This window comes from Neolamprologus brichardi, chromosome 3, assembly GCF_056152115.1.
Source record: "Neolamprologus brichardi isolate AB-2024 chromosome 3, ASM5615211v1, whole genome shotgun sequence".
Lineage (NCBI taxonomy): Eukaryota > Metazoa > Chordata > Actinopteri > Cichliformes > Cichlidae > Neolamprologus > Neolamprologus brichardi.
Window position 1 is genome coordinate 50,505,518 of NC_142106.1, and position 144,179 is coordinate 50,649,696.

At 40.5% G+C, this 144,179-nt stretch overlaps 8 protein-coding genes across 9 annotated transcripts in view; 5 read left to right on the forward strand and 3 right to left on the reverse strand.

The window, feature by feature from the left end:
* The first annotated feature begins 9,416 nt into the window (after window positions 1–9,416).
* Window positions 9,417–13,713, forward strand: serpine1 (serpin peptidase inhibitor, clade E (nexin, plasminogen activator inhibitor type 1), member 1). Its single transcript, XM_006808479.3, has 9 exons — window positions 9,417–9,485; window positions 10,553–10,791; window positions 11,055–11,279; window positions 11,387–11,581; window positions 11,685–11,883; window positions 12,003–12,103; window positions 12,917–13,003; window positions 13,348–13,431; window positions 13,517–13,713. Exons 2-9 carry the CDS (start codon window positions 10,554–10,556, stop codon window positions 13,558–13,560), a joined length of 1,173 nt encoding a protein of 390 aa, XP_006808542.1. The 5' UTR covers window positions 9,417–9,485; window position 10,553; the 3' UTR covers window positions 13,561–13,713.
* Window positions 13,714–17,177: 3,464 nt separating this feature from the next.
* On the forward strand, window positions 17,178–28,482 carry ap1s1 (adaptor related protein complex 1 subunit sigma 1). Its single transcript, XM_006808480.3, has 6 exons — window positions 17,178–17,357; window positions 18,310–18,452; window positions 19,647–19,825; window positions 23,262–23,370; window positions 24,636–24,773; window positions 25,195–28,482. The coding sequence occupies exons 3-6, from the start codon at window positions 19,647–19,649 to the stop codon at window positions 25,240–25,242; spliced, it is 474 nt and encodes a 157-aa protein (XP_006808543.1). The 5' UTR covers window positions 17,178–17,357; window positions 18,310–18,452; the 3' UTR covers window positions 25,243–28,482.
* A 5,025-nt stretch (window positions 28,483–33,507) lies between these two features.
* Window positions 33,508–44,066, forward strand: vgf (VGF nerve growth factor inducible). The gene is made up of 2 exons (XM_006808481.2): window positions 33,508–33,759; window positions 39,799–44,066. The coding sequence occupies exon 2, from the start codon at window positions 39,849–39,851 to the stop codon at window positions 41,988–41,990; it is 2,142 nt and encodes a 713-aa protein (XP_006808544.2). The 5' UTR covers window positions 33,508–33,759; window positions 39,799–39,848; the 3' UTR covers window positions 41,991–44,066.
* A 9,590-nt stretch (window positions 44,067–53,656) lies between these two features.
* Window positions 53,657–65,776, forward strand: snapc2 (small nuclear RNA activating complex, polypeptide 2). 2 transcript variants are annotated; one of them, XM_035915679.2, is made up of 7 exons: window positions 53,657–53,922; window positions 54,965–55,138; window positions 56,964–57,084; window positions 60,162–60,250; window positions 60,344–60,788; window positions 63,815–63,903; window positions 64,161–65,776. In XM_035915679.2, exons 1-7 carry the CDS (start codon window positions 53,713–53,715, stop codon window positions 64,476–64,478), a joined length of 1,446 nt encoding a protein of 481 aa, XP_035771572.2. In that variant the 5' UTR covers window positions 53,657–53,712; the 3' UTR covers window positions 64,479–65,776. The 2 variants fall into 2 exon arrangements, with proteins under 2 accessions (XP_035771572.2, XP_006808545.2); XM_006808482.3 differs by having other exon boundaries at window positions 60,162–60,788.
* A 3,687-nt stretch (window positions 65,777–69,463) lies between these two features.
* LOC118455798 (actin-associated protein FAM107A) lies at window positions 69,464–84,719 on the reverse strand. The gene is made up of 4 exons (XM_087839427.1): window positions 84,665–84,719; window positions 77,141–77,243; window positions 70,255–70,396; window positions 69,464–69,776 (listed from the first exon to the last, which is right to left on the reverse strand). Exons 2-4 carry the CDS (start codon window positions 77,197–77,199, stop codon window positions 69,657–69,659), a joined length of 321 nt encoding a protein of 106 aa, XP_087695553.1. The 5' UTR covers window positions 77,200–77,243; window positions 84,665–84,719; the 3' UTR covers window positions 69,464–69,656.
* A 7,840-nt stretch (window positions 84,720–92,559) lies between these two features.
* Window positions 92,560–106,883, forward strand: znf16l (zinc finger protein 16 like). The gene is made up of 3 exons (XM_006808483.2): window positions 92,560–93,477; window positions 94,721–94,933; window positions 104,672–106,883. Exons 1-3 carry the CDS (start codon window positions 92,730–92,732, stop codon window positions 105,376–105,378), a joined length of 1,668 nt encoding a protein of 555 aa, XP_006808546.1. The 5' UTR covers window positions 92,560–92,729; the 3' UTR covers window positions 105,379–106,883.
* Window positions 106,884–122,012: 15,129 nt separating this feature from the next.
* On the reverse strand, window positions 122,013–124,748 carry cd248a (CD248 molecule, endosialin a). The gene has a single exon (XM_006808485.3). The coding sequence runs from the start codon at window positions 124,536–124,538 to the stop codon at window positions 122,463–122,465; it is 2,076 nt and encodes a 691-aa protein (XP_006808548.2). The 5' UTR covers window positions 124,539–124,748; the 3' UTR covers window positions 122,013–122,462.
* Window positions 124,749–139,513: 14,765 nt separating this feature from the next.
* The window catches only part of rce1a (Ras converting CAAX endopeptidase 1a), a 13,280-nt gene continuing 8,614 nt past the window's right edge, over window positions 139,514–144,179 (reverse strand). Inside the window, exons 6-8 of the mRNA XM_006808486.3 lie at window positions 142,731–142,802; window positions 142,585–142,647; window positions 139,514–140,047 (exon numbers count right to left, since the gene is read on the reverse strand). Of these exons, the coding sequence (XP_006808549.1) occupies window positions 139,824–140,047; window positions 142,585–142,647; window positions 142,731–142,802 (359 nt within the window). The 3' untranslated portion in view covers window positions 139,514–139,823. The remainder of the gene's footprint in view (window positions 140,048–142,584; window positions 142,648–142,730; window positions 142,803–144,179) is intronic.

A 144,179-nucleotide genomic window follows, 5' to 3' on the forward strand; every position in this document is an offset into this window, starting at 1 on the left:
TTTTCCGTAGGAACGCTGCGTTACTGCGTTACTAAAACCGTGATTTTTTTTGCGAGAATGTCTCATGACAGTGACGTAAGCAAGTGTGACGTTCGTGACAACAGCTGTGTGCAGATCAACAATGGATAATATATCGAGTACGGGAGAGAGTATGAGCGTGCAGCGTTTAAAGCGTGGAAGTACTGACCTTACTTTGAGTTTGATTCCATAAAAAGTGAGAAAAACATTAGTGTCCGTTATGCGTGGGAAGAAAACTTTTTACAGTGAAAAAAATCCCTAAACTTCCGAGCAAACACCGGGAGTGCGCTACGACGTAATGGGAAACTCACAGAGAAACTCGCGGATTCTTCCACTGACCGCTGCGGCACACCTGCACCAGGGTAAACCTCCGCCTACCCCACTCCTGCTTTACAGGTGAAAATAGAGCAACAGGACCGCTAGTCTTTGACTTTATTTATGCTGTTTTACTTGCATCTATTTGAAATAGTGAGTGTAAACACAAAAAAATATATATTTTATGTGCTGGAATGTGCAGAAAATAAGTTTAAATATTAAACAAATTTCTTCCAGTCAGAGAATGTTGCATAATTAAAGTTTTGCTTGATGCATAAAGTTAAAAGATTAAAACTAATAAAACAAGTTTTAAAAAGAGACTTTTCCATTTGATTACATTTTGTATGATGGATTATGCAGAAAAAGTAGAATTGGGCTGAAAGATCTATCACTTTATCACCTATTCAGGTTGTAAATCGTGTTTTTAAAAAGTAACTAAGTAACTAATTAACTAAGTTAGTTAAATTACTTTTGAAAATAAGTAATCAGTAAAGTAACGGGATTACTTTTTGGGGGGAAGTAATCGGTAATTAGTTACTGATTACTTTTTTCAAGTAATTTGACCAACACTGGTCTTGTCTAGGGTGGACCTGGAAGGGGGAGAATTTGGGATGGGGGCATGGAGGGTATAATGGACATACAATTGTTCTGAAATCAAAATCGACTTTGCTGTTGCTGACTTTGTATGTCATGGTTGAAATCAATAAAAGCTTCTTCAGTTCTAAGGTCAAATGGTGGAAATGGTGGAGAGTCCCACCATTTCCACCATTTGACCTTAGAACTGAAGAAGCTTCTCAGATGAGAGGTGAAACGTCTTCAAGTAACTTAAAGAAGTCCAGACGCTTTTCTTTGCAAGCTCCTTTGACGACATATATTACCATTATGGGTAATTCTACAAACTGCTTTTTATTATTATACTGACATATAACAACCTTTGTAACAGTGCATGGTTAGCAATTTTTAGGTTTTTCTTTCTGTTTAACCCATAAGAGATGGACTCTGAGACATTTTATGGGCAAGCAGTCTGACACCTTTGGGATCGTGCCTCTTTTGACTATCAAACGGTAGAGCAAAGAGGTTCACACAGAGGTAGTGTAGGAGCCATTTTTCGTGTTTCCCTGTCTTTATCACCAATAGAGGGTTGTTTTTCATTTTATGTACTGGTTATGGCAGAAGCGGGTACAGGGTTATTTAAGGCCATGGGTAATTCTGTTCAGGTGTTGCTGATGAGAAGGGGCAAATGGTTTTCTCCTGTGCTTAATCAAGTTACCTGTTGCGTTTGTATAAATGGAAATGGCAAGAAAACCAGACAATGCAAATGAAATAAATGACTCATGAATATGAATGGAAACAAAGATCGGCATGGTGAACTTTGATTGAGTGAACATTAAAACTACTACCAAACAATTAGCAACCACAGTGTCAAAATAATGGATTTAGTCGCTACAGGTAGAGGAAACTTTTTGTCTGCTGGTACACATGTACAATACTCCACAATATTCCAGTATTCAAGAGCAGTCAGGCTATATCTCTGTTTGGATATATCTTTGACCTAAGCATCTCACACTGCTATGAGAGGAGAAGTCATTTTTTCAATTCAGTTTTATTTATGGAGCGCCAAATCACAACAACAGTCACCTCAAGGCACTTTGGTAGACCCTACAATAATACATACAGAGAAAAACCCAACAATCATGTGACCCCCTATGAGCAAGCACACTGGTGACAGTGGGAAGGAAAAACTCCCTTTTAACAGGAAGAAACCTCCAACAGAACCAGGCTCAGGGAGGGGCGGGGCCATCTGCTGCGACCGGTTGGGGTGAGAGAAGGAAGACAGGATAAAGACATGCTGTGGAACAGAGACAGAGATTAATAACAGGTATGAGTGGGTTAGACTTGGTAGGAGGTGTTAGGTTCACGCATGGTGTCTGTGATTGCAGCATGAACATTCACCCTTCCCTTAGCTGTTAACCAGAAGCTAGTTGTAAGGAGCAGCTGTGGCCTACTCCTGATCCCTGCCAGTTTGCACTCATTCCTGTTAAAGGTGGGCGAAGATCACGGGCTGTCTTTGATATTTGAAGATCGGAGTCCTTCCCCTGGCTGCTGTTTAAGCTGCGTAACTGTTAGAGGGTGATAAGCAGGATCCTTCTAGATTGTCTGGAATTTGGCTTATAGTAGGGTGGGCCCTGGATCACTGCTTTCTTTCTCTTGTTACAGGCCTACGCACTGCTGCTGTCTTGTTGTAACCTTGTTGTTGCTTTGTTGTGGTTGTGTTGACTGGCATTGACTGGTTCTTTGTGTTTGATGGTGTTTTAGTGTTAACTGTTGTACTTTAATCATGCTTTTAATAGGAGTTTAAGTTTTTATGTAGTGGCTGGTCAAAATGGTTGTTTAAATATTTTACTGAGCTGCTCTTTAACTAGGACAGCATCATGACAGCAAGCCTTGTAAGCTAATGTTTGTTAATAAAGTGTCTTAATTAACAGTCCTGTATTGTCCTGCTCATTGCCCCGACTGTCCAGTTTTTTTTTTTGTGTTTTTGTTTTTGAACCTGTAGTTGGAAAACAAACAAACTTGGACATTAGAAAGTAAAAACAAACTGTTGTCATTAACCTGTTTATTGCTTGATGACATCGCGTAGTATGAATGTGGGATAAACTGTTAAAAGTCAAATTTGTGCTCGTTTGTGGTGAGCAGCTGATCAAACAAGTTAAGAATTGTAAATGTCTTCAAGCACATTCAGGCCTGTGAGACTCATTGAGACTCAGACAGTGAACCATGACTCTGTGCTACATGCACACATTTCTACATCTCTGCCATTCAAAGACACTGTGAGCTGGAGGGAGTTTGGTTGGAAAAGCCTGATAAGTTACTTTGTTACAACATACCAAAAATCTCACTATGACTGTGATGTGGAAACACAAATGCCAACAATTATTTTTTATTATTATTATTTTCTGGGACTGTCGGGTTATTAAAACTTATTGGAAGGCAATACATGTGGCAACACGAGATATTTAGAAGTTGCCTGCTTTGACAGTTATTTGTTTCTTGTGCTTAGTTTTCCTTCACCTTCTCATATCTATCTGAGCACTCAAAGCAATTAATAGTATAGATAGATAATTGGTTCATAATTAGTATAAAAGTAAAACTTTTATTCTTTGGACTCTTGCCAGAAGGATGGACACAGAATGATACAAATTTACTATTATATTGGTGGCAGGTAAAAAAAAAAGCCCTCACAAAGAAATGGCTTTCATGTGAGAGCCCAACTTTGACCATGTGTATGGATGTCACAATGGACACTTACAGGATGGAGAAAATGACAGCAGATGTGAACTACAAGAGGGACTTGTGTGTATCATGATGGAAGAAATGGATGGGCTGTATAATAACATGCAGGACAGATTTTGACTTTATTAACCTTAGATACTATATTAGCTATATCACTGATGATTAAATCCCACTCCCTAACAAATTATTGAAGCTGATGCACATTATACTGTACAGTGATTCCTAAATGTCAATAACTAAATCACAAAAGAAATATATATATATATATATATATATATATATATATATATATATATATATATATACATAGCCTGATTTATTATTTTTTTATTCATTTACTACTGCTAGGGAGAAGAGCATGAGGTTTAAGTAGAAATGTGAAACCTTTCGTCCTCCAAAAATTTATCCAGCTCCTAAGTTTATAAATTCTGCATTCAGCTTTGTGGTCTCCAATAGCACTGAAATGCAGCCAGATGCTCATCTCCTCTGTGTACCCGGCCTGTACCACTAACTTGGTGTCTTTGGAATGTCTGCCCCCTCCCCCCTTCCTTGTTTCACGTAATGGTATGATCCTAGTCTGTCTTTGCGTGTGATTGGTGTCCATCAACACAAAGCCCCGCCCCTGCCTGCATGGTTTGTCAGCAGGCCGGTGAAGCTCGCACATTCTCGCATGCCGCCGGAAGTTTGCTCCCCTGCCGTAGACAGTATTATTGGAAGGCGGACTAACTGTCGTTTGATTCTGCAGAGAGATGGCGACCACGCGCTTCACTATCCACTGATCCCATTGTGATTTTACGTGGAGTTGCTTTCAATCCAAGTCGCATCAACTTTGTTAGAATATAATAAACAGTTGATTGTGGAATATGAAGTAGCGAATACATTTCATGGATGGAAATTCCCGATTTCTGAACATAAGCGATCTTCTATCTGTTCACCACAATCACACCCATTTACTCACCTAACCACAAACACTTGAGTTTTCCATTTCTTCTGTCTCTCATTGACCGCTTTGCACTTTCAGGGATTATATAAAACTGTTTAATCATACATAGAGCAGGAAATTATGTAACAAAAAAAATAATTTCTGTTGTTTTTGTAGGCTTGGTCCCTGTATATCAGTAAAATGTTAAAATAATTGAGGAATACTGCTGGATATGAATATGATAACTGTGCCCCAGTTTTATCTCATTTTGTTAGGATGGCTAAGAGCCCTGTCGTATACAGCTCAACATGATAGTCAATACACTAAAAATAACTGTCACAATGATTACTCTAGTGTTTTGTAAGATAACCATGTTAATAAATTTCAGTATAAATGTGATTGGCCCCCTCTCTACTTATTTCATAGAGAATACATTTAGAAAAGGGGAGGCTGGTTTGAAAGTAAGACAGTGTATCTTCATCAGTGACTTTTGTCTTCAGAGATATTTATGTACTTTAAGTTTTAACCAAAACTTCTGAAATAATGGGGCCTCCAAGTCAATAAAAGTACCTGCTGTTAATATGGAGCGCTTCAAAGTTTTGACATTTTTTGATAGTTTTCTGAAAGAAATGGATAAAAAGGGGAGTAATTAAGATAAAACACATGAATGAATTGTTTTGACAAATTATTTTCATCTGAGATCGGGCAATGGTGATAGCCAAACTGCTACGAACCTAGTTTACTTTGAATTGCACGTCAGTGTTTGTAAAATTACTTTTAAACCACAAACTATTAGAACTGATCCGCAGTATAATTACAGTCCATTATTTCTTGTTTTTAAGAAAAATCAGGATGCATTTTGGCAGCTGGCAAAATGCTTTCATCATGAACACTAGAGCAGACTGTCTGTGAAGGTTCTCAGTCATCCAGGTCATTGTAGTCTAAGGAGCTTGCAAAGAAAAGTGTCTGGACTTCAAGTTACTTGAAGACGTTTCACCTCTCATCCGAGAAGCTTCTTCAGTTCTAAGGTCAAATGGTGGAGAGTCCCAGATATAAACCTAGTGGGAGTGTCCCCTCACAGAGGGACAAAAGGACCCCCTGATGATCCTCTAATCGCCTGAGCCAAGGTGTGAAACTGGGTGTGGGTCCCAATCAGCCAGAGTTTTGGGTGAGCTCCTTGTGAAACCTGGCCCCACCTTATCATGCGAATTCCTGAGGTCAGATGGCCCAGGATGTGAGTGGGCGTTAAGGTGTCTGGGGAGGGATCTCAAAACTGGATTATAGATGGCAGAGAGTTGGTGTCGTAAACCACCGCCTCTGTTCAAAGATGGTCGCTCACAGTGGACATAGATGCTTCTTTCACTCCGCTTTCAAACCATCTGTCCTCTCTGTCCAAAATGTGAACATTGGCATCCTCGAAAGAGTGACCTTTGACCTTTAGATGCAGATGTGCGCTTGTGAAGTGGCTGTTTGGTCTCTCCGATGTAGAGGTCTGGGCATTCCTCTCTGCACTGTACAGCAAACACCACATTGTTAAGTTTGTGTTTTGGAGTTTTGTCTTTCGGGTGAACCAGTTTGTGTCTGAGTGTGTTGCTGGGTCTGAAGTAAACTGGGATGTCATGCTTGGAGAAAACTCTCCTGAGTTTCTCTGATACACCGGCTACATAGGGGATGACGATGTTGTTGCGTCTGTCCTTCTTATCCTCCCTCGCTGGTGTCTGATCTTCTCTTCTGAAGATCAGACACCTTTATTTACAGTGTTTATTTACAGTGAAGGTAAAAACAACAGACAGCATAAGGAATGATAGCTGGAATGTCCTGGTCTCCACTACAGATTCACAGATAAACTGTTTCTCAAGGAAAAACTCGCTCTTGGCAAGTCCCTCGGACACAACCAGGTACCTGCACAGAGAGGAAATATAGGTGTGCTGGATGCAAAGGTGGCACACAGAGGAAGACTCGCCGCTGAAACAGAAGGTGCAGTTAATGAACATAAAACAAGAGAGAAGAGAGCATGATGTAGCAAGACAGACAGAAAGTGGATGAGTCAACACAAGGACCACATCAGCTTTGATGTGTGGAGATCGGTCTCTACAGAAATGTTACACTCAGGACTTATTGTACATGTCCCAGCAGCTGTGATGGGCTGATACAGAGGAACAACCACACTCCCATGTGACACATCAGTCATAACACGATCATCCCTCACCGTATTACTCAAAAGGCAGCAGTCCGGCACCACACTCTTTTAGGCTATACTATAACAATATATCAGCTGTAATATACTATATTATTGCTGAAAATTAGTGCAAATGTTAATTTTAAGCCTTCAGGTTTTGTTGAAATTCATAATTATATATAAAGTAATAATGTTGTAAACTAGCACAATATAAATGCATCTGAACTGAAATTTATGCTTATCCTCTTAATTTTAACTCTATTTTCAAACCCATGAGGTTTATTCAAGTCACCTGGATTCTAACCAAAGAGCACACATAGAGTTATTAGTGACAGTGTAGCCAGACTGTGTGGAGTTATGTAAATTACTTTGAGCGCTCAGATTAATTAGAACCAGTCCATTTACCAATATGAGAAGGTGAAGGAAAACTAAGCACAAGAGACAAATAACTGTCAAAATAAAACAGGAAATAAGACTTATAACTAAATAGAGAAACATGGATGTATAAATAAATTAACCATAGAGAAAGTGATACAAAAGGACGAGCCCCACAGAGGGAACAAATAAACCTAGGACAAAAATACTTGGGAATAAATACAAATCAATAGCTAAGCAATAACAAAACTAAGAGTCAGTGTGTGATGTTATTTGCTGTCTTGGCAACAGTTCATTCCTGTTTTTTCTCACAGAGAACTGAGTGGGTGTACAAACCAAATTTCCAGTCACAGCCTTACATGGAATGTACTAAATCCTCAGGGGTGGTGGGGCCAAGTTACAGTAACCAGATGTGTTGATGCATCTTTATATTTTAGGAAACATTGTCTAAAGCAAAAACAGCATAATGTGTAAAAATAACGGTGGTGATCCCAAAGGCTTGATAACGGACTTGTCATCCCATTGTTCACTGTTGTTATTCTCTCACTGTTGTGGCTGTGTCACATTCCCAGGGTGTTAGTAGTGGGAGCTTCTCAGGCTTAATAATTAGATTTTGAGTATTTTGAAGACAGAAAACTACATCTATTTAAAAGCCAAGGCAAAAAATACCAGACACTGTCAATGGCCATAAACATTTGTCAAAGACTCAGTTATCTTAGAATAAAGAAAGATCTGGTTCCCAAACCTTGTCATTAAAATTTGTAGCCTAGGTTTGTGTTTTTCTTTGGAATTATTTTGAATGTTTTGCACAAGGTGAACTAGTTTAAACTGATTTTCTCTTTTAAGAAGGTATTCATGAAAATACATTTGCAAATCTTTTCAGTCTGAGTATAACTCAAGAGGTAAATCATCTACTTATCATTAGGTTGGTGGTTTGATCCCTGGATGCTTCAGTTTGCATGTCAAATATACTTCGACAAGATACTAATCCCGAGTTCACCCAGTGCATCCATAGGAATGTGAGTGAATGTTAGAAAAGCTCTCAAGGATGAAACAGCTTGTGTGAATACATCTGTTCACCTTAAGTACAAAGCAGGTACAAATGATTAAGAATAAAATATCAGCTGCGATTTTGTGTTTCATTCAATGCTATGAGAGGTCATAATTATAGAGGTTAACACAAGTGAGCCAGAAACAGATGAAAATAAATAGAAGTGCTTGTTCCCAGACAGCACTGGAGTCCGGGGTTTTCCTTTTAATCTACCTCATTTTTTCCTGATATTGTAAGAAGCTGTTGTATCCATTTTTATTTATTTATTTTATACTTAGTTTGTGTTTTTGGTGATTCCTATGTTTTTGTTACTCAAATCCACAGATGGTTTTGGTCCTACTTCTTAGGAAAAATTGTTGACACTGTATTCTGATGATTAAGGGATGCCGTTTGGTAGTTTCTGTGTTTCCTGCAGTGTTTTAACATCTTCTAGTCCTTTTTGTTTGTTTTCTTTGTTTCTTAGTAATGGAAATTGAAACACTCCATAACAAAATCAGGTCCAGGAAGCTGTTTGGTTTTGCTTTTTTCTATATAACAAATGGCTTCAATTACATTTTGTTAGCCTGCCACAAGCTTCAGTAGATAGACTTGGAAAAAGTGTGTAAAATGCAACTCTCTGTCCTGTCTACCAGATGCTTGGTGAGTAGTGGGATAAGGAATGTTAAAAGTTGTGACTAAATTTGGAATTCTGATGCATCCCCACCCAAAGTGAAAGCACATGAGCATGTATACCACTCACTGCAGCACTGGATTATATATGTTTTTAACCTGTGACACGTTAAAAGAAGTCAAAAATAGCCTTCCAAAGAAAAACAAATAACAGATAGCACATTTACTTCCACGCCATACTTCCTGTAGAAAAATGCAGAGCATTCGAGAGTGCAGCACTTGCGTGTCAGCCAGCAATGTTTATCATATCCAGACATTTTAAAAAATGAGTGATTACGAAACATTACTGTGCATTCACCTCTGACTAACTGTTCCAGCATGAGCAGGAAGAACAGACTAATGTGTGTGTGTCCATGTGGGGAAAGAGTTAAGTGACTTTCCATATCCTCAATGATAATATGGAAAAAGAGACAGGGAAAAAAGTGAGAGGGAGGGTGAGTGGACATGTGTGTTCATGAAAAGGAAGTCTGTCCAGACAGTGTCAGATGACATCATCGTCTCCAACGCTTTGTGTGTTTATGTGTGTGCGTAGGAGGGAGGCGGTCTTTTAGTATAAATAGGCAAACCGCTGTCAGTATTTCAAACTCAGGGGCCAGCAGAGAAGACCCAACCTGAACAAACGGGGATTTGAAATACTACAGTGGACACACGCCAGCTACAAGGTAAGGACCTGAAGCTGACAGTTCAGACTTTAGCTTATACGTACAGGCACACACAGCATTACAAGGAATTAGAAGGGAAATTGTTATTTAATACAATAAAGTATAATTTAGCCTCTTGAGTAGTTTTCAGTTGATCTTGTCCACATCCATAAACTACATCATCAATCACATGTGCACAGCTTTTTTTTAATACAGATGTCTATTACGTTGGCTTGCATTCAGTTCCTAAGAACAAACTGAATCTGTTATAAATCCTATCCTGAATTATTATTATTAAGTTTATTATTATTGAATCTCATTATCCTAAGTCAGTGTTTGACTAAAGCACAGTTAGAAGTGGACTAATATATTATTCTTCTTTCCTTTTTTTTTTTTTACATCTACCAGTTGTGGCTAGTTTGACATGTTTTCTTTCTGTCTTTATTTATTTTCATACTCTTTGCTTGAACCTTTCTGTATGCAAGTTTTTACAGTCATAATTTTAAGACATCATTTTATGGCCAACTTTTGACAGGTCTTTAACCTTTCTCTGTACCACTGTACAGAGAAAGCAGAGAAAGAGTGGCTGTAGCTCAGGTGGCAGAGCATGCCAAATATCCTTGGCCAAGATACTAACCCCATATTTGCCTACTGGTGGTGGTCAGAGGGCCTGGTGGCGCCTGTGTCCGGCAGCCTCGCCTCTGTCAGTGCGCCCCAGGGCAACTGTGGCTACAATGTAGCTTGCCATCCCCAGTGTGTGAATGGGTGGATGACTGAATGTAGTGTAAAGCGCTTTGGGGTCCTTAAGGACTAGAAAAGCGCTATACAAATGCAGGCCATTGTGTAATCCAGTGCAGTTTCTTACTAAGAATCAGAAACATGATCTACAGACACAAGGTTAAACAAAAATCCACTCCTCTTTAAATGGATACAATATCTATTTCTAAAGAATGCATCAGTTTTAGTGATGTAGTGTACAATCACTGCGAGAAAAGCTGTTTGAGAAGAAAGGTTATACTTGCAGGTGTCAGATACAGAGTGTCTGCTGCATACTGAATCACCATATATTCATATTTTTTCTTTTCCAGAATGCTTTGTGTATATATTTTCCTGGTGCTGGCTCTGAGCAGAGTGGGACTGAGTTCTCTGCAGGATAAGCAGACCGATTTTGGGCTGAAGGTCTTCTACCAGTTGGCCCAGGAGTCTACAGACAAGAATGTGGTCTTGTCTCCATATGGTGTGGCCTCTGTTCTGGCCATGGCTCAGCTTGGTGCAAATGGAAACACCAGCAAGGCCTTAACTACAGCTATGGGTTTTTCTCTGCGAGGTGAGTGACATCTAGATCCAGACAACAAAGTGGGACTGAGGCAACAGGAACAGGTTATAGGAAATAATGAGAATATATCCATAAAGTTTTTAGCATCAGGACAACAATATGGCACTATTTACTCTTTTTACACATACTGTAGCGTTTGCAAAAGGACGTTTGTAACTAAGTTAAAGAAAGATTTTAAAAAAAGGTAGTTTTGTGACTTTGGTGGACTAGAGCATGTCAAGACCATAACCATGAAAAAAAAACTCGTCCCGCAGAGCGGGGGATGCTTCGGCAGCAGTGGCTTCTGCAGCGGGGCCTGTCCGCTGAGGAAGGGGTAGAAATAGCCAACGGGGTGATGGTGGAGAGGAAGATGAATCTGGAGAAGAGATATCACCGGACTGTGGCCAAGGCCTTCAAGACCAACCCTCACCAGGTGGACTTCACGAAGCCAGACCAAGCCATCAGCGTTATCAATGCGTGGGTCTCAGACCACACTGCAGGTATATATAGCAGACTCAAATCCGTCTGAAACCTCCATCAGCTTTGATTTCTGCTGGCGTCTATCTTTGTGTCCATCTTTGAAATCGTTTGGTCATCTCTTCTGCAGGTCTTATCCCTGAATTCTTGCAGTCTGGATCTCTGACTGATCAGACCCGCCTCGTCCTCCTTAATGCGCTCCACTTCCAGGGGCTCTGGAAAATTCCCTTTGACCCAAAACTGACACAGGAGATGATGTTCCACTGTGCTAATGGCAGCACTGTGCCAGTCCACATGATGAGAATCACCAACCGCTTCAACTACGGTGGGCCACGTTGTTGCACTCGTTTATCAAACGGTTCCACAGATGACTAAGGTCTCTATGTGTATTTACTCATTAAGGCCTTTCTTTTCCCCTCAATTAACAGGAGAGTTTGTAACCGCTGATGGAGTGGATTACGATGTGATTGAGGTCCCATATGAGGGCGACTTACTGAGCATGCTCTTGGTGTCTCCCTTTGAGCCTGAAGTTCCTCTGAGCACGCTCAGTGCAGATCTGAGCAGCCAGAAGATCCGACAGTGGAGGACAGAGCTGAGGAATGTCAGGAGGCAGCTGGCCTTGCCTAGGTAAGAGTGGTCCGAGTGTATCTTTGGAGCTAACAATAAATTATATTGATTCATATTGATTATCACAAGGCTATCAGCCTAAACAAAACACAAGACACTGAAAGACTGGTGTTTTTAAGGTTTACTCTGGACTCCGAGGTGAATCTGAAGACTGCGCTAGTTAACATGGGACTAGGAGACATCTTCAACCCAGCTACTGCAGACTTCACACGCATCACCTGTAAGTCAACCTTTTTGTTAAATGTTCACCTCTCGGGGGTAACTGTAGTTCCCGAGGTGCAGCAGGTCATCTACCAATCAGAAAGTTGGAGGTTTGATCCCTAGCTACCCCAGTCTGTATGCCAAATATCCTCAGGCAAGATACTAACCCCAAGTTGCTCTCCGATGCATCCACTGGAGTATAATTAAGTGTGAATGTTAGATAGAAAGCATTTAAGCATATGAATGGTATAAATGAGACAAGTTGTATAAAGCACTGTGAGTGTTCGGGTAGGTAGAACAGAGCTATCAGTGCTATCATCTTGGAGTCAGGAATGACTTGGAGTCAGGAATGACTCCAAGATTCCTTACAAACTTGGAGTCATGAGTGTATTGTGTTGTTATATGAACAAATTAGAGTGTGTTACAGATAGAATTCAAACAACTGAACTGTTTAACACGAACAGTGTTTTAATGAGGTCCAGCAGGACAAACAAAGAGATGAGTCCAGAGGATAGTTCATGACCATCACTAAAGCTGTTTCTGCGCTATGATACACTCTTAATCCTGACTGGAGCTTTTGAAATAAACCACATGATCACTCAATTTTTTTTATATCTATCTATCTATCCATTAAAACCACCTTAAAAGCCTGTGCGTCAAGACTGTCCATATTTAAAATTGAAGCATTTTAAGCCTTAATGATAGATTATAAATAAGCAGATAAAAAAATTTAAGGTTTAAAAAACACTACATAATGAAAAAAACAAACATATTTTATGTAATTGTTTTTTTCTTTATTTATTAATTTGTTTTTTTGTGTTTTTCCCTCTAGTGGATCAAAGGCTGTGTGTGTCGAAGGTCCTGCAAAAACTGAAAATTGAGGTGAACGAAGAGGGAACCAAAGGAGCAGCATCAACAGGTACCCTCATTTCTCAAGTCTATATATATTTATTTGTGGCACAGGTGATATAATAGATTTTCTATGCTTTTATGGTAGTTTGAAACATAATATGATGTAAGCTAAAAGGGGATGTTGAAAATAGGCAACAGAAGCAGAGTTCTTAATGTCGTTTATAGATATTGATTTATAGACACAGAGAAAATATTTTAATCATTTTTTGTGATTAATCAAATTGTAACAAATACTTTTCAACAAAAAATGTATCAGGAGAACTATTTGAAGATAATGTAAGGGGTCCAAATGAGGTCCCCACATAAACCCAACACTGACCTTTCCCCCCCTTTTTTTTGTTGTTCTGTTAGCTGCTGTCATGTTTTCTCGTATGGCCGTAGAGGAGATCGTTCTAGACCGACCTTTCCTTTTCCTTATCCAGCACAAACTCACAGGTAACCTTTCACCTGAATACAATTTTACAATACCAGACTACTAATTGGTAGAGTGGCTCCCTAATGTTCTCCCTTTTATGTTTAGGTGCTGTTCTTTTCATGGGTCAGTTCAACCAGCCTCAGCAGTAACCCACTCTGAAAACCTTTCATTCCCCTGCGTGAGGCTACTAAAGTTCCACATAATGACCATCCAATGGATGACATATCTGACATATACTACTTAAATCAGATGACATATTTGAAACTGCAAACTAAATCACTGGAAGGTTTATTTACAACATTATTGAAAAATATTTTGCTAAAAAAAAAAATATATATATATTTCTTTATAGATTATTTATTTCTCTGAATGTTTCTGGCTGATAAAACATATCGTGATATAAAGGAAAGTGAACATATGAGGTATTTCACCTGTTTCTGATACAAAAGATATTGATTTAATTGTAAGGGAGGGACGCTGATGAATTAGTATTTATAAATAGTTATATTTTGATATTATTACTGTTAAAAATATATTTCATATTTTTTGTTTGTTTTGTTCTTACATTTTTATTTCTGTCACTATGCTTATATTTATTAAACTACTATATTTTTTACAATGTTGCAGTCTTTGAGGAGTTCTTTGAAAGGTTAACATTGACTTTTTCTGTTCTCCCCCTGACTCAAGCATCAAAAGGCACCTAACAAATCAATATAGTTTCTACACATAACAGAAATATTGGTTCCCATTTCTTTAGTTAAATCTGCCAAAGATAAGCTTGGCATAAAACAGCATTTTTGTACTATTAAGCTGCAAAATAGATATTAGCTGAAAACCTGAATACCTAGCATGGTGTGCAGTGATTGAGAAAACTAGACAAGTGGAAGACAAAAGCATCTCTAAAAAAAATCTGTATCTATCTACAGTAGATGAACAGTATCTGAAAGCAAGATATAGGGTGGGGTGGGGTCCCGACACTGATTCGCCAAAGCAAAGAAAACTTGTCAGGAAGCCATTCTTAAGAAGGGGAAACATTACACAAGAACTGGAGTGAGAATGAGTGGCAAGAGGTCTTCATTTTTCAGCATCATATCCCAAACACGCCGCCAAAGTATTAAAAAGCATAGATAAACACCCATTGAGAGCCTGCACTTCAACATTATTGAATCTGTGTGGGATTATCTTGACACAGAACAGGCAAAAAACAGCCAAAGCAGAGCTTCAAAATGTCTTTTAAGAAATCGAGAGATTATTCCTGAAGAGCAATTAAAGAAATCACAAATCTTGCCTATGAGAGTTCAAACTGTGTTAAAGAATGAAAGTGGTGACACCATGTATTGACTTCCATTTCAATAAATCGCTGCCCCTATTTCCCATTTTCTTAGCACGCTCTTAGCTCTCTCTCTCTCTCTCTCTCTCTCTCTCTCTCTCTCTCTCTATATATATATATATATATATATATATATATATATATATATACACACTGCTGAAAAAATAATTAAAGGAACTTAGAAAACATATTAGATCTTGATAAGAAAAAGATTGTGCTATATATCTATACTAATATGTAATGTGCGATCTGTTGGGAACAAAAAGATGCCAATGTTCACTGGAAATGAACATTTTCAACCTACAGAGGGCTGAATTCAAAGAATCTCCAAAAATGGTTAATTCTGTTCCTACTGTGACAAAGGAGCGGTTCTGTAACAATCTCCTTCATGCTTTGAGACTATGCTGGGAGACACAGCAAAACCTTGTGTCAATGATACATATTAATGTACCATCCTGGAGGAGTTGGACTACCTGTGTAACCTCTATAGCAGAGGCCACTAACATGTGGACCAAGGTCCAGATCCAGACCCACAGGCTGTCCCATATGGACCCAGACCTACAGCCAAAACAGAAGTTTATGATTTAACACCAGGGAGGGCACTTCTATTTTTAACTGGTTCAGCTATTCTGGTCTTTATGATAGTGGTTCAGTGGCTGCAGAAATGCACAGACCAATTGGATGGAAGCTAAGCCATACCACATGATACCACTTAACCAATCAACTCTGTGCATTCCAGGTGTTTAACACTGACTCTACAGGGCTAAGTTAGCAAGTTACACATGCGAAAAAGGTAAGTGAAGACGAAGAAACAGTCCGTGCATCACAGGAAGCCTGCAGCAGTCTAGGTCCAAATAAGGAAGGATTTAGAGTTACCAGATTGAGCACTTACTATATACTTTAGAAAAGAAGGCCTAAAAGCTGAAGACTCTGTGTCCCATCATATTTAGATACTAAGTATCTGGTTAGACACCATGTTGTGTCATCTGCTAGCGATGAAAATGTATACTGTGACTTCAAATGATACTACTGAAAGCTTGAATAATGTAAACAGAATTGGTCCTAGCACAGAACCATGTGGAACTCAATCCGGTCTTTAAGTCTGACATCATTAGCTGTTTTGGGGTCCAAACTCCGCTTCAGGCGACAAACTCAAACGAACACTGCGGCATCACTAAGAGGAGGAGCCTGGGATCGAACCACCAACCTTCCGGTTAGTATCTGACCTGCTCTACCAATTGAGCACAAGTCCCTAAAAAGCCACTCCGCTCTTTAGGGGTGCTGAAGTTCAGAATAAATAGAAAAAGATTTTAAAATTTTAACATTTTAAAAACACAACAGCCTTATTAAACGCAGAGTAGTTTTGACCCAGAAGCAGGGTTCATCCCGTCATCACTTAAAGACTGGATAATTAAACTTAGTGTGTAAAGAGGACTCCCCATTTACATGAAAAAACAAAAAAAAACAGAGTCTATCAGACAGATATCATGCAAAGCCCTACAGTGCCATACTTTAAAACCTATGGCATGCTCTAATCTCTGTAATAAAATACTGTGGTCAACAGTATCAACGATGGACTGAGGTATTGCAGAACAAGCACAGAGATGAGTCCACGGTCAGAGGCCATTAGGAAAGGATCTGTAACCTTCACTAAAGCTGTTTCTGCGCTGTGATGAGCTCTGAAACCTGACTGAAACTCTTTTAATAGTCCATTCCTCTGCAGATGATCTGTTAGCTGTTTGACAACTCTTTCAAGAATTTTTGAGATAAAAGGAATGCTGGAGAGTGGTCAATAATTACATAAGACAGCTGGGTCAAATTACTACTTTTTAAGTAATAGTTTAATGACTGCCACCTTAATTGCACATACCCTATTAACAGAGACAGATGATCATATTTAAGATTAAAGCATTTACTAATTGTAATAGTTTGAGCAGTTGGTAAGAATGGGTCATGGGGTCTAATGGACGTGTTGATGACCTGGTGGAAGCGATTACTAAAGTTATTTCAGATTCAGATTAGTTGAAGTGAAAGAGTCTAAATAAATATAAATGACATTTAAAGTAGCTTAAAATAATGATATGTCTATGGCTTTGAGTATTTGTTCTTCAATAGATAAAATTTCATTTATTTTTTCCTTAATTAATGAAGTTAAAGGAATGCTTGACTCAGCAGAGCTCTGACTTTTTGTAAGCATGGCTACAATGCTGAAGAGAAACCTGTTTTTTTCGGTGTTTAATGAATGATGATGATGGAAAATCCTACCATTACGGAGATTCTCTTTTTTTCTTTACCAGGACTCAGTGTCCGCAGTTACACACGGCGAGGATGTAACACTAAACTTGATACACTTTAAAATCATTCGAACCCTCCGGAAGTGAGACGAAATCATAAACGTCACGTTAGACGTGCCGGAGTGCGCATGCTCCTCGGATGTGGAAGTGCTTTGGCAGAAGCAACGGTCGGAGAAGGGTTTGCGTTTATTACAAGCGCAGTAGTTGAGCACCTCACACGGGAATGAACTTTCGGCATTAGTTCGGGTGTACGTCTGAGTGGGCAGCGAGGGAGTAGAGTCCGTTTGTAACGTGACACAAACGTTAAAAATCCCACAGAATGGTAAGTTATTACGTCTCACTTGCCTGGAAAAGTGTACGTGGAGGGTATGCTACGCTAATGCTATCAAGGTGTATGATTCCAGGAAGTCACCACCTGCGGTAACTACACCTGGCTTCTGTCAGCATAGCCTTGCAAGCTAACAGGCCAGCATAACCTGTGAAACTTCACGCTTCTTACGCTGTATATAGCTTTCGTGCAGCTTGTGATCTGTGTGATGTTAGTCAGACTTTAGCATGACAGATAGGGGACAAACTAGTGTGACTGCCCTTGTTGCAGGTAATTAGTTTATCTTTAGGTTTTAGTTATCGTCAGCAACGGAGGCGATGCCGTGCTTCCTACTTTCTGCCAGCCTAGGGTTACAACATAAAGTAATGAAATAGGTTTCATTATGTGGCTAACTTTCTGCTTAACCTCAGCTCAGTTGTTTTTGAAACTCTGCATGGCCAAACCATGTGGACGACTGATGTGACTGACACTGGTGATGTTAATATTACCTGCCATAGCATTCATCTTTTATGAAACCATACCTCCCACACTCATCCCTGCCAAATAGACTGTAGACTGGTAACAGGCACATGTAAGTAAACATAATTAGTAAGTGATACGGTGGATTAGTATTGCCAAATCTGCAAAGTTTTAAAATAGCTCTAATACACATTACAGCTTAAGTTTGTATCAGTGGTTTCATTATGTGATTGAAGTGTTATGTATATGTGTTTGCTTTAAATGCAGTATAAGACGTCTATGTGTGTAGGTAATATCAAACCAAAATATTATAGACATTTGATGTCAGTTCCTCCCTTTCCTTTGCCAGTATGGAGTGGGGAAACAGCATAGGATGATGAGATGAAACACACATACAACCGCAATGTAAATTTGTCATGGCCATTATGTTATTATAGACTTTCATATCCATTCCATCCATCCATTTGCTTCTGCTTATCCTTTTCAGGGTCGCAGGGGGTGCTGAAGCCTATCCCAGCTGACTTCACAAAGAATATTTAAAGATTGTCATCCTAGTGCAAGTCTTTAGTGACCAAATCCATTATTTATTTTGGTTTTAGTCCTAATTTGGTCTTCCAGCACCTGAAAAAGGTAACTGACTCTTCAACTGCTAAATGCTCCACTTTGTTCACCTTCTACTTTTGAACTGCCAGTTTTCAGTAGTGTACTTGGGACGTATCAGAGAGATATTGCATTAACGACTGAGGGATTTGGAGGGCGTGGGATAAGTAGACTGGAATTTAAATAAGTTATTACAGAAAGCCATGAGGTTGTTTTATTTGTTTTTTTTTTTGGTTGGTTTGACTGGATCACTGTAACACAAAATCATTTTAAAATGGCTATTTTATAATGCTGGCTAACTCCCTATGTGTTTCATTGTGACACTCCATTGGACCAAGTAGATATGGGATGATGATCTAATATAGACACCAAGAGGAGATTAGAACTTTTTCTTTTTTAATTGTGATTTGAGAAAACAATTTGGCATGCTATTCTCTTTTTTTTTTTCAGTATATGTCTACGGAAATGTTTACCACAAGTTAAAGTCTCACAAAATGTCATAGAGTTGATTTTTGAGTGCAGCACATCTCAGTCCAAGCATCTATTCTGCTGGATTTCAAACATGGTGCAGTTCTTTGTTATTTGAGCAGACAGGAGGCGCCGTGTGCTCTAAAAGGTGTGCACTGTTGACATGGTTTAATTTCTAAAGACTCACAGTGCACACTGATGTTTATTTGTCACCAAGGATGTGCTTCTCTTGACTTAAGATTTCACTGTATATTAAACTTTGAACCTGAACTTTTTCTAAGCAAGGACACCAGACCACATTGCAAAATGTTGATACCATACCATTGACTCCTACCATATGATGGCATCTGCCTCTATTAATATGGGGCCCTCCTATTTATCCTCTTTATCATAATGGTGCAACACTTGAGCAGCCGCACTGATTATTTTATTGGAGTTGAAATAATTTTGACCATATTTAACTCTTAATGACATCCCTGTATTTCTTTGCTTTTGGGAATTGAAAGAGCATTTGAACACAGAAATTGTTAATGATGTCAGACTTGATAATAATGTTTACAAAAAGAGCAAATGATAAAAACTGTGATGAAGTGACTCATAATTGGGCACAAGACTGCAGTTAACAGGAAAAGTTCCTTTACTGGACCAGTAATTCTAATTGTCACATTTATGTATTGACATGTACCTACACATTGAATACATGTTCTCATATATGCTCTACTGTCTTTTTGGGGGGTGTTCTATTTTTGCATGTAGATGCGCTTCATGCTGCTGTTCAGCCGGCAGGGCAAGCTGCGACTGCAGAAGTGGTACACAGCCACAGCTGAGCGTGACAAGAAGAAGATGGTCAGGGAGCTGATGCAGATAGTGTTGGCTCGCAAACCAAAGATGTGCAGTTTTCTAGAATGGCGCGACCTCAAGATTGTCTATAAAAGGTAAAAGTGCCATGAGCAGTCCTGCATTTTGTACTCATCACATCATCACGTGCTTCTTGTGGTACTTTCTTTACACTATTTTCATCTTTTCTAATTTTAACGTTACTGACAGTTGTTTCTAGAGTAGATATTTACAGTTTCATTTTCTTTTGTAGCTAACTCGTGCTATGAACTGCTGTCGATTTATCACTAATTATCAAGAAACTGTAAAGAAATGCACTAGTGCTTTTATACGTTTAGACAGTAGCCTTTATTGTTTAGAAATTTTTAAAAGAAATGTTAGTAACACAGTATTAAACATGTAAAAAGGATGAGATGAAACAGTAGGAAGGAAAATTACATATCTCTCCGTATTTGAGTATTTCATTAAAATTAATGTCTGTTGGAAAGAGAAGCTGCTTTCCTATAGATGGGGACGATAGGCCCACGTCCACCACAGTGGTACATGGTCTTTCACTGCCAGCCCAGCCCCCACTGGTGGAACAAGTAGATGAACTATAAGTCTGCATTGGCAAATTAGGTGAACTACTGCCTTTTGAGCTCTAACTACAGAGAACCTAACCATGGCCTCATACATCCGGTGATGAGTGGAGGAATATGGGTGGCCCTGATCACCAGGGCCATGGGCTGGATTTGCATTGCCTTAACTGCCAGGAGCTCTTAGCATCAGGGCAAGTTACTACAAATCTGGCCTGCTTCCCTTGACTTCCCTGGTCAGAGAAACACATCTTAAGGACTTAAACCAGCTATACCTAAGGAAAACAACTTGGTTTAGAAGATGCAACAAGTCTTTCTGTTGAATGTTACATTATTAGATTTTTATGAGTCATTTGAAATTTGAAGAAGCCCTACACATTTCACACTATAGTAACTAATATAGTGACACAGTGGCCTCTCCTACTTCCCACTATGGCCAGCCACATCAGCTGGCTTCGCCACACCTAGCAGAGTTAATGGCTGAGTCCACAGTGTTGACACAACAAGCTTTAGAACGTTTGCTTTTCTGCATCAGAGTTTTGGAAGGCATACTATATCAACTGGACAAAAAGGGCCGCATCAAACTTATTACCAGACTCCCTCATGACATGCATGCCAGTTCCAGAGGAAATTCATCTACTGAAGATAAAAAAAACAGCCTGCAAAAGGCTGGCTTGAGATTTTACAGACCGGACAAGTTCAGCTGCGGTGAAGGGAAGGAAATTAGACCAAAGAAGCATTGTCCCTGAGACTTTGTTGCATAAAACAACAACCATCTTATGTGGTACAGAACCACCCTTGACCATCACTAAAGAACGCATCCGCTCTACAAGTATAGTCTAACACTGGACTAAATCAGTGGTGCTAAACATAAGACCAGGGGGCCAGAATCAATCCAGCAAAGACACCAATTCAGCCCACTGGAGTCTTTGGAACATTTTTGGACTTTTAACTGTATTTTTATTTTTTTTAAATAATAATTTCTAACAGTCTTTTCTGTTGATAAAGACTTCCTCTACAGCCATTAATGCTACACCAAAGTAATGCATAAACATTTAATTGACAGGAAAGGTCCTGTTTTTCACTATCTTCTATAGAAATTTTCATTACCAAAAAAATAAATTTTTTATCAATCAAAAAAACAAAAGTGATTCGTAAATACAGGACAGTCTGGGCAGCGAACTACAATTAATGTCCAAGTAAAAGTTTTGAATAAAAATTTTAAAAAAAATTAAGAGTCTGGCTCCTTGGAAGCAAAATATAAAGAAAGGATGGGTGGCTTAACACAGTACTCCAAGTCTATAGGTTAGGTATACCTTTGTTAGGTACAACTTTTTAACTACTTGTTGAATGTCATGACATTGCAGCAACCCAGTCCATGTATTTATGTAGACATGGTCAGCACCTCAGAGTGGGGAAGAAATGTAATTTAGGTGACTGAATGTGGCATGGCTGTTGCTCTGACACACGCTATTCTGAGTGTTTCACAAATTGGTGATCTATTTTCTAACAACCCTCTTTAGAAATTAAAGGGAAAGTTCTGAAAAGCTGAAAATATGCAGGGAGCAGTGGTTCTTTGGGCAAAAATAACTTGTTCATTTCAGAGAAGAAGACTTCTTCTATCTGATAAGGGTTGTTGTTGCTCAGCAGGTATAGCACATTGTGCGCTAATCAGAAGGTTGGTGGTTCAATCCATGGCTGTTCCAAATACATAAATATACGTGCCAAATATCCCTGGGAAAGATACGAACCCCAAGTTGCTCTTCAATGCATCCATCTGAGTTTGAATGTGTGTGAATGTTAGGTAGAAAGCATATACAGAGAAAAATAAGAGCTTGTGTAAATGGGTGAACAAGACAAGTTGTATAAAACACTTTGAATGCTCAGGTAGAGTAGAAAAGAGCTATATAAGAACCATTTACCATAGTACCAACATAACCCTGCATTACAGCCAAAGTATACAAAAGACAAGATGGCAGCAGCAGACCACACTGGGTGCCATTCCTTTGTATGTGCTCCCCAAAATAGGGAAATAGAATATTGGAAGACGATTGTGTGGTCTGTTGAGCTTCAGTTTCTTATCCGACGTTTGGATGAGAGGGTCAGAATTTGACATAAATAGTATGTAAGCATGGGGCTATCCTACATTGTATGAAATGTTCAGGCAGGTGTTAAATGGGTGAGTATTTTTCCTGACCCCGTCCAACTCTTATGCTCACATTGTGCCCATCCTGTGATGACAGCTTCCCCCAGTCACCTGGTTTGTTGAACATGACAATGAGTTCACTATACTCACATCGTCCCCTCTGTCACCAGATATTAATTCAATAGAACACCTTTGGGATATTGATATAATAATGAGATATTGATGTGTTAATAACCAAAACGCAAGAACAACTTGGAGGTTACAACACGACTTGGCAAACAATGCATTTAAAACAGAAAGCAGAATTAAGGATTTAATAATTTAGCCCACTTACCGTGGACAAATTACAAAATCAGGCAAGTCAACAAGATCAGGGGGATAAGTGACTGATTAAAACACAGATGCTACTTCATAGGTCAGCACCCAAACACAGGTTATTGGACTGAAAGAACTCTGCATGCTTGCTCTGTGCTGTCTGGCAGCCCAACACAGGTATGGTAAACTGTCATACTTCGACTGTATGCTGTACTTTTTTTTTTTTTTTTTTAAATTTGTGATGAATTTTGAGGCAGAAAGTCTTAACTGGATCTCACAGCAGGCAGTGTGCGTCCTTGTTGGTTTGTTTGGCGACATTGGGTTTTCAAATTGATACCATAGGTGAATCTACTTAATATATTTGAGTTTCAATCTCAGTGGCCTTAACATAAAGGTCAGAGGTTAAGTTTTCTGCAAATCTAGTGAATGCGATAACTTGAGAACAAGGCAATGTAGGATTTTAAAATTGTTTCTACTTTTGTGTATATCGTCTTGCAGGTATGCCAGCCTTTATTTCTGTTGTGCCATTGAAGAGCAAGACAATGAGCTGATCACACTCGAAGTTATACACCGTTTCGTAGAGTTGCTGGATAAATATTTTGGCAGTGTAAGTCATATGTGCATCTTAATGTGATTTTCCTGATTTGCATGTGAATTACTTTGAAGGAAGAGACTAGTTGATGGCATATGAATCCTGCTTCCGGCCTGGCTGTTACACCAGGCTGTTGTATTTTTGGCATGTTTTAATGCTTTACATCTTGTTCTGTTTAATCAGAACAAGCCCCTAAAATAGTCCATGATCACTGTCGACCTGTCTGGGTTTTCATTACTACGATTCATCTGCAACACTTTTTAAAGCTCAGTTTTAAAACCTTACCATGTAACTACAACCCAGCTGCTCAGACACCAAAAATTTGAATGAGTCAGAAAATAATCACTCTGAGGCAAATAAAGATTGGAATGGGAACATGAAGCTGAGGATCAGGATCTTAACATAACGAGTAAAATAAACTATGCAGCAGTATATTAATGACTAACCTGTGTTGTGGATATATTATATAAGGCCTAACTGAAGTTTGGTCCTTGTTTTTTCCTCTTTTTCATGCCATGCGATTGCATTTGTCTCTGCTCACGGGGTACCCTCATGTTAAATTTTATTGAAGGGAAAAACGTGTATTTCATCCTCCAGCTTCACTGTGCTAATGTTTTTATATGCTAACCATAGCTCTGTAGCTAGCCAGCATGTAGCAAACTATTATATTCCAGCTAGCCCAACTTCAGTAACCCTACAAAGGTCAGTGCGGTTTAGTTCTTCTGTCCTCATTTAAGTGACAGCAGTGATGTAAGTTTAATTTTTTTTCTGAAATCTCTCAGTCAGCGCATGGTATATTTACATGGAAACTAGCGAGCTAACTTCCTGCTAACTTCTAACTGTTGAATTTAATAAATTCTGTTTTCATGGATGCCTGGATGTTAAACTTAATTGTTACACCTGGTAAAGCAGCAACACTGATCATTTTATTAAAGATGAAAGAATTTAGACAGTTTTTAACTCTCATTGATGCCGCAGTGATCGTTTGACATTTCGTTTGACATTTTGTCCAGGGGTAACAATAATTCTTAGTACAGCAACTTATCCTTAGTTGGTTTAAGTAAAAATGTACTCATATAATACATGCAGTCACTCCTTGTATCATTTTGTATACATTTTCTAAAATTATTATTATCAGAAAGATAAATATCTACTTGTTAAAATGTACTCACAATGTGAATTCAAACATAATTTTGTTTGAATTCTCCAACGGAGAAGTTGAAAGACCATTCTGAGACTTTCCCTGGCATGGTAAAGAGTGGTGTTTTGTGTATGTGTAGGTGTGTGAGCTGGACATCATCTTTAATTTTGAGAAGGCCTACTTCATTTTAGATGAGTTCCTGATGGGAGGAGAGATCCAGGACACATCTAAAAAGAGTGTCCTCAAAGCCATTGAACAAGCTGACCTACTGCAGGAGGTAAGCTGGGCTTCAGAGTTGACATGACTCAAGAAGACGATGCGTTAAAGTTAGTGACCTGTGAGTTATCACTGAAAAGTGGTGGGACACATTTTGTTGTGTTAATGATCACCAGACTAACTTCAGTTTGGAGTTGTGCAGTTTGTACACTCTGCATATGTAAATTTGTGTTGTTTTTTTTTCCTCCCTGGTCGGTGAAAAAACAGTTTTGTGTAAAAGTTTCCTTTCTGCCTGCACTCTGAGTCAGCTAGCCCTAACTGTTGCATTTTTTTTTTTGCATATAATACAGTAATACTAATATAAATGGCATACAGTTATCTTTCTACTCATGCCTGTCAGAGGTGACAGCTCCATGCAATGTGAATGGAACAATTTGTTGTCTGTAATTTAAGTTGCGTCTTCCATTTGTTTATCTTTTCAGGAGGACGAATCACCGAGAAGTGTACTGGAGGAGATGGGCTTGGCATAGTCCACAGCAGCGCTATGGGAGAATATAGAAGGCAGAGGGGTTGGTCAGTGTAGAGTAGAACATGCATCAACTTGACAGTACTGGTACTATGTATATGTGAATGGGGACTGGTATACACTGTTTAACTGGGGGAGAGACTCAGTTAGTGGAAGAACCTTGCAGTGCCAGGCCCTTTAGCTCTGGGTGGGTGGGTGATAGTGTGCGTGTGTGTGTGTGGGTGGGGGGGTCACTTCTATGTGGCTGCCAGAGTTGTGTGTTTATTTTTTTTTTTTAAGGAGTAAGGCAGAGTCCAGCTAAGAAAATAAGCCACAGTGGTAAACAATGTGGGTTATATACACTTCAGCAAAGTAACATTTTGCTGAATGTTTATCACAGTATTGTGATTTTGCAGTGTGACTGGGCTATGATACAAAAACTGGTTGAGCAGGCACATTATATCATGAAGCCTTGTCAGGTACTGACTATGATCTCACTTGAGTAGTAAGACTGTAATAAATATTTAATATCACTACAAGTGCTACTAGTGAATTTTAAAGCATTGACGATGGTAAGTTGGGGAAAAAACACTTAATTTATACATACATTAAACAACATTTAATGTCATTCTGTTATTTAGATAATACATTCGCTCGTATGATGGCTTGTGTTCCTGCCTTGTACAGTATATTTACACCATGTTAAGAAATGCAGGCGCTACATAAAACAGTGAAGAAATTAAAAACAAAACAATTACAAGAATTAGACATTTTCTTAATTTTCTGGCTCCACTCAAATTGTTCTTGTACTAGGTAATCAATTGGTGCTGTCAAACTATGTCTGAATATATCACGTTTATTTCAGGTGTTTAATATTTTTAGATTGTATGAATACTCCTTGTTATTGGCCCATCTTTCATTGCACAACTTTGATAAACTGATAGTGAAGAATAAACCAAAGACATTTTAGTATGGCATCAGAACTAAAAAAAAGATCTTATTTACATTTGAACCATTAATATGTACTGAGTGTGTAATCCTGATGAGATGGAAATGTCATATGCAGTTTAAGAAAAGTGCAACTTAGAATGAGAAGGAACACACGTAAAGGTCAGAGTTGAAAATTATAGAAAGGACATGCTGTGTGCAGTGGGTACTTGTTTGGGCTGGGGTGAAATTACAAGGCAGATAGAATTATCTAGCTTAACTATATTTTATTGTTCTGTAAATATTTTACAAAGTTTTGTTTTCAGTGTGACATCTGTGTGAAAAACAGGCTTTTGCAGTGGGCAGTAATGGAATGGGTCATTCCAAATCAGCTGAACAAGTTGAAAAATTTCCAGGCTGATACCCCTGACAAAATTCCAGGATAATACGCTTCTTAATAGATAAACTGCTAAAACGATTACAGTTTACACACACACACCTTGCACCAAGGCATTAGAAACGGATAGCTCCTCACACCATTCTTGAAACATTTTTGCTTTGTGGCAGCGAGGGTTATCCTGCTCAAATAGGCCACAGCCATCAGGGATTACAATTTCAGTGAAAGGATGTACATGGTCTACAACAAGGCTTTGGTTGGCTGTACATGTCAAAGTAACATCCACATGAATGACAAGGACCCAGAAAGCATGATTCCCAGACCAGGCTCCCTTCTTCCATGGCACCACGGTCAATTCAGTTCCATTTCAATTAAATGGCACCAAATCACAACAGCAGTTGCATTAAGGCATTTAAGTTCTGATGCTCAAGTGCCCATTGTTGGTGTTTTTGGTGATGGATGGGTCATGAGCACCCATATCGTTCTGCTGTTATGTAGTTCCATACCCAACAAAATGCAATGCACTGTTTTTCAGAACCAATATTTTGGGGGCAGTTTAAGCCTACAGTACCTTGTCTGTTGGATGAGCCACACGGGCCAGCCATTGCTCCTCAGATGAACTGGTGAGTCTTGGCCGACCACGACCCTGTCACTGGTTCATCACTAGTCCTTTTCAACCACTTTTGACTACTGCAGACTGAGAGCACTCCATAAGAGCTGCAGTTTTGGAAATGTGCTGATCCAGTGGTCTAGCTATCACAAGTTTTTCCTGCGTCTAACTTTCAGAACCAAATGTTGGTAATATATCCCACCCGCAACCAGATACCACAATAAAGAGATACTTATTTTACCTGCTGTATCACCAATTGTCACCAATTTTAAGAATAAATAGATTTCAGAAGTGCTATTGGCATTGTTTGTTTTTTTTTACCAGATGTTGGTAAAAGCCAATTCAGTCCACAGAGGCAAAGAATCTAACTATAGATGTCCATAAATTGTGTAACAATTAGAAATGACACGAGGGAAAAGTATTGAACACACAAAGGTGCAACAAAGCATGGGAACTCATTACACCAGCTGAAATCTATCTAATTAGAAAGCATTCCTGCCGCCAGGTGCAGATTAATATCAGCTAATTCTCAAGTCCCAACTGATGGCCTATAAAAAGGTGTCACACAAGGAACATCTCATGTTGTGTAAAACCAATGAGCTCTGTCAAGAGCTTCGCAAGCTTGTTACAAAATATACTGATGGCATTGGTTACAAAAGGATTTACTAAAACTGTTGAAGGTTCCAGTGCGCTATGTTGGGGTGGTGAGAGTGGTGAAAACCAGAGTGGTGAAAACTTTCTACTGGTTGAGCAGTTACCAGAGACTGTAAGACAAGACTGACCAATCTGTGCACTTCCTTGATTGACCATAAGAAAGCCTATGACTCAGTGCCTCACTCATGGATCCTGGGATTCCTCAGGACTGTACAAGACAGGACCATAAGGAATTTGATGGGGATTTGGCGAACACTAGAGGTCAGCTTCAAGTGCAGGATTTACCAAGGAGATGTTCTGCCCCACACTACTGTTCTGCATAGGCCTGAACCCCCGTCACCCAGATCATCAAACAGGCTGGCCAAGGACTTAAGCAATTGTTAGCCGCCACCTCTACACAGATGATATCAAGCTGTATGCCAGGAATGAAGGAGACACTGGTTCACTGATCCACACCACCAGGATCTACTGCAAATGTTGATCTTAAGGGGCCGGACTAGTGAAACTCAATGTCACTGTAAAGAAGTTGCATATTTACATAATTTCCTTCAGGATTAATAAAGTATGCTGATTCTGAACTGTTTCTAGATGGTAAAGAAAAAGCTGCTGTGACAAATCTGTCAGCATGACTCTTTGGTTTTCAGTGTAAGAAATAAATGTGTAAAATGACAGAATAAGTTCTGGTAGCTCATTGCTCATTGCTCTTTTTTTTTTTAAATATATGTTTAGTTGTTTTTTCATTCAATTGTTTTTGCTTAATTATTTTGTGTAGTATGAAGCGTTTTTATCAGTGGGGAAAACTTATGCAACTAAAGTTTAGGGTAACAAATTTTGCTTGTGCTTGTTTGTGGTGAGCAACAGATCAAACAGGGTAAGAATTATAAATAGCTTGAAGCATGTATTCCGGCCTGTGAGACTTTTCTATTCATTGTTTTCAGAAAAGCCTTATTTTTTATGCATTTATTACTAGATGGGAGAGCACACATGAGCTTTAAGGCCTGGACAAGTTTGAAACCTTTTGTCCTCCATAATGTCAAATGGCTGAAAATAAAATCTGGTGTCACTTTAGCCAGCTCCTAGTTTGATAGATTCTGCACTCAGCAGTCTTCAGTATTATTGAAATGCAGCCAAGTGCTGCTCAGTTTACTTTTTCACTCATTTATTCACTTTTCCCGACACGTTAGCGTTTAAATCCGGCACCCTTGTCTCTGTGTACCAAGCCTGTACCACTACACTTGTTGTCTTTGTAACGTCTGCCCCCTTCCTATTTTAACATAATGATATGATCCCAGATTGCCTGCATGGTGTGCCCATTGAAATAAAGTCCCATCCCTGCCTGCATGGCTTCTCAGCAGGGCCAAAGATTCTGTTTCTACTGAGGACCATCAATAACTGACATGTGAAATTATCTAGGGCCGGATATAATCATATGCAGGCTACTTCCAGCCCATTTGGACTTGAGAAGTGTAGTTGGATCGTTAAAAGAAAAGGGGGAGGGGGTAGTCCCATAGACAAATACGAACGAACCATGAAATAAGCTGGCCAAAAGAGGAGATAGAAGCCACTGACATGCATGCAGCACCCTAAGACTGTACACTAAGAAGGAGGAAGGTGGCCAAGGCTAGTGAGTGTCAGAACTGCTACCCAGGATGAGACAATGAACATCCACAAGTACTTCAGGAAGATGGCCACAACTGAGATTGTGGTTAGTTAATATCTCAGGCAGCAGAAATTTGAGAAGACGAGCATCATGGATGTACAGGACCCTGCATGGTATATACTGCCAGCAGAAGAATTGGCGGATGTCCAGAAATCCTACCAGTGGCTGGACAAAGGTGAACTGAAAGAAAGGCACTAATCATGGCAGTGCAGGAACACACTCTGAGCACTAGACTTTACGGTCTATCACACAAGGCAAGACCCCAGGTGCGGGCTGTGCAAAGATGCCCCTGAGCACATACAACAACAGGGTGCTAGATTCTAGCAAACAGGATATACATGGAACGCCATAACCAAGTGGCCGGCATAGGATACAGAAACATCTGTGCTGAGTATGGCCTGGAAGTCTCGGGGTTAAAATGGAGCACGCCCCCCTAAGGTGCTGCAGTGTCTATGTTTTTTATGGGATTATTAGGACGTGTATCATCACCCTGGATTTATTTTCCAGGGAAATTATGTTAAAATGGTCGGGCTTAAGACTCTCTGGTTTGTTTGCTTGTTTAAAATAAATCTTAGCTCGTTATACTGTCTCAGCGGGAATATTTTATGAGCTGGAACAATGTTTCTAACTTTGTTTATTTTTCCTTTTGAATTTGAATGCATCTGCTTGTAATCACACAAATTAGTCTGAGTTGGTGGGATTAATAAACATTTCTGAAAAGGGGTGTCTAAGAGTTGAACAAACATTCTGCATTTAAAGTCTTTTATACAATATACTCAATCCATCTTCCTTTATAATTCTGTTGAAAGGTATTTATATTGAAGAAGTAAATCGCAACAAGTGTGATTCAGTTAGCACTGTTAACTCACAGCATGAAATGTGTGTATTTTTGATTCAGTCCAGTGTAAAATTGGGCAAAATTCTCTATATTCCACAATGTGTGGCCAAAATATATAAAGAAAAAAACCCAAAAGGCCCACATTAGGAGTTTATTTACCTTTACATTATTGTAAAAGAATAAGTGATGGAACTTGCTCTTTATTTATTTACCATAGATCTGTAGTTCTACTATATGGTCCAGTTTTTGTTTTTTCTTCTTTCCTGTGTAAAAGTCAAAAGCACTCAGTGGGTTGGTTGGTGGGGGTAAGGGGGCAATTTTTTGTCTTTCCAAATGTACAGTTATATTAGGCTCTAGGTTGAATGGAAAGGAAAAATGGTCCAACAGTCAGAAATATCCTGTAGTCTTCTCTCATTTGGCGACAGGTCAGCGTAGTCACTCCACACACCAATTTCAAAGTGGCACAGAAATCCACACCCTTGCACATACAGATGCATCTGTGTGGCAACTGGAGCTATATGAAATATATAGAGATGCAACGTAAAACTTTATGGCGCAGTTTAACTTAGATAAGAATCCCAGTAATTAACAATTATAAAAATTACCCTGACTGGCAAGTCAAAGAAAAGGTTTAAAGTTTAGTAAAGTTCAGAACAATGGCAACTGTTGCTAAAAAAACATTCTTATTTTCACATTTCACTAGTTGTGCACGTCCAGTAGCTATACACCCCACAGATGGAGAACCATTGGGTTAACTGGTGATTCCAAATTGGCCTTGGGTGTGATTGTTGGTGCGAATACACTAAAAGTTGATTCTGTTCATCTGGACGTAGCGTTTTCAGATGGAGAAATGTTTCGTCATTCCTCCAAGTGACATCTTCAGTCTCAGCTGACTACAGGTTTCCTGCATTGATATGTTGCCAAGATGCCTGTAAAGACTAGCATGGCCAACCACAGTGAGATTAAACTGCTAACAAAAAACTAGAAGACTAGAATGAAGTGTAGTCTACGCACTTTCAAAAACTATACTTGTCATCCAGATTCATAACAGGAACTCTTCGCCTGGTGTTAATAAAGTCAGTTAATAACTGACAGATCTAAACTTTGAAAACTGATGAATTTTATCTTGTATTATTTAGAGAAAATGTACCACACTGTAGTCGTAGTGATCACTGAGTGATGATACGTTTTGAGCAAATATTGGATTGGATATTTTTTAGTTGGCACATCATCAGTTTTATTCTTTGACATTTATATTTCAAGCTGATTTATACTGTTTATATTGTAAGCAAAAAAACTTTACAATAATACAGAGAAAACGAGACGAGCCTCTTTGAGCAAATACTTTATATTAGAAGGTGAAGAAACTATACATAGAGTATAAAGAAAACAGAAAACTCCAGTAATCATGTGACCCCCTGTGAGCAAGCATTTAAATGAAGGTCATGAATCCATGATGATGCATCATGAGAAGCCATCAGCAGCTTATTGCAATGTAACCGAGGGAGGCAGATGATGGAGAAAAGGAGTCCAAATATCAATGGTATAATAAGTAAATGTACATAATGGCACCGTGAGGCAACGGTTGTGACTTGGCTTTATGCAAATAAAATTGAATTTAATAAAGTTACCTCTGTGAGATAGTAATGAATAATTTTTTTTCTAATGGTTAAAATTGAGAAATTCGTGAGGTTAAAGGAATGGTTGGCTCAAAGGAGCTCTGACTTTGTGTCAGCCTAGCTACAGAGAAACGTATCAGTGACGAACAGTAAAATGTTCTGGTTTTTCAGAGGGCTTTTTCTTATACAGCAGCAAACTATTTTTTTTCTAGGCTAAATGAGGCTTTTATAAATTAGGTAGATGTAATGTCAGCTATACCAGAATTACTGCTTTAAGGTAAATGTTTGAGAGTTGTACCAGTGAGCAAAGTACTTCTGATTTTAGGCTTTCTTTTTCAGATGAGCCACTGTATCCAGAGACATACGCAGTGAAGATGAAGATGACCCCTGTGGGTCAATTAACATTTTTAACAGATTTACCATTTATTTGTCACAGCATCATATTCATAGAGTTGCATTACGGTTTCTTTTTTCCATTTTAACTGACATGGTGGTTTAAGACGAACATTAAAGGCTCTGGGTGGTAGTGAAGACTTGGAAAGGACAGCTGAAGAGGTGAAGACAACTGAGAATAAAGAAAAGAAGACAAAGAGACTTGATGGCAGAATTAGGATGTACAGGAAAATATGTCAGTGAAGAATAAGTGGTAATAAAAAAGTCGGACAGTCTATGAGATGAAGGAGAAGTAGCCAGGAACACTGGTAGGGCACGTGCATTGCAAAAAGAAAGGTGGAAAAGAAAAAGTGTGTTGCACACGAGATTGGACAGTATGGAAGGAGAATTGGACTTCTATGAATTGGCTAGACAGAGAGCGTGAGCTTGGAAGCAGGAAGTGCAGAAGATTAATTAAGAAAAAGTTGAGGCAACTATGAAAACTATGAAGAGTAGAAAAGTTCCCCAAAAGTTGATTCTGTTCATCTGGATGTTTTCAGTGGGAGGAACAGATGATGTCTCAGCTGACTGCAGGTTTCCCCAAACCTAAAAACTGTACATTTGCACAATAACTGAAACCAGCACCACTGAATGAAAGGTTCAGATGACGTAGCTGTAGCAGTGCGGAAATATCTAAGAGAGGGCAGTGGACTTTTTAACCAGACATTTTAACACAAAACTGGAGACGCTGATGAATGCAGAATTGTACTAGTGAACAGAAGGATAGAGATGATGATTCATGAAAAATAAATGTATTTATTTACTAAAACTGAGCCCTTTCACAGCTTATTGGAGAGCTCTTTTTGCCTCCATTGTCACACACCAGTGCACAGCATCCTTAAGCTCTGATGGCACACAAACGTGAGACAGCCCACAGAAATAAGCGTGTCTATGTCTAAAGAAAACCCCAAAGGTTCCCTCCTGCACTCAGGTTTGCCCATGAAAGCTTGGACCAGCTCTCTGGGATTGCACCATGAATTACGAATATTGTGTTTATTCAACAGCAGCACTGCAGCTAATTGGTCTGATAAAATAGGGGAGGAGGGAGAAGATAAGGTCGGTGGGGTGCAGAAAAATCTTATGAATGAAATCCAGTCTATTGACGTCAATGGGGACCTTGACGCAAGGATCACGTGTGTGCGGAAGGAGGGGGTAGAAGACAGCCGCAGCCTCTGTCCGTAGTCCTGAAAATAGACGAATTATGTTCTGAGTCCTGTGATAGTAGCACACGAAGAGTCCGAAACCCAGCGACGTACAACAATAACAGTAACGATAATTAACAGCACATTACAACACGGCACGCGTCACGACGAGCGCGGAGTGGATGACTGCAGGACTTCAGCAGCTGTGTGACGTGACGAGGAGGGAAAGCAGGAATTCCCCCGCCGCACACACTGAACTGCAAGTAAGCGGCAACTTATTTTGCATTAAAGCATTGAACCTAATGCTCTGCGAAAGAAGTACTGTTGCTCATTAATATAAGCGTTCTTAGAAATGCTCATAAATGTTTAAAATATTGCAACAAAATTATGATGTCACTCTAAAGCTTTGTAGTCAAAGCAAAGCGAGGCGCAGAAAATGTGCAAAATATATAGAAAATGCAGAAAAAGGTGGTAATGCCTGTTGTGTGATGGGTTGGAGGAGGTTTAGTAGATGAATCGGAAGTGTTTATGTTCGTCCCAAACTGTGGCACACATTTAATTGATTTTAAGGAATAAAAATCAATTAGGCCCCAGTCAATATTTTGCGGACACGCAGGCGGTTCGTAAGTCAGGCATCACGTTGAAGTGAATTTGTGCACTGATGGCAGCTTAAAGTATTGTTATTTGATGTGGTCAAAATTCATTGTTTATAATCAACCGTGCTGTCTGCTCCTACAACCCCGCCTACTTCTCATCATCAGCCTCATCATCTCAATTATCGTCATTTCCAGCAATCATATCCTTGACTGAAATAACTGCACTGTACAATAAGTGGACTGAAGCTGTAACCGCGGTGACATTCGCATTAAAAAGGCTGATACCACAGAGACAACGGCAACCTTTTTGTCTCTACATAACACTGACGTCCATGTTAGTCTGAGATAATGTTGTTTACATGTGAAGTGCGAATTGCGGGGAGGTTACTTATGTTGAACAGAGTCTGAGGTGGCTGTATGCTCATGTTGATTCTTATTTGCTTTTCTGGGAACTGTGACCTGCTGCAACAGTGCAAACAACAGATTCATCTTGTTGTGCCAAACAATGATTACATTTATACGGTTAAAAATAACTTGTTGACCTATCAAAACCTATCAAAAATAGGCCAATCACATCTCAACATCACCGTTCGATAAAATTACTTGAAGTGACCAAAAAGGACTGGCTTGATGACAAAATGGGTACAAATACACAGAGTGATAAAGACACTTCAAAAACCTCTTCATAAATCCTGTTCAGTTCAGTCTACTTACGAATATAAGTACACGTATTAGACATTAAAAAACAACAACAACAACACATGAGAACATGTGAAATCCCTTTTTTGGCACAGCCCAGCCTCCACTGCAGGATATGCCGTCTCTGTGTTATGTTCCTATATCTCCGAAGTGTGTTTACTGCAACTAAAAAACAAAAGGATTTTAGCAACCATTCACTAATATACTGATAGAACTGTTGGGTGATTTAACAAACAAAAAGGTTTGTGGTAATTAGCTGAGAACAAAATGACATTAAACTTGAATTGTTTTGCTTTAATAGGGATAAAAAAAATCTCACTGTACAACTGGTTGTTTAGGTATTCTTAGAAAATGCATTTGAGTTTGCTGTTCCTGCGCATTTTTACAGTGTTTTAACTGCTGCATATGGCACATGGCGATGCAGGCAGGCGGTGGCTTCTGAAAACAAGAGCAGTTTTTTTTTGGTGGTGTAAACGACTCGGTGTAATAAACGTCTTACCCGTTGCACAGACGGCAGGGCAGTGAATGTGCACCGGAATGGTTGTTGCGGATTTCAAGATATTACACTTGTTGCACTCTGGTTCAACATTTAAGCACCAAGCAGAGCAGCGCGTCAGCAGCAGCAACATTGGGAGATGATTTATTTGATCATGTTTTACGTTTTTTCACAGTTTTTCTGCTTCTGCTATCGCTCGCTGCTCTATTCCGGCCCACTTGTCAACCAATCAACATTCAGCAGTCGCATATATCGTCCACTTCCAGCGACGCGCAGTTAGGATCTTCGAGGACTGCAGGTAGCGCGTCTTGCGTGCGTGAAAACCCACGCCTCCTCTGTCCGGTTTAGTTAACTATAACAACCTTGGTTAGTTACTCCTACACTAGATTCAGGTGCACGCACATGCGCGCGCGCGAAAACTCAGAAAGTGAAAACCAGCTGTGCTCTTGTGTTGCAGGGAAACATTGCTCTAGCGCTAGAGCATAGCGTCACAGTCCCTCAGTCCTCCCTGCGTGAGCTTCTGTTTTTTGTTTGTTTTGTGTTCTGTCTCCACTTTGTGTGTGTGTGTGAGTGCGTGCGCGTGCGCATCAGTCAATGTCTGTCAGGACCTCGTCTGGGCTGCTTTACGCAGGATTTGTGTGTTATTCATGTGTTATTGTATTTCAAATTATAGCGTCACATAATTTCACATTCACAGAATTTCTGTGCCACACTAGAAATTTTGGTATCGATCCTATACAAAGCAAATACAGGGCCAGTATTGCTGAAGTTACTCAGGCAGCTAATTGGGGGAGAGTAGTTTGCCATGAGATGAGATGAGTTCTCAATTTGCAAATTCTGAACACATTTTAATCACCACTGTGATTGTTGCTTTTCACAATAATTAGTTGACACAACAAAACACACCTTTCAGCTTTTCATGTTTTCAAACTTGGTTTTTGGAGACCTGGAATTTAAAAAATTCTGAATCTAAAGCACAGAAAGTTCGCACATTTTTCAGAGTTTGAGTGTTTGAGGTTTATTTTTTCCAAAGAAATGATTAACACAGTTCAGCGGGCTACATACTAAACTTGAAGGATAAAAGCAAAGTATTGATCCAATCTGATATCGATACTATTCAATTCAATTCAATTCAATTCAATTCAATTCAACTCAATTCAATTCAATTCAATTCAATTCAATTCAATTCAATTTTATTTATATAGCGCCAAATCACAACAAAAGTCGCCTCAAGGCGCTTCATAGATACAGAGAGAAACCCAACAATTATATGACCCCCTATGAGCAAGCACTTTGGCGACAGTGGGAAGGAAAAACTCCCTTTTAACAGGAAGAAACCTCCGGCAGAACCAGGCTCAGGGAGGGGCGGCCATCTGCTGCGACCGGTTAGGGTGAGAGAAGGAAGACAGGATAAAGACATGCTGTGGAAGAGAGACAGAGATTAATAACAGATATGATTCAATACAGAGAGGTCTATTAATACATAGTGAGTGAGAAAGGTGACTGGAAAGGAAAAACTCAATGCATCATGGGAATCCCCGGCAGCCTACGTCTATTGCAGCATAACTAAGGGAGGATTCAGGGTCACCTGGTCCAGCTCTAACTATATGCTTTAGCAAAAAGGAAAGTTTGAAGACTAATCTTGAAAGTAGAGATAGTGTCTGTCTCCTGAATCCAAACTGGAAGCTGGTTCCACAGAAGAGGGGCCTGAAAACTGAAGGCTCTGCCTCCCATTCTACTTTTAAATACTCTAGGAACAACAAGTAGGCCTGCAGTGTGAGAGCGAAGTGCTCTAATAGGGTGATATGGTACTACAAGGTCATTAAGATAAGATGGGGACTGATTATTTAAGACCTTGTATGTGAGGAGCAGGAATTTGAATTCTGGATTTAACAGGAAGCCAATGAAGGGAAGCCAAAACAGGAGAAATCTGCTCTCTCTTTCTAGTCCCTGTCAGGACTCTTGCTGCAGCATTTTGGATTAGCTGAAGGCTTTTCAGGGAGTTTTTAGGACTTCCTGATAATAATGAATTACAGTCGTCCAGCCTGGAAGTAATAAATGCATGAACTAGTTTTTCAGCGTCACTCTGAGACAGGATATTTCTACTAGTCGATACCAACATTTCTACTAGTGTTGGTATCGATGCTATCGATATTTGGATCAATCCGCCCAACTCTACAATTCGGTTGGATGCGGGGGGAGAAAGGTTTTTACCTTCAGGAGATGTGCAGTCCTCCAAGATCCTTACTGCGTGTCACTGGAGCTGGACTTCTGAAGAAGGTTGATCGGTTAACAAGTGGCCAGAGGAGAGCAGGGAACAATATCAGAGTTCACCAGAACAGGAAAATTCAAAAAAAAACTTCAAAGAGCAAAATGTAAATCATGAAAAGTGCAGACAATGGACACTTTCATTGTTTTAACTCTCAGGTTCACTTCAGGTCCTTGTGTGTTATACCTTATGTTACAACTCTTTTTCGTGAATAACTCTAGGAGTAGGGATGGGACTCGAGATGTTCAGTTCCTTGGATTTGTCAAATTTGCTCACCTATCAGTTCCACGTGCACTTGTCCCACAATCAGCTGATTTCAGTTCCTGTACCTGAGGAGGAAAACAGCGGCAAAGTCAACAGCGTGCACTGTGCACTGTTTATCAAACTACATGATGAGAGCGCGATGCTAAAATGCAAACTGCATTATGCTGCTAACAGAACTTGGGCTCCCTGCTGAAGCTAAGCTAGCCAAGAACCCAGAGTCGTGTTAAAGCTGAGTGAATGCAGACCCCAGCCCAGCAGCCAGAGCCTGAACTTCAACAGGTAACAAACTGATGAGCTGTCAGGTTGCAGCCTCCGTTTCTACCGGTTCGTGCTTCTACAGTAAGATCGCCGTTGCGATCGCTTTAAAGTCTCTTTGTGCCGGTTTCATCCTTGCCTTGTGTTCATGTCTAAACACTAAGAGAAAGATCGCATGTGTGTTCACATTAGGACAGGGATTTATGATGGTGTGTGGGACTGTAGGTTTATATCGATCACTTGCAATTATGAAAGAGTCATGAGTCATTTTACAGGAAAACATGAAAGTAATATAACGACTAGTGTAACAAATTACTTTCACCTTCAAGTAATTAAATAATGTACCGCAACAAAAGTGTTTTGTACGGAGCCCCGCAGGGGACATGGGTGAAAAAAAAATTAAGACAGACTTTTGCGAGATCTCGCAAAAGTTTTGCGAGATCTCGCAAAAGTTGAATTCCAACAATGGCGGCAGCTACTTAGTTGTAATATTACTCTTTCTGGGTCACAAAATACACTTTTAAGATATTTTGAGGCGTGAATGTAGTTGTGTAAACGTCAGATATCTGCTCGGTTTACAAGACATCACATATTTGCAAAAGAGCTCCGACGTTTTCGGAGATCTGACACCCACTAGCTCGAAGCTAACGGGAGGTCGAGACCTACTACAGCCGGGAGGAACAGCGCTTTCCCGGCACATCGTGCCTCGACCTCCCGGTCGGCTTCGAGCTGGCGGCCTCCGAAGAATGCGGCTAAAACTTTTGCGAGATCCCGAGTTTGTTTTGTGAGATCTCGCAAAAGTCCGTCTTAAATTTTTTTTTCTTCCATGTCCCCTGCGGGGCTCCATAGTTTTGTGTAATATGTTAAATATATTACAAGTAATTTGCACTACATAATGTCTTTGATATGTTGCTAAGCGGTGGTGGTGGTGACTTTCAAAGCAGAGCCAATGAGAATCTGTAATGGATTGAATTCCTTTCGTTTGACCAACCAAACATCCAACTATTACAAATCTACAAGCCACTGCTGCACTGAGATAAGATCGTGTAACAATAACAAGATCCATTTTTGTTGCTTCCTGCTGCTTCTCCTGCTCTGGTAAAAAAACACAGGCCCACCCCAGTGCATGCTGGTCCTATACCAGTGCCTTCATTTATAGGAAATGGCCCTACAGTTCCTCCTGGCTGACTTAACAAAACAAACAACAAAACAAAACAATAAAAGAAGTATCAACCTACAAATAAAACTTGTGAATAATATATGTAAACCAACAACAACCCCTAACAAACTTCAAAGTAATAAAAATAGAATAAATAGCTCCAACAAGAATCGATAATCAATAAGTGATATTGACAATGGAATCTGCATCACTCAGTTCTCATCAGTTTCCATCCCTACGTGTCAGCTCCCAAAACTTTTGGTGACATCTAATAAAAGTAACAGATTTAATGAGATTAATTTCAAATTCATAAAATGAAACGGGACAAAAGGTTTACTAAAGTGTAAACACAGTATGCATTTTTTTAGAATATCTTTCCATGGGAGCAATATGTGTGATAGGAGTGGAATGGCACCAGGAGAAGAAACTAAAAGTCTTAATTAACTGCAGATAGAAAGCAAGCTTTAGCCGTCATATGTGCTACTCACTCATTCACTCATCAAACCCACATATACATCCTTGCATTCTCAGTGAAGATTTGATTCTGTTTCTTCTCTTTTCCAGGGATTTCTGATCTCCTTCACCGCTCACAGGAAGTCCTGTTCTGGCTAGCCATGACTAGATACCATAATCCCTCAAGTGCTTTAATACGGCTGCTTCTTCTGACAGCACCATCCTTTCTCCATCTGTCCACCTCCAATCCTCTCAGCGCCCTTGACAAGCCATACCAACATACGTCAGGGCTGACTGTGTCTGGATACAGGAATATAGGTGGTGAAGAAAGCCAGCCAATGCAGAAACAAGAGGAAGCAGAGCATGAAGAAGAGCTTTTTAAAAATGTTGATCCCAAAAAACTAGCAGCAGTTTTACTAGAGGCACTGAATAACTCAAAAGCAGAGCAAATGAGCGAAGGAGAAGGGCGTGATGGAATGGAAGAAGAGATGACGGCAGAGAAAGAGGAATATAAAAACAAAGATTCATACAGAAAATTGAGAACGATCGAGGGAGCAGACCGAGACAGAGACGGACGACAAGAGTTAGAGCTGCTAATGGCAACACAGAGGAAGGAGCAGGAAACAGGGGAAGAGGAAGAGAGGAAGAAAGCACAAAAAGAAGAGGAGCTGACCGAGAGGGTGACCAGTCGTACTACAACCCACACAGTCGAAATAGCAAGAGAGAAGCCTCCCACTGGCTCAGATGGAAGAGGCGATAATGGGCAGAGTACTGGTTCTCAGCAGGGATCAACCAGCCCTGATCAAGCCAGTAGTGAGGAGGAGGAACAGCTCAGCCCTGAGGAGCTAAAAAGTCTTGAGATGATGATGAAGGAATTTCCTGCTTTGAATGTGCCCATTAAGAGGGAAGGAGACTCTGAGCAAAGTCACAGAGAAAGCAGAGACTACAGCTACAATGACATCATGCCCATAAATAAAGGCAGTGACCTTGCTATCACTAAGAAAAAGCTTAAATGGCAAGAAGAGACGCAGAAAGCTCTCAGCTTCCCAAAATTCAGAGGAGATAATTTTATGGACGAATTTGATGACAGTAATAATAACTCAGCAGACCTCCAGGCTCCGAGAGAACAGACGATGGAAGATGATGATCCAGACGAGGAGGAGGAAGAAGATGAGGAGGTGTTGAGTCCGGAGGAAGAGGAGGCTCAGGCCAAAGGTGAGCAGGAGGAGATGAGGAGACAGGCAGCTGAGGCACAAAGAGCCAAGATGGAGGAGGAGATGCTAGCTGATATCGCCTCAGACATGCTGCTGCGGTACATGGTCAAACAGAATAACGGGAACAAGCAGTACAGCTCTTCTCTCTCCAGCGCCGCAGAGGATAAAAGGTCTGATGAAGAACAGGAAGTCACAGAGGAAGACGATATTGATCCTCAGACCATTGACAAGCTTATAGAGATCTCCAGCAAGCTCCATCTCCCTGCTGATGATGTGGTGGACATCATCAGTGACGTGGAGAAGAAGAAGAAGAAAGACTTGTCGCCTGACGTGATATCAGGTTGGCGACGACCTTTATCCCCCATATCTTCACCGTTTTCATCGGAATCACAGATTTCAAGCAATCAAAATGACATTCCCGCCTCTAACCAACCATTTCCAGCAGCTCATTTCCTCAAAACCTGGTTGCAGAAGAAAAAACCAACAAGCTCAGAGGATCTCTGGAACAAACCTGCAAAACCTCAGCTTGGCAATCAAAATATCTGGGCCCAACCTCCTGTGCCGATCAAACAGGACCTCTGGCTCACGTCACCTAAAGCTGCTTGGACTAGATATCCTCACTATCCCCTTTTCCCCCACACTTATCCTTCCTACTACCAGAAGAAGCCCTACAAAGGCTACCCCCTCTATGTTCCTCCTGCACCCAGACTTAAACCCTATTACTTAATCCTTAAGCCCGCTCTCACTCTCAACAACTTCCTCACTCATTCAGTGGATGATGTTTATGCTTTTCCTCCCAAAAGGCGATACAACAGCTGGGTTCAACCTAAGCTGAGAAAACCCCCTACAGGCCAACAGCAGAAGTCGTACTACACCAGATACCCTCTCTCTTTGTACCCTTGGACATTTCAGCCAGCGTCCAACCCCAAACTACATCCACTTCCCAGAATCCATTCTCAGCAGAAGCAGCTGTATTACTCAGCGCCTGCAGATTATTATGTGGCTGGAAAGCAGCCAGACAGTAACTATGATGATCTGGAGAAATACATACAGCAGATATCCATGAAGAAGCCATACACGATGGACTGAGTACAGACATGAGAAGAAGGAAGAGAAGAAGAAGAGCCACAAGCAGAAAAGAGTGTATTTATTTATGTTAAAGTATTTAGGTGGTTTTTCATATGTAATAAGTTTCCTGTAATCATTTTGATTGGTTATGATTGAGACAAGGACACTACAGAAGACTTTTCCCCAGAGGTGGTCTGGATAAAATGGATGAAAGATGTACAACTGCACTCGTTTCCTTTAACTTTTCTTGACAACATTCTCTATATGGACATTTTAAAATGCCAACAAAGGAGGATGTTTAAATATGCTGTTACCTGTACCGAAGGCCTTTTTTAGAAACAGTCAGTCAGATGAATCTGAAAACATTTATTCCAATGATGGCTCTACTGTCAGGAATGATAGTTTTGGCATTAAAATTTGAAAATTATCAAATTAAAATAATTTCCTCAAAATTATGCCTGGCCAAAAGATAGCAAAAGTCCCCCCTCAGTGGAAATAGCCCCCGAAGGCAGGGTGTCCATACATGCTTTCACTATCACCTCTTAGAAATCAAAAGCCACTCCCTATAATTATCTTTTAAATGACCACATGTTTATGTAAATGTATCATTTTTTATTGTTCATATAAAAGGATAACATTTTTAATGGAAAGCACGTTTCTGTGAATGTATACCCACACATATCCACCAAAGCTCTATATAATAAATATAATGCATCAAAAAGCCAGACTACCACCAATATAATAGCTTGGATGACTCATTCTTTTGCATAACTTCAACAACCTTGTTGCTACGGTGATAACAAATTCAGCCAAACCCTGGCTAAACAGTCCTGCTATTGGAGGAGGATGTAATGGTGGAGCCATACTGATCTTTTCATGGAGATATTTAAAAGCAAAAGAATAATTCTATATTTTCAGTCACTCTCAACAGATTCCTTAGAAGCAGCAGTTCTGCATTTAATACATTACTTTTCTAAGCAAGATGGCCTTTGTAGTTTTTTAGTAAATGTTACAAGTTTCTATTTTACAAGAAGTGTCGTTGGCACTAAGTGCTCTGAAATCCCAGTTTCACACATTTTTTTTAAAACTTTTATTTCATTCGTTCTTTTTTTAATTTGTCATTTTTAAATTCAGTGTTAATTTGGCTTATTTTTCCCATTTTTCCCATTTTTCCCATTATCCAAATATTGATTATAGGAAAACTCTCCTGTAATGGTGGTTCAGTGTTTAGTAACATCATATCAAGAAGGCTCTAGTTTCAAATCTCCTAATTAGTGAGAATCCCACAATGAAAAAGCATACATGATACATGTACTGGTTCTAAATTTGCCAAAATATGAATGCAAGGCAGGTCAAATGCAGATCAAATGTGTGAGTGTGGGGAATAAAGTAATGCAAGAACAGACTAAAATGGTAAGGTTTGGTGTGAAGCACTTTGTATGGTCAGCCAGACTAAAGTGCATAATGCAAATGTTCTCACCATCTTAATTAACAGTTTGCTCATGTTTATGTTTGCTCCACATTTTCAAACATTTTTCAATGACAATGACACAAAAAGAAACATTGTACAGCCTGGTTTTCGTTTCCACATGGATACTAATAATAATTCATCAATAAAAACTTTCTTTTGCTACTTTTTCTATTTGTCCAATCGGAAAGAGGTTTTCCACTTTGGCTTGTTGGTGTTCATCTTTGTCATCATCAAGGTATCAGCACATCATCTTGGCATTGAAAGTGTCATAGAAAAAAGTAATCGTGAGCTACGAGTAACAAAAAGAACTGAACTTTTGTCATTTTTAATGATTTGTTGCTTTTTTTATGCTTTTCTTTTTGGCTTATTAATAAAGAAAGGGGCTGAGACACAGTAGAGGGTACAATGTCTGCACGTTTATGTGTACTTGCATCTGAAAAATAACTTTTTTTAAAAGACATTTATGCATCAATGAAAAAAGTATAAAAAAATCTTAAAGATGAATGAAACAAAAACGTCAGTGTACCTACTACTAACTGTTTGCGTCATGTATGCAATGAGTGTTACCCACGCTCTTCCTGGATGTAACTCATTGTAACCGCTGTAATAAATATGTGTTTGCTGGATGTAAATGTCCATGTCAATTACTATTTTACTACACATAAAGAAATAAAGAAAAATATTTTTATTAAAAAAAATGTTTCATTTTGGACACAAAGAGACTGTGAGAGAGACAGCAACAGCAAAGTCGTCATCTCATCGAACCTGGACACTTTGGTCGGCAACATGTGTGGCTTTGGTGACCAAAGTAAAGCTGAACACACTGATGGTGAGCTTGCAGTTGTTACATCACAACAGTGATTATCAGCATAGGCTTTTCCCTACTGTCTGTTTGCTGAGTGCCTGACTGACTGCCTTTGTGTATTCATTAGTGTTCTCAGTCTTGAAAAGAGTGCTAGATTCAATAAACTGCTCAACCAGGACTCTAAACATCATTCTCGGGCTGCTACCAGAATGCAAGATGTACTGTGCTCGCTTGGACCATATTTGTGCCAGTCCAATTTGGTTGAAGTATGATCATAATCATGAGCAGCTCAATAGAGAACTGCAGTCTTACTTCCAACATACATGTCTGTGCAGGCCAGCAGTATGCATATATGGATGGACTTTGAGGCTGGGCAAACCTACACTTATCCTATGTAGCCCCAAGAGAATGTGCTCGTCCAGGGTCCACAGAAGCTTTGCCCATTGGGGCCCAACTATGTGAAAAAACCCACACAAGTAATACTGTGGGTTAGCCAATGCAGGCCTATATTGTTAAATATAGGCAGGGTTTTCATAATGTAAGACGAGTCCTCAACGTTCTTCATAATCAAAGTGAACAGGAAGATACAGCCATTCCCTCGCTTGACATGGAGAAGGATTTTGATGGAATCAAATGGCCATATCTCTTTGATGTCATTAGATTTGGGTTTCGTAAATCATTTTTGCATTGGATCAAGCTACTACACTGTCATTCTGTTGCTCAGGTTCTAACTAATGAGATAATTTCTGAACCATTTGACATTAAAAGAGGGTGCCTGCAGGGTTCACCATTATCTCCACTTTTATTCCTTTTAGCTATTGAACCTTTGGCAATTGGTGTTAGCACCAGTGGACAAATACAAGGTGTTAAGATTGGTAGAAAGGACCATAGAATCGCTTTATTTGCTGATGATGTCATTTTATTTTTAAAGCGACTAAAAACTTCTGTGTCTGCAGTAAAAGGATTTAATAGACCGGTTTGGGGCCTTCTCAGGGTATAAAGTAAATGTAACAAAATCATCATTAATGTTACTTAAACAAGAATATAATCGAAACGTAAGTCCGAATATATCTGGCTTTACTGTTAATTCTGAACTCACTTATCTAGGCATTAAAATAGTTCATTCACTAAAAGATGTGGTGCTTCTTAACTATAATACAATTCTACAGAAAATTTCCAAAGATCTGGAGCGTTGTATAAGTTTATAATAATATCTGTTATTGGAAGGATAAGTGGTCTTAAAATAAATGAATGTTTCAGAATGTCCCACTGACTCCTCCTACTGGATTGTTTACCAAAGTAGCATCATTAATCAGAGAGTCTATTTAGAACAAGAAGCATTCCCGCATTTGCTTGTCTTTGTTGTATCTTCCCTTCGACACAGGGGGGTTGAAATACCCCAACTTTTACTGGCACTAAGGACAATAATGTTTTATTTTTCATCCCAAGATACTCCTCCTTGAGTGGGGATGGAAGCAAATTCTCTTAAAATGCCATTAAACTTGTACTTGTACTCTGCACAGCCAAAACAATTAAAGAAAGAAACAAATAATCCTATAGTCTGAAATATGATTGAAGTTTGGTTTACAGTAAAAGAAATGGTGAATATTAAGAATAATCTCTCTCAGTTTAGTCCTATTTGGAAAAATGCTTTATATTTATTATTTATTTATTTGTACCAGGAAATTTGGACGCAGGGTTCCAGGTTTGGGCAGAAAAAGGTGTTGGGAAAGTTGGTGATCTTTTTTTGTGATGGAATAATGGTCTCATTTGAGGATTTAGTCTCAAAATTTCAAATCCCCCCCCCCCCCAAAAAATTTCTTTAAGTATTTACAGATTAGAAGCTTAATTTCTTCCATGCAAAATCAGTCTCTTAATGTTCCCCAGTTAACTAATTTAGAGGAGTTAATGGTGAAAAAATGTTGTAACAAAGGCTTAATTTCAACATTCTATAACTGGATTGTCTCGGCCTCTCCAGAAACATCAGCTTCTAAGTTAGAATCTTGGAGAAATGACCTAAATATTAATATTTCTGAGGAGACATGGAAGTCAATTTGCTTAAAATCACAAAAATAATCGATTAATAGTAACCTAACGCTATTACAAAACAACTGGATCATGCAAACATATGTAACACTGGTGAAATTGAACAAGTATAACAACAGATACAGATACATGTTTTAAATGTGAAGAAGCCCGTGGGACATTATGCAGAATTGTCCGCGCATTTTGGCAGGAAGTGATGAACAAAATAAACCACGTTTTAACTACAAAGATTGCTTTAGATGCAGAAATGTTGCTACTACATATGTATCCTAAAAATCTTAAACTAAGAGCCCATCAAATTAAGTTTATGGATTATTGTACATTACAGGCAAAACGTATAATTGCATTAAACTGGAAAAAATCTGATCCTCCTGCTATTGGTGCTTGGATAAATTCTTTGGCACAATGTATGGTAATTGAAAGGATAACATATTTTTCTTAAATACAAGTTAACATATTTTGATGATATTTGGAAGCCATTTAAAAACTTTATAAAAGAAGCAAATATCGGACAACTCCTGCAGGAGTGTGGATGAGGTGAACATTGTTTAGTTTGTGCTAGCTATTTCTATTTTGTTTTTGTTTTCCTTCTTTTTGTTTCCTTTAATATGTATAAATGCCACATATTGTACTAATGTGTGCACATTTTATGTGTGTTTATTTGATCTATGTTTGGGTGAGAGCAGGGATGGGAGGTGGGGGGGGGTTCTTACTACTGCGGCATATTACTGTGAAAACAAATCTTTGTATGTGGTTGCAAAAGCACTAAAAATATTGTTTTTAAAAAAATAGAGATATTTTTTATGTATTAATCTCAGTATGCTGTGTTTATATTGTGTTTTATGTTTTTTGTTGTTGTTGTTGTTGTATTATTTTCTATACAGTGAAAACCAAGTTTAAAACAAATTTCCATTACTTTGCAACGAACAATAACGTTTTCTGATTCTGATTTAGCATCCTTTGTCTCTCCTCTGCACGTGTTGAACAATGTAAACCTCTCTTGTCTTGTCCCAACCTGAGATGTCCTTCTGATATACTCATTTTTAATCTTGCCCATCCTCATCCTCATCAAAATAATTACATGTCGTGCTCTTTCACCTCCTTCTCCACCTTCTGTTTTTTGGTAAGTGAAAACCAGCACAAAGACACATTAAAGTGATAACCACAGTTATTCTACTGTAGGAACGATGTGTAGAAATGGAGGCTATAAAGCTGGAAGCCTGACTTATCATTTGTTTGCCATCATCTCCATCACATCAGTCTGCACTCTCCCTTTACTAGTCATTTAGTCTCTGTTCTCACCTCCACACTCCTGCCTTTTCTTTTTTTCTCACGTCCTCCTAGCACACCTCATCCCTTTCCTATGTCAATACTGTATTCAGCCAACAGCAGCACTTTTCACCAGCAACCTGTTGGGCAATGGCATTGGAGACCATCACTATTAACCTGGACCCTGACTGATCTGGTATAGACGACTCTTTTTTGAATCCACATGTTTGATTTAGCAAAGACTTTACACTGGATGCCTTTTCTGACACGTGTGTGTGTGACAAACTGATTCATGTTTTCCCCATGTGATGCATGGATGAATCAGTAACTGAGGCAGACAGATGGGAGGGATGTAAGGTTGAAATATAAGGGTGAAAATGTAGGCTACTCTGAAAAATAATTAATTTCAGCTCATGAAATAAATAAGATGACAAAGAAAAACAGAAGAATACAAAAAAGCGAATCTGTCAGGTGCCTAGCCTTGTTACTAGGAGAGAGAAAAGCATAATGGCTGCAGCTCTTCTGCCTACAGAGGGGTTAAGTGATTCATGATGTCATGTGCTGAGGAGGGATGACTCATCCACCAACACCATCATGCAGCAGCAGTGGCTGCATGATGGTGTTGGTGGATGAGACACGTGTGTGTGTGTGTGTGTGTGTGTGTGTGTGTGTGTGTGTGTGTGTGTGTGTGTGTTGGAGTATACCCAAAAATTCAAAAAACTCTTCTTCTGCCTGTTTTTTTTCTTTAAAATAATGTAATTCCTTTACTGTCAGGCAGCTTTTGCAGACAGGTTTATGATCTGAAGGCTCTCTGTGCCAAACACAGTTTGCTTTTCCAAGATGAGCTCTACAACGTCTGTATGAGCTTCTCTTGTTCATGTGTTTCTGTTTATTTATTCATTTCTATTAGTGCGATGTCAGTTAATACATTATATGTGTAGCAGGACCATGGAAAGGGGGGGAGAAAATAGAAGGAAACATAATAAGATGATAGAGCACAAATAGAACAACATGATGTATCGCGAACACGGGGAATTAAAGAAAACAACATACAGCACCTGGAACACCAAACTGTGAGAATGCACAGATACGCAAATCAACAATCTTATTGTTGTGCGTGTCTTTGTCACAAGATGTCATGCAACCCCCGCCCCCTGTTTCACAAACCCATGTCTAATTAGTATATTTGCAAATGCTAATAGTAATAATAATAGACATATGATAGAGATGCGATGGTTGGCACAAGCTCTTCACCCACTTACATGTGTGTGAATCATCTGGTTTCACTACTCCACGTGTTTGTTAATCCTGCAGCTGCTGTGGCTTCTGTGCCTCCTCCTGGTGGTTTTAACAGTTCTTGTGCTGCTTCTCTGGCTCTCACTACTGCTACTGATAATGTTAGTGTTTCTCTGGCTGTGTTTATAACACTGGTGTTTATATGCCACCTACTGCTGTTGATAATGTGAACAATGGTGGTTATATTATATTGTTATATTAATTCTGGTGATGCTTTTCTACTGCTGTCTCCTGATGACAGGAGTCGTGTTTCTCTCGCTCCCTCCGGTGTTGAAAATGTGAACGACGCTGTGACTATTGTGCAGTAGTGGTGACGATAGGTCAGCACCAATTAGGCACACCCACTTTCAATGCCTGAGTAGTATTGGTGTTGATAACCCAGAACAGGAGCCCATCACAGAGTCTGGCTGAGGTCCCTGATAGAGCAGTGGACGGCTCCCAGCCTGGTGGTGTGATAAATGCTGTTTTTAGAGGACCTTCAGTAGCCAGCAATGTTCAGGCTGTTTTAAATGCAGATGACATTTATAACCTGGATTTATTGAAGCAGATATGCAAAGTAATAATTATTCTATTAGGCAAAGAACCAAAGTTAATGGAGGTGGGTAATGTTTAAGGCTGGAGTGAGTACTTTATGATGATATATTGTCAAAAAAGGGAAGTAACTGTTTAATTCAAACAATAATAAGTTGAACTTCTGTTTATGTCTTGCACACTCAGCCAGTGCTGCCATGTCTGAGAAAGAAAGCTATACAGTGCAGATGATAATCAGCAGGTATCACACACTGATGTCACCAAAATATCAATATTGTAATCTTCCATCATGTTGCTGGAGTGTTTTTACACACAATAATCCACATCCACAGACAATCTTGCTGTATTTACACAATGAACATCACCACATGACACACAGGTTTCCACAGGTTCAGTGCATCATGTCTGTAACCACTGCTGCGGCCATGAGACTCCCCTACACCACAGTTCCAAGTTCAGCAACGCACAGGCCCCATGGTGAAAAATGCAGATTGTAATCGTATCTGCAAATAACCCCAGAGCAGAGACATGGTCTGATTCCTTGTGACAATTTCAGGTGTTGTGAAATGTGTGGTACAACATATAAGAAGAGACCTGGACAAGGGTCACTTTCCACACAAATTTAATACAGCCAATGAATATTATGTGGGATCATATCCTGATCTGTCATTCGATGGCTACGACAGAACGTATGAAGGTGTGTGAACAAAATTTATTGCTTGGTACCAAACTGTCGTCCAGAAAAATCTTTGATTTTCAGCTGGAAAAGCACCGTTCTTGTGCTAAAGATGTGTCTATTGCCATACATTCATTCATAAACTTCACTACTTTAGCATCATCATGTATGTGCATGTATAAAACACTGTTTCTCCCCCAAGACATACAAGCTCTCACATATAAGGAGCATATATTAATTAGACTACGATTTTTACTAATGTCTCTATTGAATGGCTTCAGTTTTAGCCCACAGAGACAACATTGTAGTGAAACATGCTCTCACAGGCGGTGAACAGAGTGGGTCTATATTTTGTAGATGGTTTCGACGCTTCCATCAATGCCACTTGTGAATTTTCCAGCTGCTTTCACCAAGGCTGTCTGTCATGTCATCCTGAAAATAAGATTATTCCGGTCAGTTAGGGGTCCTGCGCTGAGCTTTGTGTGTTTTATGAACAGGTACATGCATTGAGATTGCATCACTGTGTTGATGTTATGGTCATGTGAGAATATGTTTTGGGTGTCATTAAAGTTGACTCATTTCAGTCATGGCCTTCATCCAGACAGGAAGCCACAACATCTCGGCCCCAGTGATGCTCTCTTCGGCAGATGCAATGAAATTATACCACAAGACTGAATTAAAGAAAACATTCAAGTTCAGATGCTTTACAAGTTTTTTGTCAAATGCACTGTGCTGCCACCTGGTGGGTTGGTTCATCCAGGCCTTCCCTACAGATAACGGATGTTTCCTCGCTGTAGTACCTGTGCTGAGGAGCAGAACCAACAGGGTGAGTGCATGCATCACACCCTTTTCCTATTGCTGAACAAATGCCCCAATCAAAAAAATTTTATGGCAATGTGGCATTTGGTTGCTTCGGGAGATGGTGAAGCTTTGAGAGTGACAGCGGCTAGAGAGAGCAAGAGAGAGAGAGAGAGAGAGAGAATTGCACAATGAAGAGCAAAACCCAGGTGAAGTGTAAAGTCTGAGTGATACATCCATAATATAATAATTCAGGTATCTGGTACTCCTGAACTGTTGTAATCTACACTATGAAAGATATTTGAATATTTAACAGTGATAAACAGTAAAACTATAAAACCGTTTAAAACTGATGATTTGATGTGAAGTTGGTTTAAATATGTTATTCAGTGAAAACTGTAATTTGTACTTTTTTTCTCTGAAAAAAATAAAGTAAAGCACTCTTGTATTGTTTTCTTTGTTTTTTTCCCCCATGATGTTTACAGTTAAACACTATGACTTTAACATTAATCCATCCATACATCTTCTTCTTATCTGTGGCCAGGTCGCAGGGGCAGCAGGCCAAGCAGAGAAGCCCAGACCTCCCTCTCCCCAGCCACCTCCTCCAGCTTGGGGGAACACCCAGGGACGTAGATCGACGGGTAAATTGGAAGCTTCACTTTTACACTGAGCTCTCTCTTCACCACAACAGACCAGTACAACGGCCGCATCACTGCCGACAACGTGTCGATCTCCTGCTCTCTTCTCCTGTCACTCGTGAACGAGACCCAGAGATACTTAGACTCCACCACTTGGGGCAGGAACTCATCCCTGACCCGGAGTGGGCACTCCACCCTTTTCTGGCTGAGGACCATGGCCTAAGATTTGGAGGCACTTATTCTCATTCCCACTGCTTCACACACGGCTGCGAACTGATCAGTTAGTGAAGCAGCAGAAATATCAGAGCTGATATCAAAGACTACCAAACAGTGGATTCTGTACATCTGGACATCGTGGGAGAAATTAGTTTGAGACTGAAGTAACTTCTTCAGTCTCAGCTGACAGCAGGTGAAAGGACCAACAAGTGCTCAGCATCTCTGGGAACTCCTTCTCAGGTGACGACCTCATGAATCTCATGGAGAGAATGCCAAGAGTGTGCAAAGCAGTAATCAAAGCAAAGGGTGGCAGTTGAACCGATGGTGACTTGGAAGCCGCAGGCAGTGTGGATGGCTCCAATGCATGAAAATTCTCTAGGCAGGTCCAGGCAACGCACTGGAGGTCAGGCTGAGGCATGTCTGGACCTGACAGTGGGGTAGAAGCTGCAGACGGTTGAGAAGGTGGTGGCATGGCAGCCGCAGGCGGTTTAGTCAATGGAGCCATGGCAGCCGCAGGCAGTGTGGCAATGCATGAAAAATCATTAGGCAGGTCCAGGCGAAGTGCTGACCTCCGGTTCATTCAGAGCACGTCTCTCAGGCGTGCTAACCCCGACATGGGGAGAGCAGGCCCAGGTGACGTGCTGACCCACAGCGCATGATTGATTTATTGTGAGCAACACGAATGTTAACAAATGGAGAATTTTGCTGAAGCACATTATTAGAGTCACAGCCTGCTGTCTTTAACAGTGTCTTTAACTTTTCTTTCTTTGTTTGTGCGAGTATTTCTCTTGTTCATAAAAACTGGCAGTCTGGTATAATAAGTAGCTTTGTTTGACATTAATCATTGTTTCACAGAACAACATCTTCAAGATCTTCAATTCTGGTGTTGTGACAAAATGTGATTTCTGTTTTTATGTTGTTGTTTTTTTATACATCTAATTTTTAATTCTGTAAACAGACTGTAGTGACAGGATTTATGAAGAGGTTATATCAAATAAATTAATGACCTGTTTCTGAAGTATCTTCATGACTGCATATTTGTACCCATTTTGTCATCAACCCAGTCCTTTCTGGTCATTTCAAATAAGTTTCAAATAAGTTTATAAAACTGTGATGTTATATTTGTCACAATTTCTGCTTCCCTCTTGGGGAAGATCTTTTTTGAAAAACTTTTTTTTAATGCGAATTACACTTTTTACCCAAATAAATAAAGGATATATATATATTTTACCAAACACTGACTGCAGCAGCTACTTAGTGACAGGAATGCTCTTTTTGGCCTTTAAATACTTGAAACAGTTTGTGACAGATATGATTGGCCTATTTTTTTTTTTTTTTTTTTTTTTTTTGACAGATTTAGGTCAACAGGTCACGTAACAGCTTAAATTCCCGCAATGATTTTTTCTCACTTTTTGGCAGGCGATCAGAATTTCACGAAGCTTTGCCCATATTTTTATGCTGCGTTACCTCGGAGTTACCCGGAAACAGTACGACCTTCAAAATAAAATGAAAACCCACTCGTCCACGCTAAAAACAATTTTTTTTAAAGTGTGTGTGTGAGAGAGAAAGAGAGAGAGGAAGGGATCTAAATGCTTTGATTTCACCTTCCAAACCTGTGGAGTGCAAGAAAGTTTTGTTTTTTTTAAATGTATAATATTGATGTGACAGACAGTTTGTTTGTTTTATTTTTTATTATCACATCTAATAAAAAAATCATAAGCCTGGGCCATTAGAAACGCTTTTTCTTTCATTGTATGACCAAATAAAGGCGATTTCAGTTTAACGCACACTGAACAACAAATTATTTGTAGCAAATAGAAATATTCAACTTTTATTTTGAAAATGTATTATCGGAAGTTTTGGAGCAAAGGGCATGCGCACTGGGTTTTCCTGCTTTGAGCTTTACGTAAGCTTTACGTTTATCGGAGAAGTGCATACGTGAGTAGCAGGAGCCTGTGTTGAATCTTAAAGTTAATTTCGTTGTAACTCAGGCGAACATGAAGCCGCGTCCTCGCGTTACTCGGACAAAGTGGTCTGACCGACTGGACGCTGAGCCGGAGCGTTCCGGTAAATGCAGGTGGCATCGAGACGAAAAGAAGAAACTTGTTGTTGCCCTTAAAAGACTGAATAGCGGGACCGCCGCAGGAAAAACAGACATCGACTGTGCCTTCCTGAGAAAATACCTGCCTACTCGGTCCCTGTCAGAGGTACGGCCCTCACACAGAAACGAAGCTTTTCGTTGGTACTTCACTCAAAACAAGTCTGGCGTAAATATCCTTTTTAATTTATAGAAACAGAAAGTAAGGAAGTATGTGTTTGAGTGGTTATTTGTTTGTTTTAACAGTCCTCCTTGTTAATACGTCTTGAATCTGTATATTTCCCCTTAAATTGTAAGGGACGTGTATTTGTGCTCAGGAAAAACTTCAGATCGTTGCCAATGCCAGACAGCTCAAATTTAGTGTCATTTATTGGATCGGATGATTAAAGTCTGAAGAAACTGGAAATATGCGTCCCCAGTAATGACAAACTTTGGATTTCCAGTGAGAAAGATGACATCACACACCATCACACACGTCCTTCACCAAAAGCTAAAAGCTGTCACCTTATTGGTGCAGCAAGCAGCATGGCGTCCTCCGTGTATCCAGACTGCCATAGACAGAATCTGGACTCATCATCACCAGAGATGATATTCCTCCACATCTTCAGGTTCCAGTGCACATGTTGTCAATACCAGTGCAAACAGTAAAGGGCAGTCATGGCAGCCCTATGAGGCCAGAGATTGGCCATTTTCTGTCTGGAGTGCCATATAATCCTGCGAATCTGTAGAAGACCGCCTATGGTTCCTAAGTGCTGACATCTCCCATTATGTCGAACTTGGTCTTCAATTTGGAGATTTAGGACCAACAACACCAGCTTAAGGTTGCCCTATGGTGTGGGTCAGTCAGCGTGGCATACTTCGACCATGCTCACAGGGACTTGACTTGTCAGAATAAGTTGTTTGTCATTGGTAGAGAAGATTTGGCAAGTTTTCCATCGTTGTAACCATGCTGCAAATGCATTTTCCTTAGAAACATGACAGCATTTAAGGGGACTAAAGAGCATGAGGTTTATTGCCAAATATTGTTACAAAAAAATAATCTAACACAAGATATCTTACTTTTTGTACTGAGTTTATATTTTTTAAATTTTTGTTTATACTGTGTGTGCTGACTGTGCATAAAGACACGGACTGTCCTTTCCCTCCTTCAGATCCAGTCTGTGGTTGAACTTCTGAAGAACAAAGTGCTCTTAAATGCCAGGTTGAAGCTGAAAAGGCAAAGGAGGGAGGAGAGGAAGGTTAGAAAACCCATTGAAGAGTGGACATACATGGCTTCTTCTTTAGTGGGAACCCTTGAGGAAACTATTTCCACTGCTTTCTCTCAGGTAGGCATTTTTAAAATGTAGTTCAACTTTATTTTTGTGATAATTTAAGTAAACAACAAATCCTTCGCATGACAACAGGGAGGTCCATCAGTCATACTTCAGGATAGATCTGTTATCAGTAGGGAGAAACGAGACCCAGCATTTTAATTCATTGGGATTGTTATTCTGCTTGCCTATTGACTCCACTTATTGGTTCTACTTGCACTTGTGTACAGTCAGCTGATTTCAATTTGTGTGCCTGTGGAGAAAAATAGTGGCTCAGTCTACAGCGTGGATATGGACTGAGCTTTTATTTATATTGAAGAAAAAGACCACAGCATGATGATAAAGCGCAAACTACATCCAGGACAGAAAAAAAAAATCTTATTATACTGCTAACAGAACTTCAGCGCTCTGCAAACACCTGTACAGACAGGATGCTAATGCTAATGCTAAGTTATTCAGGCCCCAGCCCAGCAGCCAGAACTGAACTTCAACAGTTAACAAGTCAAGCTGCAGCCTTCTTTCCTACTTGTTCATGTTTCTCAAGTTGAATTGCTGTGGTAATTGGTAAAACGTCTCCTTGTGCCGATTGTCATCTTTGCTTTGTGCTGTCTCCAAGAAAGAGGGGGAAAAGTGGTGGAGCCTGTTATTTATACCCAAAGACCGACTGACAATCTCTTAATTGAAAAAGACTCATAGACAAACAGGGAAAACAAAGTTTTTCAAAGTATATCGTTTCTGAATCTTATTTGAGGTTTCATGGGGTGGGTGCCAGTGCCCAATCAGTCTACATGTCTTTTGTGAACTGGCAGAAGGAATCCGGCTGTGTCCCTTGGATTCTGTGAGAGGTGCTTTTGGACTTATCGACCGTCTAGCTCGTTGTTATGAGTCATTTGGTCCCTATGCAACTGTTGCAAGAGCTTCGTTCGCATTGCTAGCAATAAGTTGGATTCGTTCCTTCCCCACCAATTCTGTTCAAATTTTTATGGACAGAATTTAAATTGGGTGGTCTCAGAATTTTGTCTCGGCTCTTTGCAAATGATGTGGTTCTGTTGGCTTCATCAGGCGGTGGCCTCCAGCTCGCACTGCAGCGGTTCACAGCCGAGTGTAAAGTGGCACCTCTGAGTCTGAGGCCATGGTTCTTAGCCAGGAAAAGGGTGGAGTCAACGACGAGTTACTGTCCCAAGTGGGGGCGTTTAAGTATCTCGGAGTCTTGTTGAGTGATGAGAGAGGGGGGGTGCAGGAAATCCACAGACAGATCGATGCTGCGGCTGCAGTGATGCAGATGCTGCACCTAAAATTGTGGTGAAAAGAGAGCTGAGTGTTCTGGCAGGAGGGCTCAGAGTAGAGCTGCTACTCCTCCACATCGAAAGCAATAAAGGTGGTACGGGCATCTAACATCTTCCTGGGCTCCTCTTGGGTGAGGCGTACCAGGTATGTCCCACCAGAAGGAGGCTCCAGGGCAGACCCAGGACATGCTGGAGAGATTGTATATCTCAGCTAGTCTGGGAACACCTTGGTGTTCATCGAGATTAGCTAGAGCAGCGGATCTCAAACCTTTTATGACGAGTACCACCTCAGAAAATATATGGCTCTTAAAATACCACCTTCATGAGCTTGGCTGATATAAAAATGAATATAGCTTTTTCAAAAAAGGCAAATCAATAATGTGCACCTGCCGCTCATCTTAATTTGCAAGGAATAATTCTTGCTGCATGTAAATTAAACTAAAGTTTTCTATTCTTTGCTTTTAAAATTCCTGCTGATAGTTAAATTTGTGTAGTTAAAAACACAGTTGAATCAATGTTGTTCTCTCACATTCTGCTTCTCTCTGTGTTTTCAGATGCTGATCGTGTCTTCTACAGAGCCTTGCACTTTGAGAAATTGTGACCCTCCCCAGGTGCACAGACCACCCACAGATGGTCCTACCATCCCTTTGAGGCCAATGCTGGTGCCAGTGCAAGGTACAAACCTGTAGCTCCTCCAACCACCTCTCAGCATCATGTGTTCAGGATAGTGGGGCAACGTGGCATCTGCCAGAAATGAGAGCCTGCTCCTTTTTATTTTTAATGGTAGCCACCCTTGTATTGAGACCATTTCTGATAAACGTTTGGTAAGCGGTAAATGGATCAGTTGTCTCTCCCAGGTCCTGTGTCAGGTCTTTGTTGGATTTCTTGTTTTTGACTTTCAGATACTGTCCATCTGCTGAAGATAGTTTTTTAGACCTGCTACTACTTGTTCAGTTGACTGAGTGTTTTCTAAGCACACGCTGCACAGTATGCTGTAATAACAGTATGCTGATATACGCCAGGTTTTTGCTTAATGGCTCTTTCTGAATCGCATTGTTGGTGCAAAAATATATATTTTTTTGTACTGTCAAATTGTGTTATCTTTCTCAGTTTCTCAGTTAACATTGTTTAAGTGACAGGCTGCTAGTAACAAAGGGCCTATAATTTGAAACTGGTTCTTTCATGGTTTCATGGTAAATCGGCCATAAAAGGCTGGTCTTGTATTTTTATCACAATGATGGTGGGCAATGCCAACACTCAAGTTTGTGTATGCTGTAACTCGAGAACAAAGTGATGTAGGAGTTTCAAATTGTTACCATAGGTATATCTACCTAAAATCAGAGGTCAAGTTATCTGAAAATCATGTGATATAACTGGAGAAGGAAGTCGCCTAGGATTTTGAAAATGATAATCTAGATGTATCTGCTAAAAAATTTCAAACAACTTTGAATGCCAGTGAACTTGATCGTAAGGTTTTCTGAAAATCTTTTAAACGCAATAAGTTGAGAATGAGGCATTTTGGAATTCAATTTAACTCAGTTTTATTTATACAGCACCAAATCACAACAACAGTCACCTCAAGGTGCTTTATGTTGTACAGTAGATTCTACAATAATACATACAAAGAGAAACCCAACAATCATATGACCCCCTATGAGCAAGCAATTTGGCGACAGTGGGAAGGAAAAACTCCCTTTTAACAGGAAGAAACCTCCAGCAGAACCAGGCTCAGGGAGGGGCGGGGCCATCTGCTGTGATTGGTTGGGGGAAGAGATGGAGGACAGGATAAAGACATGCTGTGGAAGAGAGACAGAGATTTACCATACCATCTGCAAGAAGGCTGAAGGGTCTGACTGGGCCCTGCCATATTTATCTTGATGCTATACTGATTTATTTCTATATTTTTGTGTTTCATAGGTCAGTGTGAAATGATTGACAAACAACAAAAACATTCCCCCTAAACGTTCACAGTGCATCTGTAAAGTATTCACTTGGACCACAATTTGTTACAATAGGGCTGCACGATTTTGCATAAAATGAGAATCACGATTTTTTGGCTTAGAATTGAGATCACGATTCTCTCACGATTTTCTTTTCCAGTATAAATATTTATTGCACTTATTAACTGCACATCAACTTCGTAACAGTTGAGACTGAACATAAAAACAATAAATAAACATAAAAACAACAAATGTCTCACATTTTGTCGTTGCTCGACACTGCGTGTATAGAGCAGGTAGCAACAATAGAAAAATAGTTGCGGGACGGCACTGTGTAGCGTTTGTCCAGGGTGTTGATCATTTTCCTAAATCCCTCGTTTTGCACAGTGTTGATGGAGCCATATCTTTGGTCAGGTGATAAGTGATAGCCTCCGTAATTTCTTTGTGCCTGCGGGAGTTCGACGGGTATAGGGAAGCGCTGTATAAGGTTCCCGTTATGGATGTTTGGGTGGTTGCCAGCTCTAGAAAGAGTCCTGGTGCTTCTAAACTTGATGGAGGCCATTGTGCTCACTGGGGCCTTCATGAAGTCTGTCTGCACCCTTGATTTGTGTTTCAGTGCAGTCTTGTCTTGGAGGCCTACAGACAGCTCCTGCACCATAAACTATGAGCTGGCCTTTCTTGTCCAATCAATTAAATTTACCAAGGCTTGGCTCTAATTAAGTTGTAGACAGGAACAGGAAATGCAGTGCACCCGAGGTCAGTTTGGAGTGTCGAGGCTGTGAATACTTATGTGCATGTTGTATTTTTGGTTTTTAACTCTAATAAATTTGGAATAAAAGCAAATAAATTTATTGAAGTTTTCAAGCAAACTTTGTCATTATGGAGTGTTGTTTGTAAAATTTTGGTGAAAAATGAGTTTAATCCATTTAAGAATAAAGCTGGAATAACACCTTCCCATATTATGAAATGTAATATCCGTTTTGCTCCATATTTTGGGCACCTGAACACGGTAATGGGAAAAATATGTTCTTGTTTTTTTGGGGTTTTTTTGAACAAATACAAACACCTGCCTGCTTTCTATGGCTTTTACTGTATAGTAAGACAATCTCATAGAGCTATGGTGGGGCAATCGTGGCTCAAGAGTTGGGCGTTCGCCTTGTAATCAGAAGGTTGCCGGTTCGAGCCCCGCCTCGGACAGTCTCGGTCGTTGTGTCCTTGGGCAAGACACTTCACCCATCGCCTACTGATGGTGGTCAGAGGGCCCGGTGGCACCAGTATCTGGCAGCCTCGCCTCTGTCAGTGCGCCCCAGGGTGGCTGTGGCTACAATGTAGCTGCCATCACCAGTGTGTGGATGGGTGGATGACTGAATGTGTAAAGTGCTTTGGGGTCCTTAGGGACTAGTAAAGCTCTATACAAATACAGGCCTTTTTTTTTTTTTTAACTATTTCTATGTAAACTGTCCATGTTCTGCAGTAGTCCGGCACACAGCAACATCTTCCTGTATTTACTTTTGTCACTCCTGCCACAGACACAGCTGACCAGTAAGCAGAGTGAGCAGTCTCACATGGTTTGTAGGGATGAATTAAGGTTTGCAGGAGTTCAGTTAGACTCTTCTGTGTTAAAAGAAACCAAATCACAGGGAAAAGCAGCAAGTTTACAAACACATCCACAGATGCAGACCAGAGTAAACAAACTGTAGGCATGTCCTTTCTGATCCCCGAGGTAACGCCTCATTACATGTGTTGATAGCTGCTGCCATATTATTGTGAAAAAATATATTGCAACTAAAAATGTAAAATGTCCCTCTCTAGGTGCGCATCGGTACACAAAGGCAGTCCAGTCACCCAAGACTCCAGCACCAACCACAATGCCATCCAAAACACCGCCAGCACCATCTCAAGTATGTAGCATGCCAAACAGCACAATCTGTCTACCACAGCAACAGCCTGCGCCCACATTTGAAACTTCTGACAAGCCATGTGTATATCTACAGACGGCATCTCTGACAGCGACGCCAGAGAAAGGACCGCTTCAACCCACTTCTAGGTCTTCAACATCTCCAAGTCTCAGCAGGTCAATAAACAAGACCACCCAGCAGCCCACCGAGCCACAGCCCACCACCATCGCTATCACCTCCACCTCTCAGTCTTTGTCTTCCAGCCTTAATGTGCCCGCCTCTTGCTCTGCCACTACCCTTACTTCAGCCCCCCGTTCTCTATTATCCACTGTTGCCTCTTCAGCCATTTCCAGCTGCTCCACACCCACTACTCTCCCACAGTCCGTCTCCGCCACAGCACTTCATGCCAAGTTTGGTCGGACCAGCAAATATGCCACAAAAGACATGTTTGGTGTCAAGTGTGTAGTGGACTTTGAGAAGATCTATGGCTTCTTAAGTACAGTTCAAAAACCGAATCAGGATTGTCAACTCACTCCCATGGGTAAGCATCGCTGATTATTATGGCAGAATCCTTTTGCAACAAACACATTGAACGTGCTGAATTTCACACGTAAACCTTTCCAAAAATATCCTGTGAATGTGAAAACTTAAGTATGAAGTCATCTAGGATTTTCAAATGTAGACCATAGGTGTGTCTGAGGGGTTGCACTGGTGCCCGTCAGTATTTTATGTTTTTGAGTAAATTTAATATTCATGTGAGGTTAATGAAAAAAGGTTCGTTTCTGTCTTCAGAACAACAGGATGTCAGAAACAAATCAAAAGTTATTCATGTTGGTAAAGCTGTACTCAAGATGTGCTTCTTAAATGTAAGACAGAGTTTAGTTTGCTAACAGTCGGGTATTAGTCTGTAAAATAATACAGCAGTTAACTGTAATAGTAAAAACTCATGTCTGTTCACATTTAACGACTTCATTTGTGCTCAGCAACTTTCTTGTTCTGTAGGAAAGTAAGCACAATACAACCAGCTGATGTCAATCTGTCTATAAGTCGACAGCAATTATTCGTCAACCTTCAACAATGTCTCTGGGAGTTTTGCAGTCGGACTGTAACTGTCTGCAGCAACGTCCCCTCCCATCAGGCAACCTGTGAATGTGCAAAACCCTCAAGCTCTGGGAAACCGTTGTGGTTAGGGATGCAACGATACCAATTTTTACAAACCGATACGATACCAATACTTGGATCTGAGTACTTGCCGATACAGAGTACAAAAACCAATACTTCTACCACACACACACACAAATGCAATGAATTGGAAGACAGGTTTTATTTTATTCTCTGCCGATAAAAAATAAAATCTTAATAAAAATGACCACAAAAAAATTTCAAGTGAAAAATAAGCACTTCTCTTAAATTATTGCAGAGTCTCCACATTGTAATTTAACAAAATATCACTGAACTATTGGCACTGTCTCGAGCTTTCAGAATAATAAATAAACACTTCTGTTTGGAATAAAATAGATGACGAACTCCTCATCTGCCCGTGGATCATCAGTCCACTGTGCCGTTAAACCGAGGACTGACATCGCGCACACACTGCTTGTCTTTACCTCTTCAGAAAGTTTTGGCACCATTATCTCCCTGATGTATGGGCGGTTGGGAATTTCATATCACTGCTCGAGTATGCTGAGAAGACGGTGCAATCCTATGTTTTCCACGGCCGGCATTGGCTTGTCATCCAGAGCCTCTGTTATTTTAACTGCCTGTGGATTTTCTCTTGACATTTTTCATCGCTTTTCCAAAACCTGAGTTAAAGTTGGCTGTTCCGGTCCACACTGCTGACATTTTGTTTAGCCTAGCTTCAGCAGCCTCTAGTTTCTTTTTTTTTTATCTGAAGCCGCCAGTCTGACTCGCCTAACCCTGTGCCTGTTTAGCACGGGATGTCCCCCTAGTGGCCAATCTAAAAAACTACAACAGAAATGACATGCTACCCTCTGATTAATGAAATAAGTTAGTATCAGTTCATGGTATCGGTTAACTTTTACGAGTATGAGTACACACACATTTTACAGTATCGGACCCGATACCAGTATCGGTATCGGTGCATCCCTAGTTGTGGTCATCACAAGTTGACCCCAAATTGTTTGGACACTTCATAAAATCTAAACACAAAAGCAGATAATGATATGCAGATCTTTTAAAGCATATATTCAGCTCATAATAGTACAAAACAAGTGAGAGTTTTTTATTGTATTTTTTTAAAATAGAAGCTTATTTCACATTTTATGCCGGCAACACCTGTCAGTGAAGCTGAAACAGGGAGATGTTTCTCTCTGTGCTCCATCAACTCAGGGACCAACAAAGAGACTGAAAGAGATATTTTTTTTAAATAAAAATTGAAGAAACAAAATATAAAACCAGGGTACACCTACTCTGTGAACTCCTTTTACACTATTACAAAACAGTCTTGGTGCTGTCTTTTTTTTTTTATTTATTTAATGTTTATTTATAAGATTTTAAGTTCAAAGTTACATAACATCAAACCAGACAAAGGACATAACATTTAAGCACAGAAAAAAAAAAGAAAAAACAGATACCAAACACAACAAAAAAAAACCCAAACAGGAAAGAAAAGGAAAAAAATAAAAACTAAATAAATAAATAAATAAAAATACACCAGTTAGCCAGTACAAATCAAAAGTTCAAAAGAAACACCATTGTCCAAAGAAGATGATCTTCTGTGTGAGTTTAGACAGGGCAACAGAGAGTTCACCAAGACCAGAAGATGTGGGAAACATGTCCAGGAAGGAATCAGGGTCCGGCAGAGGTGCAGTTTCACACAAACACAAAGTTCAGTAAAAATGGGTTAAAGTTTATGTTAAATTCCCCTTAATATGATTGAGAAAAGGGCCCCAGATTTCGACAAACTTAAAGTGGGTGTCAGCCAAACGATAACGAACCTCTTCAATATACAAACAAGCAATCATCTCATGTAGCCAAACCCTGAACAATGGAGGAGATGGTGATTTCCAGGCTCTAAGAATAAGTCTTTTAGCTACAATCATGCCAAACATTAAGGCTTTCTGAAGAGGACGTCTGAGTGCCAATGAGGTTAGGGAGCAGCCTAGCACTGCAAGTACACCATCCGGCTCTAATTTTAAGTCATAAATCCGGTTATATATATTAAATATCTCTGCCCAGAAACTCCTGAGTGTGGGGCAAGACCAGAAAAGGTGACCATGGGTTCCATCCATTGCTTTGCATCTGTCACACAAAGACGAAATAGACGGAAAAATGCTGCATAGCTTTGTTTTAGAAAAATGCAAACGATGAAGGACGTTGAACTGTATAAGTTGTAGTCTGGCATTAACAGAGCATTCTTTAATCTTCTTCAACCCATTGGCCTTGGTGCTGTCTTTGACCAAAGCTTCGCTAAAAAGGAAAAACTGTGAAACATGCATTGTGTTCTTGTTCCTCTGGTTACTCAAAATATTGGATCGATCTTGAAAGTTTGTTTATAGCTTTCACTTGATGAATTTACATTTGCTAATAATATATTTTGTCATCCAGAGAGTGCCATAGTGTTGGACCTTTTAATGTCTCTCCCAGAGGAGCTTCCCCTGCTAGATTGCAACAAACTGCACAAACATATGATCCAGGTGAGACCTGCTGCTGACACACAGCCGTCGTCTTCATGTGATCAGGCTTTGAAAGCCCTGAAATTGTTTTTTCTTTTGAGGATAAAATTACTTTGATTGAAATAAATTTCATTCTTGGCTTTCACTGGAGGCCGAGGATAGTTTGTGATCTGTGCTGGTTAGGTTTTGTCAGCCGCCTGGTTTTTTATGTTTCTGGCAGAACCTAAAAATAGGAACTTTTTTTCTCCAGTGTTTTGATGGGACCCTCTATGTTTCAGATGTACCAGTGTCTCTCTGCCCCTACTGACTCTGACTTGACAAGAAGAAGGTTTCAAGAACTGGACGATGAACTGTTTACTCAGTTAAAGGCACTGGTTCCTCAAGACCATCAGAATCCTACAGGAACTACCGACGGCACTAACGTCACGGACGGCGAAGGAAAGAAGTCACTGATACACAAAGCCGACAGCCAATCAACACAGAGCTCCACCACATTTAGCAAATTAGATTATTCAAATGTGACGCCCCCTCATCTTAACCCTTTTATTGTGCCACTGACACTATTAAAGCGTAGACAGGAATCCATGATTATTTAGACATTATTGTTGTTGTAGTGATTTTAAACCCATTACTGAGCTTTCAGCTCATCACAGTATGTTAAGTGTCAAAAGCTCCCGCTAATTGATTTTCTTTGTTTGAATTACGTGGGTCCTTATTTCAAACTTTCGAACTGTATCATTCATGCAAAGCTGTTCTTTCAGCTCATTATGTTAATACAGTTAAACAAATGCATTTGGGACATTTAGCTTTTTTTTTAATTGAAATGTTTCCTGCAGATAACTGTTTGACTTTTTAATATAATTAAACAACACTTCCAAACAGCACTTTCAGATCTTTCATCTATGAGAATGGCTGAATGTAATAAAACTATAAGTATTCCCTCGCCTACCCAAATCCTTTAATTCAGGTGTTCCGATCACTTCCACGAACACGGCTGTATAAAATCAAGCTCCAGGCCTGCAGACTGGTTCTAAGTACATTTGTGAAAGAATGGGTCGCTGTCATGAGCTCAATACATTCCTGCGTGGTACCGTTACAGGATGCCCCGCCTGTGCAATGCAGAATATTCCAGTCTGCCAGTAGTATAACAAAGTGAAAACCACTGGGAATGAAAGCCTTCAAATTAGCTTGAGAGCAGCACGTAGACGGCTTCATTGAACAGGTTTCCGTGGCTGATTAGCTGCATCGAGCCTTACATGAAAGGTTTTGGATGCAGTGGTATAAAGCACTGGACTCCAGAGGACACGTGTTCTCTGGAGTGATGAATCACACTTCTACGTCTGGCAGTTTGGGTAGAGGAGTCTGGATTTGGGGATTGGAGCACAGCGGACCTGACTGAATTATGGCTGCCTATTCAGCAACTGCTGGGACCTGGAGGAGGAAGAGCAATAGATATGCAGCTCATTGTTCTACCAACAGTTCTGTTCAGCACTGTCTACAGAAAGCATTGTAAATAAAACATCAGCATATTTTGATAAATACAAAAAAGTACAGGAAGTTGGAAACGTAAATTTATTAAGTAGACCAGGGTTTGAATGGTAGTGTCACAAATGCAAAAAATACACGATATAAAAAATGACAAATGAAATTAATACAATGGATATTCTGTCCTCACAATTGTTTGAGAAATGTTAGACAGTTAAAAAAGTTCAATAAACCTGTATTCTTGAAAACGCGTGTCTGTTACTGTAAAACATAAAAATAAAGTCCATGACTATGATGTACAATCAAGCCACAATGGCATATGAAGCACCACTCACGATATAACAGTATGTATGCAAAGTCATCACCAAGTTAACGCAACAAAATCCCAACCCTTGTAAAACTGGAAATTGTATGTATGCATAAAACGTAACAATGCTCAGCATGGTAAATTAATCAAATCGGACTATTATTGGCATCCCATTGACCAACACTGGCAAAGTTATTTCATGTTTGCTAGCGAGCTAAAAGTGAAGCTAAGAGATTCTAACAATATTATACATCTTTACTTGTGGCATGTTTTAATGTCACAAATGATTTTCAGTACAACTTATTTTATGTAATTTTATTTTAAGTTTGCCAAAACTTTACGAGTCCATTTTAAATCCATGAATCTGAGTTTTTCTCTGTAAGGATTATTGTTGGGTCTGCCTTAGAATATAAAGCGCCTTCGGGTGACTGCTGTTGTGATTTGGTGCTGTATAAATAAAATTGAACTGAATTGCTGTAGCTCAGTTTTTTCAGCTGTAACATTGAAAGCATTTCTTTCACCGAGTTGTTAAAAGAAGGAGGTTTGTCGAATTTCCAGTGAAGAAGAATAAACCTTTGAGCCGTGACTGAGGCGAAAGCAATCGCTTTTAATTGTGGTGACGAAACCATAACAGCTTGGGCAGGAATCCCAAAGGTGGAGATGTGGGCCGATGGTGAAATTGTTCTGTTGCATGTGTAAGAAAGACCTACACATTCTTGTGAATTTGTGTAGCCAAGGGCACCCCCAAAACATATTCCCTAATGTGGTTGGAACCTGATTGGCATCTTGCACATGCTACACTCACACTTGGATACATTTTTGCTTGTCTGTAACTAAGTACTCTCTTAAATTGCATCAAACGTTGTCTAATACAGAACGAAGATGCGTGAGTATTCTCTAGACAGAGCTGCCAGAATTCTTTGGGAATTTCCATTTTGAGATCCTTTATCCATGTTAATCTAGTTTTTTTCCCAGCTCGGTGAATCTTGAAATAATTTATTCAAATATTGCCTTTTGCACAAGGGTCCAAATCAAGTATGTCATCAATAACTGAGTGATCTGGTGGTTGTGAAAGTCTGAAGTGCTTACTAGTAAAGCTTCAGACTTGTAAATACCTAAAAAAAAAAAAAAAAAGGTGATGTGTAAAGGTCGCGGTAGAATTTCTCAAACTACTCATTTATGGCTGATGGGTGGGTAGAAATTGATCCATCTGGCATCCAAATTTCTGTTGTTTTATGTTTAAGAGAAGCTTAGTTGGCGTTGGAGGCCCAGCTGTGTGGCGCCCCAGCCTACTCCTTGCCAGATATAATGATGGCAAAGGTGTAGGCCAAAGATGAGGACCCGCTGTTACTGAATCCCCAGCTCTCTCTTCCAGGCGGAGCTCGGGCTCCTGCCATAATTCCTCCTTGCTGCAATCAAGACTGCAAAAGTGTAAATGAACACATATGGAATTATGTAGTAATGAAAGCCGCCCTTTGCTTTGATTCCTGCTTTGCTCACTCTTGGCGTTCTCTCCATGAGCTTCATGAGGTCGTCACGTGAATTGGGTTTCCGACAGTCTTGAAGGAGTTCCCAGAGATGCTGAGTACTTGTTGGTCCTTTTGCCTTCACTTCTGCATCGCACAAAGACATGGCAGGTGGAACCAAAGATCTCAGATTTGGACTCATCAGACCAAAGCACAGATGTCCTCTGGTCTAATGTCCACTCCTTGTGTTTCTCAGCAGCTGTTTGACCATAAAGGCCTGATTCACACAGTCTCCTCTCAACATGTAGAGATGTGTCTGCTACTGGAGCTCAGTGTGGCATCTATCTGGGCTCTGATCTGAGCTGCTGTTAACTTGTGATTTCTGAGGCGGGTGACTCGGATGAATGTATCCTCAGCAGCAGAGGCGCTCTTCCTTTCCTGGGGCGTCCTCATGTGAGACAGTTTCATCGTGGTCTTGATGGTTTTTGTGACAGCACTTGGGGACACATTCAAAGCGCAACACACCTGATGGTCCCAACCTCATTAAGAAGGCAAAAAACTCAACAAATGAACCCTGACAGGCACACCTGTGAGGGGAAACATGTCAGGTGACGACAGCATGAAGCTCACTGAGAGAAGGCCGAGGATTTGCAGCGCTGCCAACAAAGCAAAGGGTGGAATCTAAATTATAAGACATATTTAGAGTTATTGATCAAATCAATCCTTTGCTACATAATTCCATATATCTTGCTTCATATAGGTGATGTCTTTAGTTTGTACCTACAATGTAGAAAGTAGTAAAAAAAAGAAATTATATTTTGTGCTTGGGCTTTGAGGCCCACAAATGGCAAAATAAACACATAATTAAATGTGTAATTAATTAATTACAAATTAAAATTGAAATAATTAACTATATTAGTTATTACTATTCCATTAAAGTGTTTATTATTTATTAAATGCTTCAAATTTCTTTAAATGCCTTTGAATGATTTTACATTTTTATTAATTAATGACACTTTAAAAAAATATTTAATGATGTGGCTGTAGCTCAGGAGGTAGGGCAGGGCAGCTGCTGATCAGGAGGTTGGTGGTTCAATCCCTGGCTCCCACAGAGTGGACGAGTATCCCACAGCCAGCTTGGATAAATGCACCTCTTTCTAGATGATACCCATAGGTCAGGTGCTTTGCACACAACAAATACTTCACCTTAGAATGATGAATAAAATCCGATTTGTGAATATTGTAGTCGCAGTAACACATTGCACATTATGTGTAATATTTTATTAGGAGAAATCAGGTCAAAGTGTTGCCTTATAGGGGGCGACACTTCTTTTTCCATGAAAACAAGTTTGAACACTAACATGAACATTTTGCATGGATCCAATCTACTTAATATATGATCATCAATTACACAAACACTCCAACCACTTTCTGAACCAGCAAGGCTTCAGATGTCATCAGTGACATCACTCACCCTAATGAAGCAAGCCTCATGACGAAGAATCTTCATAAAAGACTTTCTGGTGACATGTTTTTTCTTAAGGAAGTACAGGAGAACTTCTGTCGTTTAAAAGATTACAGCGCTGGAACTCAGAGTGAAATCAGCCGTCTGTCTCACACAGAGGATGACCATCAGAGTGGGCTGTACAGTTTTATAAAACAAGAACAAACAAGTATTGTTATGATTGTCTTCTTCTGGGAAGCAAAGTGGCGGTCCTGCCGTCTCCCTGTGAATCTTCTCTCTCTGTTCACATCTGGCCTTGTCTCGTATCTGCTCTTTTCCTGGAATAAAACAGAAAACACCTCCCTGCCTATGTTTGATTAATATTATTGTACTGATTCTATTTATTATCTAAGTTCAGGATATTCTGAACCCTGATCCCTTGGCCCAGAAATAGCATCCTGACTTTTAAACGGTATAATGTGTAAGCATGCTGCAAAACCCTCTGCACTTCTACGTGTCAATCACAATAATTCAATTCACTCTTTAATGAGCACATAGCAATGTGTAAAAAAACAGCTTTATTTAATCATTTTATTCTTAATACTGGATTTCTCGACACATACCCCGAAGCCTCAGCACAGTCCGTTCCATCACTAACAAGAGTTATTGGCCAAATTTTGTGAATTTTACATTTTGGTTTGTATTTTTTTCCACTTCACAACAAAACATGCTAATTGTCCTGCAGTGTTCAGGATTTTATGTGCAACTGTTTGCAAAGATTTCTGGTTTTATTAAAACATAAACGTAGCAGTAATTTATAACAAGACTTCAATATAACTAAACAGCACAAGTTAAAGAACACAGTTCCTATTTACATTTATGAATATCTTCTTTTTAAAAAGTATATAATATAGCACATGTAAAGTATAACAAAAATGTGTAACAATTTTGTATTAAAATTTTTTTTTTCCTTTCTGTATTTCAACAACCAATGTTTTTACATGTAAAGGACATCAGACATTGAATAAAGTGAAATGAAACAATAAATCTTTTCATATTTTTCAATAACAGTTCACGAGTTTGCATTCTTGTCCTGGACCACGGCGTGGATCTTTCTTAAGTTCTGTCGGACTCTAACAAACTCCATCAGCTGGGATTCCTCTCGTACCTCCTCATCTTGTTTTTTCTCTCTCTAAGAGACAAAGAGAAGCACATAAAGCTTGTTACTGAAAATAAATGACAGCGAAAAAGTAACTTTTTCATGTCATAAAAAGGTCCTTTTTATGACATAATATGTTTATTATTTATGAAATACATTCTGCGTGAATGTATGCAAATGTTAAACGCATTGAGGCTCCTAGTAAGAAGTGCTTTAACTGAGTTCAGTCCATTTGCGTTTTGTGTTAATAATGTTCTTCATGATATCTGAAATCCACTCATTTTATCTACAGTCCTTCCTTAGTACAATTATGTTCAGTTTTATTTGTATAGTACCAAATCACAACAGCAGTAACCTCAGGGTGGTTTATATTGTCAGATAAATACCCTACAGTAGTCTTGGAGGAAATGGTCTTGAACCCTACTAGACACTGTTTATAATGGATGATCCAATTAAATGAAGGAACTTACTAAAAGTAGCTAAACCTTGTGCAACACTTTAAGTTTACTACCTCATGCTGTTTCTGCTGACGTCTGAGTAGGACTTTCTCCAGAGGAGTCCTACTATGTTGATCCTCATCCTGGTAACTCTGTTCCCTTTTCCTCCTCTCAAGCACCTGCTGAAGTTCTGATCTGCTGCTCAGAGCCAAACCCCTTTATCCATAAAGGAAGCAGAGAAAAACTGCAGTTAAGATGAGAATACTGTTGAAATGCTACCACACCTACCAGCGGAAGGTGTTACATCAAGAGGAGGTGGGACCTATGGAATCTTCATCACCTAAAATCTAGACTAACAAAGAAGCAACTATTATCACAACTGAAGACTGATGAGGTAAAACTCGAAAGCTACAGCAAGGAGGAGCCAGGATGTCAGGTAAAGGCCTACTGGTAAAATCAGACCCTACTGACTGATTTACCAAGACTATGTGAAGTACCAACTACTAGAAGATGTATATGCAGCACAGACAACTTCTACTGCAACCATCACTGAAACCAAATAACTTATCTAAAACCACTGAAATGCTTGGTTACAAGGACCCACAATGAGGAGGACCCTCCATGGAGAAGGATATGAGATGCCAAGATCAAGGCAACATGGGGAGAAATTCCAAAGCTAGCTATTGGAGCTGTAGAGCACTGCCAAGTAGACTCATATCCCTGGCTAGGACCATGAAGAGGTATACAATGGAGACAGAATTCAGGAAAGTCAAAGTCAGAGTAAACTTCATCATGTCATCTCTGCTATATCCAGTGCAGCATACAGAGAAGCAAGAAGACAAGGCTCCGGTTACATCAGTGGAAGAGGGCTAATAAATGGATATAAAAAGGAGTAAGAAAAACAAATATATGCTTAAGTCTTAGGGGATCAAGAGAAGTTACAATTTACAATTTACAGTTGCCAACTCTTTGAGCCACAATCGCCCAGATCGTGGCTCAAAGAGTTGGCAGTTCATCTTGTAATCGGAAGGTTGCCGGTTCGAGCCCTGGCTCGGACAGTCTCGGTCGTTGTGTCCTTGGGCAAGACACTTCATCTACCACCTACTGGTGTTGGCCAGAGGGGCCGATAGCGCAATATGGCAGCCTTGCTTCTGTCAGTCTGCCCCAGGGCAGCTGTGGCTACAACTGTAGCTGCCTCCACCAGTGTGTGAATGTGAGAGTGAATGAATAGTGGAATTGTAAAGCACTTTGAGGGTCTCAAAAAGCTCTATATAAATGCAATCCATTATTATTATTATGAACATGAGACACGGACCTTCACAATAAAATAGGAAACTCAACACACATGCAAAGACACAGACTCAGAGAGACGGGCTTTACACAGTGACATGACTACACTGGAAACAAGGGAACACACAGGCAGGGATAACAAGACACAGAACAGAGTCTGAGAAACATGAGGGGCAAAGGGAAGAAAACCAAAACACCGACAGCAATAATGTGGCAAATAAATAATAAACAATTCAACTCACTGGGTCGCAGACCATGACATAAACTTTATTATCTTTATTTTACTCCAAATCTAAAGGCTTTTCAAGTAAACAGTTTCAAGTTCAGTTCAAGTTGCAAGCCATCGGTGTAAAAGTCCAAGTCAGGTCAAAAGTCTTTTTTCTTTTCAGTCATATGACTCAAGTCCACACCTCTGGAACAAGATCCCAGCAGTCAACACAGGAAAATAAGGACAATAAGCTGGTGAAAGGAGGAAATAAAAGCCACTGACATCAATAGAATTAGAATAGAATAGAATTCAACTTTATTGTCATTGCACATGCACAGGTACAAGGCAACGAAATGCAGTTTGCATCATCCAGAAGTGCTTTAGCCATGATATAGATATATTATAATCAGTGTTGGTCAAGTTACTTGAAAAAAGTAATCAGTAACTAATTACTGATTACTTCCCCCAAAAAGTAATCCCGTTACTTTACTGATTACTTATTTTCAAAAGTAATTAATTACTTAGTTACTTTTTAAAAACACGATTTACAACCTGAATAGGTGATAAAGCGATTGATCTTACAGCCCAATTCTACTTTTTCTACATAATCCATCATACAAAATGTAATCAAATGGAAAAGTCCCTTTTAAAAACTTGTTTTATTAGTTTTAATCTTTTTTAATTTTATGCATCAAGCAAAAATTTAATTATATGCAACATTCTCTGACTGGAAGAAATTTGTTTAATATTTAAACCTATTTTCTGCACATTCCTGCACATAAAATAAAATATTTTTTGTGTGTTTACACTCACTCTTTCAAATAGATGCAAGTAAAACACAGCAGAAAATAAATAAAGTCAAAGACTAGCGGTCCTTTTGCTCTATTTTCACCTGTAAAGCAGGAGTGCGGCAGGCGGAGGTTTACCCTGGTGCAGGTGTGCCGCAGCGGTCAGTGGAAGAATCCGCGAGTTTCTCTGTGAGTTTCCCATTACGTGGTAGTGCACTCGGTGCTTGCTCGGAAGTTTAGGGGTTTTTTTGCTGTAAAAATAAGTTTTCTTCCCACGCACAATGGACACTAATGTTTTTGTCACTTTTTATGGAATCAAACTTAAAGTAAGGTCAGTACTTCCACGCTTTAAACGCTGCATGCTCATACTCTCTCCCGCACTTGATATATGAGCCATTGTTGATCTGCATACAGCTGTTGCCACGAACGTCGCACTCGCTTACGTCACTGTCATGAGACATTCTCGCAAAAAAAATCACGGTTTTAGTAACGCAGTAACGCAGCGTTCCTACGGGAAAGTAACTGTAATCTAATTACCGTTTTTGCAATAGTAATCCCTTACTTTTCTCGTTACTTGAAAAAAGTAATCAGATTACAGTAACGCGTTACTAACGCGTTACTGCCCATCTCTGATTATAATATATATTAGCAATAATATAGATATGTAAGTATATTACAGAAATGGGTCTATTATGGTATATTATAATGTACACAGTATGAAGGTATGTTATGAATATGCTATAACTATAAGTATGTACAGGCTGCGGTGAGTACAAGCTATGTACAGGCTATGAACAGGATATAAATATGAAAAACTATACAGAATATGAAATAAAAAAAACTATACAGAAATATGAGATATACAGGTTATAAACAGTTGTAGAATTAAAAATTATCGTATTTTACAGGATGATTATTTACACAGAATTATACAGTAGTGCAGTTAAGACGAGTGAGATATGTGGATAGTTTCTACAGAGGCTATATAAAGTGCTAGTGGTTGTGAGTGGTGGTTCAGTCCATGTTATTATTGTGTATTTGAGGGTACAGTTGTCCATTGTGTGTGTGTGTGTGTAGGTGGTTGTGGGTGTGTGTATGTTCAGTCCATGAGTTTAACGTGGGTCAGATGTCAGGAGGCAGAGTTCAGGAGTCTGACAGCTGTGGGGAAGAAGCTGTTCTGGTACCTGGTGGTCTTAGTCCGGAGGCTCCTGTAGCGCCTCCCAGGGCAGGAGGGTGAAGAGTCTATGTGATGGGTGACTGGGGTCTTTGATGATTTTCCCAGCCCTTTTCAGACACTGCTTCTTGTAGATGTCCTTTATGGCAGGAAGTGGTGCTCCGGCGATGCGTTGGGCAGTTTTCACAACCCTCTGCAACGGCTTCCGGTCCGAGGCAGAGCAGTTCCCGTACCAGACTGTTATACAGTTGGTCAGGATGCTCTCGATGGTGCAGCGATAGAAGTTCACCAGGATGTCTGAGGACAGGTGGTTCTTCCTCAGAGTCCTCAAGAAGAAGAGGCGCTGGTGAGCCTTCTTGACCAGCTTGGAGCAGTTGGTCGTCCAGATGAGATCCTCGGAGATGTGGACTCCCAGGAACTTGAAGCTGCTCACACGCTCCACAGCCGTCCCCTTAATGTGGATGGGTGGATGTGGGTCAGCATTCCTCCTGTAGTCCACGATGAGCTCCTTGGTCTTCTCAGTGTTAAGCAGCAGGTTGTTTCTGTCGCACCACTCAGCTAGAAGATCCACCTCCCTGTAGGCGGCCTCATCGTTGTCACTGATGAGGCCAATCACCGTGGTGTCATCTGCAAACTAAATGATGGTGTTAGAACCATCGGCAGGTCTGCAGTCATGGGTGAAGAGGGAGTAGAGGAAAGGGCTCATCACACAGCCTTGTGGTACACCGGTGTTCATTGTGATTGTAGATGAGCAGTGGTTATCCAGCCGGACATGTTGGGGGCGGTTGGTCAGGAAGTCCAGTAACCATTTGCACATGAGGGAGCTGATGCCCAGGTCTGTCAGTTTCCTGATGAGTTGTGAGGGGTGGATTGTATTGAATGCTGAACTGAAGTCTATAAACAGCATTCTGGCGTATGTGTTGTTGTTGTCCAGGTGTGAGAGGACAGAGTGCAGTGCGATGGAGACTGCATCCTCTGTGCTCCTGTTCTGGCGGTATGCGAATTGGTGGGGGTCCAGGGTGGGGGGCAGACAGGATTTGAAGTGTGCCAGGACCAGCTGCTCTAAGCACTTTGTGATGATGGGGGTGAGTGCTACTGGGCATAGTAATTGAGGCTAGATGGGTTGGAGTTTTTGGGTATCGGGATGATGGAGGTGGATCTGAAGCAGGCCGGTACCACAGCGTGGGCCAAAGACAGATTGAATATGTCTTTCAGCACTCCTGCAACCTCCCCAGAACACGCTCTGAGAACACGCCCGGGTATGCCATCAGGACCTGCAGCCTTTTGGACATTGATCCTGCTCAGCACCGCTCCTACATCGGTGGGGGAGAGAGTCAGAGGTTGGTGGTCTGGCGTCATGTCTGTTTTGGTTGTGGTTGTGGGGTTCCCTCACTCAAAACGAGCATAAAAGTTGTTGACCTCGTTGAGGAAGGAGACATCAGAGGATGTGGGGGAGGGTTTGGTGGTCCTATAGTCTGTAATGGTCTGGAGTCCTTGCCACATGCGTCGGGGGTTGGAGTTGGAGAAGTGTTCTTCTACCTTCTTTTTGTAATGGTGTTTGGCTTTTTGATACCCTTCTTTAGATTAGCCCTGGCTGTACTGTAGGCGTGTGCATCTCCTGACCTAAAGGCGGTGTTGCGGGCCTTCAGGAGGAGACGAACATCCCGGTTCATCCAAGGCTTCTGGTTGGGGTACATGGTGATCCGTTTCTGGGTGGTGACACTGTCTGTGGTTTTGGAGATGTACTCCAGTACAGATGAGGCGTACTGGTCCAGGTCTGTGTGGGTGAACGTATTCCAGTCTGTGTTTTTAAATCTGTCCTGGAGCACTGCGTCTGTCCCCTCTGGCCACACTTTAAGTGTCCTCACAGCAGGTTTCACACGTTGGATGGGTGGTGAATACCTAGGTGAGAGGAACAGGGAGAGATGGTCCGATTGTCCAATGTGGGGGAGGGGTGATGCTTTGTAGGCTCCAGCCAGGTTTGGAATAAACATGGTCTAAAGTCTTGTCTCCTCTGGTGTGGCAGGAGACATGTTGGTGGAATCTGGGGAGGACTGTCTTTAAGTTGGTGTGGTTGAAGTCGGCAGCAACAATAAAAGCAGCCTCGGGGTGTTTATTCTGGTGTTTGTTAATGGCTGCAGAAAGTTCTTTCATGGCCAACCTAGCATTAGCGTCAGGGGGGATATACACTTCAGTGAGTATGATAGAAGTGAGTTCTCTGGGGAGATAATAAGGTCTGCATTTGACCATTAAAAACTCCGCATTAGGTGAGCAGTGACTCTCAGTAGTAGTGGAGTTCATGCACCAAGCATTGTTAATATAAATGCACAAACCTCCACCTCTGGTCTTGCCGGAGTCATCTGCTAGCCTGACAGCTTGGTGTGTGTAGCGTCCTGCTAACTCAATAGCATTGTCCGTGCACCTGTTGTTCAACCATGTTTCGGTAAAAAACATGACATTTGAGTCCATAATCCGTCTGTTGTTAGTGATGGAGAGCCGTATCTCATCCATTTTGTTTGCCAGAGAACGGACATTGGCGAGGAAAATACTGGGTAAAGGCAGCCGGTGTGGTGTTAGCTTTAGCTTAGCCTGTAGCCCTCCGCACCTACCTCGCCTTTCTTTACGTTCTCGGTACCATCTGCGTGCACTTCCGCCTGGCTTGACGAAACCAAGATAACCTTGTATGGCTGCAAATAAAACAGGATCACTGGGGTTTATGTGACAACAGCTAAAAATAGCAAAAGCTAACAAAAATTTATGCAAATGTGAACTTCATTAGCTTCCTGCTCAGAAGACCAGGGTTCTACAGCTGGCATTTTCTTGTGACCACCTTTAACCAGCAATAAACCCTTACTAAGACAACACTAAGACAAACTAAGACAACAAACACGTACAGTTACCCAGAACACAATCTCTGAAACCTGCTGGGAAAACGGTCGCCCCATTTAAATCAACAATAGTGGGACTCACTAAGTCGAGAATCTAAAATAAGAAGCTAGAACTAACTTACATGTGCTGACAACATACAAAACCCCTCTCTCTGGAGAATTAACTTTTACTTGGTGCTTCCAAAAAGCATTCAAAGCTATGAACGAGCCCACATTTGTTACAAAGTTGGCTCAAAATTGACAACAAACAACAGAGACTGTACAGACAAAGCTTAGTTTATTTAACAAAGAAATTATGAACTATCACATGGGTAATGGTAGATATCAGTGGAAAAATGTCCCGAACAGATGATTGTAAAGATATGTGCAACATGTTGTAAGAAGTTGCCTGTAAAAACAGACTCGCCCTCAGGTGACCCTTGAAGAACAGGTGAAGACTTGCAATGTAATGTACTCCCACCTATAGTGTGGTGTAGCACTTTTCTAGTCTTACTGACCACTCGCAGTAATTTAGACTACAAGTCACATTTGTGTGTGATAAAAAATGATGAACAGACCGCATTAGAATCCATTCAAATGTTAGAAAATATTTTGTTTTCATATGGTACCTACTTCTTATGTGCCAGGAGCAGTTCCTTGTGGAGTGCATCGTGAGCCCTGGAAGCCTTCATGGGTTTTGAGTGCTCTACACAGGCGCCAGATTTGACTCCATTATCTGACACAGAAATGATAATTAAAAAAACAAAACAAAACAAAAAATGTCAAATGAGTAGCTCAAAGGAATGACAGATGAAAATATCTAAACTCGCTCTGCACATGCAAACAGAGTAAAAGCATTCTAGTGTTACTGTCCATTTCACTTACTGTTACCCAAGTGGCTGTGTCTGCAGTATGTTTACAGTTTATTAATAATGTGTGGTGAAGCAAGGTCTTATTAAGTATTCCTCAGCTTTTCTTAACCCTTAAAATATTTAATGCTTATTGGAAGCTCATTTATAGTAAATCGATTGTGAATTTAAAAATGAGACTCACTCTAAAACAATCTGCATGTTTGTTTGTATTTAAAGGTTCCACAATTTTCTGTGAAAACACAAATGTATGTATGTTGTATCCTAGTGCCTTACCTCAATACTTCTCACAGCAAATGTGAAAGGAAGTTTCACCTTGAATGAATGCAAGTGCATGAAGCTAAATATCTCATCCTCCTAAATATTAGAAGGTGATATTTGTGACTTTCCAGTGTGACTTGTTTTCTTTCATCTGGAAGTAACACTAAACCATACACCCCAGCTGTTCTCTCACTGCATCAAGTTTGTTGTAGTGGTCAGTTAAGTTATTCTGATAATGTAGTTTTGTAGTGGCTGAGCAAACATCTGATTCTTCACATCCAAAAATAATCAGGACCACAGACCAGAAGAGTTGCTCTGCTATAAAGCAATATTTATTTCAAATAAGCAGCATATGTACACTGTCCATGAATTCAAACTAAACTGAACATAAGAAATACAAAGATTAATCAATCATTCTTGTAAAGACCTAGCCCTCAGGATCTGAGGTCCATTTTGCTGAGGAAGGTTCCTAAGTTTGAAGAAGAAGTTCGGAAGCATCTGCACGGGGGCCGTAACAGAAGTTGTTTCAGTTCTCTTAATTGTAAGTAAAGGAGCTTTCTTTATTACCCCCTTAAGCGTGGGATATATTGGGAATATACTTTATGAAGGGAAAGGAGCAATTGTTACCAATCAGATCATCTGACCATTGCTGAAAACGATCAACAAAATTAAGAAAGTGGCCCATATCATGTAAATGTTAAAATTGCATTTTGCAGTAATACCATAACCTGCTAAAATGTTTTGATTTTTTAATCACAAATTGTTAAATCGAGTAAAAGAATTTCATTCTTGTTTAGTGGTTTCCTTGGAGAATGTAGATTTACATGAACTCTTCAAATTCAGATTATGTTGAAAGTGCATTCAGAGTTCTGCACAATTTAACTAGTAGGTTAATTAAAGTTTGTTGTGGTAGTGCAGTCAAAGGAGCTTGCAAAGAAAAGCGTCTGGACTTCTTTAAGTTACTTGAAGACGTTTCACCTCTCATCCGAGAGGCTTCTTCAGTTCTAAGGTCAAATGGTGGAGAGTCCCAGATATAACCCTAGTGGGAGTGTCCCCCCACAGAGGGACAAAAGGACCCCCTGATGATCCTCTAATCGCCTGAGCCAAGGTGTGGAACTGGGTGTGGGTCCCAATCAGCCAGAGTTTCGGGTGGGTTCATTGTGAAACCTGGCCCCACCTTATCATGCGAATTCCTGAGGTCAGATGGCCCAGGGTGTGAGTGGGCGTTAAGGCGTCTGGGAAGGGATCTCAAAACTGGATTATAGATGGCAGAGAGTTGGTGTCGTAAACCACCGCCTCTGTTCAAAGATGGTCGCTCACAGTGGACATAGATGGCTTCTTTCACTCCTCTTTCAAACCATCTGTCCTCTCTGTCCAAAATGTGAACATTGGCATCCTCGAAAGAGTGTCCTTTATCCTTAAGATGCAGATGGACAGCTGAATCTTGTCCTGTGGAGGTCGCTCTTCTGTGTTGTGCCATGCGCTTGTGAAGTGGCTGTTTGGTCTCTCCAATGTAGAGGTCTGGGCATTCCTCGCTGCACTGTACGGCATACACCACATTGTTAAGTCTGTGTTTTGGCGTTTTGTCTTTCGGGTGAACCAGTTTTTGTCTGAGTGTGTTGCTGGGTCTGAAGTACACCGGGATGTCATGCTTGGAGAAAACCCTCCTGAGTTTCTCTGATACACCGGCTACATAGGGGATGACAATGTTGTTGCGCCTGTCCTTCTTATCCTCCCTCGCTGGTGTCTGATCTTCTTTTCTGTGCCTCTTTGCTGACTTTAAAAATGCCCATGGAAAGCAAGGCTCTTGGCTCTTTCAAAGGAAGAGTACCCAGCCACTGGTACAGATATGTAGACGACACCTGGGTCAAAATCAAGACACAAGAAGTGGAATCCTTCACTGCGCACATCAACGCTGTGGATAAAAACATCAAGTTCACCAGGGAAGACACGAAGGATGACTGTTTGCCTTTCCTGGACTGCGCTGTGCACATTGAAGAGAATGGCAACCTCAACATCGAAGTTTACCGGAAGCCCACACACACGGACCAGTACCTCCTGTTTGACTCCCATCACCCTCTGGAACACAAACTTGGAGTAATTAGGACCCTACACCACCGGGCAGAACATGTTCCCTCTAAGCCTGAAGGGAAAAAGAAGGAACACACACATGTAAAGGAAGCACTCAAAACGTGCGGCTATCCTAAATGGGCGTTTTTAAAGTCAGCAAAGAGGCACAGAAAAGAAGATCAGACACCAGCGAGGGAGGATAAGAAGGACAGGCGCAACAACATTGTCATCCCCTATGTAGCCGGTGTATCAGAGAAACTCAGGAGGGTTTTCTCCAAGCATGACATCCCGGTGTACTTCAGACCCAGCAACACACTCAGACAAAAACTGGTTCACCCGAAAGACAAAACGCCAAAACACAGACTTAACAATGTGGTGTATGCCGTACAGTGCAGCAAGGAATGCCCAGACCTCTACATTGGAGAGACCAAACAGCCACTTCACAAGCGCATGGCACAACACAGAAGAGCGACCTCCACAGGACAAGACTCAGCTGTCCATCTGCATCTTAAGGATAAAGGACACTCTTTCGAGGATGCCAATGTTCACATTTTGGACAGAGAGGACAGATGGTTTGAAAGAGGAGTGAAAGAAGCCATCTATGTCCACTGTGAGCGACCATCTTTGAACAGAGGCGGTGGTTTACGACACCAACTCTCTGCCATCTATAATCCAGTTTTGAGATCCCTTCCCAGACGCCTTAACGCCCACTCACATCCTGGGCCATCTGACCTCAGGAATTCGCATGATAAGGTGGGGCCAGGTTTCACAATGAACCCACCTGAAACTCTGGCTGATTGGGACCCACACCCAGTTCCACACCTTGGCTCAGGCGATTAGAGGATCATCAGGGGGTCCTTTTGTCCCTCTGTGGGGGGACACTCCCACTAGGGTTATATCTGGGACTCTCCACCATTTGACCTTAGAACTGAAGAAGCCTCTCGGATGAGAGGTGAAACGTCTTCAAGTAACTTAAAGAAGTCCAGACGCTTTTCTTTGCAAGCTCCTTTGACTACGATGACCTGGATGACTGAGAACCTTCACAGACATATTGTGGTAGTGCAGTTTTAAGGATTATCATTTCCTCCCACAAAGGGAGGAAGTATGTAACCAGTTCTGTTTATCTGTTTTTTTAGCAGTCTAGTGTTCAGTTTTCAAGATATCATTTTCACGTTTTGTTTGATGGTAGATACTAACAGCTCAAGATTATTTAATTTAGTTGAAAAATGGGTCAAGGTCACACCAAATTTGAAAATCAGATCACCAAATATTTCATCTGTGACATTTGTGAGGTTTCCTCAAACACACTCTGTCAGTCTTGTTGCTGTTGAACAACAAAATGTTTAAAAATGTCGCAAGTTTACCTGTGATATTGCCATGCAGGAGGCGATTGTGAGAACAGCAAACAATTAACACCACACCGATGCTGTTCACAGGACAACAAGAGTAACGATCAGGAGCATCTAGTCTTCATTATCGTTCCCCTCGTACGTGTTATCAAGATTTCAGCGTTTTCACTTCACAACTAAAGTGTGCAGTTTACTTTGTGTGCACTAACATGGAGTCAAGTCAATTACTGCCACCTGTGGCCGAGTACCATAGCCTACAGCCAGATTAACTTGTGACACACATCTGCACCTGGCTCTGTCGCCACGTTTGAATTCGTTTCATGCACAGCACATTTGTAACTTTTAATTTTGACTGTTTTTGTGTCTTGCAAATAAACTTTTAAACTAAATAAAATGATATTATGTATTTATTTTTGACCTACAATAAGAAATGCCAAATTATATACACAAGTTTATAGAAATCGCCACTCCTGTTGTTCATCATGATTTTAATGTTTTTTACCATAACAAAGAAATACGTCTTGAACAAATAAATTACACATTAATACTTCATTAGTGTTATAACATCACATCCTGTAAGCATAGTCTGACTGTGTCTTGTCACTGGAAATGAACATTTTCACCCAATAAAGGTAATTCATCAACATGGCTGGAGAGAGTTGGTGGTTTAAAATGTCTAGTTTTTGGTAAATATCTGAATCTTACGACCAAAGTGGTCATCTGATGTAAAATGTATAGAAATCATACTTATATACCAACAAGGCAGTACATCACTGTCGCAACAGCGTTGGTTTATGGCTTTTCTGATAATACCTGGTGGGCTGGTCTTGAGTCAAAATGCCCGGGCCAATTTTTTGTCCCACTCCAGCTCGCCCTCCCACCCACTCTATGCTGGCTAGACGAAACAAAAAATCATTCATGTCTGTACATCTATCTAAAAGCACAAGTATACACTGCAATAGTTGTACAATCCTTTATCGACCAAGCATCATTTAAGCCACCTGGACTTATATGGTAATTTTGGCTGGAAAAAGACCAGAAATCATACTATAAATGAATGTGTTTGTCCCCTTTTTTCAGAATAAACCCAGCTTTCAATATCTGGCCTCATTTTATATTATTGTATTGTTATGATGGAAACACAGTTTAAATTCGAAAAAAAACCCCCAAAAAAACGGACTCTGTTTTTTCAGATTAATAGTTAAGTGGAAACAGGAACAAAATGCAACACAACATCAACTTTAAATGTGAACTATACTAAATATGTACAAAAACGATTTTGAGCCTACTCAGTTTTATAAATCTGTTTTTTGGTGCGTTGCCACTTCTCCACACCCGCCTCTCTGCTCCGTGCGTCATCAATTCTTACTTGTGATTGGACCGTTATTGCGTGTGCTTTCTAATGATGCACCATAAAGTTTCGTAAAGCTTGTCTTCTCGTCTTTCAGTAACCATTTGAAGTGTCTCTCTAGTCCAAATGGTCGAGGAGTTACGTTAGTATGAAGCGCACATGGTAAAACCTAAGCTGTGTTGACTTTTCTTTTTTCAGACAGCAGTAGCTTGTCAACACTGTGTGCTACCATAATACACCAAAGATCCCTGTAAAGCGCAGCTTCTCTTCTTTTTGAAACTTTTCGTATTCTCTTTCTAGCATAAACAATGACGGCGTTACAGATGTTTGAAAAGCGCTTGTAAAATGGGCCAGTCGGTGGGCCCATGGTCAATAAATTAATATCTGCACATCCTCTAAGAAGAGAAAATAGTTGTTAATTTGTTTGAGGGGCACCTCAATATCAGCTTTATTTTTAAATTTCAATTTGTGTCCTTCGTTGGGATATTTATATATTAAAGCTATTTGTATTGTTAGAGCTACTTTGGAATTACAATGAACATGTTACACTGGACATTAGGCACACAAAGAACTACAAAACACAGAAGCATGTGACCGATAATTGTATAGGAGTAATATTTAGACTTGGACAGTATTAATTACTTAAAATTAGTAACAGATAATCTCAAATAAAAATATTGTATAAAATAACAATAACAATACTGAAGGTAACACAACTGATCAACTGCAAGTGAAAAGTCACACAAACAATGACTATAAGGCTAAACACTGAGTACAAAGTCAGTCTGCCTTTACCTAACTTGTAACATCTACCAAATGTAGCCTAAATTCATCACAGAAGTTAAGGTCACATCAAACAAAAAGACAGTATTCACACCTAGTTATCAGCTACAAGTATCCAGAATATTTTGGTGTGCATGTACATAACAACGATGAACAACTAGAACATATTTGATTTAGGTTGGATTCACTCAGAAAATGAAAGCTATACACTTAAAAAAGTAAACTGTTGGATTAACAAGAAAAAACAATATGTACATCAGTTGCACACGATAAGTTTTGTTTAGTCAGCATTAATGTTCTGATTTATAGCTGCACAACTTTTACATGCTAAATGAACATGATTTTTATATTATATTTATTATGTTTTTCAGTCATTTACAGTTATCACATGTAAATATAACACAAAATGTTTGTTTATGTTTAACCTTTTTATGTTCAGTGTATTTAGTTATCTTATGTTAAACCAATATAATGACTACATTTTAATATTTATTATGTATATATGTGTGTATTTGTCTTGCTAATCTCAAATTACAGATAAATATTAGTTGGTCTACAGGCTCACATCTGCAGATGATAAATAAATTTTGTACATCATTTGGTTTAAATAAATATCTCTGAGATATTAATTCTAAACACTTTAAAAACAGCAAAGCAATGAACAAAAACATATGTCTTTAACCAGTTATCTGTATTTTCTCAGTATTGCAGAATTACAAAACTGGAATTATACTTAACACTGTAAGCATGTGACACACTTTTTTGAACTGTAATACAACACAGCACTGAGAAAACCTGCTGCTCTCGAGCAAGAAAAGCTACAACAGGAAAGTTACTAAATTGTCTCATAGCAAAGTAGTAAAGTGGAACGCAGCCCAAGACCAAGCTGCCAAAGTACCTCAAAAGTATCCTTCAGCTCAGGAGAGTATCCAGAGGTACAAGGTAAGTGTTCAATACTCCAAATAACAGCAGCAGCTATTGCACTGACAGTTTACTGTAACTAGTCAGTCACTGTCATTGTGTATAAACGGTGAAAGATGTAGGTCCAGCAAGAAGTGAGCAGTTTTCTAAATGCTGTGTGTGCTGTTTGTTGTCCCACAAACTGGAGTAGGCCCATTCTTGTCTATGGTGAACATGCAGCTAGCATGGAGCAAGCATTTAATTTGATTTAGTATATTTTCAGTGCTTGCAAACAGGATACACAACATTTGGATAACTGTTACACTACATCTGGGGTCTGTGTTGATGTTAATTTAGCTTTAAAAATGTAAATAATCTTAACTCACATTATATTTGAATATTTCTGATTTGATTCTCGCACCACTTGACATTGGTTAGCATTAGCTAACTGGTGCCTTACGTTGCTCCTGACCAGCCAACATACTAGTAAAAAAAATGTTACCACAGTAAAAGTTCTTATATATAAAGGGTCTCCCTCTTCTCATTGGTATTTTAGCTTTAAATTTGTATTTACCTGTAAAGTGTAAATCTCCAGACCACAATAAAGTTTCCAAACAATGGTGGACTGAGCTGCTGTCCAGGGGGCGGAGCTTCCAGAAAAAACGCATATATATGACAATTACAAGACTAAATTATGTTTAGATGAAAAATTTAAGTTAGTCATCTCAGATATATGATGTTGTTATATGCAGATTCAACAACCATGCCTATTGCATTTTTTTATATCTCTGGTGAGTTTTACAAAAAGGCAAACAGAATTAAGCGCTCTTTGACTTTGTCAAAAAGGATATTAAACTATTTATAACAAAAAATCAGTTTAATTAAAAGTGCGTGACATGGTTAACTGACAATATGTAGACAAGGGATTAAAATATGAATGTGGAGCAGTTGGTAAAACATATTAGACTCAGACATTAACAAGATGAAACTTATTTGTTAATGACGATAAACCACTGAAGCTCATTTACTTGCTAATGCAGCTGTTTCTGTATAAAGAGCCGGCAGCAGTCTGCTTTGTACACTGGTCTCCCATCAGTGAAAGACCCGAGGTTGTGACAGCTATGTTTGAGATGAAAGCTTTATTTTGGTACACTTATTTTGTCTCTTTTTCAGATTTGACAAGGTAAGCACATGAGTCGTATGTGTTGGGTACATATTACAGCAGAGATGAGAGACAGAAGGGCAGTTTAGGTGATTCTTGGTGCATGCAAATCACGATAAAGACTAGTACGCGTGAACCTAGACTGAAGTCACAGCTGCTGTTGCATGCCAAATAGCAACTTATAGGGCACAGGGAATGGGGATGACTGATTCAGTATCATGAAAAGCGAGACTTGAAATGTGAGTCCATAGCAGAAAGAGAAACAGTAGTGTGGAAACTGATAGCTAAAGTAGAAATGCATAATTGATGTTGTCACTGAGTAGGTGTATATGTAAATGCTTCACCCCAGTGCAGATAAGAAATGGTTACTTGACAGAGATTAAATGTAAAAATGATCATCTATCTCACTTACAAAACTACAAAATGTAGAAAGTAAAGATATGCTTCTTGCATAAGAAAAATGCAGACAAGAATTTACATTTTGTAATTTGCACTGATGTTGCTGTTATGTGTCATTAGTTTTCTATAAAACAGAATAACAATTACACATTCTGACACAGAAAGATATTCAATATGATACAGATAAAATATAACAGATGATATAAAGTCAGAAATGTGAAATGTGCAGATCTGCATCCAGGTATTCTATCAGGCGTGTCTAAGAAGCTGTTAAAATGAAAAAAATGTCATGTATGATGTGACAGTGGGACATAGTGCCAGCTCCATGCAGCTCTACGTAGTTTATATACAGCAGCCAAAGTAAAAGGGAAAGGATGCCGGATTTAGCCCTACCTTTGCTGCATTGTTCCTTCCTGAGAGCTTGTTGTTTGAGGACATCAGCCATAGTGTGGAGCTGACAGGCAGTGATACTGAGACTAGTGTCACTTGAGAGCCTTAAATGTGGCCCTCATTGTTCAGTGCCTCTTGGTTAGAAAGTGTTTGAGAAGTCGAACTGCGTTCGTGAAAACAGTGCTGTTGCATTTTTCAACTTATGACAAAGTATTCAAGACATTATTGGGGGACATTTGAAAAGATGTTGCTGCGTGCAAAAATTGTGCAACAGTGTTACAGTACAGTCCTGATCAAAAGTTTAGACCACATGCCTTTAAAAGGTCAAATCTGTGCAAAAATAAGGGTTTTTGTGGCTTTGGAGTGGATTGGATCAATCATTTTTAGAGAGAGGGACTTACCATCAAATAGATGATTTTCCTCTAAGCCCATTTAATTTAATTTAGAGAGGCTCACCTTGTGGCTCTTTGTAGTGAGGTATTTTATAGCGATTTATATATTAAATCAATCTACGTATGCAAAAATGTTGACCCCTCCAGACGGATGAAACCTGCTTTTCTTAAAGTGCACTGTTAAAAAAAACCCCACAGGGGCTGGGTTTAGGACATGTTCAAGTATATATATTTTTCTCTTGGAAAGAGAAAGCAAACAAAACTGAATGACAGGATCAACCTTTATACTGAAAAATACATTAGCAAGATAAATCATAGAATAGTATTTTGCTCAGAAAAAGTGTTTTACAGAGTTAAGTGGACATTTTTACTTGCAACTTTACACAAATTTGGTTTTGGAAACTCTTTCATAAATTGGTTAAAAATATATTAATTCCCCAACAGCTTGTGTCAGAACAAATGACCAAACATCCTCCACCTTCTGTCTCCCGAGGGGCACCATGCAGGGATGCCCGCTCTCCCCTTCACTGATTGCAATTTTTATTGAACCGCTAGCAGCAGCAATTAGGCAGAATACAGTAATTAAGGGCATAAAATCAGTCTTTATGCAGATGATGTGTTGTTTTTTCTCCAGCACTCACAAACTACTCTCTCTGTTTATTTTCAGTGATCCCAAGTAAACCATCACCAGACTGGTTCAGATCTCTGGATTCGTATATGTCTAAATTCCTTTGGAAAGATAAACCCCGGCGTATCAGCTTAACCCTAGAACACTATCGCTAAAAATAATAACAGCATCACTAACGCCGGGTGATTTTTACCCAATATGGTATACCCAACAAAAAGTACCTGTCATCAAAATATATAAAATATATGACAACACATGACAAATTAGAGTGGTTTTCTTTTATTTTCAGCTGTGCCATATCTAACAAAATGGAAAAAAAGTTTCATGGGGGGACCCTAAAAAATGCTCCAAAATTTCTGGAAAATTAGCAGTTGGAGAACAAAACAAATCCTAAACAAAAATATATTGATGCTGGAAACTTGGTCTTTGGTCCACCCATTCCTGGGATATTTGAGTCTTCCTTGGTGAAGGCACAGTCTCCTTGACATGCGAACAGCTGCAGGAGAGAGAAACAAAAAATGGCATTTTTTGAGTGGGTAAAAATGACCAGTTGACTAAAATATCTATTTTTTTACCATATGAATTCCCTTGGAAATCACCACTTGTTGATATTTATTCATAACCACTGCACTAAATAAGGATAACATGCAAATTGCAGGACCACTCTTACTTACCTATTCCTTACATGCAGTCAGTAGACACAGGGTAGTAATGGCGTGGACACACCGGTCGACGGCAGACATGGCACCTCTATCGCGTCTTCCTGTCCAAGCCTGTGGGGCAGTCAGCACACCTCACTAAGGGACCACTGTTTTCTGCTGCCACTGGTCCTGCCTCACCTTCAAGAGTGCCAGGGGTAGGGATGTCGAGCACGCTGCAGATCAGGACTCTGAGTTGACGTGACAGATTTGAAGAGGGGAGCCTCTGCTCTGCCCATGGTTTGATGAGTGCCAATGCCAAAGCCTGCATATAAAGCCGAGTGGGTCCTATGCTTGGTTGTGTATGCATGGATGACAGGAGCAGTACAACCTTCTTTTTTGAAGCTTTGTCAGGGAGGAAGGACACCAAGGTTAGTTCTTTGGTAAAGAGAAATGCACAGGAGCCTGGCGCGTGATTTTCTTTAACTTTCATCACTTGTGGGATCTCCCTTTTGTTTGCTTTTATTGTTCCCACTAAGGTCATGCCACAGCTAGCTACATAACATAGCTTTTAGATAAAAAAGAAAGAAAGAAAAAGAAATCTAATCAGCTAACAATTGCCAAGTTAAACAAACCTTACCTATATGTTACTCACTAGCTGGGATGCCAAAGACACTAAACCTGCAACAGGATGACAGCTGTAGTTGAAGAGGGACAGTAAATATGGTGAGCCTGTAGGAAAAAGCGGGATTTGGGGTAGGGAAACACCTACGCCTTCAAAGACGTCAAAGACAATGCTAAAGCTACCCAGGGACCCACCACACTCAGACAAACGCAACATATTGAAAATTATGTAAATACATTTGCTCGGGTGAAAATCACCCGGTGATAGTGTTCTAGGGTTAAAAATGCTACATAGGACCAAGGATAAAGGAGGACTAGAGCTGCCTAACTTTCAACAACACTTCTTAGCCAACAGGCTTCATCTCAAGATGGTTAAAACACACCTTCTTAGATGAATCCCGGATAGATGTAGAACAAGCACTATGTAATAATCTAGAAATTTCAGACCTACCATTTATCAGCTCAAACATCAAATGACATGAATACTTTAAAAGCATCAACATCAGCTCTTCTCTGACAGCATGGTAGGAGTTTCTAAAAATAACAGTCTTCATTGTTGCAGGGTGTGGTTTGCGATGCTGCGGCAGGTGCAATGGATGCACCTGTGCGGAATCTCCAATCACGCCTCGCCGGCTTAAAAGTCTAGATTTTGAGTTAATGTTGTTGTTGTTATGTTGACCTGGCAGTGGGAGAGCTGGAGCTGTGTGTGTCCAGCAACCCTCATTAATCAAATAAAAATGATCAAAATGCCACAGGGTCTGTTGTGCATGTTTAAAGGGATGTCGAAACCCAGGATGGGGGGCACGGCAGACCCACGACCAGGCCGGCAAGGCGAGGAGCTGGCCCGAATGTTGGCTGAAACTACCCAGTGGAGTGGGAGAGAAGACGTTGGTGCCTGTACGGTGAAGTCTGTGCGACCAAAGCCAAAGGTCGACGTGTGGTTGTGGTCTTGTCCTGCCTTCATTATTGTTGTTTATGTGCTCTTGGGTGGTGTTTTTCTGTTGGCTGTGTGCAGGAGGATGGAGGCTGGTTTGTGCTGGCAGACATAGGTACCAGGCTAGTAGTCTAGCTGCACCTAGGTGGGTCTGGGGCGGGCTTGGGGTTCTGTGTGTGCTCCACCTCCAGGCTGGGGCTCTGGCTGGGCCTTGGGGGCTTGGGTCTGGGTTGGTGTGTGGGGCTTGGCAGTACCCCTGCTGTGGGCCCTGGAGCAACCCTGGTCCAAGGGCAGGCTGTTGCCCTTGGTGGATTCCAGGGAACGGGAGTGCCTACCAGGGTCAGCGGGGTTGCTGGGTCCAGGGAGGGGGGACTTTACATAGAGTATGAGAATGTGAGTGTGTGTACAGTGTTCATTTATGTTTGTCTCCATGTTGGGCGCGTGCTGAGTATTTGTATATGTGTGCATGAGGGTGGCAATGCATGTTTGTGTCTGTGTGTGCCTGTTTGTCTGTGTTTATTGATGGATGGACTGACTTATGGTTTCTTGACTGACATTATGCTTTATATGATGGTGTCCTCATTGTTAGGGATTTTAATGTTCATGTTCTATTAATAATCCAGTGACAAAGGACTTTGTAGACATCACGGACACGTTTAACCTTGTGTTTCATTCCACACATAACGGCGGACACACACTTGATCTTCATTTATGTTCTTGTGATGCAGAGTTCTCTGATCACATCCCTGTGTTATTTGAAGTTCCCCTTTCCTGTACCACAGTTTTTTTTAAATATATGTTTGATTGTTTGTGCTTTTCTTATTTGTGCCTATACCACAGTTAAACCGCACTCTCCTGCTCGCTGTAGGCGCCAGTATACCCTCTGTATTGATTGCTTTACGACATCATCACAGATTCAGCCACTTAGACCTGCTGCTTCTGGCCATTTGCACTCTACTCCTGCACTCCGTAGACATTGAGGGTTCTTGGGAGGGGTTGAGCTGACACCAGCTGTTGTCTGGCAAACGGTCATTGGCATCATGCCCCCCACCCCCCTTCGCCTCTCTGGGGCTGCAGGCTGGCCCGGTCGGGGGTCTGGACTGGTGGGCTCCTCTGCTGCTGCGTAGGCTGGGGTAACTGTCATGCTTGGTACTGGCACAAGATGGTGCTAAACATATTCTAAAAATTTTAACTTTAAGCACTTATTCCCTAAATGCAGTTTTTGAGAGCAGGGCTCCACGCTTCAAATAGTCTTCACACATGTGGTGTTTCATGTCCACTTTAACCCTGCATTTCAACGTACAACTACTTGTATAGATGCCCTTATCCACTTTAAATAGATAAGGGCATCTATTACATTTTAAAACAGAGAAGGTGGACAGATACCCCACCAGCACTTTTATATTAACATATCAATGAAAAAACTTTGTTGGTTAAATGTAGAAAATGTAAACAGCTTTTTTGCTAATACATAATTCATTTTTAATCATCCTTTAGATATATACAGTGAACCATGTCACACAGTGCTCCCTTAATTTCAGATGCGATTTTATTTTTAAGTAAAATTTACTTTTTAAAATTATGATGTAGGCCTGTGTTTCTGAGCTGATTAAAAGCTTTGCAGGCCCAGTATTTCACCAGCCACACTGTTGCAGAAGCTCCCTTCTACATAGGTGGACTCGGTGGATTCAATTGAGTGGCTTGGAAAACTAAGCTCCAAGGTGTTACTGTTTATTTAAAGGCTAATACTCCGATTTTTACATTTACTGCTTTGCAGCGGAATGTCCACAATTTAGACTTTCTGAAGATTGTTTTAGTAAAGCAATTTAGCAGGAGCAAAGCAAACAACAAACCAAGTAATAATAATAACCACATAATAATCAAATGACTTGAATTATACTTATCCAATTAACCTACTCTGAGCTAACACTGATTTTGTTCTGATCTTTGAGAGGAGAGAGACTGAGGAGAGAACAGGCATGCCTTGGCCACCGACGCACTCATCTCTCTTTCATGCTGATAATAATAATAATCCAACAGGAAAACAGCAAAACTTGTTAATTCAGTCCATCAATAATAACATTGATAGAGTCACTAGCGTTTTGTTTTTATAAGGTGTTGTTTTTATGTATTGTTATGATCCAATGTTGTCAGTGTTTGTTTTATGTGTGACTCCTCCCACCAGAGGATGGCTGTGGGTTTTTTCCCTTTTCTCTCTTAGGAGGTGGACACCTGGGCGTGCCTGCTGAGTAGTTGGGTGGAGTCTCTTCCTGTCCTTGGATTGGATAATTGGCTAATCACCTCCAGTACTTAACTACCGGATGAAAGCCACCTGGTCCCCTCTCTCCTAACCTCCACCATCCAACAAAGAGCATGTGTTTTTGATTTGTTGCTGTGTAGAGTGTCTGTGCCCAGTGATTTGCAAGTATAACCCTGTGTGTGTGTCTGGTGTTAGTATCTTAATTTTGTAAATAGCTGTAAATAGATTTGTAAAGTAGCAATTGTGTATTTTGTTCACCTTGTATATCTTCTTCACTGCAGCAGCCTAGTAGGTGTGAGAAGCCATTTTTGTTTAAGTTTTCTCCTGTTTTTCATTTAGAAAGTTAGGTAAGTGAATTGTCTTTTGTTTGGTTTTCATTTTGTGTAGGAAAGCGTAGGGACCATTGGGGAGTTTTGTTTGTTATTTTTGGCACTGCTCATTGCTGAAGAAAATAAATGGCTGCTTAGCACTTTAAAAAGATATTGTTGTTGGTGTTCTTGCTTGGGTGGTGTGTGAGTGGGCCAACTTCTTGTTGCGTTCAATACTCGCCTAGACTAAGAACGTAACAGTATCTAATGATATTAGAATTATGATTCAACTGTATTGTATAAATACACATGTATAAATACGGGATAGCAAAATACAGTTTGCATCTCATCAGAAGTGCAAGAGCAGCAAGTGCAATATGAGCAGATTATACACAGAGTGGTGGGATAAAAGGTGGGAATAGTTATGAACAGATTATGTACAATTAAGTATACAGATGTTTATATACAGATGTACTGATGTCTTTTGTTTTCAAATAGCTTTTATATGGTATAGTCATATGTGAAATAAATATAAGATTGCAGTCAGTTCAATTCCTATTTTCACTGAGTGCAGTGCATTCGTTTTCTGCTGCATGCTTTTGGCTTATAGTAATTCATGTAAACTCTGATATTGCTGCAGCTCTGTTCTGTCTGTCAAGTACCACGTGTCGAAAACAATACTTCCATTCACTCATTTCGAAACAAAATGGGTAATGAGCCTACATCCAGACAGCTATTCGACACGAAATACTTTTATTTCGAAAAGACATTTCCGGTAATAGTCGCGTTAAGTGTGGCAAACCTAACAATCCGACCGCCTCTCAGCACCATCCAAACATTAGCTTGCTAAATAGCTTTCAGCTACCCAAACTGAAGAAAACAGAGCGCTCCATCCAAATAATCTATGAGTCGCAAACGAAACCACAGTTTCACTGAAGCGAGCTTGTCTCCTGAAGCCCACGGCGTCTTCATGGAGCCTCCCGGGTCAGTAAGTGCAGCTGACGGTGATTTCGTGGAGCTGGAACCCGACGAAGAGCTTCTCTGCTCGGTTAGCGACATCACTGAGCACCTCGGGAGAAACATCACCGTAGTGCTGGAGACGGCGTTGTCCGAGATCCGTAAAATGGTCAGCATCCGGATAAGAGTATTGAAAATGGAACTTCGCGAGAAAAGCGAAGAAATCGAAATGTTAAAAGCACAACTGGATACAGTTCAGCGGGATGGTAGGGACGCATTTCCTGGCGTAGCGAGCGTAGAGCCGCCTGCAGAGGCTGGCTTCAAGAAACATGACTTCAGCTCTGGAGCCAAGCACAACAATATCGACCCACGGAGAGCCAAAGCTCTCATGTCTGGTGTGAAGAAGGAAAATATAGACGCCATTTGTCACTATCTGATGAAAGACAAGAACTCGAGAGGATGTGCTGAAATGGACGGAGACCAGAGCAACCAGGCCGGTGACAGGGAGGTTCGCCAAGGGCCAGACCCGCATTCCCTTAACTTGTGGTCGGACAGCGGGATGGCCGGGACCGTGTCTATGCACGTAGATTCCGAGTCCACCACAGATGACATCTTCAGCATGCTCCCTTCCGGTAGCAAGCGAATGTATGAGTATGAATGGATGGCACCAATGGAATACACCTCAGACCTGAAAGGTAAACGCACATAGACGTAGTCATAAATAATGCTTATTTACTTATAACTTGATGACTAATATGAAAACAGAGTTTTATAACGTATAAGTGCTTGAAGTAGTTCTCGAGGCTTGTTGAAGGGCATTCCAAGGCTCTCCAACTCCAGATGCGTCCCAAAGCATGACTGAGCATGCGTTTTACACGTGAACCTCTCATGAACTCTTCTGTACACATAGTGACCATCTTTGGCACTTTTTTTTGTAGTGTTAAAATGGGAACAAATTATGTGTTTTTGCAGTTTGCTGCTAGAAACAAAGTAACTAATGACATCGCAAGCCCAACACGTTTAGGGTGCATCAGTCCTCCTGTTGTCCACGTGGGGACAGTGTTTATATTGCAAACTGTCTTTGGTAGTTTTTTTTTTTTGCCAGCATCTGTGACATTCAACAGTTGGCTCACTGTTTGGATGCACAAAAGAAAATGACTACACTACACACTAACTACACACTAACTACACACTCCAAATAAGCCGAGTGTCACAAATCTTTTACCATCACTCTCACTCTTCCCCTTTCCCCCCCAATTTTTTTCTAAGTGGTTGGTGCGGTGCATTTTTCCTACAGAAATGGGGAGTGTCATGTTTGTTTTTCCTTTGTTTTTCTCACAAGCACTTCCTGCTTGTGAGGGCTTTCTTTAGAAAATCCAATTTTTACCTTTTCTTATTGCACTAAATGTGACGACGCATTCATGGAAAAGCATTGTGTAAATCATTTATCATAAGTCTCATTTTGCTGGTACATATTGGTTCACACTTTGGACAAAAGTTGAAACGAGACACTGCGAGGTTGTGTCATTTTAAATCAGTCATGTGATTTGGGGGCCACTTACTTACCCTAACCCTATACAGGCCTCTATGGGGTTAGGTAAGTGGTGCTGGCAGACCACCTTAGACCACATCACAATCAAGCACAATCATTACCTTTTTATGAACAGCATAAAAATGTAATACAATAATATATTCATACACTTCATGATAAATTGGATTTCCATTGTTGACTTTTACTTTTCTGCAAATTCAAGTTTTGTATTTTGAACTTAATTGTTCAAAAATATCCAATAATATATCAATATTTTAGATCTGGACAGTTTTGCAAGTAATAAGTCTTTATATTGATTTGATCTGTTGTATTAGTCTATTTATATGGTAACCACTGGCTTGTAGAACATTAATATTAATCCTGATTTTTCTGCTATTGTGCCACAGTTATAAAGGAGCCTGATCATGAGAACGCCTGCACCACTGAGACAGAGAATGATGGGAATGAAGATGACTCGACCACGAGGGAGGGGTCGATACCTGAGCAAGCGCAGACTCCGCTGTCACGTGCCCAGCCTTGCGACTTCTCTATGGAGCCTCAGAGCTCTCCGGGGGAGGAAGGGAATCCTTTGGAGGACTGCACAGACAGGCCTGAGGCAGGTGCGAATGTAGCGGATTATTTTAAAACCCCGTACTTATTGAATACAATTATAAGTGGCATATTGCAATACCAGGTCAGTGTATACAGCTGAACTATAATACTGGTGGTGACACATAGATAGATTGTCTGTCAACAGTGACAGAAACTTTGATAAGGAAGTGTGGAAAATAACTTTCATTTTGTGCACACTAATAAATGCAGCTGCCTGGTTGCTGCGCTCGGTGATTTCAAGGCTAAATCACCCACCTTTAAGTGCCAGTTCACAACAATAATCAACTCAAGGCATGTTGTGTAGTGGAAGTTTCAAAAAACGACTGAAACCGACAATTTCTAACTCAATATTTACTTGATGAAAATGCTGATGTTGACGAATAGCAAGGGATACATAACTTTCATATTCTGCACATAACCTTCATAACATCAGCAAGAGGCTAGCAGCAGCACTAGGATAATTCCCCGCATTTCAAAATAAAAACATTTCCTGTCTATACCTTTCACAATAAGGCAAAAATAATTGTCACTAGCAGTTTAAACATAGCTGCAGTTTATATATTCACTGTAATAAATGACAAGGAAGGATAAACTGAGTCAGCTGAACCCAATATCATAAAGTGTCATTTAATTTCAATTCACAACATCCTCACCCCCCCATCAGCAGTTGTTCATCAGTATCCAGCTACCTTACTTTGGTGAGGTAGCTGGATACCTTATCTCTAATGGATATGATAGCCAAACAGGTCTCTTCAGCAAACTTCCTCACAAGTGCGAACATTACATGAACAAATGCGTCCATCACTCCCTGGAAAAAAATGCTATTCTCCCGATCCTCCAGGTTTGGGAGGGTCAGTTATTGTCTCCAGTCAAGACAACATCTCCCACTTTCAACACTTCAGAGCAAATCCAGAGCACTTCACTTCAGAGCAGTCTGTCAAGTTGTCACTGCCAGTGGCTTCATAAGCTGGTTAAGAATCTCTACCCATACTTCATCCTCGACCAATGTCTGTATACATAAGAAAGAGGTCGGGAATTCAACATGGCCTCTACCTCAAGTAAAGTAGTTAACACCTCAGTTCAGGACTCATCAAGAATGGATGCTTTCCGATGCATTCATCGAAGTATGAATGTGTGTGAATGTGTATGACTGTTAGATAGTAAGCACTTAACAACTTAGAAAACGTGCTTGTGTGGTGTGGATGTGGGTTTGATTGGGTGAAAGAATTATTTGTATAAAGCGCTTTGAGCGCTTTTCTACTCTATCTGAGCACTCAGAGTAGAAAAGCGCTATATAATAACCACTCCATTTACCAGATGTGGGGTTCAACACCTGGCCCTGTGGTGCAGTCAGAGTAACAGAACTGAATATGCTCGAAACTAGAGACGGTTGTGGATAGAGCAGGGTAGGACTGGGCAATATATCAAGTTTTTTAAAAATATCGATATATTTTCATACGACATATAAGATGTGAGAATATCGTTTATATCGATATAGTATATGTTACGTTATAACTATTCTTGTGGAGCCGTAAGTTTGCCTCTCTTTCATCCACTTTTGTCTCTACGCAACGTTACTCGGCCTCGCCTCTCCTTCACTGAACACAACTCCCCCAACTCCCCCATAGCTTCGCCTGCAGGCAATGACAAGATGAACACGGCAAATCTCCGTTAACGAGTTACCGCGGATTGCCCCGTGCGTGGGGGTGGACAGCGTCAACATGTTAGCGAGCTAACTGCCCAACGCCATGGCCTAGCATGGCCTAAAATCCTTTCATTTTCTCAAAAGTTGACAGCGCACCTTATGTATGAATTCTGGTTGTGCTTGATGGCCGCGAACCGATTTTATGTGGTACACAGCGTTCAGCAATCTGTCAAAAAATGTTTTAGTACGACTTTGCTAAGTACGGAGCTGCACCGCTTGATGGATTGTTGGAGCATTACGGCGACCGAGGAGCCTCGCGGAGTGATACGTACTGTGCTTCAACGTAATATATTTATCACGATATACATTGTGTGTGTATAAGGACCATAAATGGCACCTGTTAAGAGACGTGATTACAAAGCGGATTTCAAACTCAAGGCACGCAGTAGAAGTTGGGAACAGAGCAGCTGTGAAATCTGTCTATGTTATCATGCTCAGCGTCTTTTAGTTTACATTTTGACTGCACAATTGTGAGCTTTTTGTTATGCACAAAAACAACATAGTTTTCTTTTATTTATGGAGCATTATTATTTAATAAATGCTCATAATTTATTTTTGAGTAATTTCTGCATGTACATCTATGCTGTATGCTAATAAAAGTGCCTGTGTGACATCTGGGACACAGCAAAAAGAACTCTGTTTTTGTTCTTACCTTATAGCTTTAAAACAAAAATATCAAGATATATATCGTATATCGCCATCCAGCTAAAAAATATCGAGATATGAATTTTGGGTCATATCGCCCAGTTCTAGAGCAGGGCGATATGACCAAAAATATTTATCACAATATACATTTGAAAATTTGCGATAACGATATAACTGACGATATGATTGACACTAAACAAAAACTCCACAACTTTATTAGTGCAAAAAAAAACAACATCAATGTATTTTCACTTAAACAAGCAGCTGTTTTTTATGTGCATTAAAGTTAAATAAACATTTAACAGTGCAAATGCAAATTCCTTGCTGACAGTTTGACCAAAAGGCATTTCCAGTGAAAATTGGCCGACATATCCTCAGCATAACCATGTATAATATCCACTAAAGTTAAAAAGAGGTTATACACACACAATACGGTAATATTATGTTGAAGCACAGTACGTATCACTCTGCGAGGCTCCTGCCTACGATAGCCGTAATGCTCCGACAATCCATCAAGCAGTGCGGCTTCGTAGCTTAGCAAAGTCATACTAAAACATTTGACAAAATAGTGCTTTGTTGTGTATCTGACGGACGAAAGCTTAACCAGTTCCACACCACTGAAGTTGCAGCATTTTTACAAACCAATTTTGGTTCATCCGTTTCATTCAACGATCCGCTTTCGCCCTTCTCATTGTCCGTCGCCGCCATGCTTTTTCCGCCATGCTTTTTCTGCCATGTGTGTATGAGAACAAAGGCACTGCACATGCGTGTTTTACTCATATTCTATCACAATATTTAATTTTCTTATCGTTGCCCAACATTATACCGGTATTACCGTGAATGGTATGATATGGCCCAGCCCTAGTTGTGGACTCTCCATTATCCCCCCCTCACCTTACTCAAAAGCACTGTGTCTGCTGTGGAAACCTTCAGGTTTCTGGGATCCACAGTCTCGCCTCAGGAACTGTTGATCCAGTCTATAATCCAGTCTGTTCTCTGCTCATCCATTATTGTAGGACTTGGATCAGCCACCAAACAGGCCAAGACCAGACTACAACGGACAATGAGGTCTGCAGAAAAAGTCATTGGTGCTGGTAGGCGCTACAGAGCACAGTATACCAAAACAAGCAGACAGCGTCTTTCTATAGGCCATCACTTTGATGAATACTTACTACATTCACATAGTCCTGTACCAGTCATAGTACAGGACCATACCTTTTGTATGTAATTACTTATCCATCCCTTATTTATCCCATAATTTCATTCCAACATTTTTGCTCTCTGCACCATACGTGTTGTTACTGTCTTTGTATATGCGCACACATACTTGATTCTGATTCTGATTCTGACATTTCCACGACCACCTCATTTGTGTGCACTGTCTGTCCACATAACTCTCAGATCTGGTGATTTTGTCCCATTTGCACAGATTCATGGCTGCGTTTGACAGAATCTCCTTTGCTGTTGTGGTAACCAAAAAGGCCTTCTCCACAAATGGTAAATGGACTGATTCTTATATAGCGCTTTTCTACTCTCCCGGAGTACTCAAAGCACTCTATACAACATGTCACATTCACCCACTCACACCCATTCTCACAAGCACTTTCTCTATACTGAGTGCTTTTCTAACTACATTCACACTCCTATGGATGCATCGGAGAGCAACTTGGGGTTAGTATCTTGCCCAAGGATACTTGGCATGCAGACTGGAGGAGCCTGGGATCGAACCTCCAACCTTCCAATCAGTAGGTGACCTGCTCTACCTCAAGAGCTACAGCCACCACATTACATGAACTGCAACGGAAACGTTTCATACTGCCTGATAGGGCTGCTCGATTATGGCAAAAATGATAATCACGATTATTTTCACTGAAATTGAGATCTCGATTATTTGACGATATTTATTTAACAATAACAATGTGTTGAATAATGACTTTAAAGATTGTCAAAATAATATAAAATAGTGTGTAAATCCTGATAACAGTGCAAATGTTTGCAATATAAAAGATAAATGAAAAATGTAAACATCTATGTTTAGTGAAGTTTGCAGTGTTGCTCTGTGGTGCAGCTACGACACTGTAGCAAAGTTTACACACTGTGTCTACTTGATCCACGTCTGACTCCGCGAACCCATAATGTTTCCACACCACTGAAGTTTTTTTACCTCTTTTCAACCAACAGCAGTCACTCTCCTCTCCAAATAACTTCTGCTCAGCTTTCCGAGCTTCTCTCGGGTCCTCTTAATCAGCGGTCCCCAACCCCCGGGCCTCGGACCGGTACCGGTCCGTGAGTCGTTTGGTACCGGGCCGCGAGAGTTGAGGCTCAGGTGTGAAATGTATGGTTTTCAGGGTTTTTATCGGTTTTCAGCGTTATTTTGTTATCGTTTTTATCGTTTACTCGGTTTTCCTGGGTCTTTTCACGTGTGTATAAATCTTCTTTTTTTCGGTACCGGTACTAGTTTTATTTTGTTGTATTTATCCACGACACCTTAAAGGCCGGTCCATTGTCGGGCATAAACCGGTCCGTGGCGCAAAAAAGGTTGGGGACCGCTGCTCTTAATTGTTGTGACACGTGTTTGAAATGCAGAGAGGTGCGCTCGATTTGCCACACGGAGCAGCGCGAGAGTAAAGCACGAGGGAGGGGCTAATAATCGGCTCAGTCATTTTTAATGATCGTTGAAAGCCCAGATCGTAATCGTGATTAAAATTCGATTAATTGAGCAGCCCTACTGCCTGAGATGTTTTCTTATGGTTGCAGCTAACAGGAATAGGCCGGCTAACACACCAAATACCACTCATTCACATGTCTGTGAAGGTTCTCAGTCATCCAGGTCATCGTAGTCAAAGGAGCTTGCAAAGAAAAGTGTCTGAACTTCTTTAAGTTGCTTGAAGACGGATGAGAGGTGAGAGGTGAAACATCTTCAAGCAACTTAAAGAAGTCCAGACGCTTTTCTTTGCAAGCTCCTTTGAACACTCATTTACATGATGCACAACTCAATTTTGCAGCCTTTGGTTGGAGGTCCATCAAGCCACAGAAACCAAACAGCATGTGTGTCCTGTTGTCCTAGAGCAGGGGTAGGCAACCTTTTTGATGACGAGTGCCATCTAAAATTTCCTCAGAAGTCAATGTGCCTTATAATTGCATTAGCAATAAATTTAATAACACTCTATATTAACAGTTGCTGCACTGAGCGGAGAGCTCCTGAAGCATTTGAAGTCTCAGAATGTGGAAATTTCAACATCGCTTGAAAAAACTGGCAGCTAGCAACGTCCCTCTCACCAGTAGGCTAAGTTATTTTTAGCCAATTACAAGTTGAATCTGGTAGTTGGGGTTGTTAGCTAAGATACTGTCATTAAGAAGCGGCACAACTAATGTGTCTATGGAGCTAATTTGCGATGTGCACCGCTGGCCCAGCCATTAATTTTTTTAATTCACTGCGTGTCGTGCCCAGGGCTGGACTGGGACAAAAAATCAGCCCGGGAATTTTGTCTAGAGACCGGCCCACCAGGTATTACAGGAAAAGCCATAAAGCCTTTGAAGGTAAACAAACGCTGTTGTGACAGTGATGTACAGTCTTGTTGGTATATGTATGATTTCTATACATTTTACATCAGGTAAAAACTTTGGTTTAAGCTTCAGATAATTATTTAATAAAAACTAGATATTTTAAATGAGAATAAGAAAGTATTTATTTGTGCCCCCCTTTCCCTGTTAATGGAATGCCCCCCTGGCAAAACTTTGCTAGATCCGCCCCTGCACAGTTACCAGCTGTCAGCTACTTAGAAAAGGATCCTGGTGTTATTTGTCTCTCAGAAACAGTTCATAACTTCCCTTCAACTCATTCATGTCACCTAAAAGGTGAACCTGTCATGACCAGCAGCTTTTACAGCTGTAGCTCCAGCAAACATCAGCTGATACTAGAAATTAATATTAAATAAATTCTAACAACAGCTGATCAAGCTTAAACGTGCTGCTGTTGTTTAGCCCGACATCCGCTGGTTTCCTCTTTCTGGCGCAAAGTCGGAGATAAACAAAGGAGAGACGGGACTTGCGTCAGAAATACTGATCAGCTGATCAATGATCAGTTTTATGATTGAATGAGAGAAGAAAAGGCAGCTGACAGTGTAAAGACACAGAATAACTCCAGGTTTGTGTCTTTTTTTCATTCTAGCTGAAGTCCGGGACAAACTGTTCCTTTTCAGCTCAATACGAAACGCGTAATATTTTCTCTGAATGCGGGACGATTCCGTCTTTTTACGGCACGGTTGGCAACTCTACTAACTAACCTTATGAATAAAATAAAGTTCACTATCAGTAACATCATAGCACCCACCCAGCTGTATAGAAACTCCGTCATGCTAGCTAGTAGCAGTACGAGTTATTGTAACTGACGGTAAAAACTCAGCACAACGAAAATAAACTCCACCTAAACTTGGTTTATATCTGACCCAGATAGACTGCAGGTCATAACTTCTTACCTGAAGTTCAGTTCATTGATCAATGGTCATGAAAATTTGCATAATTAAGATTAAGGAACTGACCTCCCAGCTCATTGTTCCTTCAGTGGGCTGGTTTCAGTCATTATGCAAATGTATGTTTATAAGATTGAAACCTGCAGTCAGCTGAGACTGAAGAAGTCACGTTTCTCCCACTGAAAACATCCAGATGAACAGAATCAACTTTTGGAGAACAATGGAAAATGCACAACATGAGGAAAGACAAGGAGAAAAAATAACTCCCCCCAGACTGAGCTCAAACAGGGAGATCAGTTTGAGAACAGAAAAAAACACCTCAGCACATGAATCAGCACATCTCACTACATAGAAGACATAAGCTTCGAAGGCATTTGGAGGGGGGGGTGATTGTAGGTCTGTGTCAGTGTACATGCATATGTGTGCGTATGAGTGTGTGTGTGTGTGTTCAGCCGAGAGAAAGTGTCCCTTCACCCGGTTAGGCAAAAGTCAACAATCTTCGTTCGACGCGGGTGGCCTTGAATGAGGAGGGAGAAAGTCACAACACAGTCTTGTTATCTAAGGAAGAATTGTTATTCCTGTCAGCTTTTGCCTTGAGCATCCAGCTGGCGCCATGAGATGAAGATGGTAGCTGTTTTGGTTAGTGCGAACAAACTGCTTCCAATTTTACAGTTGGTCTAATGTCCGTCACTGGTCACCAGGTCTCTCAATTCCTGTTGTTCTTCTTCAAGATCGTATTCATATTGCGTTCAATAAGCACAGTCTGAGCACTCACAGCCCTGTCCATCATCTATCATGTCAGCCAGCCTTGTGGGATTTTGAACAGCTGTAGCTGCTTCTTGTTCTTCAGTAAGCCAGGTCCGAGCCAGCTCCAGAACTCTGTTATCGTGGTTCCGAATTGGTAGATGTCATTCACTGTCCTCCATCGAGAGTGTCGCCAGACACACGACGCAACTGACCATCGAGTATCCGTCAGCAAACGTCTCCGCCGGACAGTCAGGCTCTCCCAAGCCCAGGAAGGTGTCAGTTTCATTAAGGGACCAGTTGATCAAATCCATAATTCTTCTTTAGGTTTTCAGAGAACAAGTCTGGGAGACTCTTAGGGTTAGAGAATAAGCGAGACTATAGAATAGAATAGAATAGAATAGAATAGAATAGAATAGAATAGAATAGCCTTTATTGTCATTGTACCAAGTACAACGAAATTGGAGTGCCACTCCCTTGGTGCAAAATGCAATAATAAATATAAATGTAAAATATAAAAAGTACAATAAAACAACCGAAGTACTCAGACAATAATAAGTACGATATATACAGGATAGCAGCATAACATAATGATAGTATGAATAGCAGCATAATATAGTGACAATGGCAAGTATAGTTAAGCAGGTTCAATTGTTTTGTGCTTATTTACTACGGTGATAGCTCTGGGAAAGAAGCTATCCCTGAATCTGTTTGTCCTGGTTTTATGTGACCTGTACCGTCGGCCTGACGGTAATAGTTCAAACTGTTTATTACTGGGGTGAGAGTAGTCCTTAATGATATTGCCAGCTCTGCTGAGGTATCGAGAGTTTGCAATGGCCTCCAGACTGGGCAGAGAGCAGCCAGTGATCTTCTGGGCTGTGTTGATGACCCTCTGCAGTCCTTTCCTGTCTGAATAGACATGAGAAGCCAAGGAGGAAAGACAAGGGAGAGGGAGAGGGAGAAAGTGTGACCGCCTCCGTCAAGAGCCAAGAGAAGAATAATATAGAATAGGGCAAATTATTATAAACCTTGTATGTGAGGATCAGGATTTTCAATGTAATTCTGGATTTAACGGGAAGCCAATATAGCAGAAATCTGCTCTCTCGTTCTAGTCCCTGTCAGTGCTGTCACTGCAGTATTTCAGATCAACTGAAGGCTTTTTAGGGCGTTTTTGGGGGAATGTGATAATAATTAATTACAGTAGTGCATTGAGAATATCCTGTTAAAAAACGACTCCCAAATTCCTCACACTATTAATGCAGGCCAAGGCAATGACACCCAGGTTAAAGATCTGGTTATATATCATATTTCTAACATTTTTAGTGCAACGACCTCAGTTTATCTGAATTTAGGAGCAGGGAGTTAGAGGACATCTAGGTCTTTGTTTTTAAGACTTTCCTGCAGTTTAAGTAACTGGTGCGTGTTATCTGGCTTCATGGATAGACAGAGCTCAGGATCATCACATGGCAATAGACATCTTGGAGTCATTTTTGACTATATGTCCTTCAGTGCATATATGTAGGACTGCTTTCTTCCATTTGTGCAAAATCTGTAAAATTAGAAATATCCTGTCTCAGAGTGAAAAACTAGTTCATGCATTTATTAGGCTGGACGACTGTAATTCATTATTATCAGGATGTCCTAAAACTCCCTGAAAAGCCTTCAGTTAATCCAAAATGCTGCAGCAAGAGTCCTGACAGGGACTAGAAAGAGTGGACTGGTTCATTCACACAAGCACTTTTTTCTACATTGTTTTTAACAGCATAGTTTGTGTCTAACATTCACCCTTACTTAGTATCTTGCACAAGGATATTTGGCATGCAGACTGGATTGAACCAACAACCTTCTGGTTTGTAGGTGACCCGCTCTACCACCTGAGCTACAGCCACCCACCTTATAGTACCATATCACCCCATTAGAGCACTTCTGATTTGAGACTTTCTTTTTAGAGTAGTTACAGTATCCAAAGTCATATCCAGTGCGGATGTAACACTATTAACAACTAGATCTGGGGGGAGCTCAGGTAGCTGCTCTCCTCTATGTTGGAACATGTCATCGAAGACGATAACAGTGGAGGAATTATATCCTTAAACTTAGTTACAGCACTTTCAGACTGTAATGCAATTTATTCCCTGCTGCTGTGTTATTCATTATTGTCAATTTAACTGTCTTTGTTTCAGACCAGCAGTTATCCAGTCACACCTACATCTGCTCAATGTGTGGAACCTTCTGCCCTGACTCTTTCTTCCTGGAGGAGCACGTAAAACTAATACACTCAGACTCTGCTGGAGCCCTGGCTCTCCAGGCGCTCCAGTCCACGTCCTCCACTACACCCTCCATGGGAGATAGCAGCGGTGATTCCAGGAGGGCTGGTGGGAGCCAAAATGAGGGAAGCACACAATTTGGGTCTGTTGCAAGCATCAGTCAAGGAGGGGGTCCTATAAAAAAGGAGATAAAAATTGAGGGGGGGTATGAATGTGGGGACTGTGGCCGCCGCTTCAACTACCTCGGCAACTTGCGGCAGCACCAGCGCATCCATACTGGAGAAAAACCCTTTGTGTGTCCAGAGTGCGGGGAGAGATTTCGCCATGCAGCCCGCTTAAAAAGCCACAGGCTAATTCACAGCGGTGCCCAGAGCCCGTTTCCTTGCCCTCAGTGTGGGAAAGGTTTCTCTGTGCTGTCAGGACTCAAGAGACACCAACGGGTGCACACTGGTGAGAGCCCATACGCATGTCCTCAGTGCGGACGGCGCTTTAAAGAACTGGGAAACTTGTACACCCACCAGAGGATTCACAGCGGGGCCACACCCTACCGCTGTCAGCAGTGCGGGCGCAGCTTCCGACATCTGGGCACCTACAAGAGTCACCGCTGCACCCCGGGACAGTAATCGGCCTCTGCTTCTGTTCTCCACACTCCTAATACTAGGAAGTCTGAAATGTACATCAAAGATAGATTGTGATCCAGAGTTTGACTCATAAGTCGTAATTTCAGTGCTCTCTGATGACACCGTGAGGACGCTGGACATGTGAAGACTCGGTTTTATGAGATGATGCCCCAATGTTCATGTTCTGTTACATTCATGATGGAGATGTGCTTAATGAGCCTCAGTGTCTTGAATAAACTGACCTCAAGGCAAATAAATTGAATTGTTCTTTAGCTTTCAACAGTATCGCAACGCCTTCATCACCAGATGAAGTCTGAAATTGTCTGAGAATAATCTGAAATCACCGGCAAAATGATATTTCTATGATTATTAAGCAAACCACTGGTACAAGTTACCTGTCCTGCAGTGAGATTGGTAAAGTTTTTTTCAATGTGTATACATTGAGCTTGCAGGAAGTCCCATGGTGTATAGTGTATAGTATGGTGCTTATACATATAAACAAATCTTTAAAGTCACTTAACTATTTCCTGAAGTAAAGCACAACATATTTTTTAAATTTAAAACTGCTTGAACAGACACAGAAACTTGTCAGTTTCTATGTGTAACAGGCAAGGTCCTAGATTTCTTCCTTTCTAATGGTAAGAATATCATATTCACAGCCACATTTCTAAATTATGACAAAATATTATATTTTAAACCAGGTTTCATTTTTGTTTTTGTTGTTAGTATTGCATCCACAAGGTCACATATCAGGCAAGCCTTTGGCTAATTTTTTTTTTTTTTTTCCATAAGGACAAGTTCACCTGACATTGAGAATTAGGGCTTGAGTATAATTTCTTTCTGGAGTAGCTGCTGGTTTTACAGGTTTTGCTTATCAGGACATAAGAAATCATCTGGTCCTTTGCAGAGGGGTTGATTTTAGATTTGAGAAGTGATTTTATTCTCCCGGAGTTGCAGCTCATTAAACATTGTACACACATCAAGAATACCTGTTCAGTCATTAAAATTAATTTCATTTTGATCTGCTGACAAATTAAGGCAATTTACACATCTCTTTTATTAGCGTATAGTTAATATAGTTAGTATTTAAATATGTCCAAATTAAATCTTCAGAGCTCCGATGTGCAGCTGTCAATGTCGATATAAAAAGCAGCACTCAGAGCTAAAGTTACTAACTCGAATTAAAATATTAATTGAAGCACTCTGTGCAATAAAACACCACATTAATAACTTTCTGCAGCATTATTCTCTCATCATGTCAATAAAAATGTTGCGTTTAACTTACATTTTGTATATTCTTTATATTTATCATCATCATCTGGTAACATTTGTGATTCGATTGGGGGAAAACCCAAGAGATCACTTTATGCGGAAGAGTCATATGACGTGCAAAAGTCCCATTTTTATATGAGTGCACACAGAGCTCGGCTTAACAGAGACAGCTGTTAATCACTATTGTGATACCTGTTATTCCCAACTTGGGTTTTAGGTTTGTTGAACAAGCAAAGGCAAAGAAAAGAAAAGCCTGTGTGTCTGGAACACTGAACTTTCTGCACTTATTTCAAAAGATCCTGAAACAACAACGCATTTTAATAATTTACCAAAAACGATGCCAAACTGGAGTAATGGCGTATGAAAAGCTAAGTACACTCCATGAACTCAGTAACTTGGAGAACCACTTGAAGAAGATGTTTTCTGTGTGACTTTATCGGTCTCCTCATCACATTGTTGTGGAGGGACTTTGGCCTACTCTTGTTTACAGCGTTGGTTCAGCTCATTGTTGGTCTGGACTTTTCTGTTTTTTAACCATTCTGTTTTATATTTTCTGTTTTGTGGTCATTGTCCTGCTGCAGTATTAGAAAAGCTCATGAGATACGAGATACCAGATCACGTGGCTGCAAAACAAAACAAGCAGACCAAATAATTTTTTGTGTTTGTTTATTTACAATTTCTTCATGTGAATTTGCTGTGACATCAAACCCTGGGTCAGTATTTTGAATATTATCCACTTGTGAATAATTGTTCTCACTGCAGAATGACAGATGGAATTGCTGGAAATGGCCTTTAACCCTTCCCAGATTAACGGTCAGCAAAAATTGCTTCCCTGAGTGAATGGCTTTCTTCCTCAGCATTGTGTAGACTTTTTATCTTCTGAAAATATGAATAAAAATAAATCTAACTATAAGTATTGGCTCCTTTATTATACACTATGTTACTCCTCATATTATTTAAGTAATAAAATGATCTTTGTTACCAGGCCAGTAAAACACTGGTCTTTTTTTATGCATTCAGAAATTTGATGACATGCTGGGATATTTGAATCAGAAAGGCAAAGCATTTCTTTTTTGACCAACATGGTTGAAGTATGTTTAAATCATGAATCTTTGATTACTAAAAAGTAACAGTTTGACTTTAGTAGGTTCGTATTAACTGATTTGTTCTCAAACCCGCTGAATCTCCAGGATCCCTCTTACATGTGTAACTAAATGGATGGACCTGACAAAGCTTTTGGACAGCACCACCCACATGCAGACTGTGTAACAGCAACAAAACTTGGCTTTTGTGATATGTTTGCTGTCCTGATGCTACTTTGTGTTTATATTTAAACCCTAATTCTACAGTTTGTGTGTTTGATGATACAAAATTGTGATTTGCAGAAAAGTCATTAGCCACTGAAAGAAAAAAATGGTAGCACTTTCTATTAAAATTCAATTCAATTTTATTTATATAGCGCCAAATCACAACAAAAGTTGCCTCAATCATATGACCCCCTATGAGCAGCACTTTGGCGACAGTGGGAAGGAAAAACTCCCTTTTAACAGGAAGAAACCTCCGGCAGAACCAGGCTCAGGGAGGGGTGGGGCCATCTGCTGTGATTGGTTGGGGTGAGAGAAGGAAGACAGGATAAAAGATGTGGAAGAGAGACAGAGATTAATAACAAGTATGATTCAATGCAGAGAGGTCTGTTAATACACAGTGAGTGTGAAAGGTGACTGGAAAGGAAAAACTCAATGCATCATGGGAATCTCCCGGCAGCCTACGTCTATTGCAGCATAACTAAGGGAGGATTCAGGGTCACCTGGTCCAGCCCTAACTATATGCTTTAGCAAAAAGGAAAGTTTGAAGCCTAATCTTAAAAGTAGAGATAGTGTCTGTCTCCCGAATCCAAACTGGAAGCTGGTTCCACAGAAGACGGGCCTGAAAACTGAAGGCTCTGCCTCCCATTCTACATTATTACAGCTCAGTAATAAAGGGGTTATAGTAGGATAACAAGGGGAACCAGAACACTATGTGGTAATTTCTAAGCTATCACCATACGGTTACTCCTGGTAGATTCTGTTTAATAAGCAGGAAGCAGAGCTGCAAAATGCAAAACTGCCTGTTTCCATTTAATAACACATTAATAACCTATTAAAGCAAACTTTTTTCTTTTCTTTTTTTTGCCTGTCCGTTTGGTTCTTTAGCAATCGCAATTGTTGTCTGAAAGCCAGGAAAGATGCCCAACGGATTAATTTTTTCAAGTGGACCAATATGGCAATGCCATGTTGGTCCACTTGACAGACAATTAGACAGAAAGGAAGGAAGAGAAACAGAGGGGAAGGGGGGACAGTAAGAGAACACACTGAGAAAATCCGTTGGATCACCTGTTAAAAGATGTACAAAGAAAACAAACAACAAGAGAGCAACACAATACAGAGATGAGCGCAACAACCTGCATAGGTGTAAGTAACAGTAAATGCTAAATATTGAATGTTATTGAGCAGCACGCAAGACGGACAGCGCACGATATGCTTTAAGGCAGCAAAGGAAGATTTAGTCTGTGTGTGTGAGCGCGCTTGAGTTCAAAAGGTTTCTCCATGTAACATCTGCTAGAGCAGGGGTGTCAAACTCAAATACACAGTGGGCCAAAATTCAAAACTGGAGCAAAGTCGCGGGCTAACATTAATATTTATTGAAAAAACAAATCTTCCTCCAGATATAAGAATGACTCTTTTCTTATGGACTCCAACAAGTTTTGCTGGAAAACTGAATATGGAACAAGCAAAGCTTAATACTAAACGATATATATATTAGCTGTATAATACCAGTAGGCCAGCTCTAACAGTAATTTGGTATGGCTTCACGGGCCAAATGTAATTAGGCTGCAGGCCAAATTTGGCCCACGGGCCAGAGTTTGACACTTATGTGCTAGAGGGTGTGGGAAGCCATAGCCCTGCCCCCCAGAGCATGGGGCAGATATGGAGGAGACCTGGGCCCAGACATCCAAAGGCCCCCCAGACTGTGAAAGCCCAAGGAGGACCACCAGAGCGGCTACCGCGCCACCTTCCTGGAAGGAGATGAGGAGAGCCCCAGAGGTGGGGTCGCCCAGCAGCCACGGAGGAAAAGCCACAGCGAGGTGCGGTGACTTTAAATAAAACTGAATTGAATTGAATTAGTTTGTGGCAAACAGATTAAGGATTACAATTTGAATCATCATTACGAGACTCAAGGGGCAAAGAAATTCAAGATCCTGACTGGTGCAGAAAAGAATATCTGCAATTTGCTGTAAAACTGCACAAGCAACAAGGACTAACAGCAGCTGTTAGTCCGGTTAATAGCAGCTTTGTGATATCCCACAAAATCAGAAAAAATAGATGGTTACTCTCTAATAACTTACCAAAGAGTGTTTAGTGAATTTCAGAATCACTGCTATATTTGTTTTTTCAAATCACACGAGGTGGCAGAAAGACATTAATTGAACTGGACCTTGCAATGTTCTTGAATTCTTGTGTGCAGATTGGGAAAAAGGTTTGTTGCCTTGGGAATTAAGGGTGGCCAAAGGAGGGACCTGTGGACTGAGATAGCACTGCCAGGGTAGAATACTGGCTTAACGAGGTCTGTATGAGGTCGTGCTATTGCACAGCACTGAGACTGGATGTTGAATTCACAACAAGAATTTGCCAAGCGGATGATAAGTTGCACTGACGCGATGCACCGTAGGAACTGCAACTCCCACTACAGCACAGGAGAACTATTTACACAGGACAGGAATCATGACAGGCGGAGTGGCTGTTTCTGTGATGCAGAAATGACAACCTGCTCCCAAATGTGTCCATGAACTCTGGTTGACCCGCCCCACCGATTGGAGGGTGCATCGAAATGCACCAAAGAAGACATGGATGAAACAAATCCAGGATGATTTGAAGGCCCTTCGACTTGACCTCGAGCAGGCAAGAACCATCGCCTTAGATTGAAAAGCGTGAAAGATAATCGTTGGTCAAGCAAGAGAACCTGCGGCACCTACAGCAGCGTACTGGTTGCGCAGCAGACCACCGCCGCTGGTTGCCCGCTAAGGACAAAAAGAAGAAGAAGAAATGTGTCCATGCAGCTGAGGGTCCAAGGCCTGGAGTTTGCAGCTGTCATAGGAACAGAGCTGGGGTGCACTTGTTAAAGTTGTTTCTCTGTAGCAGGGCTCTCAGAAAATCACACATTTTCAAATTCACACCTCAGTGTTTTGGGGCTTAAATGGTAAATTATACAGCACCTTTCTACTCTACGCAAGCACTGAAAGCATTTTATACAACTCGCCTCTTTTACCCAAGCATTTTTTATGCCTTTGCTAAGTAAAGTAAGTGCTTTCCGTCTAACATTGACACTTTGACATATCAGGAAGGAACTTGGGGTTAGTAAGGATATTTGGCATTCTGACTGGGAGCAGCAGGGATCAAACCACCAACCCTCTGATTAGAGAATGACCTGCTCTACCTCCTGAGGTACAGCTGCTCCAACTTAACATGTGTCTCATTGGACTGTAGAAGAGCCTATAAACTCCACAAATATGCTCTAGCTAACCAGTTAGTTTAAACACAAAGCCCTCTTGCTGTAGGGCATTAGTGCCAGTCACCTCATGATCTCAATGTCAGGTTCTATTCCTGCATTTTGTGTTTTAAGACAGAGTAACGCCATTAAAACTGCCTGAAAGATATCCATACAGTCAGCTGTGCTCTGTGTTAGCCCAACTGAAGATCATAATTTCATCTAGTAGCTTCTTTTCCCTGACTTCCCTCCACAGACAGATGTGCACAGATGTTCAGACCTCGGTCAGATAGTGGACCAGCGTCGCTGACGAGAGAACACATCCACTGTGTGACTTTTAAAGTGCTTTATTCATTCTTCAGTGCCAAGACATATTTATTGTATTTAACATTTCAAAGTTTGGCACATTTATGCTCTTGTCTGCAAACATTAATAGACTCTGCAGTCCAGCTGGCTCCTGCTTTTTTAATATTCTGCACGGGCGACTTCTTCAGCTACAGCTGCTGTGAAACATGAATGTATGATTGAATGTGTTTTAAAACATATCAAGATACAAAAGTATTATCATGAAATATACAAAGCAACAATTGGTCAAGAAGGAGGTTTTGCCTACCAGGTTTTCATCAGTGCAATTCTGGTTTCTAGTTACTTTTGCTGTTATTTATACAACTGGAACTGGATCCGTAAGACTGCTAAAAGTAGAGCAGCGGTGAGGAAGCACTGCTGCATGCTGCATGGAGGGATACACATGCTGACAAATATGGCAATAAAATCCTTCAGACCCACTGTTTCACCAACCTTCTACTTGCCTTTCACTAACCCCTGTCTTCATGACTAACGCACTACTTCCTGTTATATTTTTAGGAAGGTTGAGTTGGAGCGTGAGAATGCCTTGGGGTATGGCTGTCTTGACCTAGTGGTATAAAAATAATATTTAAAAACAAACAAACACATAGTTTTAAAAAGATCTGATGGCAAACCTCGCCCTTTTGTGAGGCCATGAGGGCTGGTATGTATTAGGATGCTTTTTTAAATCACGATTAGAGCGAAGAGCTAGGTTTGGGTGAGTCCCATGAGAGCCTGTGGATTTTAAGTGGGTTGTAGCACTCTTGACATAGGGAATGGCTTGGTTAAACATTGCCTCCCAGAAAGAAAATGTGAAAGGAAGTTATGGGAACAGGAGGTGGGGTTCCAAAGGAGGCCCTAGACTGACCAATTTAAACTTGTTATTAATGACTGCCTGAGTTTTTGCATGGCAAACATCTGGATTTCTCCCACAGTTGGGCTGGTGCACCTCCAGAACTCCCACCACAAGTCTCTTCTACCCTCGGCTGATCTCACCTTACAACCTGTAGAACTCCCATAAAGTACACTGGTTTGGAGGTGCGCCACAGTCTGTTTAGATTAGTGGCTGTCAGTGTGACAGCAGCGCTGTGCTATTTTAGTGGCTGGAAGTGGCCGATCTCTGCTCTGTAATGTTTGGTTATCAGCTTGGTCACAAAAACATGTTGTGTCTTCTGTCAGAAACAATGCTTGGTGCATTTTGCTATGTCAGTCTAATGCAGTACAGGCACAAGTCCCAAAACAAAGCTGAAACAGTTGCAGAAACTGGTCCAAGTATCTTTGGTTTTTTTCTCTGTCACAATCCAAGCTGACCAGGACAAAGACACAACACAGTGGAACTGTTTCTGGCCTTTTCTATATTTATCAACAGCCCCAAAGCAATCTTTGTCTTCTGAGCATGAAGCTGCTGATCACTCCCTCTCTTCTCACTCTAGCTTCAACTACGTCCATCATCTTTATTGCTTGTGTAGTTACTATAGCTCGGCACTAGCACACTTCCGTATTCCTCAGACATCCTTCCATTTTCCAAGACTGTGTTAAACAATCCAGTCAAAAATTCCACTGTCTGTCCACAGGTATGTTATCTGTTTTTTTCTATTCTTCATCCTCTTCATATCTGCTCTCACTTCCTCTTTAGTAATGCACTCCACTCTCTGATTTACTATCCTCCATCTGTCATCTCTTATTTTCAGCATTCATCAGCTCCATAAAGAACTCTTTCCCTCTTCTCTTAGCTTGTACATTAAAAAAACTGGACGATAACATCTGAAAAGTAAACATACTTTTTCAAATGTTACAAAAAAAAACGAGAGAAATCAGAAAGGTCTGAAGTGACTTGTGAAAATGCACTATTCTAGTCACGTTATTATGTCTGAACCAAGTATAGTTTTTATATTTTTACTAGTGTCACACAAACAGCAATATTGTCAAAAAAAAGTAAGAAATCTTTGGGGGTTTAGCTCATTTTTAGGGGGGCTTCGGCACACCCAAAAATGAGCTAAACCCCGCCTGCCTAGATTAAATAAAACTGAGACCCTAGCTAAATAGAGGTGGGAATCACCATACAACTCACGATACGATATTATCACAATACTTAACCCACGATACGATATTATTGCAATTTTTAAAAATATTTTTGCGATATCCAGATTCTGTACATAAAGGTAAACTTTATCAATATTCATTTTATCTAATATCAAAGTCTCACACTCAGTCTTTCTCTCATTTCAGTTTTAATGTTGACAAACTGAACGGTTTGTATTACAGTCTAGTCCAACTTAACTGAATGCTACCATCTGGTACAATTATAGCTATTCTGAACTATGCAGTTTGTGAAAACTATGCAGCCCCTTCAGCAACTGAAGAATTTGAAAGTAAATTAAAACAAAATATAATTTTACATTAAATAAAAAAGTTTTAAACTTAATTAAAATAAAACATGTCTTAAATTAAAATAAGTAAACTGTCACATTTGGACAGTGAAGGAATGTCAGGATTCTTGCTCAGAAAAAGGATCAACATGCTCTGAAGTCAGAGCACAAAAACCTTTTTTGTAACAAAATATCGATTTCTGCTGTATCGATACATTATTAGCAAACAAAATATCACGATACTACACAGTATCGATTTTTTCCCCACCCCTATAGCTAAACCAAATTTATCTCATAAATACGCTATCTGTTCATCAAAGTTGTCTTGTTGTTTCCAGGTGTTCCACTGTGTAGGTCAGTACATATTAGCCAGCCAGCAGGTCAGAGGTGAATCATCTCCGGTGACTCCAATAAACAGCAATGGGGAGTCACAGAGGCTTGTAATAGTTACTGGGCGTTAACAGCATACACAATCTGTGCCAAGAGATATGGCAGCACAAATGTTTGAGATGCATTTTTTAATTGTAAGAAGTTCAACAAGACTCTGTCATCGGCACGCATCAATCAAATGAATTTGTGCCTGATGACCAGGCTTGGGTAATCCTGTTAGCAAACACGTAATACTACTCAGTACCACCAAACTAATTACAAATTCTCTTAATGTTATTTTATCAAACATATTTAGTTTTCATCTTGTTCATGGGGGTTGTTAGCCTGTGTTCGGTTCATTCTTGGCTGATAGTAAAAGCAGAGTGAACACAGAGGACCAAAATGACTAAAGTTGCAGTATAGTTTAGAAACATGGCTGGCATATTTATAACCTTCCTCTCGTGTTAGGGTCGTCACCGACCCATTTTAAATTTCAAATGCATAAAACAAATCACAAACATTTGTTTATTGTATCAAGGCTTTTTGACTTTGTCAGGAACCTCTATTTCTACAAAATAAAACAAAAAAAAAATATTTTCACTAAATTATAAAATGCCCTAGTTGAAATTATGACATTTGTGTTGTTAGGGTCGGTTTCGACCCAGGTATAATATTATGAGTATAAAGCAATAATTAAAGCCAAAACTGAAATCATAAGTGCACTGTCAGCTAAAACATTGACAGCAAGCTCCTCTCCTAATCATATGAGCTTTAGGGGATTCTTATTTTGCGTGTTTTTTGCAGTATACCTGCACAAAAACAAAACAAAATAAAGACGGGACATGCCAAGAATTCACTCACTTGAGTGGCTATTTGCTTTCCAGAGTGCACATTTACAATTTGCAGCATACAAAAATGAGAAGAAGATTCACAGTGAGCCAAGTTCTGCATCATATTTTTGGTGAAAATGAAGGAGAGGACACAGAGCAGCATAGCGATTCAGATGGGCAGGTTTCTAGGAGGAAGACAATGTGGACTATCATCCAGAAGACACAGACACATCTGATCATTTTCTGGGCAACGATGTCACTTCACACATTTGATATCATTTTGATTCAGGAGTCCTCAGATTTGAGACCAGACCGAGGTCTGACAAGCTTGCTCCCATCAGGGATGTCTGGGAGAGATGGGTGCAGCTTCTTCCCCTGATGTTCATCAGCCAGAGGTGACAGGGGATGAACGTCTCTTCCACTTTTCGAGGAAAATGCCCCTACCGGCAATACATACCCAGTAAGCCAGGGAAATACGGCAGAAAAATCTGGGAAGCCTGTGATGCAAAAACCAACTATGGCTGGAATGTACAGATTTTCACAGTCAAAGCTGTGAGTGGCACCCCTGAGAAGAAACAATGAAAATGTGTGGTCTTCGATATGACCACTGGACTGCAGGATCACAATATCAGCTGTAATATTTTATTTTATTTTTTACCAGATATGACCTCGGACAAGAACTTCACAAAGGAAACTTCACAAAGATGTAGCTGTATCATTGGGAAGTGATAAAAAGCCCACAATTACCCACAATTATAACCAAAAGAAAGGAGGAGTGGACTTTTTCTTTTTTTTTCAGTTTATATTAAAGGTCTACTGCTAAAAAACAACAATTTTTTTTTGTCTTTTCTTGATGTAAATATCTATGGGTCAAAATTGACCCGTAACACCATAGATGTCATTTTAGTAATTAATCTTAAAATGAAAAAAATCAATAAAACAGATTTATTTAAGAGATGTGTCCTATACCCCTCAGTAATAGTCAGGTAACACAAAAACCTTTTATTTATTAATATGATTCTCTTGAGGTTAATTTTACAATTTTTTTTAATCGAAATCGAGGGGTATAGTGACAAAAAAAAAGACCCAGAGGCCCACACCAGAAGTATTAAAACCAACATTTTCATGGATAAGGAAGCCTAACAAGACAACCAAGAGATGAGAAACAAACTGGATGATCACTTATTGTTTTTAGTGTATTTTATAACTGATTGAATTCACGGGTCAAAACCGACCCGTTAACATAAGAGATGATAACAGAAAGCTAACACAAGAGGAGGGCTAAACTATACTACAACTGTCATTTACGCCTACGTCTTTTCCTCATATGTCAATTAACATTTCTCAGTAGATTTCAAGAACCTCAAAGTATTCTGTCCATCTTTTGAAGAAGCAACTTCTTCAATGATATGTTTGTTTTTGCCTCAAGATATTAGAGGATATCTTGATGCATGCTCAGTCATCCAGGTAAGTAAATCTCCAAAAGCTGATTCTGTTCATCTGGACGTTTTCAGTGGGAGAAACGTTTCGTCATCATCTTCAGTCTCAGCTGACTGCAGCTTTCAATCTTATAAACAGTACATTTGCATAACGACTGAAACCAGCCCACTGCAGGAACAATGGGCTGGGAGGTCATGACCATTGATCAACAACCACTGATCAATGGCCATGAGTCCCATTCACAGAGAGTTGGGGAATGGCTGCAATCACAGCGTTGTAAGATGGTGACAGATGTACCCTTAGGCCCCCTCCTCGATTCAGAGATGGTCTTTCCCTTTTCACGTAAATGGCCTCCTTGACTCCGCCCTCAAACCAGCGTTCCTCCCTGTCCAGGATGTTACATCCTCATCATTGAAAGAGTGTCCACTGGCCTGTAGGTGTAAACAGACTGCAGAGTCCTGGCCTGATCAGGTGGCTCTTCTGTGTTGTTTGGTTTCCCCGATGTATAAATCCTGACAATCCTCCTGCACTTAACAGCGTACACTATGTTACTCTGTTTGTGTCGGGGACCCGATCCTTGGGGTGGACCAGTTTTTGGCGCAGCGTGCTTTGGGGTTTTTGGGGAAACCTGCAGTCAGCTGAGACTGAAGAAGTCACTTGGATGAGGGAACGTTTGTCCCAGTGAAAACATCCAGATGAACAGAATCAACTTTTGGAGATATTAGAGGATGGTGATCATTTATATCATCTGGCTCAAGTATTTCAATGTCACATTTTTTCAGACACCTCGTGGTTTCTGAAATGTTGACTACATTGCCAACAAAGCTTTCTGCAGAGCAAAGAGACATTCTTAATGATTAATGAAGAGTGCACTGACCTGCAGATAACATCAAGTCTTCATGGAAGAGGACTCCATGCAAAAGCAAGTGATAACATTTCCAGATGTGGAGATTTTTCCCACTATATTTCTTTCTTTCTGAGCTACATGTGCTGACTGTTTTGATGTTGTGCACTAACAAGGAAATGAGGCTTGAACCACCCGAGCCATTATTAACTCATGTTTGTTGGTTGAAAGCTTTTTTGGAAGCAATCTAGAGCAACAGCTGCAGGATGATCAGCACATAAACATAAGACTATTCAATTTAAATGTGACTCCCTTACAAATATATGCTGCGAATCCATGTAATAAAAAACAAATTATACACTAACTAAGAATCTCAGAGCTCATGAGACCAATTAAAATAGTGACTTATTTAATTTTGCAGTTTATCTATAAAAGGGGAACTTTACAGAATTGTACGGTAGGTAGTGCACATCATGGATTTGACCCATTAGGACTGGGAATGTGGAGGATGCACAACATATTTGATTATAACTTAAAATCTATTTTATCAATGTATATATATATTTATATTTCTTCATACATTCTTATATATTTATATACTGTGTATTTTGTTGTACAGTTATCTTATTTTCAACTTTAATTTCTATATTTTATCTATTCTTTCCCAGTTAAATTTACCCTTCATTCTAATTTGTGTTGTACAGTTATCTCATTCTTAACTTAATTTTTTATATTTTATTTTATTTTATTCCTTCCTGGTTAAATTTACCCTTTTTTATTTTCATATTTATTTCCTATCTTATTCATAGCCTTTTCTTTTTTCTTTAGGTCATGAGCAGTTGTCCAAGCATTTCACTGCATATCGTACTGTGTATGACTGTGTATGTGACAAATAAAAAATTTGAATTTGAATTTGATTTGAATTTAATAAAAAGTGTTTCTTCCACTTAAAACTGTAGTATGCTTTATGCCTAATGTGTCATTTGACTTCTTAACAAAAGTGGTTTATGTTAAAAAATAAAGAATTTGATCATTGTGTTAGTTAATATTCAAAACCAAGCCATGACATCATTAGGACCTGCTTTTAAATAAAGCACAGGAGTGTTCTACACAAGGACAACGACTGTCATGTAGTAAAAAGACCATTTTCAGTGCACTGTATGATTTAATTCTTTAAAACAAAGTGTTATTAGAGGGTTTTTTTTTTTCAGGTCTTCTACTAAAATTGATATATATCAGCACTACTTGGTCTGAGTCATACTGCTACATGGTTTGTGTCACAGCCTTATAATACACTTAAAACTTTGACAGACTCGGATTTTGTGGTAGAAACAATGAGCATTGCTAATTAAGTAAACACTACAGGGACGAATAAGAGTTCACATGCCTGACACGTCCTGATAAAACCGACTGTAATCTAATTTGTAGAAACAATACCAACTTACAAAAGAAACAAAAAACATTCTCCTGTGCAGTTAGTGAATAGCCTGGGTGTGTGCGTGGCTGGGCCTGGGTCTGGCTGAACCGTGGCTCCTTTGGAACAGGGTTATGGAGGGTGGGGGTTGCCCCTCTGGGCACTGGCCAGTATCCACACCCTACTTAGTGCCCTGTGGACCTGTTCTCGGCCTCTGGCTCTGACTGGGTCGGCTACGCGTTGCCTCTGGTTCTCTGAGACTTTGGCCACAGTTGTCATTAAGGTGTCGGGCTTCAGGTCTTTTGGGGTCTGTGGATGGGTCATCCTACCCCCAGCATGGCAGCATGGCTCTAACGTCTTAGTTCAAGAAAGAAAGCAGTTGGAGTCATAGGATAGCTTAACTTAAATATACTGAAGTTTCTTCATTAAAAAAAATACAAATAAGATAATCACAAAACATTAGTGAATACTTCACTGGGTTTTTAACAACAACAACATAGAAACACAACTGATAATGCAGGAAAATGTCTATGGGATGTTTGAAATTTCTTTACTTCATTCACTGTTTTGTAGCCTGTTAGCTCGCTTTGGTCACATAAGTTAGTATCCAGTCAGGTTCAGCTCCAAAGTGCTCCTGAATTTGAAGCAATTGTCCAGGTGTTGGGTCACATGCCTCCACACAAGTGTACTCGGCTGCAATGAAAGAAGCAGTGGATGGTGTACACCACAGTGAAAACTCAGAGCTGCTCCTTTGTGTAAGGAGGTGATCCGGTGGCTCTCTGTCATCAAGGAGAAAACCGAATCAATCGGCATTCCCATGGAATCGTTAAATCCCCTGCCTGTAAAACAGGGATGTTACTGCATTAAATCAGTAAATACTAATATTTCATTATCATCATGAAAATAAAATCAGGCCTCTCAAAATATGCCAATGCTTGTATCCACACAGCTGATTATTAAGGGTGAGCATTTGTTTTCTGTGTGTTTTGTGTGCTTGTACAGCATTTTTCTATTTGCTGGTGTTTTCTTAAGCTGCAGAGCCTCCCAGCACTACAATGTGAATAACAGCTGGAACCCTCAGCTCTGTGTTTACAGAAGGGAAGGAGCGAACCTGAGGGTTGCATAGCTCCGATTGTCTCTCTGCTTCTTTGTAGTGACAGCAACATGTTCCCAGATCCTTGCAGCAAATGTGTACACCGTGTTATAGTTATACTAAATAATGAACAAACCTAACAAACTATGACTGCTTTTATTTATAATATACATCAGTGTTGTAAGAAGTGAGTAGATTGTGTCTGTATGCTGAGACCTGCAGAAAAGACGGTGATTTTGATAACTGGACAGACAGTGAGAGAAGAGACCTCCTCTGAGAGCCAAACAAATACATCAGCTGGTTTTGATCAGTGGACTCTATTAGTCCGTACAGTCACAATGCTTCCTCCCAGTGAGTCCTGAATCATCCTGTTGTATTTTCTGTAAAAACACATTCTGAGGAAGGACTCTGCCGATAATAGTTATTCTCCCAATCACAGCATCCTTATTCCCCTTTTCTGAGCTAATTCTAGGATTTTGAATACAGTAGTAAATGACAAGAATATCACAGCAATGACTAAAGTAAATTGAAACCCTTGCTGCATATTTAATCTGCTCAGTAGCTTTGAGTGTTCAAATGCATTTAACAGATGCCACTTCCTGTCTCAGGTGACATGATTGCAGCTGACCAAAGAAAGCTCTCCTCTAACTGAACTATTATTTCCAATAAACTTTCAAACTCAACACTTGTCATGATCTTTAACTTAACACCACCTGTTCCAACTCCTCCCTTCTGGTACAGAGCACTGTACACCAACACAAGCAGACATTACAGTTTCTCTAACAGGCTGTCACACTGATGAACACTGTATTTAAAAACACCTGCTGCTGTATCACTGCATACTGTACATATTATTTTTATTCTGTTGTACATCTTTCTCTCTTGTTCTTAACTATGAATATACATCAGATAATGTCGAGGTGACTGTTGTTGTTCACTCTGGCACAGCTGGCTGCCGGCAGAGCCAGCAGGCACGCCACTACAGCCCCCTCTGGCTTCTGCTTCGTGGCTACTGGGTGACCCCTCATCTGGGGATCCTCAGCTCTTCCCAGGAGGGTGGCACGGATGCCCCTCCCGTGGTCCTCCTTGGGCTCTCGTACTCTGGGGCCTCTGGATGTCTGGAGCCTGGATCTCCTTCATGCCCTGGTGGCGGGGCTATGGCTCTCTACATCCTCTAGCAGACCATTACATGGGGAAACCTTTTGAATACAAGCGCGCTGATCCACACAGGTGTGCACACGGGTGTTCACTGTTCACAGACATAAACTACACCTTTATTGGCTGCTATTTCCAAGCACACTGTGCGCTGTCGGTCCTGCTTGCTACACAACAACATTCAATATTTAGTATTTACTGCTGTTTACACTTAGCTAGATTAATGCGATGGTGTTGTGTTTAGTATGTTGCTTTGTTTTTTTCTTTTTCTCTCAACAGGTGATCCAGGAGATTTTTTTTCTCTTCTTTCTCTTTTTAAGTGTCCTTCCTCACTGTCCCTCTTCCCTTCTGTTTTTCTTTTCCTTCATCTTTCTTTCTCCCTTTCCTATCCCTCACTCATGTCTGTCCTGTCTGTAACAACTGAAAATAAAAAAAATAATAACAACAAAGGTTGATCAAATGGACCAATACGGCAAGGCCGTGATGATCCACTTGGTAAAATAAATCCATTGGGTATCCTTGTTGGTCTTCAGACAACAATTCTGACACTAAAGAACCAAATGGGACAGGCAACAAAAAAAGGTGACTGTTGTGATTTAGCACTGTTTATAAATAAAAACGAATGAATGAATGAACAGATTTAGCTATAAAAATCATACCACATTTCATTAGTTTGAGTCGATTACTATTATTATCTTTATTAGTATTTTTAGTACTCTATACAATCTTCTTTCCTCCCATGTTAGTAGTCAGTTTTGAACGCAGGATACAAATCCCTTGAAATCTCATTGTCATTTGGGAATTTAAAAATTGAAGCTCCATCGGCAGCTGCACTGAAAGCCGTCTGTGCACAGCTGGATTTCATCCAAGGTGGCCAGAAATGATTTCTTTAGTGCATTCAGGAATTAGCAGTACAAACGGTGACTGATGGCCATTTCACAAACAAGGCCAGTGTCACAAAACAGCTGCTACAACCAGTCTCTGTGTAACAATCACAGGGTTTATGGAGTGTGACATTATTTCAATGAACTATTACAAGCATTATATTTTTAAAATGGTAACAAGAAACAAACATGAAAGAGGGTTTTGTTCAATCGCAGCTCCACAATTCTGCTCCAACACAGCAAACTTATGTTCAGCATTTTTCTGTAAGGGCAAATTGTGTTTCCTTTTGGACATTTATGTAGTTTCCCTTCATTCATTGCTGCCTGAGGCAACCACACTTATAAAACACAGGTAACAGTGACAGTTATGTATATTCTGTACCACATAGAAAACATATTCACAAAAAGACTTTCTCTGTACTTTCCCTCCTGTCATTATGAGTTTAGATTCAGGAGTTATTTAAATGTGTCCCGTAGTCCAGAGTCTGCATTCGTCACCATTCTTTCCCTCTGAGACAGGGTTTGTTTATGTAAACGTCATCACAGTTTTAAACACAGCTCTGCACCCCTGCTGAGGGGTCAGGAGCTCCCTGTTTCTCATGAGACCCCGAGATCCAGTGGTAGCAGTCAGCGGCATTCTTATCGTGTGCCGTGACTCTATAGCGGTTGCAGTAGACGAAACCGAGCGCCACCATTACCGCAATGAAGATGCAGATGGGTATGAAGAGTCCCACCATGAGCCAAGTGCTCCCTTTTGTCTGGACACCTTCCTCGTCCTCAGTTGGGGGCGGCTGGGAAGAAGCCAGCCCGGTGGGAAAGGCCAGGTTTTGACTGGGGGTAAATTCCACAAAGGTCATTTCCTCTTTGCTTAACTCCGCCTCTGTGAACTGAAAGTTTTCCCTGAGGAGATTCCTCTGTGTTTCTCCTTCTGGCTCTTTGTGGTAACTGGACTCTTCAGGCATGTCTGTGACAGAACGCTGTGGAATCTCGCTTGAAGTAACGAGATCCGCCCCCCAGCTCCAAGCTCCTTCTGAGACTGTTGAGGTGGGGTATGAGGGAAGAGCTGTAGTAGCTTCACCCTCATCTTCCTTATATGGGTCTGGGGTAGCGCTGGAGCTAAGGAGATGAGGAGTATTGTAGGTAGTTGCTGACAAAACCTTCAGCTCAGCTTCTTCTTCATCTTTATCAGTTCCCTGTGTCAGGGGAACCAGCACCAGTGGGGGACTGGTGGCCCAAATTACATCAGAATTCAAACCTCTGGTGGACTCTGTCAGCCAGTCCAGAGATTCCTCCTCCTGTGTAGGCCAGTCATAGTCCCACAGAGGTCCAGCCTGGCCCGTGACCCAAAGAGAAGGAGGAGTGACGGCATATTGGTCGTCTCCTTCCTCTCTCTTCTCACATGAATAGTTATCAGACATGAGTTCAAAGCCTTCGCTACAATAGCACTCAAAACCACCTTCATAATTCACACACATCTGCTCGCATGTTCCAGGAATCTCGCACTCGTTGACATCCTGGCATTGCCTGGGATGCTCAGGCACTAAGGAATAGCCCAGATTGCAGTGGCAGATATGAGAGCCTGGGGTGTTCTCACAAGCGTGTTCACATGTGTCATTTATACACTCGTCAATATCCTCACACTCACCCTCATCGTTTATATCATAGCCCTCATGACACTGACATTCAAATGTCCCCACGGTGTTCACGCAGATCTGCTCGCAAGGACCTCCGAGGCACTCGTCTACATCGAGGCAAGTGCGTTCATCTGGTGCAAGCGCATATCCATCAGCACATTCACAGTAGACATGACCACCAGCTGGCATGCAGAAATGCTCACATCCACCATTATCCTGGTCACATAGGTCGCGTGATATAGAGAAATGAGAACAAAGAGGAGTTTCTTTGGTCCATCCCACTGAGCCATCTTCTCTCGTCATACATGAAACCGTCTTTTCTTCTTTGGCGCCTGAAGGACAGCGTACGGTAGCAACAGATCCAACGGGTACATGAGTCAGCAGTACGCTTAGAAGGTTAAACGGTGTGGTGTAGGTAACATTGCCTTCTCCCTCGCTCCACAGGGGAGGGCACATGCCTGCGTAGGCATAGTGGCACAGATACCCATCTGCAGAGACTGCACAAGCACTGTCTATCCATTTAAAATTATCATCCTGGTCTTCAGTGCTGTAGCCCATAAACACACAGCGAGGCGCCGAACACGAGTCAGGGGAGTCCGGGTTCTGCCAGTCGGTATACTCTGTGTCCTGGTCACCGGTAGTCCAAGAGAAACCTCGCAGCGGGTGCGTGGTAGTGCACTGGCGAGGCTGGCGCTGAAGGCCAATCCATACGTGGACAGTAGTGCGTGAGTGGCGCAGATCCACAGTGGAAAAGAGAGTGGCAATAGCGGTTGCGTCCACCTTCCGCTTGATGGTGGCCAGGTTGCCACCTTTTTCTTTGCAGGCCCTCCATGACTCCAAAAAGGTTTTGCGTTGAAAATAGACAACAAAGCAGCCGTCTGTGTTACATAGTGCATCTCTTTGTCTCAGGTTCTGGGCCAAGACTGAAGAACATCCAAAAAGCAAAGCCAGCAGGGAGAAGAGAAAAGCACTGCTCACCAGGGAGCCCATTCTTTATTTTAAACCGGCTTTATAGATCCTCTCTCTGCTTGCCTCTCACCTGGATTTTCTTTACACTTTTATCATCTGCCTTTAAAAGATTTTTCTTAATGTGATGTTTTAGTCTTGGTCTGAAATTTCCTCCCTGAATTTTAACTTCTTTTCCTCTGTGGTCTTCACTCTATGCTGCTGAAACAGATCAGCACTGGAGTGTTTGCAGACTCAAGACTTCAGGAAGCAGAGAGGGAGGAGAGAAAAGGAAATAGGAGTAAGAAGGAGGGAGTTATAGCAACAAGCAGGACGAGGAAAAGGGCAAAGAGGGAGGGAGGTAAAGGGAGATTAATATGCTTTTGAAAGGGGAGGGGTGAGAGGGGACCCTGTGAATGTGTATGTCAGAGTTGGGGGAGGAATAGCAAACTGATTTCTTTTTCAGAGTATGTCATATGGTTTTCATAAGTTCCATCTGTGGACATAGTTGGTACTCTGCCGTTTGGACAAGCAGACAGATAAGTCTGCGCTCATACATCCAAACACGTTCATATACAGAGATAAAACTGTGACACTTATCTCACATGAAGATTAAATGATAGTTTGAATAAATATTCTTTCTAGAAAAACATCAAACATATGCCACTTATGACTTCCATTGTGTCTCTTGCCTTTCAACATGTTTAGTGTTTATGAGCGAAGGGAGCGTTTTACCTACTTTTACTGAGGGATTACTCATAAGAAATTAATTGTTTTCATTCTATGGAGCTGTGAGGTCCTGACTTTACAATGTAAATGTGCTCAGATGCCTGTTGTGTGAACTGGCTCTAAGTGAATCCAACCTGTGAAATCAAATTTGATTCCATAGAGTTCAGCTTTTATTCATTTTAATGTACATGTGAGTTTGTTGATAATTAAACAATTCTTAGTTATCCATCCATTCACTTCTGCTTATCCTTTTCAGGGTCGCGGGGGGCGGTGGAGCTTATCCCAGCTGTCATAGGGCGAGAGGAGGGGTACACCCTGGACAGGTCGCCAGTCTGTCGCAGGGTGTAACACAGCAACACACAGGGACAGGGAAACATTCGCACTCACATTCACACCTATGGGCTATTAACCTATCCCCACAAGCCGCATGTCTTTGTACAGTGGGAGGAAGCCAGAGTACCCGGAGTGAACCCACGCAAACACTGGGAGAACATGCAAACTCCACACAGAAAGACCCCGGCCTGATGGTGGAATTGAACTCAGGATCTTCTTGCTGTGCGGCAACAGTGCTAACCACCGTGCTGCCCTAATCCTCAGTTATTTATTCTTAATTATAATGTGGCAATTCTGACATCATGCAGCTCAATTCTGTTTTATTTACACAGCACCAAATGACAACAACATTCACCTCAAGGTGCTTTATACTGTAAGGTAGATCCTACAATAATACATACAGAGAAAAACCCAACAATCATATGACCCCCTATGAGCAAGCACTTTGGCGACAGTGGGAAGGAAAAACTCCCTTTTAACAGGAAGAAACCTCCGGCAGAACCAGGCTCAGGGAGGGGCGGGGCCATCTGCTGTGATTGGTTGGGGTGAGAGAAGGAAGACAGGATAAAAGACATGCTGTGGAAGAGAGACAGAGGTTAATAACAGATATGATTCAATGCAGAAAGGTCTGTCATTGCATCACACAACCCTTGGACAGAAAGAGGATACTTAGTTCAGCACAAATTGTCTTTACTTACATGAAAACAACAGCGCTCTCCTCCATGCTAATAATGCCAGGCAGTAAAATGGAGACCTGTGCTTCTAAATAGGACCTTTTAGATGGAGAAGGCTCTGGTTGTGTGTGTCTGGGAGAGAGGGTTAGGAAGTAGAGAATGGCTGGGAGTCACTACTGGAGCCCTGAGAGTCTGACATAAATCAAGTCGCCTGCTTCAGAGTCTGTAATGTGTTGGATGCACCTCTAAAGACAGAGATGTGAGGAGGGAATATTAATGCACCTTTTTTTCTGTACTACACAAAAGAGCAAATAAGGAGATAATACATTTGGATATTGGAAACGGCTTACTTAATGTAAACAGATCTGATGTGATTTAAATTAGGTTTTCTATCTATGTTCTATGTTATTATCCAAAATTCAGAGACCTAGTGTTCAAGACACAGACAACTTTTTCTCCACTGTGTGAGTCAAGCTCCAAAACCACTAATCAACATGACCATAATTAAAAATCACTATGTATTACCATTAGAAGGTATATACATATATTTTGGGTAAATTACAAGTAAAGAATACATCTTGTAGCTATCAACTTGAGGTTGGTATCTCGTCTAAAGATATTTGGCATAAATGCTACAGCGGGACAAGAATGGAAAAAAATATAATAAAAATGAATAAATAAAACCAAAACATACAGAGTGGTCTGCAACGACGAAGGAACTGTAGACAGAACAAGCTGGTTGACCTGTATCCTGCATCAGAGCTTCCTTCCTTTCTGCACTCATCCTGCTGCATTAACTAGTTACCTACATGAAGACTGCCATAAGTTTGACTTATCCGATCGCTTTGTTTCACTTAATGCGCCTTATAATCCAGAAAATATGGTAAATCTACCTTCCTTTAGCATGTCCAGAAGTCCAACTTTTTGTGCAATGGTTAGCATCTTCCTCTGTCTCCTGGATGCTACCGCAGGTGCCTTTGTGGAGCAAAACATTTCGTTGTGTTTGTTGGGGAGAAAACTTACAAACATACAGTACAGCACTTCAGTCACACTGCTAGGATAGAAGATTTATGTAAATTTCTGTACTGTACAGGAGACACAGCACAAGATTGATTGACAGCAGTCTGGATGCAGAACACAATGTGCTGTTCAAAAAAAGAAAAAACAGGCAAAATTACACAAAAACATTCACAAAACAGCAAGAAAAGGTGAAGCGTGTTATAGCGAGGGACCACTGTCCAGTGCTCTCAGTGTATCAAAATGTGTTCAAGTAAGACAACAGAGATGTGGACTAACAGGACTGTTTGTGGCTGTGCACTTTAGTCTATACACACTAGGAAACTTTCTCTAATGGTGCTTCTTCACTCTGCAGATTCTTTCCTTCCTGCTTCAACACAAGATTTTCAGGGTTGACTTGTCAGTTGGAGTTATGTGACTAAAGAATTGAAAAGTGTGGTGCAATGTAAAGACTTCCCTAACTGATCCTATTTTTAAAATTTTAAAAGCCTTCAGCTAATCCAAAATGCTACAGCAAGAGTCCTGACAGGGACTAGAAAGAGAGAGCAGATTTCTCTTGTTTTGGCTTCCCTTCATTGGCTTCCTGTTAAATCCAGAATTCAAAATCCTGCTCCTCACATACAAGGTCTTAAATAATCAGGCCCCATCTTATCTTAATGACCTTGTAGTACCATATCACCCTATTAGAGCACTTCGCTCCCACTCTGCAGGCCTACTTGTTGTTCCTAGAGTATTTAAAAGTAGAATGGGAGGCAGAGCCTTCAGTTTTCAGGCCCCTCTTCTGTGGAACCAGCTTCCAGTTTGGATTCAGGAGACAGACACTATCTCTACTTTTAAGATTAGGCTTCAAACTTTCCTTTTTGCTAAAGCATATAGTTAGGGCTGGACCAGGTGACCCTGAATCCTCCCTTAGTTATGCTGCAATAGATGTAGGCTGCCGGGGATTCCCATGATGCATTGAGTTTTTCTTTTTCAGTCACCTTTCTCACTCACTATGTATTAATAGACCTCTCTGTATTGAATCATATCTGTTATTAACCTCTGTCTCTCTTCCACAGCATGTCTTTATCCTGTCTTCCTTCTCTCACCCCAACCGGTCGCAGCAGATGGCCGCCCCTCCCTGAGCCTGGTTCTGCCGGAGGTTTCTTCCTGTTAAAAGGGAGTTTTTCCTTCCCACTGTCGCCAAAGTGCTTGCTCATAGGGGGTCATATGATTGTTGGGTTTTTCTCTGTATCTATGAAGCGCCTTGAGGCGACTTTTGTTGTGATTTGGCGCTATATAAATAAAATTGAATTGAAATTGAATTAAATGAAATCTGTAAATAACTGTTTAGGCGCTGAAACAAGCTTCCAAAAATGAGCTTTTTTGTGAAATCAGCTGTAATTATAATTAAAGTGCATTTGTACTGTTTGTTTAACACGTTGCCATGTGTTGTTGTTGCTATGGAAATAACTGTGTCCGTGATGCCACAAAGTTCTTTAATTTAAGAAACAACAGAAAACTGTCCTTTCCCTCCTGCTGGTAGGACAGCCCTTTTGCTGCTTGGAGAGGCTGTCCAGCTGGAAGGGCTACAATTCCCGCCCCCTTCCAGGTTTTCTGCTGTCAACAGAACCTGAAACCCGAACCAAGTCTGGTTTTAGTCTGCTGCATCCAAATATAAACAACAACACAGATTTCAATCCAGTAAAATAGCTTCACGGCAGGTCTGACCACTGAACAAAGTTCTCTGGTTCAGCTCGCCGTCCAAGCTGGAAGACAGAAGATGGTTTGTGATACACAGCTGATACCTACTGAAAAAAGAAAGGGCATTTTTTCCCTTCGCTGCATGAACCACCCTGCCTCTCCCAGTGTTTGGGAGGGTAGACCACTCACAGCTTGTCTTTCTCTGGCCAGCGTTGCCAGAGAGTGAAGAGTCTGTTTACCCTCTTATCAGCAAACCCCTGAAGGCTCCTGACTTCCACCAGGGCCTGGGCCAGCTTCAGGACATTTTGATAGCCTGACTAACCATCAGGACTTTGGACCTCATCCTGAGAGGACTCTTTGGCGCAGATGTGGATACTGGATTGTTCTTTCTTTGTGATATTTTATGTTTAACTCATTTTTTGCAGATTTTATTAGGAAGGCATGCCAGACCATGACAGATTTAACTAAATTATTAAAAAACGTGCCAGTGTTAAATAAAGTAGAAGATGATTTAGCTAAATGGAAATCTTTACCCATGTCACCCATGGAAAGGTTCATTAACCTCCTAGGACCTGGCATCCACATATGTGGACATCATATTTTGGGTTGTCTAGACCAAAATAGAAAATTTTGCTTTACAAGGGCCTGATATCCACTTACGAGGACATTATACTGGCAATGAACTATCAAAATTGAAAACAAATGTCCTCATATGTGGATCTCATTTTTCTCAGAAACAAAAATCAGGTAAAAAAAAAAAAAAATCTGGTAATTCTTTGTTTTTACATTCATCAGGTCCCAATCAGCCAAATATCAAAGAGAAATTAAAAATGCATGCCATGAAGGAGTTCGGGCCTTAGGAGGTTAAAAACGATGGTCTTGCCAGGAATCATTTATTTATTTTTAATGATCCCAAGTAACCAGACTGGTTTAGATCTCTGGGATAGTCTATTTCTAAATTCCTTTGGAAAGATAAACCCCTGCGTATTAGCCTATAAACGCTATAAAGAACCAAGGATAAAGGAGGACTAGTGCTGTGTCCCAATTCCTAGGCCCAATCCTTCAGAGGACCCGGTCTTCGCGGTCTACGTGGGCCGGGTCCTTCGAAGACCGATAAGGCCGGAAGTGCGAGGCTGTGAAATGGGACGGTCTAGCCTTCTGATTAGCGTCACCGCTGTCTCGGTGGAGTTTAATAAACTCAGCCGTCTGCTCCCTGCTATCTAAAATATAACAGGACACTGAAGTAAACTCTCGACCGTCTCAGACTTCTGATAATCAGTTTTCTGTGTGACGTTTATTTAGCTGTGTGAAAACTATAACTTTAATCTCAGCCAAACCGATTTACTCACAAACAAATAAAACACTGAAAAAGCCAAACAATAACATTTTTAATTTTCTGGTGGAAGTTTCTAAAAACGACAGAGTCTTCATTAATCCCATGCAAATGTACACTGTCCAGAACAACCCTGACATACTACAGAACAATCATACGATTAATTTCACAGATTGGAGTGTAAAGAAATTAAATACATATATTCAAAGGAACAGACTTATTCTGTTCTACAGATTGATGAAACTCTTCATCCACTTTGAATGTGGATACCCTCAAATTAAAGCATCTGTGGTCGACACATTAGTTATATAATGGACATGGACATATACTTGGAATGTGATCCAGTAAACAAGTAAAAAAACAAAAGTCAGGTCCATATATATTTGGACACTGACTCAACTGTGCACCAATTTTCTTACCTGAGCTTCATCATGAGCTTTGGGTACTACCAGGAAAAATGAAACCATGGATAGAAGCAGCTGCTGCTGTGGCTCTCCCTCAGACTTAAGAGTGAGGAGTTCAGTCATTAGAGAAGCTCAGAGTAGAACCGCTATTCCTCCACGTTAAAGGAGCCATTTGAGGTGGTTTGGGCATATTCCTAGGATGCCTCCAGAGTGCCTCCAGGGTGAGGTATTCCAGGCATGTCCCACCAAGTAGAGGCCCTGGGGCAGATCTGGCTGGGAACACTTCAATGTTCCCCTTGACAAGCTGGAGGTGGCTTGACAGAGGGAGGTCTGAGCTTCTCTGCTTAGGGTGCTGGCCCCACAACCAGACTCTGGATAAGCTGAAGAAAATGGAAAGATTAATCAAAAATAACAAGCTTAAGGAGTTACTGACCTGGGGCTGTTAAACTGGACACTGAATTACTATGAAAAATAATTATTACCGTCTACACCAGCAGTAGCTAACATGGTACTGCTGCAGGGCATGTTCACAGTCGACAGTGAGCACCATGAAAAGTGTATTTAACTGTGTGCTTTTTTTAATCAGTAACATTTGGATTAGCCTTCGAGGACTTCCACATATGTAGACATCACATTTTTGGTTGTCTTGACCAAAATACAAAATTTTGCTCTACAAGGGCCTGATTTCCACTTACGAGGATGTTATACTGCCACAGTTCTATCAAAATTTAACATTTATGTCCTCACATATCGATCTCATTTTTCTCAGAAACAAAAATCAGGTTAAAGAAAAATAAATCTGGTAATTCTGTGGGACCTGATGAATGTAAAAACAATCAGCCCAAATAGCAAAGAGAAATTAAAAATGTATGAAAGAGGTTAATGTAGCTTTGGAAATATTGAATGTAAATTTTTAAATAAAGTTTTCTTTTTAACTAACCAATTAGTTAAACTGCAGGAATGTCTTAAAGACATAAAGACTTGGATGGCCACTAACTTTCTGCTTCTTAACTCAGATAAAACTGAGGTCATTGTACTCGGCGCTGAAAAGCTTAGAAATATGGTATCTAACCAGATTCTTACTCTGGATGGCATTACCTTGGCCTCCAGTAACACTGTGAGGAACCTTGGAGTCATTTTTGACCAGGACATCTCCTTCAACGCACATATTAAACAAATATGTAAGACTGCGTTCTTCCATTTGCGCAACATCTCTAAAATTAGAAATATCCTGTCTCAGAGTGATGCTGAAAAACTAGTTCATGCATTTATTACTCCCAGGCTGGACTACTGCAATTCATTATTATCAGGATGTCCAAAAAACTCACTGAAAAGCCTTCAGTTAATCCAAAATGCTGCAGCAAGAGTCCTGACAGGGACTAGAAAGAGAGAGCATATTTCTCCTGTTTTGGCTTCCCTTCATTGGCTTCCTGTTAAATCCAGAATTGAATTCAAAATCCTGCTCCTCACGTACAAGGTCTTAAATAATCAGGCCCCATCTTATCTTAATGACCTTGTAGTACCATATCACCCTATTAGAGCACTTCGCTCCCGCTCTGCAGGCCTACTTGTTGTTCCTAGAGTATTTAAAAGTAGAATGGGAGGGAGAGCCTTCAGTTTTCAGGCCCCTCTTCTGTGGAACCAGCTTCCAGTTTGGATTCGGGAGACAGACACTATCTCTACTTTTAAGATTAGGCTTAAAACTTTCCTTTTTGCTAAAGCATATAGTTAGGGCTGGACCAGGTGACCCTGAATCCTCCCTTAGTTATGCTGCAATAGATGTAGGCTGCCGGGGATTCCCATGATGCATTGAGTTTTTCCTTTCCAGTCACCTTTCTCACTCACTATGTATTAACAGACCTCTCTGCATTGAATCATATCTGTTATTAATCTCTGTCTCTCTTCCACAGCATGTCTTTTATCCTGTCTTCCTTCTCTCACCCCAACCAATCACAGCAGATGGCCCCGCCCCTCCCTGAGCCTGGTTCTGCCGGAGGTTTCTTCCTGTTAAAAGGGAGTTTTTCCTTCCCACTGTCGCCAAAGTGCTTGCTCATAGGGGGTCATATGATTGTTGGGTTTTTCTCTGTATCTATGAAGCGCCTTGAGGTGACATTTGTTGTGATTTGGCGCTATATAAATAAAATTGAATTTAATTGAATTGAATTTTTTAAAAACAGAGTTTGTTTCCAGAGTTTCTGGGAAAAAAACATTTATATTTAAAAATCATTGATTTCGATCGGGGGGTATCGATGAGCACTACTGACCAACAGTCTGGTGCTCTCCCCTCAGTTTTAATAGCACTCTAGCTTTCACACTGTCATACTCACTTCTCACTACATCTCATTATATCCTGTCAAGGAAACGGATTTTGCCTTGACGGGGTGGCTGTAGTAGCTCAGGAGGTAGAGCAGGTCATCTACTGATCGTTGGATTTCTAGACATGCTAAAGGAAGGTAGAATTACTGTATTTTCCAGATTATAAGGCGCATTAAGTGAAACAAAACAAAACTCATTCTTCTTACTTCCTCTACTTCCGTACCATTGATTCATTAATGTTGAATTCTCTGGCAGCTGCTCTATTCCCATTTTCTGGACCTGAAAACAGGGTTTGATCTTTGGTTTTATTCTATAATACTGGACTTGTGTTTCTACGAAGGTTTGAACTTTGAGAGTTTAAACAAGAGAGAAAAGTGTGAAAATGTTCGTGCCTGTCTGAGAAAACTCTATAAAGTGTGAAGCCTTAAATCATCTATAATAATTGTAAAAAATTAAGTTGGCTACTTCGCGGATTTCACCTATCGGAGGTTATTTTTAGAACGTAACTCCCGCGATAAACAAGTGACCGCTGTAGAGGATCCAGTACTTTGTCGTTGGATCAAAAGGACTGTCTTGCTTTAAAAAAAGACAAAGGACAAAATTAACAGTCAATGTTTAAGAGACAAAAGCACAGACGCTGACAGTTGTATAAAACGACATTCTTTATTTACAAATTTATATTTTGCAGTAAATGCAAAATTCCTGTAAAAGACTGTTGTACTAAAACATGGTTCTGTAGCCTCTAACTGTAAAACAAGTGGGACACAGTGAGCATAAAATACATGCACATATCTGTACACTGTCACCAAAATACATCTGATTACAAAATATAGTGCTCGATACAAATATCTGGAGTTTGGATTCAGCAGACGTCTCAGATTTCACATATGCACGTGTGAAACAATCTTCCTTTGCATTTCTGTATGAAAATAAGGAGCTGTTTAAGCAAAAATAGACTCTGCCTTCCGCCTATTATTTCACATGTTTAGGTTGTGCATCTTCAGTAGCAAATACTCACTATTGGCTGAGGAAGTATTTTTCTCCAACAACAATAAAAAACAAACAAACCAAAACAAGGAAAAAACAGAAAAACAAACAAACAAACAAACAAAAGCCTCAAACCAGTGCTTCAGTCTGATCATCTTGATCATCAATCCCACATCTTCAAGGTAATGTCAGTGGGAGGAAAGTGAAACACTTGCAGTCAAACCAAGACGAGGAGAAAATACTACGACTATTAGATTGAAACTGCTGCTTTCACCTGGTATGAAGGGTATATCCAATCTCTGTGAGGTCGTCAGAGGCAAGAAAGTGAATCAAACCAGGACAGGATCTGTACTCAAACTACACATGCTCACAAAGAACTATAACTGATGCTACCGGCCCCCAGCATGCATATGTATTTGTTGATTTGATGTGTGAGTGGCCACATAACTGAGCAGTTGCAGAAAACTTTTATTTCAGGATGTTTCGCCTCATTTCATGGGTTGCATTTTCATTTTGGGTAAAGTCAGGAAATCTGGGATTCATTCAGTCGGAATTAGGAGAGTAGTGATTATCAGTTTGCATATATAAATATATTCTTACAGCAGTCGATCTATACAGCACTTAAATCAAAAAGTAAATTTAAAAATAACTGCGTGCTTTTCCTGATTTTAAACCTTAACTCTGAACATAACCTGGTCTTAATCAGTTTATGTGTTTGATGCTAGTGATTTAACCCAGTAAAAATAGATCCCCCATGTGTAACTGTGACTCTGTATCTCAGGTCAGGTCATACACCAACTGGAAGGTTGGTGGTTCGTTCCCGGGCCATCTCTGTCTGTATCCTTAGACATGATACTGAATTTGTTCTCCAATAAATGATTGAATTGAATTTTAGAGCTGGTGTGAATGAGGCATGTTGTGCTCCAGTCGAGTGGAAAAGCGCTACATAAGAACCAGTCTGTTAATGATGCTGGTATTACTGGAACATGTTTACATTCTCTGGGCTCAAGTAGTGCAAGCCAGAAAGACCAAATTTGTGCTGAGTTTTTCTTAAGATTCTGAAAGTTTCACAGTTTATATATTATTAATAATCCTATTTCTGCATAGAGGTAGGCCCAAAATTAGACAAGAGTTTTTGTAATGTTGCCTCTGTTTACTTCAGTGAATCAGGTGGATTTTAATCAAACAGTCAAGTTATAGATTTTCAGCTATAATTCAAAGGTCTTAACCAAAGTATCGCATCGTGTTTAGAAATGACAGACATGTTTACATGTAGCGGCTCACTCTTCTGTCAACGACAGAAACGTGAAACACTTGATTTTATAGATGTTTTTCTAATGAACGCATTAAAGCCATACATCCAAAACAATAAATAATCAAGTATCTAACTCTCAGGCTGTTACTTTCATCCTCTGGGTTCGATCAAGTTAAACTAGCTGTAGAAGCAGTGGCTCATTTTCTGCCTCTATCATACAGGATCTTCAAAAGAAAATGTTAGCAAGCAAACTTGACGACTTAAACTTTAAAGCAACTTGAGGCAACTGTTGTTGTGATTTGGAGCCATATAAATAAAACTGAACTGAATTGAATCTACTTTTAGAAATATATTAAACACAGGATGGGATGTTCTGCATTGATACCCTCCTTTTCAATACTCAACATCTGGCTTGTTAGCCTTAACGTTCACTCTGCAGAGGTGTGGAGTGCAGCTTTAACTGTTCAGATATCTGTCTGTGACTGTTGCTGACAACACATTTACATAAAGAATGTCATTTTATAGAGACACACAGATGAGGACAAAAATATTACCCCTGGAATTTTCTGTTTTCAATTTATCTCTTTTGACAGAGCATTGGATTTTCAAAATAGCATTTTTAAATTCTTTAGAAAGCACATATTACTTCTATTTGCACATAAAAACCTAATCAAAGTTCAATGTAGTTATCCCCCTGACAAACTGACTTTATTGGGCCCCTGCACAAACCACCGCTCTGCAAAGATGTGCTTTAACTTCTTATAAAACTGAGAGTCATCTTCTGACTTATACACAAACTTTAGCGAGGGCTTGAGTCGTCAAACATCACACCAAAATGAAAAGAAAGACTTGAGGAAAAGAATATTTGGCGCTCACAAAGCAGGAGATGGCTATACAAAGTTATCACTGGGTTTCAAAACTGGCATAAGAAGTATGATCGAGAAACTCAAGGAGAACCACACAGCGCACAAATAAAACACGGTAGACGAGTAAATGAACCATTTCAAAGACTCTGGAAAGGAAACTAGTAAAAGATGTTCTCAAGACCCCGGAACAACTGCCAAGACTCTAGTGAATGACTTAGCCAAGCTTGGAATCAGTAAAGGACTGCAGACCAAGAAAAAGCCAGACTGAAGTAATCGAAGGAGAACCCTGAGAAAAATGGTGCATGCTGCAAATATGCTCTTCGACCAGATTCGATGAAATTGGAGCGCTCTGGTCACAAAGACCACACACCCCCAATGGACACCATCCCTGCAGTCAAACACATCATGCTGCGGGGCTGCTTCAGTGTGTCTGGAACTGGGAATCTTGTCAAGGAAGGAAGGAATCATGAAGAAGGATATGTGAAGATGATAAAGCACAACTCAAGCAGCAAAACTGGACCTGGGTCATCGTTTCGTCTTCCAACACGACAGCCCAAACCATACAGAGCTCGTTGTGAAGACCAAAACAAATACTAACAAGCTGGGGACAATCATTCCTGCCCTTATCTGTAAATAAAACTGAATTGACTGGCATGCATTGTTTGTGGATTCACTCATCAATCCTGAGTAAATCACCCAGCACAGTGTGTGACTTGATTACCAGACTGGATCTAATTTGAATTAAGTCTTCCTTCATGAGGCTACTGGATTCTGCACACTATTTTGTATTTCTGGAAAAGTTACTTTTGAATCAAATAATAATATAATCTTCTAGACCTTTCAGTAAAATGTAAGAAAAACCCCATGAATAAAATGTTCAGGCACTGTGTTTTGGAACGGGGTGGATCATAACATCAATGTGAAACTGATGCACAGGCCAGCAGTTATACAAATAAACTGGGGTAAGCAGTCAAATATTTCACCACACAGCCACATGTCTAGTGGTGCCTCCTAAATATTATAACTGGTTGTGTAGTACTGGGAGCAATAACTACACAACCAGTTGTTCACGTTGTTGTGGAGGACTTTCAGCCCATTCTTCTATGCAAAATTGTTTTAATTCACACACAATGAAAGGTTTTCGACCACCAACAGCGTAGTTACAGGTCATGTTGCTCAGACTCTGAAGCAACAAAGCAGCCCTGACAGTTACACCACCACCACCACCCATGTTTGACTGTTGGCATGATGTTATTTGTAGGAAATTAAGTGTTAGTTTTACACCTGATATACTGAGAAGGTAGTCTTCCAAAAGGCTTGACTTTTTGTCTCACAGGTGCACAAAATATTTTCCCAGAAGTATTTGTGTTTGTTTAGGTCGGCCCTCGTTTCCACCTCTGAACTTTCCCACAGAGGCCATTTTTTCCTCTTTTTGTATTCTTCAATGACGAACACTGACCCTAACTAAGGAAAGTCAGGCCTGCAATTCTTTAGATGTTGTTCTGGGTTCTTTTGTTTCCTCCCGGGTGAGTCATTGATAAACTCTTGGACTAATATTAGTCGGCTGGCCACTCTGGGAAGGTTCACCACTGCTCCAAGTTTTCTATAATAGTGAATAACGGTTCTCACTAGAGAAAAGAAGGAGGCAAAAAACCTTCACCTCATTGTGTGATCATATCAGCACGTCGCTTTTTACCTGCCTGGACTGAACAGAGCAAACAAGCACTTATGAGTCAAAGTAGGAAGCAGACAAGGAGATAAGTTAGAGGGAAATGATTTGACTGATGTCATCGGGATGATAAACAGAACTGAAAGGTCCTTTGTTCCTTACAATCAGTTCATTCTGCATTTCCCAAAGTGCTTCGCTGCCCTCGACTGACAGCTTCAGGGAGGTAAGAACAAGACAAGACACGCCACATGAAAAATATTTGGAATTACATACGAACAAAAATGGCCTATTTCACTGACTGAAGATCAATCTACAACCTTTTCCATACGTAGGACTTATTGCTGAAGGTCAGAGCAATCTACTTTGTCTTCACAGTAAGAGTGCAGCTATGTGTCTTCAAGTTTTCTGGGGTTTTTTGTTTAGTTACTGGCTTACTAGTGGACATGAAGCAAGCAGAGACACTGGGTGACTGTACCAGTCTGTCACTAAGAACAAGGGTCAGGGCACACTGTTATGTCACAGAAGTCTGGTGCAAACAGCTAAAGCTTGAGTTTGATTGTTGTAACTATTCTCTCATGATTATTCTTAATCATGCACAGGTGAAATGTACCTCTGTACATTGCACATTGTGCCATTCAGGGTTCAATTCAGGAGTTTTCCAGTTGGGGCTTATCATCTTACTGGTCACTGCCTGGTCACAGATGCTACTCTCTTTAAAAATACCAGCTGCTGCCAGAGATACTTATAGATGAACATTTGGTATCAAACCTCCGACCCTGAGGTCAAGGTCACTGAGAATCAAACTCTTTCAGGATTTTTAGTAGACACACCTACTGTATCAATTTGAAAATCCTAGACGACTTAGTTATGATATAGTTTTTGTATTCACAAGCGTGTTAGAGAACTTGACCTCTGACCTTGAGGTCACTGAGATTTACTCAAAGCTTCCTGTTTACTTGGGTTTTATTCAGTTTTTGCTGAATGTATTTGTTTGGCTTCAATATGATGTAAAAATAAGTGGTTTACATAATCTGGTTTATTTAAGAGGGAGCCATCAACAGCGACAATCCTGAGTGCTCGTATTTCTGCCTGCTGATGGCGAACGATGGTTAAAACAGCAACAATCACAATACGGGTTGTGACAAACCTTTTGTCCTTTGGTGACCAATTTCAGCAACATTGACTAGCTCTTGTTTGTAGTAAAGCTGTGTTCACGTTGCTTCCTTCTCTCTTAAATTAGGCCCTAAGTGTTGGGGTTTTATTTAGTTGAAGCTAAATTAAAGATGAGTCCTGTTCAGTCTGCACACACACGATGTAGGAAAGTCTAAGAAATCACAGAAACTCATTTTAAACAGAGACTAGATTACAAACTGGAACCTGCCGTGGAAAACTGGCACGAAAGTGAAAATAATTAGCAACATAGCAATCCCCATCACTCTGCATATACACAATATACAACGAACTATTTGTTGAAAATATAAATTAGTCATGTTTCTCACAAACAACGAGTCAGGTGAAAGGAGCAGGAAGTACGTTTGTTTCCAACCTGTCCTGTGATGTCAGTGATGTGATTGCAGCCATCGTGATAATGAAAACATGGCTGAGGTGCAGCAAACGAGTCAGACCGAATGGAGTCCATCACAGAGTATACTGTGGTACCTTATCACAGAGATTTACCAGCATTCTAACTTGTTCATCTGTGTTATGTCTACCGTACTATCCTGTATCTGTGTGGCAGTGTAGGACACATTAGCTGTCTTTGGAAATCGACTGCCCCAGTTTATTCTCAGCTTAGTCTCAGCAACGCGACTCTAACGTCTGCACACCATGAGAACCAGTTACAGGACTGGTGCCACATAAATACAGACAAACAAAGTGTCTACAGCCCAAGGAACGGGTCTACAGAGTTCCTCCCCTCTCTGTGGCAACAGAGTCGTCACTGTTGGCCCAACAGACCTTAACTCTTAACGCTAATGAGGAAAAAAAACAAGTAAAAAGTCAAAAAAGCAAAAACACCCTCAATTACTTCTTGACGACAGTAGAAATGTGAGGGTGGGACAAGGATCAGGAGAGGCAGGAGGAACTGGGGAAGGAGGTGAGGGTGCAGACTGGGAGGCTGTAATAGGAGGGGTCGGTGAAGGGGAACAGAAGGAGAAAGAAGAGGAGGACCCCCAGTAAATAGGAGGAGAGGACAGTGAGTCGGTAAGGGTGCTCCAGAGCTGTGCTGATGGCAGGGAAACCCATGTAGTTACAGAAGGAGTGGCAAAGTACTGGACCAATCAGGTGGCCTGTAACAGACAGAAAAAACAGCCATTTACTCCCACTGTTTGACAGTGTTACAGCTTCCTTCAGCTTCCCATTCAGCTGTGATAGATAAACAAATGCTTTGATTTAAAAATAATCCTTTAAATCCTGTAACTGAAAATATTAAAACTGTTTTTAAAGACAGAAGAGAACATTTTGGACAAGAGGAAAGAATTTTAAATAATCAGCTAACGTGCAAGCTTGATGAAGTGTATAGTTTATATACAGAAGAGACCGCTCTCATCCAACTACCGGCCTGTAACCTACCTCAGTACCACAGTAAGATGAACAGGCTCAATACCTGAGCTACTGGTACACAGAGCAGTTGCTCCACACTGCAAGGCCACACTGGCCAACCTGAGCACTGTGTGACACTTTAAACACTCATCCAAGGCCAATGACACCAACGTCCAGCGCATAACTGCTACAGCTAATTAAAAAATGACTTTATCACACTTATTAACTTCATTTCTCTAAATCCCACACATATAATATTGCTGGAGACATAAGGATAAACTATGACGTAGGCTTGTGGAACAAGCTGCAGGCTGCAGTGTCCCGAACAGTTAACTACATATATCACAGGTCTTTATATACGACTGTTTAATATGGAAAACATTTTATTTTTAGGTTTTGCTAAATTACAGTGGTATGCAAAAATGATAATAATAATAATAACCCCTGATAATTTTCATGTTTTTCCTTCATAAATCGTTGGTTGTTTGGATCAGCAATTTCATTTACACACAGTGATATTTGAGAAGTGAAATGAAGTTTATAGGATTTACAGAAAGTTTGCAATAGTTACTTCAACTAGTTTAGGCAGGTGCATAAATGTGGGACCCTTGTTGTTGTTTTATTGATTTGAATGCCTTCAGCACTAATTATTGAAACATAAAATTTGTTTGGTAAGCTCATTGACCCTTGACCTACATACACAGATGAATCCAGTCAGGAGGAAGCATATTTAGCGGGGCCAGTTGCAAGTTTTTCTCCTCTTTGCATCTTCTCTCGAGAGCAGCAACATGGGAGCCTCAAAACAACTCTCAAATGACCTGAAAACAAACCATGTTCAACATCATGGTTTAGGGGAAGGATACAAAAAGCTATCACGGAGATTTCAGCTGTCAGTTTCCACTGGGAGGAACATAGTGAGGAAGACCACAGGCACAGTTCTAGTCAAGGCCGAAGTGACAGGTCAAGGAAAATCTTAGATAATCAGAGGCGATGGATGGTGAGAACAGTCAGAGTCAACCCACACACCAAATGGAGTCACTGTGCATCGTTCAACTATTCAGCGCACTTTGCACAAGGAGATGCTGTGGACTGATGAAACTAAAATTGAGTTATTTGGGCATAACAAGAGGTGGTATACATGGCGGAAACAGTACACAGCATCCAAAGAGAAACACCTGCTGCCTACAGTAAACTGTGGTGGTGCTTCCATCATGCTGTGGGGCTGTGCCCAGTGCAGGGACTGGGAATCTTGTTAAAGTTGAGGGTCGCATGGATTCCACTCAGTATCAGCAGATTCTTGAGAACAATGTTCAAGAATCAGTCACAAAGCTGAAGCTGCACCAGTGCTGGATCTTTCAACAAGACAACGACCCGAAACACTGCTCAAAACCCACTAAGACATTCATGCAGAGGAACAAGTCCAACGCTCTGGAACGGCCATCTCAGCCCAGACCTGAATATTACTGAAAATCTGTGGTGTGAGTTAAAGCAGGCTGTCCATGCTCGGAAACCATCAAACCTGACTGAACTGGAGACGTTTTGTAAAGACGAAAGGTCCAAGATACCTTCAACCAGAATCCAGACTCTCATTGGAAGCTATAAGAAGTGTTTGGAGGCGTTATTTCTGCAAAAGGAGGATCTACTAAATATTGATGTATTTTTTCTGTTGGGGTGCCCAGATTTATGCACCTGCCTGGTTTAGTTTAAGTAACTATTGCACACTTCCTGTAAATCCTGTAAACTTCGTTTCACTTCTCAAATATCATTGTGTTCATCTGCTATATGATATATTTAAATGAAATTGCTGATCCAAACAACCAATCATTTATGAAGGAAAATCATGAAAAGGGTGCCCAAACTTTTGCATATCACCATATATGGCAAATCTAAATTAGGAATATGTCCATATTCAGTGAACCTTCAGTTATTTTGTAACTGTAAAAACCCCTCTGTTGGTCCACAACAGGAAAAAACATTCAGTGCACTTCAACATTGAAAGCTATGCACGAATTATCTTAAATCCTCTTTCACAAATAGCAGATATATTTTTCCCAGTAATGCACATCTGTCGGCTCATACGATGGCTGACCTGTGCATTTTATTTTAAAATTACGTACTGGTAAGTTTATTTCATTTAGTTTATCTCAGGTTAATTAGACCAACCCTTGGCTCTTAAGCCCAGGCTTGGACAGCCCGGCTCAGAAAACCCAAACTTAATCGTACCACCCAGTGCCAGGCCGACGGGACGCTCCAAGAAAAAGAAGAGTGAAGAAAAGCCTCTTACCTGTTCTGATGAAGATGAAGGCTGTGTAGGCTCCAAACACTGCCGTGTAGGAAAACTGAAACACTGCAAAACAGAAGAACAAAAGTGCATCTTCCTGCTATCCTGTGATGAAGTCACAATAAACGCAGTGAAAAAGATGTTCTCACCTGCAGAGAGGAAAATACCCAACAGAGTGCCCTGTCTGAACCTCAGCAACTCAATCACATGGTGGAAGTGAGCTAGAAGAGAGGACAGAGCAGGCACTCATACATGCAGCAACTTCAACAAAGACATTATTGGAACACACTCTGCATTATTTATTATATACACTGCTACTTCCAATCAACACAAAATTAAGGGGGGAAAAAAACTTTCCAAAAAGCACTCAAAGTCTTGGCTTCTTTGTTTGACTTGTGCTCTTACAGCAGCGCTTATGCAGCGATATTGTCTGAGTGGCGACACCTATCGTTCAGAAGGAAACTGCAGGGGCTTCCTGCACTGTAATGGTGGGTATAAAGGCTGGTGTCCTGTAAACAGGGTAGCGACAGAGCTCAGATTTTGCCTGTAAGAGGATGAACCAGGCAGTAATCAGACTACAGCAGATGGGGGACAGAGGGATAAGTGCTTTTGTCCCGGGTAGGGACAAATTCTCGTGTCTGACGTTTGCTCTGTTAAAGTCATGAAGAACAATGAGCAGGGAGACACCGGGTGTTTGTCCTCAGTGTTCGGTATCTGATGCTTTGCTAACACAGGCCTAACAAGGTGAACTCCTGTGGAGTATGAAATGATTTAAACTCAGTGATAATGGTCTCTATGTGAGGGACTGCATGTTTCTTTCCCAACACTGCGCCATCTAAACAACAACCTTTGTTTATATACAAACAGATTTCGCCTCCTCTTTCAGAAAGCTCCGTGTAACGGTCCACAAGCAGCCGGGGATGCAGTCGCCTATCTAGCTTTTAGTGAAGCACAAAGTTGCAAATCTGGAAAAGTTGATTTTAAGCTGTTGAGTAGCTGCAGTTCATCCGTGTTGTTGGCAGTATATTTGCCAGGTGAATCGAAGCATGCATCCCCACCGAGTTTATGGACACTTTGGCTCGCTTCCCTCGTTAGCGTCTCCTGACCGTTAAGAGCTGCTGCTCCTCCAGCTAAGAGCTAAACACTCTGGGTGGCACTGACTTGGCCTGCAGTAACAGCGAGGAATCCTGGAGTCATCTTTCAATATTAAACAAATATGCAGGACTGCTTTCTTCCATTGGTGCAATAGTTTTTAAATTAGAAGCTCATGTATTTATTTCTTCTTAGCTGGTTTTACTGTAATTTATAATTACAGTAAAACCAGTAAAAGAATTTAACACAATTAACGCATCTGGAGTGCAGAATGACTCGAAATCCCTGAAATGTTTCTGTAAACACATTTCGGGCAGTTTGTCCAAGCAGAGTTACCTTTGAACATGCAAGCGGCAGTTGATCTGGTAGTGACGGGCAGCTGAACCAGTCAACTCAATATGGAAGATGATAAACGCACATCGGCCCTCTCGATGGGACATTTGAGTATTCATTTCAGCACTTTGTGAAGTTTTTAAAACGGCTGAATAAAAACAGAAAAATAAATA

Coding starts and splice junctions, on each gene's coding strand:
- serpine1 (XM_006808479.3), top strand. CDS start 10,554: ATGCTTTGTGTATATATTTTCCTGGTGCTGGCTCTGAGCAGAGTGGGA. Junction 11,582..11,684: donor CACCAACCGCTTCAACTACG/GTGGGCCACGTT, acceptor CTCAATTAACAG/GAGAGTTTGTAACCGCTGAT. Junction 12,104..12,916: donor AGACTTCACACGCATCACCT/GTAAGTCAACCT, acceptor TTTTCCCTCTAG/TGGATCAAAGGCTGTGTGTG.
- ap1s1 (XM_006808480.3), top strand. CDS start 19,647: ATGCGCTTCATGCTGCTGTTCAGCCGGCAGGGCAAGCTGCGACTGCAG. Junction 19,826..23,261: donor CTCAAGATTGTCTATAAAAG/GTAAAAGTGCCA, acceptor ATCGTCTTGCAG/GTATGCCAGCCTTTATTTCT. Junction 24,774..25,194: donor AAGCTGACCTACTGCAGGAG/GTAAGCTGGGCT, acceptor TTATCTTTTCAG/GAGGACGAATCACCGAGAAG.
- vgf (XM_006808481.2), top strand. CDS start 39,849: ATGACTAGATACCATAATCCCTCAAGTGCTTTAATACGGCTGCTTCTT.
- snapc2 (XM_006808482.3), top strand. CDS start 53,713: ATGAAGCCGCGTCCTCGCGTTACTCGGACAAAGTGGTCTGACCGACTG. Junction 53,923..54,964: donor CTACTCGGTCCCTGTCAGAG/GTACGGCCCTCA, acceptor TCCCTCCTTCAG/ATCCAGTCTGTGGTTGAACT. Junction 55,139..56,963: donor TTTCCACTGCTTTCTCTCAG/GTAGGCATTTTT, acceptor CTGTGTTTTCAG/ATGCTGATCGTGTCTTCTAC.
- LOC118455798 (XM_087839427.1), bottom strand. CDS start 77,199: ATGAAGGCTTCCAGGGCTCACGATGCACTCCACAAGGAACTGCTCCTG. Junction 70,397..77,140: donor CTGCTCCTGGCACATAAGAA/GTAGGTACCATA, acceptor TTATGGATAAAG/GGGTTTGGCTCTGAGCAGCA. Junction 69,777..70,254: donor GTCAGCAGAAACAGCATGAG/GTAGTAAACTTA, acceptor TTTGTCTCTTAG/AGAGAGAAAAAACAAGATGA.
- znf16l (XM_006808483.2), top strand. CDS start 92,730: ATGAGTCGCAAACGAAACCACAGTTTCACTGAAGCGAGCTTGTCTCCT. Junction 93,478..94,720: donor ATACACCTCAGACCTGAAAG/GTAAACGCACAT, acceptor ATTGTGCCACAG/TTATAAAGGAGCCTGATCAT. Junction 94,934..104,671: donor CACAGACAGGCCTGAGGCAG/GTGCGAATGTAG, acceptor TCTTTGTTTCAG/ACCAGCAGTTATCCAGTCAC.
- cd248a (XM_006808485.3), bottom strand. CDS start 124,538: ATGGGCTCCCTGGTGAGCAGTGCTTTTCTCTTCTCCCTGCTGGCTTTG.